This window comes from Carcharodon carcharias, chromosome 16 (genome assembly GCF_017639515.1).
Source record: "Carcharodon carcharias isolate sCarCar2 chromosome 16, sCarCar2.pri, whole genome shotgun sequence".
NCBI classification, from domain to species: domain Eukaryota; kingdom Metazoa; phylum Chordata; class Chondrichthyes; order Lamniformes; family Lamnidae; genus Carcharodon; species Carcharodon carcharias.
Window position 1 is genome coordinate 102,128,881 of NC_054482.1, and position 144,179 is coordinate 102,273,059.

The 144,179-nt window shown below is 41.4% G+C and overlaps 2 protein-coding genes across 2 annotated transcripts; both read right to left on the bottom strand.

Annotated features, from left to right (window-relative positions):
- Positions 1–1,077: 1,077 nt before the first annotated feature.
- LOC121289269 (bromodomain testis-specific protein-like) lies at positions 1,078–78,289 on the bottom strand. The gene is made up of 15 exons (XM_041208535.1): positions 78,215–78,289; positions 76,815–77,180; positions 66,246–66,374; positions 64,421–64,603; positions 54,217–54,407; positions 47,592–47,875; positions 47,387–47,506; positions 47,173–47,307; positions 22,778–22,839; positions 22,484–22,691; positions 19,231–19,325; positions 19,032–19,143; positions 17,517–17,605; positions 15,287–15,510; positions 1,078–1,180 (listed from the first exon to the last, which is right to left on the bottom strand). The coding sequence occupies exons 2-15, from the start codon at positions 76,935–76,937 to the stop codon at positions 1,159–1,161; spliced, it is 1,977 nt and encodes a 658-aa protein (XP_041064469.1). The 5' UTR covers positions 76,938–77,180; positions 78,215–78,289; the 3' UTR covers positions 1,078–1,158.
- A 3,948-nt stretch (positions 78,290–82,237) lies between these two features.
- Positions 82,238–92,934, bottom strand: brd2b (bromodomain containing 2b). The gene is made up of 4 exons (XM_041207836.1): positions 92,669–92,934; positions 87,366–87,503; positions 83,554–83,583; positions 82,238–82,243 (listed from the first exon to the last, which is right to left on the bottom strand). The coding sequence occupies exons 1-4, from the start codon at positions 92,870–92,872 to the stop codon at positions 82,238–82,240; spliced, it is 378 nt and encodes a 125-aa protein (XP_041063770.1). The 5' UTR covers positions 92,873–92,934.
- Between the last annotated feature and the right edge of the window lie 51,245 nt (positions 92,935–144,179).

Here is a 144,179-nt window from a genome sequence, read left to right on the forward strand (position 1 = left end):
ATAAGACATTAACCAAGGATAACTGGAGTTTAGTGGGGTGGGTTGGATTGGAGGGAAGGGGAATTGTAATGGAAAGCATGAGGTCAAAAATTTACTATTTCCTTCCAAAAACTAAAGATCGCATACTGAAACGTTACACTGATGAATAAACTTCAACAGGGTCATTATAAAGACTACTGCAGATTGTTTTTGAAAAGGAAAAATTCTTCACTTTTATCTAGTTGCTACCAACTGCAAATATGTCGTCAGTTCCAAAGCAGTGAAACTAGGAAAGCACAAATTTTGGGAATGCAACCTAATTGCAGAAAATAGTGAGATCCAGTCACAGGCATTTTAAAAGGAAACCTGCTTATTAGATATTTGATGCCAAGTGTGAAAAAAAACTCACAACATGCATATTTATTAACTCAATTTTAATGCCAAGGTCAAAACATTAGGGTAGAAAAAAAATTTCATCACATCTTTTTCCCCAATGTAACAGTCAACTTATTTGAATAGTATGATTCTCTAAGTTAACTTGGAATATTATTCCTTGTCCCTTCAATTCTTTTCCAATACAAGTATTTGAAAGTACATCACTGCTGTAAACTGGTTAATTCAAAATGAAAGTTTTGTAACTACAGTGAGCTGAAAGCCATTTGTGCAAGTAGATGAAATTTTCATTTTTCTGAGATCGTTTATGTTATAAACCAGTTATCCCTAAATACTCAAAACATCACATTCTCTTTTAACTTCAGGTTTTTAAAAGGGACAAAAGGGATATTGTTGCCCCATTTGCAAGTTTGCTTTATCTAGTAGGAACCATAAACCACAAACAGTTTGCCAATATACACAATGCATTTAATTTCTGTGAAGAGCTTTGGGACATTTGAAAAATGCAAGAACATCAGGTGCTATGCAAATGCGTGTTCTTCCATCTTCCTCTGTGTATGGGGAACATTGCAGTAAGCATTTGGTGGTCAAACTGATGTAAGGGTCCATTAATAACCAGTGTCCAGAATATGCTGAAAAGAATGCAAGACTCAGAACTGTCATTTCAGATCATCTCAGTCATCATGAAGATAGGATATTTACTTTTGCATGATCTGAGTCCAAATTATTTCCAAGATTTCTAATAAAGATTTTCTTCAAATGTTGCCATAATATCACTCTGTAAATTCATATCAATGGTAGTCGCCATCTGTAAAAGAAATGGAGATAAATGTTATTTATTTATTTTTTTAAATCATTCATTGGGATGACATTATTCTTGACAAAGCCATGATTTGTTGCCCATCCCCAGTTGCCTTTTGAGGTGGTGGTGGTGAGTCACCTTCTTGAATTGTTGCAGTTCCTGTGATATTGGTACAACTACAGTGACCTTATGGAGGGAGTTCCAGGTTTGTGACAGTGAAGGAACAGCAATATAGTTCCATGTCAGAATGGTATGTGGCTTGGAGAACTCTCAGGTGGTGGTGTATCCTTGCATCTGCTGCTCTTGTTCTTTTTGATGGTAGAGTTTTCAGGTTTGGGAGGGGCTGTCCAAAGCAGGCTTGTGGAGTTGCTGCAGTGCATCTTGTAGGTGGTACACACTGCTGCCACTGTGTGCCAATGGTGAAGGGAGTGAATGTTTAAGGTGGTGGATGGAGTGATCAAGCAGGCTGCTTTGTCCTGGATGGTGTTGAGCATCGAGTGTTGTTGGAGTTGCACTCGTTCAGGCAAGTGGAGAGTATGCCCATCACACTCCTGACTTGTACTCGAGAGTCATTCTATTTAAAACAATGAATTCCTTTTAAAATCTCAGAAGAGAAACCCATTACGTTGAAACTCCTGTAAGACAGAAAATCAGTTTGAATTTCCCAGAAATGGTTTAAGTGGTTAAGAATTTCTAGAAAAATAAAATTTAGATGCTAATTACAAAAGGATTGGTTTAATTCTTAGCTTTCCCATATTATTTTGTTCACCGTTTTGTGGAGAAGGATGTCTGCTGTAAGTAGATAACTAAATGGTTGTTACTAATACTGGTTTGTCTTTATAAAAAGTTTTATTTTAAACTGCAAAATCAAGATCTTTCAGTTGATCTACCACTTTAGAATGCTGGAGGATGATCTTATGGGAGGTATAGATTATCCTCCTTTTTCTTAGCAGCCCCTTGGGGTTGAGGATGATTTGCTTCCACTCTAGTCCAATCAGTGATCTGCAGCATGTGGGGTAGGTGATGCTTGAAGGGTCAGGTATATGAGTCTTTTGGAAGTTTGTGCGCTTTCTGTGCTGCCTCAACTTCGCTTCTGCGTTCTGCCAACGAAGTGTGTGTTTGGTGCCTTCCCGAATAAACCTTCTCTATTTTAGCCTGTCACAGCCAGGGTCTCCCATGAGTCAGTGGGGATGTTTGATCTCTTCAAGAATGCTTTTGAGGAAATCCCTAAAGCGTTTCTGCTATGTTACTGGGAGTCTCCTGCTGCGACCGAGTGGAGCAGTTTCTTCTCGAGTTTGGCGTCAGGCATACGAATGACATTTCCCACCCGACGGGGCTGGTTTTGAGGGATTGGTACCTTGATGCTGGGCATGTTGGCTTGGGGGAGGATGCTGCAGTTGGACTACCTTTCTTGCCACAGAATTTGGAGGATCTTGCAAATACATCACGGATGGTACTTTCAATGCCTTGAGTTGCCTGTAGGTTGTCCTAGTCTCTGAAGCGTATAGGAGCAAGGGAATCACTGCTGCCTGGAAACCATGGTCTTTGTCTCAGGTTTGAGATCCAGGTCCTCAAATATTCTTCTCCTCAGTGAGCTGAGTTGGCACATTGAAGGCAATGTCTGCCTTTGCGAGAGGAAGGGTCCCAAGATTTGGAAAAATGGCCACGTTTTCAGGTCTCATCATTGATCTTAATCGGCGCAGCAGGGGTGGGGGAGCAGGGGGAGGTGCTGCGCTGTAGGAGCTCGTTGGAACAGGACCTTAGTTTTTGAGGTATTTAGTGAAAGTTCTCATATCCTTTAGTTTGATTGAGTGCACACAAGCTTCATCTGAAGACTGAAGCTTGATGACTAAGTGTAGAGTGATTTTCAGGGGTGTAGTGCTGCCGGAACGCTGCTCCAGCATCTCTGACCAGGGCCCGGGAGAAAGGAGCGCTTAGAGTTCCAATTTTTTGAAGCTGGTCAGTCAGGTCAATTTTACACATTGCTGCAGTGCTGCTGGGGAGGGGAGTGGGGAGGAGTTTGGAAGGAGAGCAGGAATTGTTATTTGGTTCCATAAACTAAATGTTTTTGTTATTTTTTAATTTTTCTTAAAAGTACTGACATTTCTTTTTAAAGATGGTATTGTTTCTTTTGTTCTGGAAGAGTGCACAGTAAAGACTTGAAGTGAAAGACTTTTAGAATCAACTCATCCTTTTAAACATGTTTTAAACTAGTTAATTATTTTTACACCACTGTGCCCTTTATTTAGTGGGAAACCACTGAGTCATTATTCTGAATTTGCTCAGGCTATCAAACCAAGAAGTAGGAATCTGCAAAAATTCCCAGCAGTAATCCCCTGATTTCACAATTTCAATTTATAAGCGGGCGGTGCTAGAAAAGTTAAAGGGTCCCAAACCAGATAAACCACATGAACAAAAATCATAATGAAGGATGCAAAAGAATGTAGTTCTGAAGTCAGTCATTATTAATACAAAATTTATTAATATAAATCAAATGAGCAGCAGCATCAAAAACAATTCCTGCACCACTGCCAGGTCTTCTCTCATGGTTTGTCATGTTTTGAGAAATCCCTTTACACTTGTCCTGATGTCTTGGTACATTTTTGTGCAGCAGTAACATGTTAACTAAGTAATATCTAAATGACAGGAAGCTACAACAATTAGAATATATAATGCTCCAAAATGAGCATCAAGAGTACAAATGTCAGTGATCGAGGTCCTGAATGCAATTTACGTTTTTAAAGCAATTAGGAAAATGTTAATTACAAAAATATATATATGTAGATGTGGTGCCAAGTACAAAACAAGTTGTATTGTCTTGAAGGTGGCAGGAGGAAGATGCAGCTATTTAATAATGTTTGAACCAGTGTCCTTATATTTTTGCGCTCTTTCCTCTGCCAATTTTACATTCTGGTCTGAAAGTTACATGTGCTCTGGGGATTGGCCAGAAAGTTTTGCGAGCATCCTGATTGGTGAAGAAGTTTCACAGGGGCAGGGTCAGTTGAGCAGGACAAAGGAAATGAACCTCACTTATCAATTTTCCATGTTTCAAATTCAGGGAACTCCCGGGCAACTTTAAATGGAAGCAAAAATACCTGGAAAAACTCAGGTCTGACAGCATCAGCGGAGAGGGATACAGTTGACATTTCGACTCCTATTGACCCTTCATCAGAACTAAAAAATATAGACATGAGATGAAATATAAGCTGGTAGAGGGGGGTGGGAGGGACAGGTAGAGCTTGACAGGGGGCCAGTGATAGGTGGAGGCCAAGAAGAGACTGCCAAAGATGTCAGACAAAAGAACAAAGGGGTGTTGACGGTGGTGATATTATCTAGACGATGTGCTAATTAAGGGTAGCAAGCAGGACAAGCTAGTGGCAGATGGCCCCAGTGGGGGTGGGGTGGGGTGGGGAAGGGATTGAAATGGGCTAAAAGGTGGAGATGAAACAATAGATTGAAATAAATTTAAAAATAGGTGGGAAGAGAAGAACTATTTGTAAAAAGAAACAAATTATAAATTATTGGAAAAAGGGGGATCGGAAAGGGGGTGGGGATGGAGGAGAGAGTTCAGGATCTGTAATTGTTGAACTCAATATTAAGTCTGGAACACTATAAAGTGCCTAGTCGGAAGATGAGGTGCTGTTCCTGCAGTTTGCGTTGAGCTTCACTGGAACGTTGCAGCAGGCCAAGGATGGACATGTGGGCATGAGAGCAGGGTGGTAGGTTGAAATGGCAAGCGACAGGGAGAGTCTGGGTCACGCTTGCGGACAGACCGAAGGTGTTCTGCAAAGCGGTCACCCAGTCTGCGTTTGGTCTCTCCAATGTAGAGGAGACTGCATTGGGAGCAGCGAATGTAGTAGACTAAATTGAGGGAAGTGCAAGGAAGTCCCATCTCCCGTGCATCCGCCCTCACACCTTCCTCTCCCTCCCAGAACCATGATAGAGTCCCCCTTGTTCTCACTTTTCACCCCACCAGCCTCTGCGTTCAAAGGATCATCCTCCACCATTTCCGCCAACTCCAGCATGACGCCACCACCAAACAGACCTTACCTTCACCACCCCCCGGCGGCTTTACACAGGGATAGTTCCCTCTGGGACACCCTGGTCCACTCCTCCATTACCCCCTACTCCTCAACCCCCTCCCACGGCACCTTCCCATGCAACCGCAGAAGGTGCAATGCCTGCCCCTTTACTTCCCCCCTCCTCACCGTCCAAGGGCCCAAACACTCCTTTCAAGTGAAGCAGCATTTCACTTACACTTCCCTCAATTTAGTCTACTGCATTCGTTGCTCCAAATGCGGTTTCCTCTATATTGGAGAGACCATACGCAGACTGGGTGACCGCTTTGCAGAACACCTTCGGTCTATCTGCAAGTATGACCCAGACCTCCCTGTCGCTTGCCATTTCAACATACCACCCTGCTGTCATGCCTACATGCCCTTTCTTGACCTGCTGCAATGTTCCAGTGAAACAACGCAAACCAGAGGAACAGCACCTTATCTTCCGACTAGGTACTTTACAGTCTTCCAGACTTAATATTGAGTTCAACAATTTCAGATCATGAGCTCTCTCCTCCATCCCCACCCCCTTGCCAATCCCCCTTTTTCCAATAATTTATAATTTGTTTCTTTTACAAATATATTTTTCTTTTCCCACCCATTTTTAAATTTATTTCAATCTATTGTTTCATCTCCACCTTTTAGCCCATTTCAATCCCTTCCCTTCCCCCCCATCCTAACCCCACTAGAGCCATCTGCCACTAGCTTGTCCTGCTTGCTACCCTTAATGTCCCCATTAGCACATCCTTTAGATAATATCATAATGTCAACACCCCTTTGTCCTTTTGTCTATGACATCTTTGGCAGTATCTTCTTGGCCTCCACCTATCACTGGCCCCCTATTGAGCTCTACCTATCCCTCCCACCCCCCTCTACCAGCTTATATTTCATCTCATGTCTATATTTTTTTTTAGTTCTGATGAAGGGTCATATGGAGTCGAAACGTCAATTGTATCTCTCTACGCAGATGCTGTCAGACCTGTTGAGTTTTTCCAGGTATTTTTGTTTTTGTTCTAGATTTCCAGCATCCGCAATATTTTGCTTTTGTTTAAATGGAAGTATTTTGTTTTGTGATTTTAAAAACTAACTTACTGGACTGTTTAATGACTAAAAGAATAATAACACCTCAATGGAACTGTTTCATTTTCCCTCCCAACACCACCAAAGCAATGAATAATTAACAGGATAAGCCTATTTGGGTAAGGATTTGCCAACAAAAATAAGGATTTACCACTTTGTTTAATGGGTTGAGTCCTGTATTAAGGTGGAGTGGGATCATTTTCATGTCTATGGCTCTCCCTGAATTTAAAGTAATCCTTGAGCTTCATATACTGCATTTGTCTGATCATTGAGCGATGTTGTGTGATTGACTGACTACATGGCCAAGATCAGACAGTTCGAGATCTGTTCAGGCACCCAAGTCCATTCCTAGAACTTTTTTTTGGTTAGGTTAATACTGAGATGTTTTCATTAAGCACATTGTAAAAGGCTAACTTAGCCCTGCACTGATATGCTGTTAACTGTTGCATCTCAAACATTTCCCAGTACTGTACTAAAGAAACTTGAAGCTATTCAGTTTCTCTCTGCACAGATGCTTCCAGACCTGCTGAATATTTGCAATATTTTCTGTTTTCTAAAAATATTCAGAATTGCAGCATCTATTTTGCACCTTTTTTTTGGTGTTGACTCTGGTGTTAAGGGGGGTGGGGCGTTGAAGTTAGCTGTAAAGGAAACAATACTTTCCACTGATCTGCTTGTACTTTGTTCATTCACTGAATGATGAAACTGTGAATCTGTGGATTCACCAGGGGCTTTTGCTGGGTGACACTTCCTCAGCCCTAGCTTCTGACTGCAGTATTCGCACCCTGTATTTAAATGTACCCTCCCAGAGGCTGCTCCACACCCCCCGATCCAGTAACCTGGAGAAGGAGGTCAGAATCCAACCCCTTCCCTCTGCTCCTGTATTTCCTTTAGAATTGTACTGTTTATTTTTTGTCACCTCTCCATGTTCTTCTGACCAAAAATGTATCATTTCACACATCTCTTAAATTTCTTCTGCCACTTGTCTTCCTATTCCACCGGCTGCTCTATATCCTCTTGAAGTTTATCACTATCCACCTCAGTTCACAATACTTCCAAGTCTTGCATCATTTCAAATTTTGAAATTGTGTGCTGTACACCCAGGTCTAGGTTATAAATATAAATCAAGAAAAGCAGCAGCTCCTCTATATACCATCCCCCAGTGAGAAGTTTTCTATAATTCATCTTTTAATAGGCTTGAGTTAAATAATTAAACTGCTGCATAATTAAATTATAGCTATGCTAAAGATTAAGGATTCAAAATAGCAAATGGTCCAAAATAAAATGCTTTCCTGCACTAATATTTTTCACTTAAAAAGCATAGGTTTACTGATGTTTGGGGACTCAAATGATTAATACATAGGAAAACAATAATAGAAGATTTAGAAATGATAAGGCCAACACATTTTCTTATAGCACTGGCACCGCAAATTTGGCACTACATCCTTTGGTGATTTTGGTTTTGGATTGAATGGTTTCCTGTCTGTTCTGTAGATTACCTCCGCTCCCATGGGTAATTTGAAGGTGAGGTGCGGTATTGCAGTGAGGAAGATGAAAAGAGTTGGTGTGATGACACACCCTTGTTTGACCCCAGTCTTCACTGAGGTAGGGTCTGTGGTGGTTCCATTGGAGAGGATCACAGCTTTCATGTCATTGTGGAGTAGGCAGAGGATGGAAAATTTATGAAGGCAGCCAAATTTGAGGATACTCCATAATGCTTCATGGTTGACAGAAACAAAGGCTTTTGAGAAGTCAAAAAAGGCCATATGCAGTAGCTATTGCTTGCATTTTTCTTGAGCTTGCTGCACAATGAAGATTAGGTCTGTGATATCCATTGACGGGCAAGATGCACAGGCTCTGGAAGAAGTAAGAAGTTCTTTGGCAACTAGGGGTGTGGGGGAGTTGTGTGTGTGTGTGTGGGTGGTGGGGGGGGTACTTTTGCAATCATCTTCCCAGACAGATTACTCCTAGTAACTAAAAGCAATTTCTACTTAGGGTTGTTTATTCTGATTTCCTGGGCATGTTATCATAAGTTCATTAAAATCTCTGGACAAGGATGGATAATTGAAATTAACCACCTGCATTGAGTGTGTATGACAGCCAAAATAATCTGAGGTAAGGTTTTAAAAGACCCAGGAGATTAATGACAAAGAAGGCGCCAGGTTGAGAGAAAAATATCTGTTAATATGGGAGTCGTAAGATTGTTTGAACATAGCAAAAAGTGACCGTTCTTTGAGGCAACTAAGTTGATCAGAGATGAATATTTGAACCATTCCACCCTTGGGTTCCTTGGACCTCTTTGGGTAACAGAGGTATGAAATAAGCTGCTAGAAAAGGCCACTGAAGCAGAAGACATGGTTATGTTCAGGGACAGCTGTATGGATATATGGAGAGCCAGGAAATTTGTTTAAAAATATGGGTAGGTGTAGTTAAGCATCAAAATTGCTCAAGACAAATACTGTAGTTTGTTAAAAAAAATACACTTGGTTGACTCCCAGTCCATTACATTGTATTGTAGCACCACCAAATTGGGGCATTTCTTAATAACTACAAAGAAGCAACTCAAATTGAAGACTCAACTGCTAAGACAAATTAATTTTGTGTTAGGTCCCTACTGTGAAAGAAGGATTGCCTGTGTGCGGCTTTTACCAATGAGTGGAAACAGTTTCTTAGAAATGGAAAAGTTATCAGGAAAACTACCACCTTGAGTACAATACAATTCACATTATTTTACAATGACTAAATAGTTATATAGTAACAGTCTTAGTTTCTTGGAAAGTATTGTCTTGGGCTACTTACTGCTTCTCTTCTTCTACGCTCTTGTTCCTTTTTCCTGGCCAGCTCTCTTTCTTTTTCTAGTGATTCTTGCTGTGCCTCATACTCCTCTTGCATTTTCTGCTCTGCGCATTTCTCATTGACCTCGTCTTGAGCTCTTTGATTCTCTTCCACAATACTTTCCTTCTCTTTTTCTCTGCAACACAAGTGTTGCTTCAGTGTGACATCTTGAAAGGAAATTTTGTTTGTATACAATACAAAAGAAAGTTGGTAACCAGGAGTGATTACAAGGCAATAATCAGTTGACAGGTTCAGACTGCAAGAATTGCTTGACGCAATCTGATTTTTGAAATTAGATCATTGCAATATCATATGCTTTTTTCTAAATAAAATTAGTTTCAGTCTTGCAACTGGGTTCTACATATTGTTATGATCCCAGCTGAGATTACTACTGGGCAAGTCAGATCCCAGTGTGGTACCCGGCTTGATAAATTCTAACTTTTAATTTTTGTTTAGAAATGAGGAGTGTGGCTGGCTACTGAACAGAGTCAGAGTTTTAACAAAAGAATAAAACATTTATTAAACAAGAAAAGGATGAACTATATTACACGACTCCTTCACCCAAAACCATACCTTTACAGATGTATATAGATTTGTAAGGATAACACAAGTTACAAAATCTTACACACTAATTTCACTGTAAGGATACAGTCCATGTAAACCAATAGACAACCTGTGGTTGGACACACCACACTCAAACCCAGTGACAGATGCCACCCAAAGCAGGTGCTATAGATTTTTCAGCAACTTCCCCCAGATGCTGGTCACACCAAGAACCAACCTGTCTCACTGAACTCCATCTGTCTCCCAAGGGTTTCCAACCTCCATTCATGAAGAACTCGCCTTGGAATTTTTTCTCAAGCTATGCTTTCACTTGGATGTCTTCAACAAGGATCCATCTCCAGGTTTCAACCTCTGCTTCTGTTGTCCCTCTTCCCTGGGTTGCCACATGTATTCAAGCTTCACCTTCCATGTGCACTAAGACTCAGCCATGCCAACAGAACACCACTGCTTCAGAGGCCCATAGTATGGAGTCATCAACCTTTGGCTGTCTCCTCAGATCTCCTGACTTCTCTTAAGCCCACTTTCTCTCGATTCTGCCCCCACAGCTTTGATTTCAACTTGGAGCCTTTTCCTCTGCTCCTTACTTTCAATTCGACAGAACAGGACCAGTTCAGATTCCTGTTCTTTTCCCTTGACTTTACTGTCTTCCTGGGACAATCTTCTGCTCAACTCCCTGGTTTTTGGGGCTTTTTCTTTGGGATCTGCTCCCTGCAGCTCCCTTCCTGCCTGCTCTGGCAGTTTCTGTGGAATGCCCTATCAACAGAACTCAAATTGCTTTTCTGTTTCTCCCTGTCTCTGTGGGCCGTTACTATGCAACAGCAGAGCTTTTTATACTTTGTTTTAACTTCCCTAATCTGTTAACCTCCCTTGAAACACAGCTCTCCACTTCAAGGGTTGTAAAACCTCATTAAAATGCAGGTATACAAACAAATGCCACAGACGTGCAGACACCATCTCTCGGAGAAACATCTAAATGAAACAAGACCAATGTTTCACCCTTTTAACCTCAAAAATAAATAAAATATAAATTAAGCTTAAAACCATAGCTTATTCCTAAAACACACAACTTACTTAAAACAATCTCTAGTTCCTAACAATATCCTATTATATTGAGTGACTGCTGCAACAGAAGCCAATAGCTAAAACACTTCATGTTGAACAGATATTTGCTTACTAGACAAAATGACTACCACCTCATAGCCTACCATAAAATAATTCCAAACAATTAATGGGAAATGCTTCACAACTACTTTTGATGTTGCTTTTCTTTAATCTTTAATATGTTAGTTTTCAAACAGGAACTGGAGGTAGAAAATAAATTTAGGAAATGTTCTAGAACTTTGTGCAATGCCTATGCCTAGTGCTCTTTGGCTACTTTTGATGTGTACAAGCCCTGATTTGCAACCACATGTTTGGATCCTGAGAAACAGTGATAATATAAATACACCCTGGACAGTTAACAGATCCAAAGACCACATGGTCAGCAATGAGACACAGGGTGCATGCTTGGAAGGAATTTTCTTGTGGAGAGAAGGACTTTCAAAGTATGGTATAGCAGATATATTTGAAAGCAGAAGCAACATGATACTAAAGGGGCAGTGGTAATTTGCTTACAAAACTGATGCCGGATGAACAAATGCTTTTCTGAAGAAAAGATCTGTGTAGTGGGGTCCCCCAAGGACTGGTGTTCAGGCATTTACTTTTCTTGTTATATACAATTGACCTGGACTTGGGTATAGGGAGTACAATGTCAAAGTTACTGACCCATACAAAATTAGCAACATAGTGAATAGTGGAAAGGGTGGTAGCAGACTTCAGGAGGACAGAGACTGGTGAAATGGTCAGACGCATGACAGATGCAATTTAACTGGTATAGTTGTGGAGTGACACACACTTTGGGAGAAACAGAATGCAAAGGAATTGTAATATAAAAAAAGTGTACTATTTTGAAGGCATGCAAGAGCAGAGGGATCAGAAGGGTGCATATTCAAAAATCCTTGCAGGTGTCAAGGCAAATGAAGAAGATAGCTGAGAAAGCATGTGGAATATTTGGCTTTGTAAGCATGGTATTGAATGCAAAAATGTTATGATAAATGTTTACAAATCATTGGTTAGGCCTCAGTTGGAGTGGTGTGTATAATTCTATGTACTACACTTTCAGAAGAATGTCAAGGCCTTCTAGAGGGTACAGAGGCTTACTAAAATAATACCAGGGATGAGGGAGCTTAGTTATGTGCAGATTGGAGAATCTGGGATTTTCCTTAGAGCAGATCAAGTTAAGGAGAGCAGTTTTGATAATTCCTGCTTGCTCCTATTTTCTCTGGCAAGTGGGTCAGCAACCAGATATCATAGATTTAAAATAATTGGCAAAAGACCTAGAGGGGAAATGAGAAGAAATTTCTTCACACAGATGGTCATCAAGATGCGGAATTAATTACCTGGAAGCATGGTGGATTCAAATTCCACAATAGCATTCAAAAGGCAATTAGACATGTACAGCATTGGCCACATTCAGGAAACATTTAAAAAAAAAAGAAACTTGACAGTAGGACTGACACCATTATGGCCCATTCAGGTTGGGGAACAGAACTGCAAATTAATCCAGCGGGGAAACACAGAACTTGGGAAACCATGCAAGTGCTCAAGCTCTAACTAAGAGTGAAAAGAAGAATCGTCCACAAGTTGGAAGTACTGTTAGGTCACTGCAAGAACAGGTTGGCTTTCAAATAGTGTTGGGCCACAAACAAAAAAAAACAAATCCCCAATTTGCCTGACACTGGCCACATCAAGTTTGGTTTTTTTTTTGAGTGAAACTACGGGTGTGAAATCTTTGGTTTCACCTACATGTACCTCATGTACATCTGAGAGTTACTTTCAACAGAAGAACTGAGAAGCGACAGACAATACTGTTGCAATTTTTCCCAACATGAATCTGCCCGACAGGAGATGCTTGATGCATTAGGTCTTAATTTTGAGGATTAGAAGGTCTGACAACTGTGACTTCCTTAAATGCAACAGGTTATAAGAATGATTTATATGGCAAGGTGAAATTTTAAGGGGTGTGTACGTAAATTCTCCCATTGACAAAGTGATGCTGCTTAACCATCTGAACCTATAGCAAAGTTCCTATAGCCTCCTGTTTTGCAAAGTAGTCATAAGATTTATTTTTGTATAGCTCTGCTATAAATCTTTATTTACAGCCAGCCTTATTTTTTTGCTGCATTTACAAAGTATCTGAGCTTCCACAGATTTTTCCTGCATTAACTTGGATATACCATCATGAATTTAAAAAATTAAATCTGCACTCCTAACTCCTTTGTCCTTGGCCCCCTCCTCTTTGTCATCCACTGTTGGCCCTCTGATATCATCCAAAAACACAAAATTGTGTTCAACATGTACAATACCACCATCCAGTTCTACCTCATCATCACCTCTCTCGACTCCTCCACTGTCTCTAAATTGTTAGACTGCTTCTCTGACACCCAGTACTTGGGTGGGGGTGGTGGTTGGGGCAGGGGGAGGCGGAAGGTGCATTAATGCTGCTTTAGGGTCTCAATACGATATAGGAGAAAGCCATTTCCTTGTTTGGCATCTCATCCACCTCCCCACTAAGCATACTACCCAAAGAATGCACTGCAGCATCTCATCAAGGTTCTTTTGGCAGCAACTCCCCAAATCAGTGACCTCTAACCTAGGGATTCAAGGGAAGCAGATACTTTGGATCACCATTACCTTCAGGTTCCCCTCCTGACTTGGACACAGTCGCCCACCATTCCTTCATAATTGCTGATCCAAAGTGCTGGAACTCCCTACTGAATAATAATGTGGGAGCACTGACTAGAGTAGCTCAAGATGAAACTACACCACCACCATCATCTCAAGCACAACTAGGGACAGGTAATAAATTCCAGATCAGTCAGTGACACAAATTGAGATTTTTTTTAAAATGCTTATTTTTATGAAACTAGTCTAGAGTCATCACTTAAAGTCTATTGCATCAGCAGTTGCTGTGCACACATCATGCAACATTTCCTACCCACTTAGTCAGTGATGCGACAGGGCAGGTAAGTTCTATGGTGATAGTTTTGACCATCTCCTTTTTGGTCTTTCAGCACCTTTATACGCAAGCATCAAATGAGCTTTGAGGCAGTCTGATAACAATATGGTTGATTGACTACTCCTGCAGACCTATATCAGTTCCTGTTGCCCCAACACCACAAATTTAAAATGGTCGTGTTTAAATCCCTTGTTAGCTATGCCTTTTCCCACCTCTAACTTCAATGAGCACCATGAATTACCTCCCCAAATTTTCTGCTTCTCTAATTCTGGCCTTTGTGAATCCCCACCTCTATATCTCACCATGGGAACTGTATCTTCTGACATCGAAGCCCAATGTTCTGAAATTCCTTCTGTTTATCATTCTGGCTCTCACCCTTTTAACACTCTCCTTAAAACCCATCTCTTTGTCCAAGCTTTTGGTCATCCCTCAACATGTTTTCTGTATTCCACCTAATTCAAAATGAATAGTGAAATTCTAATTTGGGCTACTCAGTCATCTAGCAATTTTCCCAATGGTGCTGCAGCCTCAACTATCCAACAGTGGTCAGAGTCCTAGAATGCCTGCATGCATCCTGCAGCTAGAGCTCCCAAAAAGCTTGCTGCTTAATCATTTTCTTATGTGTCACTTCATCTCCTCCTACAACTATTACTACTTTCAAGTCAAGTGAAAATGGTTTGTGCTAAACTATTCCCATCATAAGCTAATGGTAAGTCACAGTATGACAATTGGTAAACTTTGGAATGCAATCACTCAGCATTGGAGGAGAATCTGAGCACTCTTCACTTATATAGGACATTTTACTGTAACATAACTACTTTGAGTCTTTATGATTGCATGAATATTGGCAAGACCCATCAGTATCATAAATTGAACATTTTCCATTTCTGGCATTTAATTATCTGTAATATTCCAGAGCAAGTTATCATAAATCTAATAGAGTAACACTCCATATTACCCAAAACCCTATCTTGAAACAACATTCTAGCTAGAATAATAGATACAACATCTAATAGCCATATTTGCCATCATTGAGATTCAAACAAGATTGTCTGAATTCTAACCATGCTAAATTCCAGGTTGTTTAGTACCAAGGGCCAGGAATTATCAGAGGACATCTTATGGTTTAGTCAGGAAATACACAAGGTGATATGGTATTCTACCACAATCACCAGGAAAGGTTCCAGATTTGAACCTTGTTGGTATATTTTACCTAGGGCTTGTGGAAGTCATAAAAAGGCCATGCAGGATTCTTATTTGTTGCATATATATGGACAATGGGTAGGGGCTAAATTGAACTTCACTCTGGCATTTCTTACAAATGAGAAGCTTGTCAATGCTTGACATTTAATTTTGTACATAATAAGAGGCATTTTAAGTCTGCTAGTACTCACAGGTGTATAGCTGAGCAATGAATCACCTCGAAGAGGGGAAAGAACATTCACAAGACGGTTGCTACTAGCATAGAAACTCCATTTTTATTCGTGTCCAAACCCACTCATTTGGTATAATTGTTACCTCTGCTGCTCTGAAGCCATTTTCTTTTGTTCACTTTCAGTTTGCTCAAGATGGCACCTTTTCATTTCTTCCTGAGCTTTTAAAGCTTTTTCCCGTTGTTCTTTTTCGATTGCTGCTTTTCTGAACAACTTGAAGCTCTCACTGGAAGATTTTATTATTGATGGAGCTGTGGTCATCATTTTGCCCAAACTTGCCCAAGAATTTGCATTCTTGACCTCAATTTCCTAATATATCAAAAATTAAGCAGCTTGTGAAATTGCAGGTCAATGGAAGAAGAAATTTTATAGAAATTGGCTTTAACACAAATTGTGTTTTACGTTGATATTTTCAACGTACTAATTAAATCATATCAATTGGATTTCAGTAGTCACAGTGACATTTCTTGGATGGGGAATAAAAAGAATCTGTATTTGATTATGGAATATGTCACATACCATTCCTAGTGTACAAGAGCACAGAGGCACGGGGGGTGGGGCGGGGGGGCGCAGAGTAAGGGGAGTGATAAGAGAGACAGTGGAGAGCATAAGAGCAAGTATGTGTGCAGTGGAGGAGGGGAAAGACACAGGCAAGTGTGCTGCCCATGGAAAGTTCTTATTTAATGCATATTTTGATGCAGGATTACATGAATTAAATTTAGCTGTTGATTATGATGAGGGGTGGGTGGTTAGTATTGTTCCAAATTTAATAGAATACTTTTTAAAAAAAAACATACTTACATGATAAAAAGCTTGGTGTGGACGCTCAAAGTTAGAAGTACAACAGGTACAATTTAGCATTAAGTTGCACATTTGTTCTTTTCCTATTTAAGAATTGATTTTGTTATTTTAGTATAACCAATAGTTGAAACCTAAATATTTCAGATGTGGAAGCTGCCTATCCTGATGAAATGAAAGCAAATGGTGACAGTAAACTAGCCCTGGAGGCCAAAACCTCAATTATTCCAAATAACGTGGGACTAAGAGAGGTGGCTTTAAATATTTGTGGTTGCCTAGGATATTAATGCTGATCCGGAAGTAGACTTGGCAATCCAACATGAGAATTAGGAAGTGCCGCAGTTTGCAGGTTATCATCAATGATTCAGTCAGCTTGATTCATTGCACAGGGGTTTGGGATTCTTAATGTTTGGCATCAACAAATCTGCAAGTTAATGTCTCAAATGGCTGGACAAGCAATCAGAACCACACCTTTATGAGAGATTATTGTCTGGAGGCAAATAAAAGTTTTTTTTTAAAATAAACTGATCATTGAAGTAGATCAAATGAAGATACTGAAAACAGAAAAATGTTTTGTGCAGCGCACAAAGTTAAAATCCCATGGTATATGCAAAACTGGTTTTTAAAAGTAATTCTGTAGGCAAACAAACTTTTATGGAGGATAAGGCCCATAGCACCTTATGGAAATGCATAATTGCCGAGCCGAAATTATCCCAGATTTTGACAAAGTACTTTTGCAAAAGAACCCAATGCATAAAAATCTCTCAACTGCACCTTTTGTTCATTCGTTAATGATTCTAAATGTATGGCCCCCAACTAGCAGCTAACTGATCAGCAGAAATTACTTTCACACAACTTAACCTTCTCAGTGTCCCTCATAATTTGAACATCTCTTTCAGACCACCACAACCCACAATGTCCTAGCAAAGACGTTCAAGTTTTTGTAGCTTCTCTGCATAATTAATGTCTCCTGGTATTTTCTCCATTGTCTTAACATACTCCTTAAATTAGATCACCTAAAGAATGAAATAACAAACTGTAGTTTGTATGGTTTTCACACCAATAGTAGTCCTCAAACCAAATGACAACTTCTGTAGAGCTGATGGCTGTGGAAAATCAATTTTGGTATAGCTCTTCCATGATTGAACTGAGCTTAAGGCTTTGTCAGATTAAAATTTTCTTCTATTGTTTTATCTTCAAAAAGATTAGCCACCTCTGCTCTAAAAGGTTCACTGTTCATGGATCTTAATCCAACAATCTAACTGGTTTTGTAAAGAAGGGCTTATTTTAAAAAAAGTCATGTCACTTGGGACTTCTTTGAAAACTGGAATGACTGATACATCAAGCCAAAAGACTATTGCTTCCAAACTCCGTCAGGGAAACATTTTAGTTTTACACTACAGAAAAGGTCAGAATACCAGGAGAAGTTATAATTCCATACTTTAAAAAGGTAAAATGGACATCAACATTGTTTCAATTCTGTCATAAATAATAAGTCTAGAAATGAAAAATCCCACCTTCTTTGGAATAAGTGAGGATTTGGCCTCCAGGGTTAGTTTACTGTCACCACTTGCTTTCATTTCACCAGGATGGGCAGCTTCCACATCTGAAATATATAGAAAAGTTTCAACTATCAGTTATACTAAAACACAATGCATAATAAAATCTGGGGAGATGATGAAAATTATGAAGTTTTGTGGCCAACGATAGTGGCCTATGATCCCAAAGAAGGCTGCCCATCAAACGATGTCAGTGGCATGGTTTCCCTCTTTCTTGATAGCAGTTTAAATCTGTGACCAAGTTAGGGAATGAGTCGACGTGCAGCAGCAGTGATACCAACAAGCAAGCAAGCAGCTGTCACCCCAAAACATTCGCACAAACCAGGAGACTAAAAATACTTAATGTCCTTCACTTCAAAATTTAAATTTTCAGATAAAAGATAAAATATTAACAGAAACCAAAATAAAATGATCAACTTTTTAAAAAAATATTTTACAGTGTGGAATTTATTATAGAGAAATCTAGCTTTCCACAAATATAAAATTAGCTTCACTGGGCTAATGTGGGTGTTTAGGAGTAATTACGAACTTAGTATGCCATTACAAACACAATTACAATTCATTCAACAAAGTGCAACTTTCAGGGCTTTTCAAGCAAGACAAACAGCACAAGAATGGAAGTTCAAGGGGGCAGGGAGGAGGCACCTATATTAAAAAGTTCTTTGTTCTCTCATTTCTAAGTCGTTCATTGAATCAAGCCAAATGTGTTGCTGAAAAAGAGACATGTCTAAGCTTTTTGTCCTGCACTCATCAGGGTACTTCACAAGATTACCAATGACGGAAAGTTTAAAAGTGTCTCTTTTTTTCAGCAATACTCAAGTTCTGCACTAACAAGTGACTAAGCCAAGATGTTGACTATGTGATATGGTAATAGTACTATAGTTCAACTCTGGGCAGGGCTTTTCTATTTGACTCAGCAGCAGCATTCCAAAGACAATTTCTTAATGCAGGAAAAAGATTTCCAAAATATGTGAAATGACGTAACTACATCTAAAGATTCTTTTGGTATTGCTATGCTCCACCAGACAAAAACAGCTCATCTGATTCTACTGTTACAATAATAGCTTTTGCTTTTATCAAAGGCTTTTAAAAAAATGCAGATTGAAATCTAGTCCAAATTTGGCAATTTTGTGTTAAGATTTCAATTTATTTCTAAATCCTAATGCCTGACTTGTATTTATGCTATATAAACTTAGGGTAATCACTCCAGATCCAAAGTCCTGTTAGAGGAAAAAAAAGTACTGAATCCCATCAAATGCACAATTTTTCTGTTATGTTTTCCAAGGATTTCTATGTTGGCCAGGAGGATAGGTTGGTCCAGCCACTGATGTCCCACGTGTATCTTTAATATTGTTTCTTGATCAACCTGCCATATTTAGTTTTAATATCTTCAGAATAAAACACAACATTTAAGAAAGTGGGTGAGTGCAAATATACATGTAAAATTATGAATATCTGATGTTGTAAACTTACTTTGTGGTAGCATGACAGGCACTGGGTCATTGCATGTTTCAAGAGGTGGCTTGGTTTGTTTAGTTGGAAAATGATTACATTCCTCTTCCACATTGTGAGCTGACTTTGGTTCCTAGAAAATAACATTCAGTAAAGTATTTTCTTTAAGATTTATGCACATTTAAATTGCTTAAAAATACCACAACAGATTTTACTTTACTTTAACATGGATGGATTGAAGAGAAAGATTCGCTGACAGGAATGTATGTTTTGACAAAGGTGGTGAATGCAATGGTGACACAACTGCAGGAAGTCCTTAAAAACAAGAAATCAAATGTTAATTCAGACATGACTGACACGTATACTTTCAAAATTCAACAAAAAAAGGATAAAACTGGACACAGCATTCTTGACTATAGATTTTTCCAAATGTTCAAAGGAAACAATGTGAAGTGACAATAGATTTCTATATGGTTACTTTTCCTTTCTTCATTTGCAACAGTAAGTATCTTTCCCCCAGGTAATGCACCATTCTGATTATGTTACAGTTCATTGTATTTACAGTTGGGAAAAAAATGTCCATCTGCAATTGCTGTTAAAGATGGATGTTTTCTTACCAAAGGACACCCTTCCTAACAGCACTGTGGGAATACCTACACCAGATGGACTACTGGCTCACCAAAGCCTTCACAAAGGCAATAAAGGATGGACAATAAATGCTGGCCTTGCCATTGACACCCACATCTCATGAAATAATAAAAAAAAATTGCCTTCATGCTCAACATTCTCATTCAACATGGCAAGATTTTTGACTGAACTTATTTTGAGTTACCAGTCTGATATCATATGGGAAAAACACACATGAACTCTAAGAAATAAAGACCTAAACAGCCATGCCTAGAGACCTTTGGAAAATATAGCAAAGAAAATACAAAATAATATTCATATGTATGTGCCTGACAATAACTGAAGTTCACTGTCCCAAAACCAGGGCAGTTATTCCATTGCCATTCCTAATGGTGGTTGTCAATAGATTAAAAAAATGCTACAATATACAGCACAGACCCACAACTAACTCAAAAGTCCACATGTAAAGACCTTTGAGGGCAGTAGAATTTGCTGGCATGCAATACCCCAGTGGTATGATTGTAATTAATTTGGAGCATTGCACTTGAGAAAAGAAAAGTCATTGGATTGGACCAATAGCTACTAATTGCAAATCACACAAGTTGGAAGAAATCACTAACGGGGGGGAGGGGGACTGATAGTTTTTAAAACTTGGCCTATTCACAAACCTAAGGAAGTTTTCCTCATGGTCCGTAACACAACCCAAGATAACAAGCATTACAGGACATCTAGAATAATGGAACTATTAACAGGTGGAATTGTGCATGTGTGGCAATATTCCCATTAATGATCTGTCAAACTAAGACTCCACTAAAGTGAATCGGTGCTAAATGCAAATGAATTTGGCAACTAATTTCCTTTGATCTATAAAGAAAATATTTTTTTCCTATTATTACTGTGGGATACTGAAGCAGGCTTGTGTGACTAATTTAATTAAACTGAAGACAGTCAGACTGCAAGGTTTGAATCATCAAAGGGATGAGGTGTAAAAGCAGGCATTTTGAAATGGAGATCAGAAAGCTAGGATGAGATACCAGTAGATACAGTATGAATGGGAATTTGCATTAGGAGATAAATGAGGAGTGGATTGTTAGCTGTTTGAATTTCAAGAGGCAAAACAGGAAGTTTTACAACAGGCAAAAATCACTTTTCTCAAAAAAGTGCTAGCCGTAATAACATGAAAGATTTTTATATCCTGGGAAAGGTAACTTCCAAAGAAAGGTTAGAACAATGGATTTAAAGAATCAAAAGGGAAGAAAATATATTTAAAGGAAACATTGAAAGCTGTATGAGGTGAGTGGCCATGTGAGATCTTGAAAGGTGGGCTGTGTGAAGACAGACCTGTGAAAAGCAGCCTTTAGTTACCCCAGAGAAGTGCTTGCTTGTTCCAGAAAGCCCTGGAGTTTCAATGTCAAGTGAGAGGGAGAGAGAAGCTGTGAACTATCTCCCTTATAGCAAAAGTGGGTGCCTTATGGCGATAATACTGGATGTATTATAAATTAAGAATCTATTTGGACTGTTGCCTGAAAAAGGGTGTTTATTTTGAGAGTCTAGCTAATCAGAAATCTTTTGAGAAATGTTGTAAGACTAAATTTAACTATGTAACTGTAATCTTGTGTTTAAGTTTTTTTCTTTTGTTAATAAATGTTTTAATTCAATATGTAAAATCTTTAAAAGTAGTAGTAGAATCTTTACTTCTGACTTCAGTTCACATACCTTCTCACAATAAAATACAAATTGCAAATCATTGTGATAGCTTGGCCAAGTTTCCCTTTGGGATTTGGTCAGCCCAGAAATTACCACCAGCCATATCATAACAGATGTTAAGATTTAAGCTTGATCATTGAAGAAAGATAATAATTCGCAGTTGAGTACCTTGAATATGGCTTGTGAAATTTGGAATAATCGACACTTATTGCTGTAATAAAGTTGTGTCACGAATGTGTAATTATATTACAGATTTTAAGACAACTGTTTTAAAAGTACATTTCTGTTTTCTAACCTTTAGATCAAATTTAAAAGCCTTTTACAAAATAGAAGTGTGGACAGACAACCTAGCACCTTTCTGTGTTTGTTTAAACTGCGTCAGAATCTTATCTCTAGAGCTAGCTTAAAGAGTCCTTAAAATGCAAAGACTCCTGGGATGTCCACTGAATCTTTATGAAAATCCATTTGGCTTCCAAGGGAACAGGAAACAGGCAGGGACTTCAAAAGGACCTCAATGTAATTAATTCCTTGCTTGTTTGAAATAATGACTTATTGAAAATTAACATAGCAGCCATTTTTGTGGTTTTGAACTGTAGAAAGGAGGCTGCAAGAAGCCATCTTGGGTGCCAGGGTGCAGAACCCCCAAGAAGAACTCAGACAATAGAGGGGGTTCTTGGCCAAGGAAAGACAAAGAGGAAGGCATTAAGAAATCAACTGCTGGTCTGCTGAAAGAGTCCAGGGAAACTGCAAGCACCATTCATCTGTATAAATATCTTATATTCTAATCTAAATTTAATCTTTGCACGTATTTAGTCAACTTTATTACTTTTACTTTGGTAACTTAGTGGTGTTTTTGCAATAAACTAACCTTTATCCTATTTAAGATTGAAGCTTTGCTGCTGGTTGTTTTTAATTTGAATCATTTGCAAATAAAAAAGGGACACACACACCTCAGACCACTTTGAGGAAACACCTTTTACGTAGTCACGACAACTGTATTTGTTTATATTTTGAAAACCGAACATACAATAATGTTTCTATGCTGCAAAGCACGTGTACTCTTAAGTATATCCTATTTAAACTTCAAATCATACTCAATTTTTGAGCTCAAACTGACTGTAACCAAGTGAAATCATTACCTGGAGGTGAAATAATAACCCGTGCTGGCACAAACAGTCGTGGCTCAGAATTCTGTATCTTTCTTTGGTGATTACTGAAACAAATAGGTTGATTATGCATCTGTCGTGACTGTGGTGCTTTACTACCAGTCAATGACTGCACTTGAGGAACGGCATTCCATGCTGGCTGATGCAAAGAACATTTCATCTTGTAATTTAGGTGGCTGTGCTTTGGGGAGAAAAGTAGCGAGTTGAGAAAACCAAAAATGAAATGACAGAATTTCACATCGCTGACGTTAAAAGTTAACCAGTTACCTTTCTTTCCCCACTAGAAAGAACATTGTTACTTTTGCTCCATTTCTGCTTTGGTGTTCTTTCTGCAGGAATGAAGTTAAAAATAACACTGAACATTAAAATCATGATGTAAAAAATAATACATATGTACAAGATAAAATTATGGATGGCCATTTCTACATTTACAACAAGGTGAAATAAATGTTAAATCCAAATCGCCCTTCAGAATAGCTAACAGGTTGTGCAGTTACTGGAATTATTTAGAAATGTATTTGACCAAGACAATGGTTCAGAAATACAGCCTCTCACCTTCCTTCTATGTGATGAGAATGTGTGTGATCCCTGCTGTGGAGTTGGGATGTAACAAGAGCACTGTCATCAGTGAGATTTCCCATGCGAGTGCCATGAGGTTATGTAACCATGGCGGTTTAACTGGTCAAGGTTGACCCGTCAAAATGGCCAATTGGTACTGAAGGAACGTGCCCATTGAACTGTTACCCAGATAAAGAGTCAGTGTCTTTAGGAGAAGAGAAACAGAGGGAGGAAATGACTGGGGGGAAAAAATAAAATGCATTTGCTAAGCAGCTTGGAATGTATACATTTTCTGGAGGTGTGGTGGGGAGAAAGCAAAGGGATCTAACTTTCTCTCCCCTTTGCCCCTTACAGCTGCCCAAAATTATATTTGTAAACAAAATAGCATAATACATCAATGATGCAGCAGAATTTATCCATTATAGTGTTATGGATTAATTGTCAATTGGTCAGTTTTGGAAAAACTGAGCTGGAATTCAATTGTTTCCCTATGTGGATGGAGTGGGAGTTTCACTTGTTTTGTGCATTTCTATACATGGCTGCTCCTGATTTCTTAAGGGCATACATTAAAAATACATGGATAAAGGACAAGAAAAGTAGTGCAAAAACACGAGTGATAAAATGCAATATTTAAGGAATAATGCAAGCAAAACAAAAGCAGTGGAAACAATAAACAAGTTATCTTTGTCATTTTAGTTTCTGAAACACTTGTTAGACTTCATGTCATTGGCACATTTGTGTGATAAGGCTTTTATTAAATTGTACTTTACATAAGCTTAGTGATGAAAATTCTTAATTTGTATGTATTATTGAGATGATTCATGAATTTTGGGGTATGCTGTTAAGCAAGTTTTAAAGGTGGCACCTCTAGCTGCCAAATGCTGTGATGTAGCTTTAAGAACACATAGGTCCTTAGGGAGTGGATTGAAGCTAGGACACATTTGGGTTCCAGCAAGTCTGGCTTAGCAGTAAAGGGAAGCCAAAACTAGAATGCTGATGGGCCAGAAAGGTGGCCTTCAGCAAATGATACAAGTTATGGTTTAGCAGTTAGAAGGGAAGCCAAAGCAGCAAACCTGACTGGCTAGAAGAATGGTCTTGGGCCTAGAATGCTCCAAGGATTGCTGGTTGGAGATACAAAATAAGGTTAGATTGTTGTGGGTAAGCTAGGAGTGCACTTTCCATAGGTTAAAAGTTGCAAGAAGTTGTTAGTTGACACAGGTGCACATACTTGAGCTAAATGTTGCAAAGCTACCTGCAAAAACAAAAACATGTACAAAAATAGGGGTGCACCACTAAGGTTTTTGCACTTGCCAAAAGTTAACAATTGTCACAGGACACTTGCTGGGGGCCATTTGTTGCGAGAGAAGAGCACTTGCTAGGAATTTAGCATTTGCATAGGAGACTGCCAGTCGATGGGTATATGTCACATTTAAGGGGTAGACACTTACATTTAAGTATTAGACCACAGGGCTGAGGGATTACCATAAGAATCCAGTATTAGAGATCAGGTGAATCCAGAATGGACAGGATTTCAAGGGGTAAAGTAATTGCCTTAAAAGAGAGTGGAGAAAGAAAACACTTAGCAGCAGGCAGCTGTGAAGTGTGTAGCTTTAGCATTTAAAGGTAGCTTGGGAAGTTAGAAAAGAATCTAGAGTTGAAGTTCTAAAGCTGCAAAGGGATTTCTTATGCATGTTAGAGTTAAGCTGGCTAAGCGAAACTCGAAATACTTTGTGAATCAAGAGACAATGATCAAAGAACCAAGAGAAGACCCCCAGAAGTCCTGGGATCCACGCGAAAGACATAGCAACACACGGTGAAATTGTGTACCGTAACATTTCACCAGTTGGGGCATGGTAACAATGAATCTTTACTGTACAATAAAACATGTTAGTTTGCATTCTAAATTAGTAATTGTCCTATTTGCCAATATGGTTATCCTAGTGAAAAATTTTCTTACTTTGGGGTTTAGTAGAGTCCAATTACCTTACACTGTCCTGGATATACTCAAACAACTGGAGTTCAAAAATCAAACTTAGCCAGTTTCAACACCTACCACAAATTACCTTGGATGATAACCCTGCTTAAAACGTCTACTTCAATTTGCCCAATACAATTACTCGACTGACTTGATAGTAAATGCTTCCAGGCAATTAATATGCAAATCGCTAATTCAAGTAGGCAGTTTCAAAGCATAGATTTTTTTTCAAACTTAGCTATGACATTATGATATACTCTCTACTTTAAACAGAAGAAAAATCCTAATTATCTAATATGTTAGATGATAAATTGTACATTTGCTGCAAAACTAATATTTGACAACAGAACAAAGGCAACAAAGCAACCCTGAGCTTATAGCAAAATGTGTAACGTATCAACCAAACATCGATAACTTTGCATAACTTACATGTGTATAACTGTGTGGTTCAGTGGTAGCACTCCCACCTCAGAGTTAGGAGGTTGTGGGTCGTCGGTTGTCCCTCAATTCAAGGGCGGTGTCTACTCAGGGTTGCAAGTTTCTGCCATGTGTCTTCATGTGATTGAACAGGCCCATTCTCAACCCACAGATCTTTGGGCACAGGGGATCCAGAGTGCAGGATTTGCTTCCTTGTGGGTTAAAATCCCATTCCAAAAGATTTAAGCACATAATCTAGGCTGATACAGAGTACTGGGAATGAGTTGCACTGTCGGAGATGTTGTCTTTCGGTTCAGTCATTAAACAGAGGCTGCGTAAAAACCACTATCGACAGAAGAGTCGGGCAGTTCTACTAGTGTCCTTCCCAACATTTATCCCTTAACCAACACTGAAAATGGATGATCCAGTGATTTATTTCATTGCTGTTTGTGGAAGTCAGGCAGTTCTACTAGTGTCCTTCCCAATATTTATCCCTTAACCAACACTGAAAATGAACGATCCAGTGATTTATTTCATTGTTGCTGGTGGAAGCTTCCTGTGCAGAACTTGGCTGTCACATTTTCTACATTACAAATACATTGAAGTAATATGATGGGTCATTACCGCAGTAAAGCACTGTGATGGTGCTCTATAAATGCAAATCTATCAATTAACAATAAACTATAAATTACTGGACAATATGGGTACAGCAATTTAAAAATAAATGAAGTGAATTCAAAATTTTAAATTTCCATAAGTAGTGGATCATTTCTTTATCATATGCAAGATGGATGCACAGGAAGATCTGTGCTATTACAGATTAATCCTATGAATGCAAAATATATTACTTACATTCTTTTATACAAGTGAAGGGGATTAATATTTGGCTTAGTTTATGATTCAAAAAACTAAATTAACAATATTCATATAACTATATTAAACCGATGCAGTTTTGCCTCCACATTTTTGAAAAGACGTTGAAGAATAAGATACAGTGCAGATTCATTCGGACACTGCTTGGTATGGGGAAATACAAATTAATAGGAAAATTGAGCTGTTTTCATTAGAACAGAGGAGTGGATGATTTGATTGCAGGGTTTAAAATTATGAAGGGATTAGAAACTAAAACAGAAACAAATCATTTGCTGTGATTGAGGGATCAAGAAAAACGGGGCATAGACTCATGATTAATGTAAAGTAACAACTCAGATTAGGAGAAACAATTACACAGGAGGATGCAAGACTGTGCATTACACTAACGAAGTTCAAAACAGAGATCATGCCAAGAATAAGTTAGATAGTTTATTGAAGGAAGAGAGACTAACAGCAATAGGAACAAAACGAGCAGGGGTTCAACACCAACCCCAACTGTTTTAGTTAAATGCTCAATTTCTCCAATGCTATAAATTTTGGGGGGTTTTGGCAGTCTAAGATGTCAAACTGGCTGCAATAGAGATTTATCAAGCTTAAAACAAAATTTACACATTTCCTGGCTAAGGAAAATCATTGGCCTGGATTTTACATAGATAAAAATAGTAAGGCCAAGAACGCACCACTAAAATGGAGTAAATTGGACAGAAAATTCCAGCAGCTACACATGAACATAGAAATTGGAAGTTGCTGTTGGAGATAGTCTGCTCCTATACAAGTATGCTGTAACAATCCTTACCTGTAGACTCTGTAGTCACTGAGGTCAGTGCAACAGCATGAAATTGGGAAGTTTACCAAATAACTTCCCCCGTAGAGATGCCAGATAAAAGTAGGCTGGTGCATACAGGAGTTTTTAAAAAATGCGTGATCAGTGATAAATTGTTCTCAAGCAATCTCGCTGGTCCTGAAAATTAACTTTTACAGGTATGACATCTCAATTAGAGGAGATTTTTTTAAAAAATTCTCTTAATTTTTCTCTGTCTCAGTTTCTTTTCTATGATTTAAATCGAATTTATACTTCCTGGTTTAGATTCTATGGGCGGAATTTTCCGAGCCTGTTGGCAGCAGGCGTGATAGGTGGAGTGCGTGCAAAACATGGGGGGGACCCATTTCACGACAGTGTGAAAGCAGGTTGCGATCTTCCGTTCTGCCTGCCTTTGACAGGCTACGTCAGTCAGCGGGGAGCTAATTGTAATAAACCCCACCGTATCGTCCATCCACACTGGCAGGAAAGCATGCAGTGTTTCACAACAGCGAGTCAAGAGCGAGTGCTGCCCTGGCACAATATCCCGTGCACAGGCAATTGAGGAGGTGGGGGGGGGGGGGGGGGGGGGGGTGGGCAAGATAAATGAGGGGAGTGGCCACACATTAGGGACACCTGCATAAATTGATCATGCCTCTGAAACCAAGACAGTTTAGGCACAGCCACAGTGATATATGATTGTGATATATGATTGGGGTCAGGCTCTGAGCCTGACCGCCCATGCAAGCAATGCGGATGCACCAAAGGGCCACCAAGCGCTCCATACTTTTCAGGGAAGCATTAAGGGGCAGTCACACAGGGCCATGAAAGATGCTAAGTACAGCCATGATAACCATGTCTCTTTCTTTCATGCTGCAGGAGGACCACATCAGGATCATGGATCCTGGTGACCTAGCTGTATGCCTGATGACCCACAGAGACCGTAGAAAATGAAGGAGAGAGCGACAGGCACCTGGCCACGTAAAGGCAGGAGCAGCAACCTCAAGGGGCAGCAGGGGCTCTCGCGCACACTGCCCAGGAGCGACAGCGAGCCGTGGCTGGTCGGCGCCTAGCGACACCCAGGGTCTATAGACGCTGCCTCCCATTCCTGCAGATGGCCGAGAACCAGTGTTGCCGACGACTGCACAAGTTGAGAGACCTGGCTCACATCTGCCATTTACTGCAGGACTTGGCACCAAGGTGACATGGAGAGCATCCACTGCCAGTGGCTCCTTTCATGGCTCCACAGGTGACCTCAGATTTCATTATCCGCCACCACAAATGCATCCATGAGGTCATGGATGCTATCTCCATCGTACACAACTTTGTGCATTTCACCTGGGACCAGGACAGCCAGGATGCAAGAGTGATTCGATTTGCCCAGACCTCGGGATTCCCACAGGTGCAGGGTGCGATTGACTGCACTCATGTGGCACTTAGTTCTCTGTCACTACGCTCGGTGGACTTCATCAACCACAAGGGCTTCCACTCACTGAATGTGCAGCTGGTATGCGAACACAAGAAATGTATTCTGCAGGTACGCGCACAGTTTCCAGGAAGTATGACGCCTACATCCTGAGTCACTCGCAGATCCCTACAGTCTTCCAGGGTCCACAGAAGCAGTAGGGTTGGCTCCTTGGGGACAAGGGCTACCTGAAGAGGCTGTGGTTGATGACACCCCTGCGGCGGCCTTAGACTGCAGCACAGCGACGCTATAATGAGGCTTGTGCAGTAGCTTGCAACTTGGTGGAGCAGACCATCAGATATGGTTCCGGTGCCTGGACCGGTCTGGTGGAGTCCTGCAATATAGTCCGCAGAAGATGTCACGCATCGTCGTTGTTCGCTGCGCCTTTTACCACCTGGCGCTGCAAAAGGGAGAGGAGCTGGATGAGGAGATTGAAGAGCTGCACATCTCTTCCGATCAGGATGCCAATGGGGATGAGGGTGAGGGGGTCCTCAGTGGTGACAACGACATGGAAGAGGCTCTTGCACTGGCTCAATGATGAAGCAGGTGTAGTTGGGAGGCCCTCACAGCTGCCAGATTTGTGGAGGATGACGACAATGACGACGACATGCATTGAGGTGTCCCTGCAGATACTCACATCACAGTTATGAACTTTTGACTCCAGTCTGGCTTATCGCAGCACCAATGCCCTCTGAGAATGCTCGTCATGGAGATGCAGTGGAGGCCTTAATAATTGCTCAATCATCGGAGGGTGATGACAACATGCAGTGAGGATACTCCGTAGACCTTCATATAGCTTCCGAGAATGTCTGACTCCTGTCTGGCCAAGGGCAGCTCACTTGTGCTCCATGATCAGGAACATCTGAGATGCAGCCATTAAACTTTAGATGAATCTGATGCTGTGTCTGCCTTCAGTGCCTCAGCCCTTCAGGAGCTGGTGCACAGCATCACTGGTCACAGATGCTGGAGTGATGGGGGCCAGCCCCACTTTAAAAAGGTACTGAGAGCACACAGAGAGAATGAGAGAACTCTGGGGCACCTGCCCACTACATTTTGGCAGCAATGATCAGCACTGTCGAGGTGCAGGCATCAGTAACGTTGCCAGGGATTGAGAGGCTGGACCATCACTGTGGTCTGAAGGCTGCACAGAGCACAGGGAAGAGGCCCTGGACTGATACACCTGCCTTTTATCTTGTGAAGAAAGATTTTATATCCGAGTAACAACAACACTGCTCATCAGAACACAGAGCCACAGTTAGGGTGACATTCTTAGGAGTTTATTGACAATAGTGAATAGTATGTACAAGTGATCAGCACCCATGCCCAGGCTGTGCAACTACTTTTACCTAACTTTCCTAATCCTGCCGCTATGTACTGACGTTCCCCAGACATCCACAGCAGAGGTGGAGGCAACCTGCTGATTGACACTCTGTGATAACTTTGGCAGGCGTCCTCTGGGGGGGCCGAGACTTGGAGGGCCCCAGCCTGCTTTCAGGGTCCTGCTGTGTGGCAGCGGCACCCTGCTCGACCTGTGAAGCTGGATCTGCGGAGGTCACAGGAAGATAGGATTCAGATGGGCCAGTCACTCCCAGAGTCACCTGGGTGGATAGCCCCAGAGTGTGCACCCCCTAATCCTCCTCCCTATGGGTGCCTGAGGTCCCCAGACTGACTCCATGAGCAGAAGGGGTAGCTGGAGTGAGATCGAGCTGCCCAGCACCCCTCTTACATACACACTGTTGGAGGCCAACTATGGCATCAGTGATAGAGTTAGCGCAGCAGTGACATCCTGGACCAAGGTCTCCATGGCAGCTGCCATGCTGCCAGCGTTGACCTCAGTGCGTTGCAATGCTGCTATCACTTCAGCCTAAAAATGGAAGGTCTCCTCCATCATACCTTGCAAGTGAAGTGGACATCCCTTCCTGTTGTTCTCTAGCTTGCCTTTGTGACTCCAGCAACTGTGACATGACAGAGTCCAGAGGCTTGTCATCTGACTCAGCAATGTTCTGGCCTCCAGCAATCCTCAGTGCACCACAGACCTGGGAAATCCCTGCCTCTGCCTGCTGTGGATCAGAAAGTGTGATGAGCTCATCAGATTGTGATTCCGAGGTTACTCTAAAGCTAGATCCCAGAGGTGTGTCTCTGCGCTGGTGGAGGGTGTAAGTGAGTGCTGTGACAGTTATTCGGGGAGAGTGCCTTCAGATTCTCCTAAGCTTGATTGGAGGCCCTGGGTCATAGACTCTGTTTGTTTGGCAGGTGTGCCAGCGAAAGCAAGGGGAGATAATTAGCGCATGGCAGTGGCCTGAGAAAGAGCACACTCAGAATGGTTGTCTGATGGATGTTGCACTGCTGGACCCTCACTTGGTAAAGCAGCGCTGACCTCACAGTCAGCACAGGGCAGGTCCCAGTCATCGTCGGTCAACTGGATGGCTCTGTTTTTGAATTCTGCCAAAACTTTGCTTTGCAGCATCCCTCCACCTATCTGTGAATTTCCCTCCTGTTGTGAGCCAGTTTGTCCTGCACGGATAGAGATGGGGAATGTGTATTGGGACGCCTGCCGGGCTAGATGAGAAGTATGCCTGGCCAGTGTGGGTGGTCCCATGGACTGGGATGAAGACCATGAGAATGATGATGTCCATTGCACTGACAGGCGAGAGAGAGCGAGCGCGCGAGCCAGCGAGAGAGAGAGCGAGCGCGCGAGCCAGCGAGAGAGAGAGCGAGCGCGCGAGCCAGCGAGAGAGAGAGAGAGCGCGCGAGCCAGCGAGAGAGAGAGAGAGCGCGCGAGCCAGCGAGAGAGAGAGAGAGCGCGCGAGCCAGCGAGAGAGAGAGAGAGCGCGCGAGCCAGCGAGAGAGAGAGAGAGAGCGCGCGAGCCAGCGAGAGAGAGAGCGAGCGCGCGAGCCAGCGAGAGAGAGAGCGAGCGCGCGAGCCAGCGAGAGAGAGAGAGAGAGCGCGCGAGCCAGCGAGAGAGAGAGAGAGCGCGCGAGCCAGCGAGAGAGAGAGAGAGCGCGCGAGCCAGCGAGAGAGAGAGAGAGAGCGCGCGAGCCAGCGAGAGAGAGAGAGCGCGCGAGCCAGCGAGAGAGAGAGAGCGCGCGAGCCAGCGAGAGAGAGAGAGAGCGCGCGAGCCAGCGAGAGAGAGAGAGAGCGTGAGCCAGTGAGAGAGAGAGAGAGAGAGAGAGAGAGAGCGCACGAGCCAGCGAGAGAGAGAGAGAGCGCACGAGCCAGCGAGAGAGAGAGAGAGCGCACGAGCCAGCGAGAGAGAGAGCGCACGTGCCAGCGAGAGAGAGAGAGAGCGCACGTGCCAGCGAGAGAGAGAGAAAGCGCACGTGCCAGCGAGAGAGAGAGAAAGCGCACGAGCCAGCGAGAGAGAGAGAAAGCGCACGAGCCAGCGAGAGAGAGAGAGAGCGCACGAGCCAGCGAGAGAGAGAGAGAGCGCACGAGCCAGCGAGAGAGAGAGAGAGCGCACGAGCCAGCGAGAGAGAGAGAGAGCGCACGAGCCAGCGAGAGAGAGAGAGAGCGCACGAGCCAGCGAGAGAGAGAGAGAGAGCGCACGAGCCAGCGAGAGAGAGAGAGAGCGCACGAGCCAGCGAGAGAGAGAGAGAGCGCACGAGCCAGCGAGAGAGAGAGAGCGCACGAGCCAGCGAGAGAGAGAGAGCGCACGAGCCAGCGAAAGAGAGAGAGCGCACGAGCCAGCGAGAGAGAGAGAGAGCGCACGAGCCAGCGAGAGAGAGAGAGCGTGCGAGCCAGCAAGAAAGAGCGAGCGCGCGCGAGCCAGCGAGAGAGAGCGAGCGCGCGCGAGCCAGCGAGAGAGAGCGAGCGCGCGCGAGCCAGCGAGAGAGAGCGAGCGCGCGCGAGCCAGCGAGAGAGAGCGAGCGCGCGCGAGCCAGCGAGAGAGAGCGAGCGCGCGCGAGCCAGCGAGAGAGAGCGAGCGCGCGCGAGCCAGCGAGAGAGAGCGAGCGCGCGCGAGCCAGCGAGAGAGAGAGAGCGCGCGCGAGCCAGCGAGAGAGCGAGTGCGAGCCAGCGAGAGAGAGCGAGCGAGAGCGCGAGCCAGCAAGAGAGAGAGAGAGAGAGCGCGCGAGCCAGCGAGAGAGAGCGCGAGTTTACCCTAGTGGAATGGAAGAGATCATTCATCCTTTTGCAGCACTGGGTGGCTGTCCTCTTCTGCAGCTTTCGTGCTCACCATGCTGCCACCACCTCCCAAGCCAGGCTGGTGACTTTGCCACCCATCCTGCAGCCGGAGAGGGGGGGGGGCGCGGGTGGTAGAGCACACCCTGGCGAGCCTCCATGGCATCCAGCAGTGGCTCGAGGGACCTGTCATTGAAGTGGTGGGGGTAGGGCTGCAGTCTTTTTGCCTTTACTGGCCGCGTCTCCCAGGCAGTAGTGGCGATGAGCACTTTGATGGCAGCTGCTCTTTAAAGATGGTAGCCGGTGTGATGCAACAGTGGGGTGATGGCAGGTGGGCGAATGAGAGCCCACCCGCCATGGAAACGGTGTGTTTCCCGGGAGTGCATAAATAATGAGGCTGGCTCAGGAAGATAAGGTGTGAAAACTCACCATTTGCGCCAGCAGGCAGGACTCCATTTTACCCTCCCACTACCGCACTTAAGTGCAATTCTGGGAAAATTCCGCCCCATGGCCCAATGAGGATCATTCAATCTCATTGGTTGAAGAGCTTTCTTGGCCTGCTCAGAGATGTCACATATTCAATGTAGTTGGCATGCACTGGATCAGCTGTCAGATTAGAGCATTTTTCTGCTTAAAAAGCCCACAAAAATATTGTGGGCAACTGTCAGTGAGGTGATGGCCATGAAATCTGGGCTGTTCCATTCCATGGACGATTTCAGGCTATCACTGCCATCCGTGGAGGATCCTACAAGTAATTGGAAGTCACAATAAACTTGCAGGTTTCTCCTTCATCCAAAAAGCGTATCTTTAACTAAGTCATCAGCTGTAATCTACAGGTAGTGATTGTGACCCAAGCTGGGTAACCTGTATCCCAGTGAAGATGGATTGATCGCTCGTTTTTTTTAAAGAATGATTGGCAAGGTCTACAACCACAGAAAATCCTGTAGTCTGAAATCAGAGTTATGCTACAGGGGGTACCAAGGTCTAGAATCTTAAACTGCAAAAGTGCCACAAATGTTACTAATACCAACCCTGATGGACAAGTCCAGTTTTGAAGCCATAGTCATGACTCAGTTCGGTGTTTTGAGGCATTCTAAAGCCAGCCAATGAGCATTCACCTACTCACCATAAAAGGTCCTTCGGCAACAGCATTGCTCTGCATTTCGTGCAGGAACCTCAGCAGATTACGAATTGACTGACATTGAGAATTTGGCATGTTTGATTCCTTTGGGGCCACCCATGGTGTCTACCACAATTTTTTTTTTATATATACAGGATGACAGAGATTTTATTAATGCTCCAAATTAAAAACATAAGAAATAGGAACAAGAGCAGGCCATTTGGCCCCTCGAGCCTGCTCCACCATTCATTATCATGGCTGATCTGCTTGCATTTCAACTTCCACATTCCCATCCACCCCCAATAACCTTTGATTCCCTTAACTAACAAGGATCTATCTACCCCTGTCTCAAAAAATATTCAGTGACCCCCCACCTCCACCACATTCTGAGGCAGAAAGTTCCAAAGTCGCACAACGCTCAGAAAAATTTCTCTTCATCTGCTCTAAAAGGGTGATGCACAATTTTAAAAACAGTGCCCCCTAGTTCTGGACTCACCCACCAGAGGAAACATCCTTTCCACGTCCACCTCGTCAAGACAGTTCAGAATCTTATGTGCCTCAATCAAGTCACCCCTCACTCTTCTAATCTCCAGTGGAAACAAGCCCAGTCTGTCCAACCTTTCCTCATAAGACAACCCACTCATTCCAGGCATCCATCCTATGAAATGCCTCCAACGTATTTACATCCTTCCTTAAATAAGGAGACCAAAACTGCACAGTATTCGAGATGCAGTCTCACTTATGCCCTGTATAACTGAAGCATAACATCCTTACTTTTATGTTCAATCCCTCTCATAATAAAGGATAACCTTCCATTAGCCTTCTTAATTATTTGCTGTACCTGCATACTAACTTTGTGACTCATGCACTAGAACACCTAGATCCCTCTACACCTCGGAATTTTGGAGCCGTTCTCTGTTTAAGTAACGCTTGGCTTTTTATTCTTCATGCCAAAGTGAACAACTTCACATTTTCCCCACATTAAAACTCTATTTGCCAGATATTTGCCCACTCACTCACTCAACCTATCTATATCAGTCTGCAACCTCCTTACCCCCTCTTCACAACATACTTTCCTACCTATCTTTGCATCATCTGCAAATTTAGCCAGTATGTCACCGCTCCCCTCATCTAAGTCATTGATATAAGTTGTGAAAAATTGAGGCCCTAGTACAGGCCCCTGTGAGACTCTGCAGAAATGCTTGAAGCCTTCATGTTTCCAGTGGAGATTACTAACATATTTCTGAACCTGTTTTACCATTTGAGCTACCTCTCACTAAAGTGGCTAGAAAGATATTCAATATTTTAAGATACAGATTGGGGTAGTGTGGTGTGGAGGAGATGCTGTTAAAAAATGTCACCTATGAATAAGCAGAGATTGTACAAAGAATTGTCCTCTTCCCGACCCCTTTATTTGCAAGCAATTCCTATACTTACAATCACTTGTACTTTTCTCTACTGTGGAAGCACTGACAAAGTTCAGTAATTGAACTTTGAGGCACTTTGCTATACTGACAGAGATACTGTCACTTATGAATTCAACTGAGCTATATCCTAGATTATTTGAATTGTCAGTTTTAAGAGATGGTTCAATTCGCAATATTTTTCAAAGAACCAAACGTACTGGCATACCTAGAAAACTGTGACCACGAACGAAAAAAAAAATTTAGCCAGATTTTAGAAGACTTGACAAACTTGAGATATACCTTGGTCTACACACAAATCAGTGTTCAAATTCAGTCCGGACTATTGTGACCCCATCTTTTGGCTGTGGGGGATTTACATGAAATGTGCTGAAGCAATTTCAGTCCAGTTTCTAGTCAGCATGAGCCTACAGCACAAAATTGTCCTTTGGATGGATGCTGTGAGGAAGTGGGAAGGAAAATGTCAGATTTGCACAGTAGGTGGTGTACTTCTGCATTGAGATTGCAGCAGGGCTTTATTTTGCATTTGGTTGCAAATTCCTAATTCAAGTGTTTGATACTGCATCTGGATGAAGTATGAAAAATTCCATTCCCCATTATTAACATAACTGTGTACAATAAATTTACATTTAAAAACTTGAAAAATACCTGAAGAAAATATGTTTCCAAAATATCTGATCTCTCTTAGGCATGTCTTTGAGATCCCAAACCATGCTAGACAGCAATGAGCAGAGAGAATTTTTTAAAAGTTCATTTGCAGGACATGGGCATCACTGGCTAGGCCAGCATTTATAGCCAGTCTCTAATTGCCCTCAAGTATCAAACAGAATTGTGAATTTGAAGAGGGTAAAGGGAAGGTAGTTTCACAGTCTGTAATGTTCCAAAGTTGCGTACACATATTAATCCTGGATATTGCTATATTTCTTGTGGTCTGCTGTATTGTTGTCTGTTTCTTTTTCAAATTGAAGATAGCTACCAGATCAACATACAAGATACACGTTAAAAGATTAAATCGGAAATAAAACTGAATAAAAGCATTTGCACATACCACTCTGGAAGTCAACAGGGAGAAGAATTTGATATGGCTAAAATTGTGCAGTTAAGTCATTGTCGCATGTAATCATTCTTGCGTATGTCAGATACGAGCATGCCTATTGCATCAATTCTTTTCCTAAAAGCAACTAAGAAAAAACAAATGTAGAAATGATCATCCTAACTGTTATACACAAAAGCAACTTACTGGGAGTACAGTATGTGCAGAATGGCTTGACCCAAAGACCGAAGAGGAACTTATGAAGGTGATATTTTGTTCCTCAGCCAAGTTTAGCCAGGGGATAGTAAGGTTATTGATACCAACTACAAATCTATACTTCAGAGAAAAAGCACTCAGAGGTTTATTTTGTGATAAGGAGATTTATTTTAAAACAGAATCTTTCATGTACCAACTGTGATTGATCTGCTTCCCTATTATTGCTAGTAAAGTGGACAACTTCTAAGTATGCAACCATTACCTTGTTATTACTTTGTCCACAACTTCCCATTTTTCAAAATCCAAATTCAATTTGGTGCCACATGATGAGGTTGGGCAGCTTAAGTCAATGGAAACCAGTTGGTGTAAAATGTCAACAACGAATGCATTATACATAAAGTACTAACCCAACTAGCAGCCAGTATCTCTCAACATTGTCGTCATCCATCCAAATTCTTTCTGGATTTGATAGTGCAAGAAAGCTACACTGTTCTAAACATAAATTCATTGACATGTCAAAATGTTATGGAAGATTCACACTTATTGAGTATACTTATGTACTCAATATACATACTCTGCAAGGGATGCAATAATAGAAAAAGTGACACTCTGAAGGAGTTAGCAACCGACATCAACACAGTAAATTTGCTTCAAGACTGTGCAGCAACAAGTGTATGTATAGTGACATTTTTTTTAAAAATCCCGGAGTCCCAGTGCTTCACAGGAGCGTTATAAAACAAATCATGACACTGAGCTACATCAGCTAAACAAAAGCTTAGTCAAAGAGTTAGGTTTTATGGTTTGTCTTAAAGTGGGAAAGCGAGTAAACAGGCAGAGGTAGAGGAAAGGTATGCCAGAGCTTCAGGCCGAACCAGCTGAAGGCACGGCTACTAATGGTGGAGCATTAAAAACTGGGGATGCTCAAGAGGGCAGAATTAAAAGAGCACAGACATCTTGGAGGGTTGTGGGCCTGGAGGAGATGAGAAAGATAAGGATGGGAAAGGTCATGGAGGGATTTTGTTATGACCCCAGCCCATATTACTACTGGATAAGCCAGATTCCAGGATGTAACCTGCCTTGATAGATCCTAACTTTTATTTTTTTGTTTAGATACATGGAGAGTGGCTACTGAAGAGAATCACAGGAGTCAGCTGATGAACTTTTAACAAAAGAATAAAGCATTTATTAAACAAGAAAAGGTGAACTATATTACAATACTCCTTCACCCACAACTATACCTTTACAGATATACACTAATTTGCAAGGATAACACAAGTTACAAAAACTATCTTTTACTCTAATGTCTACAGTAAGTACACAGTCCACGTAAAATCAATAGGTGACCTGTGGTCAGGCACACCATACTCTGAAACCAAGTGACAAATGCCACCCCAAACAGATGCTATGGATTCCTCATCAACTCCCCCCAGCCGCTTGTCACACCATGAGTCAAGCAGTCTCACTGAACTCTATCTTTCACATGAGGATTTCCAATCTCCACTTGAACTCTTTGGAACCTTCTCCCAAACCAATACTCTCTCTCGGACACCTTCCACAAGGGTCCATTCTTCAGGGTTTCAGACTCTTCTGTTGATGTTCCTCTTCCCTGGATCACCACATGCATTCAAGCTTTCTTCCATGCACTCTCTCTCATGAAGCTGTGCTAACAGAGCACCACTGCTTCACAAGCCCATAGTAAAGCATTACAGGCCTTCAGCCGTCTCCTTGGATCTTCTGGCTTCTTGCAAGCCTGTATTACTTTAAATCTGTGTCCTGCAGCTTCTCCCTTTAAGCTTGGAACCTTTCACTGCTCCTCACAACCTCACTTAACAGTACCTTCTCCAGATTGCTGTTCATTCCCTTGGAATACAAGGAATTCATGGGACCCCTCTTCTGTTATTTGGGGACATTTGCTTCCTGCAGCTCCTTCCTGTCCAGCTTCTCCTGGCAGCTGGTTTTAACTTTAGTTTGGGATCTGCTATCTGTCTCTCTCCTATACTGTTTCTGGAGGCAACTTTTTTGAACTTTAGAGCAACTGAACTCAAAATTGCTTTGTGTGTGTATGGGGTCTCTTCCTCTGGACCCCTGTTGCTAGGCAGCAGCAGGATTTTTTTTACTACCTTATTTTAACTCCCCTTCAAGAGACTTAAAATCTCATTAAAATGCAGGCATCTTTTAAAGTGAAACTAAAACTCAGGTTTTATCCTTTTAACCCACAAATACAAAAATACAAATTAAATTTAAAAATATACTAATTCCTAACACACACAAATACACATTTAACTTACTCAAGCTCTCTAGTTCCTAACAATTTGTAAACGAGGATGTGAACTTTAAAACCAAAACGCTGTTTGACTGCGAGCCAAAGGGGTGATAGATGGGCGAATTAAGACATGAGCAGAAGAGTTTTATGACCTCAAGTTTATGAAGGGTAGAATGAGAGAGATGCCTTTAAAAATAAACTTCAGATCAAGCTCTCTGATAGCGAGCATGATATTGGAAACATTTTAAAGAAAAAAATACAGTTGTTAAGTAAATTTTGATAGCCCTCTTTTTTGGGGGGATTTTTATCTATACATCCAGCTAGGAGTATATTATAAAAGCCAAGTCTTGAGGTAACAAAAGTATGAATAAGGGTTTCAGCAGCAGATGAGCTGAGATAGGGGTGAAGCCAAGCGATATTACGAAGATGGAAATAGGTGGTCTTAATGATGATGCAATGTGTGATCAGGAGCTCATCTCAGGGTCAAATATGACACCAAGGTTGTGAACAATCTTAGACTGTTGCCATTGCATGGGATGCCATTGGTAATTAGGGAACAGAGTTTGGAGTAGGGAACAAAACAATGGCTTCAGTTTTCCTCATTTAATTGGAGGAAATTTCCGCTCATCCAGTACTGGATATCAAATAAGCAGTCTGATAATTTAGCAACAGTGGAGTCAAGAGAGATAGTAGTGAGGTAGAGTTGGGTGGCACAGTGGTAATGTCACTGGGTTAGTGATCTAGAGGCCCAGGCTAATGCTCTGGGGACAGGGGTTCATATCACACCGTGGTAGCAGGTGGATTTTAATTTCAATTAATAACATTTAGTAAAATTAATGATTAGCTTTTTTGATGAGGTGGTGAGAGAGAAAATAAAGAGAACAAGAGAAAGGTAAAGCGAGAAAAGGAAAAATGATTTCTGATTACACATCTGGTAGCTTTTGTTTTGGTTTTTATCAAATCAAAGTACAAGATGCAGGAGAGAGGGCAGAGAAAAACATAGGGAGCAGCAGACAATAATCTCATCTATTGTGATTTAAAAATAAGCTTGATTTTGAATGGAAATATTTATACATTTGTGGTAAAGTGAGGTACCCTGTCCCTTTAAGAGAATGCAAGTCTACTGAACATGTGACAGCACTGACAAATCACTGCACAGTGTGGGCAACTGGGAACTGTAAATCTAGTTCTGGAGCCAAACACCTAAATGTGAGGAGGGGGAAATCAAAGACAAGAACAAAAGACAGAAAGAGGAATAAGAAAAAGTGATAGGCAGAGAAATCAAGGGCAAGAATCAAACAGGGTCTCAGTGAAAAATAATGGGAATGGGACAAGTAATGTTAAAAACACAAGCCTTAAGGCTTTGTGCCTTAAAGTGAGGAGCATTCACAACAAAGTGGATGAATTAACTGTGCAAATAGATGTAAACAGGTATGATATAGTTGGGATTACGGAGACATGGCTACAGGGTGACCAGGGATGGGAATTGAACATCCAGGGGTATTCAGTATTTAGGAAGGACAGACAAAAAGGAAAAGGCGGTGGAGTTGCATTGCTGGTTAGAGAGGAAATTAATGCAATAGTGAGGAAAGATATTAGCTCCAACGATGTGGAATCTTTATGGGTAGTGCTGAGAAACACTAAGGGACAAAAAACCTTAGTGGGGGTTGTATATAGACCACCAAACTGTAGTGGTGATGTTGGGAATGGCATTAAACAGGAAATTAGAGACACATGCAATAAAGGAACATCTGTAATTATGGGTGACTTTAATCTGCATATAGATTGGGCAAATCAAATTAGTAACAATAGCATAGGAGGAATTCCTGGAGTGTATACATGATGGTTTTCTGGACCAATATGTTGAGGAACCAACTAAAGAACAGGCCATCCTAGACTGGGTATTGTGTAATGAGAAAGGAATAATTGGCAATCTAGTTGTGCGAGACCCCTTGGGGATGTGCGACCATAATATAACAGAATTCTTCATCAAGATGGAAACTGATTGAGACTAGGGTCCAGAATCTTAATAAAGGAAACTACAATGGTATGAGACATGAGTTGGCTATGATGGATTGGGAACATTGCCATTGTCTATCCACTGTCATCCCTTTTTAAGCAAACATTCAAAAAACTCATGGGTGAACTGTGACAATTGTTTATTCCTGTCTGACACAAAAGTAAAACAGGCAAAGTGGCCAAACCATTGCTTACAACGGAAATTAGAGATAGTATTAGATCCAAGGAAGAGGCATACAAATTGGCCAGAAAAAACAATAGACCTGAGGATTGGGAGCACTTTAGAATTCAGCAAAGGAGGACCAAGGGATTGATTAAGAAGGGGAAAATAGGGTACGAGAGTAAGCTTGCAGGGAACATAAAAACTGACTGTAAAAGTTTCTATAGGTACGCAAAGAGAAAAAGATTGGTGAAGACAAATGTGGTCCCTTTCAGTCAGAAACAGGGGAATTTATAATGGGGAACAAAGAAATAGCTGACCAACTAAATACATACTTTGGTTCTGTCCTCACAAAGGAGGACACAAATAACACACCTGAAATGTTGGGGAACATAGGGTTTAGTGAGAGAGAGGAACTGAAAGAAATCAGTATTAGTCAGGAAATGGTGTTGGGGAAATTGATGGGATTGAAGGCTGATAAATTCCCAGGGCCTAATAATCTACATCCCAGAGTACTTAAGGAAGTGGCCCTAGAAATAGTGGATACATTGGTGGTCATCTTCCGAGATTCTATAGACTCTGGAACAGTTCCTACAGATTGGAGGGTAGCTAATGTAACCCCAATATTTAAAAAGGGAGGCAGAGAGAAAACAGGGAATTATAGACCAGTCAGCCTGACATCGGTAGTGGGGAAAATTCTAGAGTCCAATATAAAAGATTTAATAGTTGAGCATTTGGAAAGCAGTGGCAGAATTGGACAGTCAGCATGGATTTACAAAAGTGAAATCATGCTTGACAAATCTACTGGAATTTTTCAAGGATGTAACGAATAGAGTTGATGAGGGGGAGCCAGTGGATGTAGCTTATTTGGACTTTCAGAAGGTTTTCGATAAAGTTCCACATAAAAAAAAATTGGTGTGTAAAATTAAAGTGCATGGGATTGGGGGTAGTGTATTGAGATGGATAGAAAACTGGTTGGCAGACAGGAAACAAAGAAGGAATAAACGGGTCTTTTTCTGAATGGCAGGCAGTGACTAGTGGGGTACCACAGGGATTGGTGCTGGGACCCCAGTTATTCACAATATAAATGAATGATTTAGATGAGGGAATTAAATTTAATATCTCCAAATTTGCAGATGACACAAAGCTGGGTGGGAGGGTGAGCTGTGAGGAGGATGCAGAGACGCTTCAGTGTGATTTAGACAAGCTGAATGGGCAAATGCATGGCAGATGCAGTATAATGTGGATAAATGTGAGGTTATCCACTTTGGTAGCAAAAACAGGATGGCAGATTATCTGAATGGTTATAAAATTGAGGGAGGGGGAAAATGTGCAACGAGACCTGGGTGTCCTCGTACACCAGTCGCTGAAGGTAAGCTTGCAGGTGCAGCAGGCGGTAAAGGTGGCAAATGGTATGTTGGCCTTCATAGCGAGCGGATTCGAGTACAGGAGCAGGGGTGTCTTGCTGCAATTATACAGGGCCTTGGTGAGACCACACCTATAATAGTTTGTGCAGTTTTGGTTTGCTTATCTGAGGAAGGGTGTTCTTGCTATAGAGGGAGTGCAGCGAAGGTTTACCAGACTGATTCCTGGGATGGCGGGACTGACATATGAGGAGAGATGGAGTCAGTTAGGATTATATTTGTTGGAGTTCAGAAGAATGAAGGGGGTGGGGGGGGGGAATCTCATAGAAACCTATGAAATTCTAACAGGACTAGACAGGGTAGATGCAGGAAGGTTGTTCCCGATGGCGGGGGAGTCCAGAACCAGGGGGGTCACAGTCTGAGGATACGGGGTAGACCATTTAGGACTGAGATGAGGAGAAATTTCTTCACCCAGAGTGGTGAGCCTGTGGAATTCGCTACCACAGAAAGTAGTGAGGCCAAAACATTGTATGTTTTCAAGAAGGAGTTAGATAAAGCTCTTGCAGCGAAAGGGATTAACGGATATGGGGAGAAAGCGGGAGCAGGTTATTGAGTTAGATGATCAGCCATGATCATAATGAATGGTGGAGCAGGCTCAAAGGGCCAAATTACCTACTCCTACCTTCAATGTATATTTTTATGTATTTGATGATAAAGCGATACCACCTATCATATCAGCTCGCATCCAGAGATGGGCACTAACATTAGCTGCCAATGAATACACTTGTTCGCCATTCAGGAACTCAGCTCATATATGCTGACACACTAAGCCACCTTTCCCCTGCCAGCTAATAATGGGGAGGCTCCGATTTCCCACGAACTGGTCTTAGTGCTATTCTGGATTCCTCCCCTGTTCAGACCAGACAAACCAGTGAGTGAGTGGACAAGCCGTGACCCACTATTGTCTAACGTCCAGGTGCAGGTCTCGAACGGTTGGTCAGGTGGATCTAAATCAAAGGAGATGAAGCCTTATTCCGATCGCAAATATGAAATCTCCTGCCAGGTTGGCATATTAGTCTGGGGAGCAAGGGTTATCGGGCCCCAAAGGCTGTTATTAACTGAGCTACATAGTGCTCACCCAGCTATTAACAGAATGAAGATGCTCGCACACAGCTATTTGTGGTGGCCAGGCATGGACTTGGATATATCCCTGGTCAAAAGCTGCCCTCAATGCCAGCAGGTGCAAAAGCTTCCCCCCCACTTAGCTCCATTGCACCCATGGGAATGGCCGAGGTGGCCAACGGTGCGCCTCCACGTCAATTATGTGGGACCCTTCCTGGGCACAATGTTCCTTTTACTGATTGACTCCCACTCCAAATAGATGGGCATCTATGAAGTCTGGTCACCCATGTCAGCTGCCACCATAGACCGTTTGCAGCAGAGTTTTGCAGTGCATGCGTTACCGGAGGTCATGTTGACAATGGGACCGCTTTTACCAGCGGTGAGTTCCACAGGTTCACAACCCTTAACAGCATTACCCATATCAAAATTTCACCCGACCACCCAGCATTGAATGGCATTGGCCAAGCAGGCAGTCCCAACCTTTAAATTCGAGATGAAAAGGATGGAAGGGGATTCCATCGGCACAAGATTGTCCCAGTTCTTGTTCGCATACCAGATCATGCCACACACAATTACTGGCATTGCCCCTGCAGAACTACTAATGAAGACGTGTCTCCGCACCTGCCTGACCCTTATCCTGCCGAATTTAGAGGGGAGGGTAGAGAAAAGCCAAGAGGCACAGGAGATCAGGCACGATGGCCATGGTCGCAAAAGAACTTTCATGGTGGGAGATGTGGTCCTCGTGAAGAACTTTGGAGATGGCCCAATTGGCTGTTAGGCAAGGTAAGTGCAGTAACTGGACCCCTCTCCTATAATGTATCAGTAAGTGGCCAGATAATTAGAGAACACAAGAATTATCTCCACAAAAGAACATCAGTCCCACAATAAATGCAATCTTCATCTACGCTCGAGTCTGTGCCACATGTAGAGAACATGTCACATGATCTGGAAGCACCAGTGGGACCTGTGGGGCCCCAAGGAGACAAACCTGCCAATTTCCTAGTGGAGGAACCTAGTGAACAACAGTCCCCTGAAAAGGAGGTCTCGGAAAAACCAGCTGAGGTTGCTGAACTGAGACATTCAACACGTCCGTGAAAGTATCCTGAGAGACTTGACCTGTAAATAGCTATTGTGGAAATAGTTGCTGGTTAGCTGTATTTTTAAGTAAAGGGGAAGGGATGTGGCAAAGTGAGGTACCCTGTCCCTTTAAGAGAATGCAAGTGTGCTGATCATGTGACAGCACTGACTAATTACTGTACAGCGCTGCAACTGGGAAATGCAAGTCTACTTCTGGAGATTTGAGTAAGCATGTATGATCTGGTGCTCTGCCCTATGTTTCAATAAACCATCACTGTTTATTCTTACATCAGTCTCTCCCCTTTACTGATTGCAAGCAGCAACTGATGAGAACATAGGAAGGCGTGCATGAGAGTTCGGGCGGCCAGTGAACTCTTCTACCCAAGACAAAAATATAAAGCAAACAGCTATCTCTGTATTTTACAGTTAAAGGCAACCACTATTCTGTAGCGTCACAAGTTAAACATGCAGCTACTTAGTTTAACACACTACAAATAACAATTTAAGACTATTGGTATGCTGAGTGAGTGTTTAACTTGCATATATAAACGCTTGCAAATCTGCATCTTCCCTTTTATTTCCTTCAATATGAAAGAAAGCAGAGTAAAAACTAATAAAAACTGGTATGGATGCTCCCTACTGCGTTTAGGAAGAGTAGAATGTTTATGCAACTAGGAATGCTATATAAACTTTGTGGCAAAAAAAGGTCATCTATTGACAATTGACCATTTTCTTCAAATGTCTTGCCGTTTAGGAGACCTAACAACATAAATGTTTTAAATGTATTTGTTTAATGAAATTGTAAACAATTGATGGAAAAGCATTACCCTACAGACTAAATACCACTTGTTAGATATACATTATACAAAAATTAAAGGTATCAAAATTAAATGTTTTGACAACTTTTGTATTTATACAAGTTTGTTAACAGCCAGAAATGTTCGATTGAAATCTACACTGTAGCAATAATAAAATGCCCCATTTTTAACCATTAATAAATGATGGAAGGGATAAAGTCTCCAATACAGAAATACCAAAAGATTTAGTAAACTTTTGACAAAATAAATGTATTTCAGTCACTACAAAACTTTTCATTTGGCATATTAAGACTTCTAAATTTTAACTTCAGTCCAATTGTGAAAACACAAGGACAGAAATACAATTTCAGACAGCATATTCAAGTTATCAAGAACCCATCCTGAAGTGAAGTGACTTGGGGTCAGGCAAATTCCACTAGCAGTTGAAAAAGGGATGATAAAAAAGACCAAGTAGCAGACAGTTCAGTCTGGGGAAAAGAACGCTTCTAATGAGACACTAAAGTATTTATACTGACAGACATAAGGGGTATCACATTGTGTTACAAAACAGATTAACTACATCACACATAACAAAGATTTTTGTAAACTATTGCTCAGTTCACCATCTGCTAGAAACTTAAAACAACAAAAACTGTTAGAAGACCTGACCATTAATATTTGTATCCAGACAATAAAGTGGAGATGCAAATACCTTTTTGCCCCTGCAATCTCCTTTTATCAGCCTGACAACTGATATGACTATATAATTCAGAATCATAAAGACACAAATTTTCTGACAAAATATTACAAAAGTCAATTTAAATTATTTCTCCAGAGTGAACAAGTTTCCCCATAGATGATTATACATGGAGAGCACTTCTAGTAAACTATATTTTTAATTCCTAGTGTTGACCTTATTCTAATCAGCAGCAGCTGTAAGAACTTGTACTACAGTGTACTACAAAACAGTGTACTACAATTGTATGAAAACTGCACTACAAGAGCCAAATCTGAAATATCCCTTACAACTGACTAACAAATCCAGAAAACATGGGTTAACTGGCCTCTCGATCCATATTATGCACCAAATACGAAATCACAACACTTGAAACATTACAATGAATATAGAAGCATTCACGGTGAACTCCAGTTAGGTAGTAAGCAAGTTAAAAACATGAAACATAAAAGGTATGCAAGCTAAGTTTTACTCAACACAGATCAATTTGAAAATAGCTGGAAAAAAAAAAATCAGCAAATGCTGGAAATGCAAAGCCTATCATCCAGCACTTGCAAAAAGAAATGTCAAAGTTAATATTCTGCATATAAGTCTTCATCAGGTGATCAGTCAAGGTTCAAGGTTTGAAGTATAACCTTTTTTTTCTCTTTACTGATGCTGACTGACTTGCTGTTTATTTCAAGAATTTGCAGATTTCATTACAGGTCAATTGGTCTTCTAAGTTTATTTTGCTCGACATTTGCCTCCTTAAGCAAAACACTTGTACCATGACTAACTGACATTTTCAGATTGAAAAAAATGATGAATTTCTGGGACAGATTTGATAGACAGTCTCTACCTGTGTCATTTTGTATGTTTGGATGAAATGCATTGCACTTCAAGCAATATAGTTGATGTGTATATAATTTTTTATTGATATTTTGAAATATCCTTTCCCAAAGAATACCTGAGCTTCCAATACTGCATTATACAAGAACTATTAACAACTAGCTCAGTTTTCTATAATGACTCCATGACAAAGTTTTAAAAAGAATAGTTTGAGCTGCAGAGGTGGGAGAAAGCAGTATCTGAAATGTTAATTGTACCCAGCTGTATTCATTTATGTACAGAGGTTGATACCTAACCTGATTCAGTGTCACTGCTATCTGAAGAACTAGAGTCACTACTGCTGCTGTCACTTCCAGGGTCTGAGGAACTGCTGCTGCTTTCGCTTAATCGGGAACATCGGCCCATCTCTTGAGCTGGATTATTCTTCTGAGCTGTTTAAAAAAAGTTAAAACACTCAATTTGAAGACAAAAAAAGCACACTATTATGGGTTGAGCATACCAAGTACATACAGTTTTTGCTTTGTTTCTTTCCAGAGTTCAGATGTCCACTCACATCCTGTAATCTTTTTTCCAGCTCTTGCCTTTTCTCCAGCTGAATTTCTTCCTTAGATTTTCCTGAAGATTTTTTAGCTACACAATATGGTGTCCAAAAATGCATTAGACTAGCTATCATTCTAAATAAGGGAACATACATTCTATAGAATTTCATACTTACAAAAAGGTTTTCTTTGGTTTTTTCTTAGACAAGTCATAACATGTCTTTCCAGGTCTCTTAGTGTAGAGGGTTTTAAAGTTTCAAAGTCAATTTCTATTTCATCTGGATTACAGTCTCTTAAGGAGGGCTCTCTTGCCTGTATTATGTGGACGACACGTCCCAATTTGTCACCAGGAAGCTTGTTTATGTCAAGACTCAATTGTCTCTTTTCATCATAAGACATTGGCTTAGCACCATCTTCTGAATCACACACGGGTGCTTGCTGCTCGCTTTTCTTTGATCCCCTGCATTATAAAGTGCATTCATTAGCATTATTATTTAGATTACACTGCTGAATAAGAGTGGTGTCACAAACACCTATTGCCTACTGCATATCAAGTCAAATTTGCAGTGCTTGGCTGTGATAATGGAATCGGGTTTTGTGATTAAGCCACGATGTGTAAAATATGTTTCATGGCATTAGAACAATTTTCTGTCCTCAGGTCATCACTAAAAATGCCACTAAAATATAACCTGTGTATGGAGCCTTTTTATTTTATACAAATGTTTTAGATGCTGAATGTCATGCTCCGTAATTGGTAGCAAGGTAATTTGTAAGCAATGCCTTAATATCTCACTTGAAAACTACAGCAACAAGACCCATGATAAACAAAATGATCCTAATTATAATGCTTTATATTCTGTTTTGTTTCAACAGCAGCTCCTCAACATCCTTGGGAGTTTTTACTTTACTGTGTACAGCAGTGCAAGGAAGCTGAATATACAGCTATTGGATAGAAATTGCTGCAACTACAGGTTTGACACAAGCGATACTAATTGGAGTTCTATGTTCATTATTGACATTGCGCCACATTTGCACCATAAATTGCTGGAAAATTAATCAGATAACAACGCAGTGATGTCAACATCACATCTCATGAATGTTGTATCCAAAGGCTTCTTTCTTTGGCCAAGACGATAAAAAAGATAGAAAAAGAAACAAAGTGAATGGCTGAGGAGAAAATAGGGTGAATTAGAGCCAAACGAAATATAGACAGAAAGAGAAAAAAGGACAGAAGATAATGGATTGAGAGAAGAAAAAGACAAAGGAAAAAAGAAAAAAAAGTTTAAAAAGGACAAACAGAAAAGAAGACATGGTAATCCAGTTGTGTTTTGGAATTGCTGCATTGGTTCTTGAGAAGCTAATGAGCAACTGGCAGGGTAGGGGTGTAAAATGTAAAGATGGTCTGATGAAATATAGAACTAATGGTTTTGCCCATCATAATCAAGAACAGTTCAACACAAAATGGATACACCTTTGCACTAAGACACAAGAAATAGCAGTAAGAGACCATAAGGTTCCATGAGCCTGCTCCACCATTCAATACGATCAGGGCTGATCTTCTGCCTCAACTCCACTTTCCTGCCTGCTCCACAGATACCTTGGTTCCCAACAGACCAAATATAAGTCTGTTTACCTCAGCCTTAAATATATCCACAACACTCTGGGTAGAGAATCCCAAAGATTCACATGATTCTGAAATAAGGAATGAACCAGCAATGGCTATCACTTATTTTGTTCAGCTGAAATGGGAACAATGCGTGTACATGGTCTGTCTGCAAAGCTGTACTGGAAGCTAGATATATTAATACACAGAGGCCTGATCTTTGCAGACAGAAAGAAGATGTACACACATTACACCTGTTTCATTCCTCAGGGCAACACCTTGACCAGAGTCAAGCTGCCTGGTTTAAATTTCAAACAATGCTTGGTAGTTAACTGTCAGTTACCATGTCAGAGTGTTAAAAGGTGGCTAGAGAAATAGTGGATGCATTGATGGTTATCTCTCAAAATTCTAGATTCTGGAATGCTTCCTGTTGATTCGAAGATAGTAAACGCAACCCCACCATTTAAGAAAGGAGGGAGAAAATGGGGAACCACAAACCTGTTAGCCTGATGTCAGTAATAGGGAAAATACTAGATTATTATAAAGGATATGGTAACTGAGTACTTAGAAAATAATAATCCGACTGACGCAGTCGACATGGATTTTAGAACCAGTTAGGAGATTTTTTTTTTTGAAGATCTAGCCAACAGGATAGAGAAGGCTGTGTGTCTGTGTGTGTGTGTGTGTGTGTGTGTGTGTGTGTGTGTGGGGTGGGGGGGAGAAAGAGAGAGAGAGAGAGAGAGAGAGAGAGAGACACAGAGAGAGAACGAGTGGATGTGGCATATTTGGAATTTCAGAAGGTCCTACATAGGTTAGTAAATTAGAGCACATGGGATAGGGGGAACATTCTGGCATAGATTGAGGATTAGTTAAATGGACAGACAACAGGCTGTGACTAGTGGGTACTGCAAGGATCAGTATTTAGGCCCCAGCGGTTCACAATCTATATCAATGATTTGTATGTGGGACTAAATGTGTGAGATATTCCAAGTTTGCTGATGACACAAAACAAAATGGGAATGGGAGTTGTAAGGAGGATACAAAGAAGCTTTAAGAGACTTTGAGCAGGCTTAATGAATGGGCAGCAACATGATGAAAGGAATATAATGTGGATAAATGTGAAGTTATTCACTTTGATAGGAGGAACAGAGGTGCAAGTATTCCTTAAATGGCGAGAGACTGGAAGTGTTGATGTCCAAAGGGACCTGGGTGTCCTTGTTCATAAGTCACTGAAAGCTAACATGCAGGTGCAATAAGCAATTAGGAAAGCAAATAGTATATTGCCCTTCACCACAAGGGGATAGGAATACAGAAGTAACGATGTCTTGCTTCAATTGTATAGAGCCTTGGTTAGGCCTCACCTGGAATACTGTGTACAGTTTTGGTCCCCTTACCCAAGGAAAGATGTACTTGGCATAGTGGGAGTGCAGTGTAGGTTCACCAAACTAATTCCTGGGATTTCAGGACTTTTTTTTTCTTAAATTCATTCACAGGATGTGGGCTTCGCTGGCTGGGCATCATTTATTGCCCATCCCTAGTTGCCCTTTAGAAGGTGGCAGTAAGCTGCCTTTTTGAATCACTTACTGCCTTTGGGCATCAACACTCCCCAGTCTCTCACCACACTCTGCACCTCCGCTCCTCCTATCAAAGTGAATGTTTTATGGAGGAGAGATTGAGGAGACTGGGCCTGTATTCTCTAGAGTTTAGAAGTATGAGGTGATCTCATTGAAACTTACAAAATTCTTAAAAGGACTAGACATGTTAGATGCAGAAAGGATGTTTCCCCTGGCTGGCTGGGTTAGTGGGGCCCTATGACCAGAGGTCAGTATCAGAATAAGGAGCAAGCCATTTAAGAGAGATTAGGAGGGATTTCTTCAGAAAATAGTGGAATCTTTGGAATTCTTTACCCTATAGGGTTGTGGAGGCTCAGTCATTGAGTTCAAGACAGAGATCAACAGATTTCTAGATGCTAATGATATCAAGGGACATGGGAATAGTGCAGGAAAGTGGCATTGAGGTAGATCAGCCATAATCAGCAGATTAAAAGGAGCTGAATGGCCCACTCCTGCTCCCATGTGCCCATGTAAATTTGTTAAAGAATAGCAAACAAATGGTGGTGAAGATAGAAGTTGTAGTAGGTCCTGAGAGTGGGAGAGATTGGTCTGATACAAATTGTACATTATGGACAGGTGTTTCAAGTAAAGGGATAAAGGTCACAGAGATTAGTAGAAAATTCACTGTGCAGGTGATGTTTAATAGAGAAGTGCAAGCCTGGTGCATGAGAACAAATATTACAAAATAATTATTAAAAAAGGTAAGAACTTGCATTTACATAGCACCTTTCACAAACTCAGGACACCCCAAAGTACTTTACACAGCCAATGAAACACTTTTGAAACTTAGTCCTTTTGTAGTGAAACACAGCTGCTAACTTATACATTAAAAACCTACAAACAGCAATCTGTTATAGTGGTGTTGGTTGAGGGGTAGTATTAGCCAAGACACAGAACTCCCCAGCCCTTCTTTAAATTGTGTCATTAGATCTTCTATATCCACATGGTGGCAGTGGCGGGGGGAGAAGTGAAAGCAGCCTAGTCTTGGTTTGATGTCTCATCTGAATCACTAGAATAAATTAACTGAATTGCATCAATTTTTCAAAATGTATTAGAATCTCTCAGCCTGGCATTAGCCTGATAAGCAGCACTTGATTTTAAAAAAAATCGTGAGTGCTATTATTCAGCATTTTTATCTTACAGAATTCATTATTCCATTCCCTATATTTGACCTAGTATAAATGCTCACTTTTGGGTTGAGGAGATGGTGTATTTGTGTGTTAAAATTTGCATCAATATTTTAAAAGAAAATTACTTTATAGGTTGGAGGTGGATTGCACGACAATGTTGTAGCACTTACCTTGTCCTCACTTCAGTCAAAAAAGTCTGGGATTTTCCAAGTGAAATTCAATTTCAATTTCTCATAGTACCCAGGTCATTTTTTTATATGTATAGGGACAAACTGCATTAACCACTACTTAAGTAATGAAATTATGTACAGGAAAAGAACGACTTAATGCATACTTAGAAGCTTCTACATAGCCAGAGGTGCATCTTTGGGCAAGGTGTTAAGTGTCCCATCTGACTGATCAGGTGAGTAGAAAGGTTCCTTAGATAATATCACCACCTTCAACACCTCTTTGTCCTTTTGTCTGTGACATCTTTTGGTTATCTCCACCTATCACTGGCCCTCTAAACAGCTCTACCGCCAACCCCCTTAAACCAGCTTATATTTCACCTCTTTTCTGTTTTTCCTTAGTTCTGTTGAAGAGTCATACGGACTCAAAACGTTAATTGTGTTCCTCTCCGCAGATGCTGCCAGACCTGCTGAGTTTTTCCCAGGTATTTTTATTTTTGTTTTTGAGCAGAAGGGTTCCTTGGCACCCAGTCAAAAACAGGGACAGTCTCCCAATGTCTCAATCAACATTCATTTCTCAACCAACATCACCAAAAGCACAGCAGTCATTTATCTTACTCATGTTTTATGGTCTTGCAGGGCACAAATGACGGTAATCACATTTCGGCTGTGGAACATTTTGGGATGTCCTGCAGAATGCATTGGTGCTGTCAGAATACAATTTTTAAAAAATTTATACCGAGATAAGCTAGTGTGTCTAGAGAAAAAAGGTCATCCGAAGCCCACGATAATTACTTTTCATTGGTTTAAAACTTTAAAAAAGTCTCCCGCTAACACAAGATGGCCATGCAAGCCACCGATACCAATCTGCACATATGCGGAAAACCAATGACGTCATCTGCAGGAGAGTGCGCAAGTTGGATCTTATTCTGATCCTGAAGCCGTTGACCCAGATTTACATACGTGTAGGGACAAACTGCATTAACTACTACTTAAGTAATGACCCAGTTTCCGAGCTCTGTGGCGGGTGGGCAGTCAGGACGTGGCCTCCCTGCAGTTTCCAGGAATCAGGATGGGGAGAGGAGGCTTCTGATACAGCCTCCACATCCTACAGCTCCGGGGTTTCTTCCCAGTGACAGGCTCAGATTAAGGGAAAGAGGCTCTGGAGCGGGAGATTCAGAAACTGCAGGGAGACTGCAGCCTGACTACCGGCCTGCTGCGGGGCTCAGAAACAGGGTGAACAGTTTCTTGATCTGAACAAGATCCAACTGGAAACAGCCCCGGTGCTACAAACGCGGGACATGGAAAAAAATGTATATTAGAATTAGTCATCTACAATTCTTCCTAATGACTCATTTTCTCTACAGACCACTTACAGCTTAATTAAATAACCCTCTAACTTCTGAAAGTTTGCACGCAATAAGTACTTTTAAAATACTTTCATATTTCGTAAAACTTTATTTTAAAAAGAATTTGAAATTTCCCCTTTAAAAAAAGCATCCTCGATTTTTGCAGCTTGCAGTAAAATATGCAAAACTTGAATTGATCAGTAGTGAGCCCAGGTTAGTGTCCATGCAAGGAAAAACAATACTTGGGGCAGGGGAATTAACACAGCAAATATAAATAGGTCATTTGGTAGTATTGCCGGAAAAAAAGAGACACATATTTAATCTTTTCATCTTGCACTCAACAGGATGCTCGCAAGACTACTAATATAAAGGAAAAACAACAAGTTAACTGTATGTGGAGAGTGTGCTGATTGGTTTGCAAGTGGCATTGCCATGGAGCATGGCACCGCTTGTTTTCCCCTTGTATTGGTATTCCTGTGAGTGTCCTGGTGAGTGCAAGATGAAAAACTTAGACTTGTCTTTTTTTTTCAAACAATACAGCAAATATAAAAATATACATCAGAAATAAGATATCAAAAATAAACTCTAGACAGGCCTGAATATTGAAGTCATTTTAAATCTTCTGGATAGCTCCACCAATTCTGAGAAGATGGGACTTTTTTTTAAAAAAACTGTCTTTAATTGCTGCTTGATAAGCATCTCTGTTCCCGGTCGTTGCCTACCCTGTCACAATGATGTCACGGAAAAAATGCATCAACCGGCTTTAAAAGCAAATATTATTACTGGGTTTAAAGGGTCGACAAACTATCCAAAATTAGAAGAAAATTTAGTTTGGTCCAACATTCCTTACCATTTTTTCTGCAGTCTAGGACAAGTCAGTGCCTTTGGGTGGTGAGGAAAAACCAGATAGAGAAAATTAGTGAGAAATTGTGATCGTACCTTCTTGCCACAGAGGCTTTCTTGGATTTCTTTTTCTGCAATTGCTTGGATTTGATTTTCTTCCTTTCACAATTTTTCTTAAATTTCGTCTTATCTTTCCTCTTCTTTTCCTTTTTGACTTTGTTTTTTTTCTTCAGCTTAGACAGTGGAGCTTGGGCTAAGGCTTTAAGCTGATCATGTACTGCTTTCAACTGTCAGGGATAATATTGATAGAAGTCAAACTCGCCACATATTTAGTTAACATGCTGGCACATTGGAGTGTGGTCATCTAGGAAATTAGTTATAAGTGCACAAATTCTTTTCTCTTATATTTCACAAGATCATAAGAAATAGGAGCAAGTACATCCAGCCCATTGAGCCTGCTCTGCCATTCAATAAGATCATGACTGATCCGATTGTGGCCTTACCTCCATTTTCCTGCCTGCCCCCCATCAATAACTCTCAACTCCCTTGCAGATCAAAATTCTACAACTCAGCCTTGAGTATATTCAATGACCAGTCTCCACTGCTCTCTGTGGAAGAGAATTCCAAGGACTAATGACCTTCAGAAAAAAATTCCTCCTCATCTTCGTCTTAAATGGAAGACCCCTTATTTTTAAATTGTGCCTAGGTCTGGATGTTCCCACGAGGGGAAACATACTCTTAGCATCTACCCTATCAATCCCCCTCAATGTTAAATGTTTCAAAAAGATAACTTCTTTTCCTTCTAAACTCCAAAGAGTATAGGCTCAACCTTGGCTCCATGCCAAATCAGCCTAGTGAAACTTTCCAAACTGCTTCCAATGCAAGTATATCTATCCTTGAACACGAAGACAAAAATGGCACACAGTATTCAACGTGTTCTCACCAAAACCCTGTACAATTGTAGCAAAACTTCTTTATTCCTTTACTCCAAACCCTTTGCAATATATAATTTGTCTTCTTAATTGCTTGCTAATGTTGTTGTGCCCCTTGTAGGAGCACACCGAAATCTCTCCAAATGCCTAACGCCTCTTCTGCTTTTCTATTCTTACAATGAAAATGAATAAACTCTCACTTCCCCACATTATACTCCATCTGCTGCCTTGTTGCCCACTCACTTAACCTGCCATTATCTCTTTGCACTGTCTTCCTCACAGCTTATATTTCCACCTAGATTTGTATCAGTAGCAAATTTAGGCACATTACTCTTTGCCTCCAAGTCATTATTTACAAATAGCAGAAGCCCCACCACTGATCCTTGCAGTACTCCATTAATCACAGCCTACCAACTTGAAAATGCCCCAATTATGCGCCTACTCTTTGCTTCGTGTTTGTTAACCAATCGTCTATTTTTAAAAAATTCATTCATGGGATGTGGGTTTCACTGGCTGGGCTAGCATTTATTGCCCATCCCTAGTTGCACTTGAGATAGTGGTGGTGAACTGCCTTCTTGAACCACTGCAGTCCATGTGGTGTAGGTACACCAACAGTGCTGTTAGGAAGGGAGTTCCAGGATTTTGACCCAGCAACAGTGAAGGAACGGCGATATATTTCCAAGTCAGGATGGGATGTGACATGGAGGGGAACATCCAGGTGGTGCTGTTCCCATCTATCTGCTACTCTTGTCCTTCTAGGTGGTAGTGGTCCTGGGATTGGAAGGTGCTGTCTAAGGAGCCTTCATGAATTCTTGCAGTGCATCTTGTAGATGGTACACACTGTTGCTACTGTGCATCGATGGAGGAGGAGGAGGGAGTGAATGTTTGTAGATGTGATGCCAATCAAGCAGGCTTTGTCCTGGATGGTGTCGAGCTTCTGGAGTGTTGTGGGAGCTACACTCATCCAGGCAAGTGGGGAGTATTCCATCACACTCCTGACTTGTGCCTTGTAGCTGGTGGACAGGCTTTGGGGAGTCAGGAAGTGAGTTACTCATCACAGGGTTCCTAACCTCTGGCCTGTTCTTAAAGCCAGAGTATTTATATAGCTAGTCCAGTTCAATTTCTGGTCAATGGTAACCCCCAGGAAGCTGATAGTCGGGGATTCAGTGATGGTAATGCCATTGAATGTCAAGGGGCGATGGTCAGATTCCCTCTCATTGGAGATGGTCATTGCCCAACACTTGTGTGGCATGAATGTTACTTGCTACTTGTCAGCCCAAGCCTGGATATTGTCCTGGTCTTGCTGCATTTGGATATGGACTGCTTCAGTATCTGAGGAGTCACAAATAGTGAACATTGTGCAATCATCAGTAAACATTCCCACTTCTGACCTTATAATTGAAGGAAGGTCATTGACGAAGCAGCTAAAGATAGTGGGGCTGAGGACACTACTCTGAGGAACTCCTGCCATGATGTCCTGCAGCTGAGATGTCTGACCTCCAACAACCACAACCATCTTCCTTTGTGCTAGGTATGACACCAACCAGTGGAGAGTTTTCCCACCCGATTCCCATTGACTCCAGTTTTGCTCGGGCACCTTGATGCCACACTCAGTCAAATGCTGTCTTGATGTCAAGGGCAGTCACTCTCACCTCCCTTCAGCAGTTCAGCTCTTTTGTCCATGTTTTAACCAAGGCTATATAATGAGGTCAGGAGTTGACTGGCCCTGCGGAACCCAAATGGAGAGTCAATGAGCAGGTTATTGCTAAGCAAGTGCCGCTTGATAGTGCTGTTGATTACTCCTTCCATTACTTTACTGATGATCGAGAGTAGACTGATGGGGCTAATTGGCTGGGTTGGATTTGTCCTGCTTTTTGTGTACAGGACATACCTGGGCAATTTTCCACACAGCCGGGTAGATGCCAGTGTTGTAGCAATGCTGGAACAGCTTGGCTAGGAGTGTGGCAAGTTCTGGAGCACAAGTCTTCAGTACTGTTGTCAGAATCTTGTCAGGGCCCATAGCCTTCGCACAATCCAGTGCCTTCAGTCCTTTCTTGATATCATGCGGAATGAATCGAGTTAGCTGAAGACTGGCATCTACGATGCTGGAGACCTACAGAGGAGGCAGAGATGGATCATCCACTCGGCACATCTGGCTGAAGGTTGTAGCTAATGCTTCAGTCTTATCTTTTGCACTGATGTGTTGGGCTCCCCCATCATTGAGAATGGGGATATTTGTGGAGCCTCCTCCTCCAGTGAGTTTAGTTGTCCACCACTATTCACGACTATGTGGCAGGACTGCATAGCTTAGAGCTGATCCGTTGGTTGTGGGATTGCTTAGTTCTGTCTATCACTTGCTGCTTAGGACTGCTTGCATGGCAAATAGCATACGTTATAGCTTCACCAGGTTGACACCTCATTTTTTAGGTATGCCTGGTGCCCTGGCATGCCCTCCTGCACTCTTCATTGAACTTGATATTAATGGGGAGAGGTTACAGATTGTATGCGAGTACAATTCTGCTGCTGCTGATGGCCCACCTTGCATCATGGATGCCCAGACTCAAGTCGCTAGATCTGTTCTTTCCCTATCCCATTTAGCACAGTGATAGTGCCTCGCAACACGATGGACGGTATCCTCAAATGTGAAGGCAGGACGCCTTCTCCACAATGACTGTGCAGCAGTCACTCGTACCGATATGGTCATGGACAGATGCATCTGCCACCTCTGCTGGTCCGTCCTGCTGGTGGGACAGGACATAGGGTGGTGTTGGTGTCTGGGATATTATATTTCCATGAGGATGGCTATGTCAGGCTGTTGTTTGACTAGTTTGTGAGACAGCTCTCCCAATTTTGGTACTAGCCAGTAAGGAGGACTTTACAGGGTCAACAGGGCTGAGTTTGCTGTTTGCATTAGTGAACCAAATGGGTTTTTACAACAATCGACAATGGTCCAGATTTTTATTGAATTCAAATTCTACCATCTGCCGTGGCAGGATTCAAACCTGGGTCCCCAGAGCATTATTAGACAATACCACTACGCCATCGCATCCCTGTGCTAATATAATTGCCTCAACTCCATGAGTCCTCATCTTGCCCAATGACATTTTGTTTGGAACCCTATCATAAGTCTTTTGGGAATCCATGTGTAGTATATCTATTGGATCCCCTTTATCTACCCTGCTAGTTAGATCCTCAAAACCTGTAATAAATTTGTCAAGCATGATTTCCCTTTTGTAAAACATATATATTAATTTCCTGTTCATACTATGATTTTCTAAGTGCATTGTTATGACCTCCTGAAAAATAGATTCCAGCACTTTCCCAATGATTGATGCCAGGCTAACTGGCTTGTAGTTCCCTATTTTCTCTCTATCTCCTTTCTTGAATAGCAATATCACATTTGCTAACTTCCAATCTGCTGGGACCATTCCAGAACCTAGGGAATTTTGAAAAATCATAGCCAATATATCCACAATCTCTACAGCCATCTCTTTTGGGACCCTAGGATGCAACCCATCAGGTTCAGGGGATTTGTCCTTTAAGTTCTTTGCCAATAATTATCTTAATTTCCTCACTTTTCAGCATCTAGATTACCCTTTATTTCTGGTACACAACTGGGGTCTTTTACTGTGAAGACAGATACAAAATATTTGTTCAATGTCTTTGCCATTTCCTCATCCCCCATAATAATTTCTCCAGTCTGTGCTTCTTTCTATGCTTCTATAAGGGACCAATGTTTGTTTCTTTTTCTGTTTATAAACACACGTAAAAGCTCTTACAAGCTGTTTTTATATTCTTGGTTAATTTGCTCTCATTCTAAATTTTTCCCTTTTTATATCAACTTTTGGTGGCCTTTCTCTGATTTCTAAAGCACTCCCAAACCTCGGAATTGCTACTATTCTTTACAACCTTATCTTTCCAAGCTTCTTCTTCCAATCTATTATCCTTAGCTTCCTCAGTAATCCACAGATTGCTCTTTCTTGCTGAATTTGGTTTTTTTTTCCTCAATGGAATTTATTTTTGTTGAACCTATCGAATGGTTTCAATAAACGTTTCCCACTGTTTATTAATGGCCATATATTTAGTCTATTTACGCTTAGCCTGTTCTCCCCTCATGCCTATGTAATTTGCTTTGTTTATGTTAAAGATTTTTGTTTGTGATTGGTGTATGTTGCTTTCAACATTAACATGGAATTCAACTGTATTACGATCAATAGTTCCAGTAATCTTTTACTATTAGATTATTAATTAGTGCCTCATCACACAATACTAGATCTAAAATATCTTTATCTCTAGTTGGTTCCATAACATATTGTCCCAGGAAACTGTCACGAAAACATTCTACAGCTCATCTCTAGACTACCCTTGGCAATTTGATTGGCTCAGTCTATAAGATTAAAGTCTCCCACAATTATTACATTGCCTCTGTTACACGCTCCAATAATGTCTTGTTTAATGCTCTGTCCAACGATAAATAGTGTCCTTATGTCATTATGTCATCCTATGCTATTGGTCTACCCTCCTCCACTACCATTCTGTCTTTTCAAAATATTGTGTACCCCAAAATATTTACTTCCCAACTCTGAATATGGGCAGAATTGTTCCAGATTTGCACTAAATGTGCTAGCTGGCTGCAATGGTGGGTTTTTGCGCCATATCATCCCATTCCCGGTGCATCCTGCCTCAATAACAATGCATGCAAGGGAAACATGCTGGATCACTGGCAGGGCAACCTCAGATTTGCCCACCCCACCATCTCCTCTTCAATAATCTGGGTGTCATATTTAAAGGCCACCCCTGCATAGAGCTAGCACTCTAAGGAATCAAAAGCTGCTGGTAAGTATGGCTGCCAAAGGGTGGAAACATGCTGCCCCAAATTTAGCAACGCCTCCCTTGGGCATCTATTGGATGCAGTGGAGGCCCGCCGTGAAGTCCTCTACCCCTGCTCTGGGCAAAGATCAACCAGCGAGGTCACCAATCCAGCATGGGAGGCAGTGGCAGCAGTGGTCAGAGCCAATGCCCTGCAAAAAGGAGGTCATCCATCCAGTGCTGAAAAGGGGATGAATGATTTTCTCTGTTCTGCCAAGATTAAGTCACTCTTCATATCAGCCAACTCACAAACCCATTACACATCCACAGGGATCTCTCACTGCCAGTTCAAGGGACATCACCATTCACTCTCTCTCACACACCATCTGCGCTGTGGATCATGTCCTCATCCCATCCATGGAACCTTTCTCATCTGGCCTGACAGGTGCCCTGCTTACACTCTCTCCATCTGTATTCATTCAAGCGGAACAAACTGGCACACAACAGGGGGAGGGCGCAGATTAGTGGAGAATTAGCGGAGAAATGCCTGACATCAAGTCCTCACAGACTGTCGCTGGCCAGCTGGATAACTCTGTTTTCAATCTGGCCCATTCCTGTGCTGACTGAGGTCAGCGGTGCTCAAGCAAGTGAGGATCCAGCAGTGCAACATCCCATCAGACAACCATGCTGTGAGTGAGTTCCTCAGTCCCCTGCCATTCACTAATTATCTCTCCTTGCTTTCAGAGGCACATCTGGGAAGCAGCTGAGGGTGGTCCACGAGCCAAGTCCTCGACTCAAGCCCCAAAGACTGAAAGCCCATCACAGCGCTCACCCACACCCTTCACCAGCACAGATGCACACCTCGGTGAGACTTAATTCTAGAGTAGCCTCGGAGGACTGCTGGAGTCCAAGTCAGATGAGCCGCCTCTGGACTCGGTGATACCTCAGATGCTGGAGCTGCAAAGGGAAGCTTGGGAACATCAGGAAGGGATGTCTGCTGCACTCTTCAGATTGTAAGGCATGATAGAGAAGTCAATCCACCTTCAAATCCGAGGCCATAGCACTTTGGCATGTTGGCACACCGAGTTCAACGCAGGTAGAATGGCGGTAGCCATGGGGCCTTGGTCCAGAAAAATAAAATCAGTCCTGCACTACAGCGTGGGCTGAACTCCATCGCTGACGCTATAGTTGGCCTCCAACAGTGTCAACACGAAATAGGTTCAGGGCAGCTCTATCTCACTCCAGCTTCCCCTTCTCAAGCAGTCAGCCAGGGGACTTTGAGCACCCATAGGGAGGACCACGAGGAGCTTCACACCCCAGGGCCAAACACCCAGGTAACTCTGGGAATGTCCAGCTGATCCAAATCCCCTCTTCCTGTGACCCCCACAGCTGCAGCTCAAGAGGCTAAGGAGGGTGCAGTTGGCCCACAGCAGGACACCCAAAGCAGGCTGGGGCCCTCCAGGGGTTGCCCAAGGTCATCACAGACAGAGCATAGCAGTTAGCAGGTGCCTCCAGCCCCACTGTGGATGTCAGGGGAGCACCAAGACATGGCAGCAGGATTAGGAATGTTAAGGAGATGAAGTTGCACAGCCTGGGCATAGGTGTTAACAACTTGTACTTAATGTTTACTATTGTAAAATAAACTCCCAAGAATATCTCGTTGCCTTTGGCTCTTTTTGTTATGATGAGCAGTGTTCGTATCACTCAGATGTATCATTCATATGTGAAACCTTGATTCCTGCACATGATAAAGGCAGGTGTCTCAGTACAGGGCTTCTTCCCTGTGCAGCGTGTAACCTTCACACCAAAGTGATAGTCCGTCTTCACACTCACTGGACACATTAGTGACGACTGCACCTCGATGGTGCTCATCATTGCTGCCAGAATGTTGTGGGCAGGTGTCACGGCATTCTCTCTTGTGTGCTCTCAGCACCTTTGAGATGGGGCTGGCCCCCCCCATCTCTTCAGCATCTGTGACTGGTAACAGTGTACTCCTGAAGGGGTCAGGTGCTGAAGGCTGATAAAGGATCAGGTGCATTTAAAGTTTCACGGCTGCATCTCCATGAAATGACTTTGATCACAGAGCTGGCCTCAGCCAGACAGGAGTCAGATATTTAGAGGCCAAGCGAAGATCTGTGGAGTGTGTCCTCACTGCATGTTGTCATCATCCTCCTGGAATCTAGCGACTATTAGGGCCTCTGCATCATCTCCTTGACATAAGCCTGAGCATTGGGTATGTGCATTGCCATCAGTCACAGAGGAGTCAAATATTCACAGATGCAAAGTGAGGATGTTGGGATTGTCCTCGCTGCACCTCGTCATCATCCTCCACGAATATTGTGGCGACGAGGTCCGCCTGCCTTGTCTGGCCAGTGCTATGACCTCATCACCATCAATCCCTTCAGCATCCTCCTCGTCGGAGATATACAGCTCTTCCATCTCCTGTCATTGCAGTATCAGGTTTTGTAGCGCACAACAAGCGACAATGATGCGCGACGCTCTCAGTGGTCCGTATTGCAGTGCTCCACCAGATAAGTCGAGGCACTGGTACCTCATTTTGAAAATGCCCATTGTTTGCTCTACCAAAGTCCAGGTCATGGCAGAAGCCTCGTTATACCGTTGCTCAGCTGCAGTCTGAGGTTGCCGCACAGGTGTCATCAGCCACGTCCTCTGTGAGCAGCCCTTGAGCCAACTCTGCAGCCTCTCCGGACCCTTGAAGATGTCAGGGATCTGAGATCTGTTAAGGATGTAGGAGTTGTGGACGGTCCCTGGGAATCCTGTACAGACCTGTAGGGTGCATTTGCGGTGATCGCACACCAGCCAAACATAATTTGATCTCTATCACAGGGACAAAGTGGAATGGTTTTGTGTCTCTGGTGTGAGGCAGAACATCTTTGGGAATAGTTCTATAGTAGCATCATTAAAGACAAATTGGTAAAACATAGAAACAAGGAGCAGGAGTAGGGCTGTTGTCCCCTCAAGCCTTCTCCGCCATTTAATAAGATCATGACTAATCTGATAGTAACCTCAAATCTACATTTCGCCCACCCCCGATAACCTATCACCCCATTGCTTACCAAGAATCTAACCACCTCTGCCTTAAAAATATTCAAAGAGTCTGCTTCCACCACCTTTTCAGGAAGATATGCCAAAGGCTCACAACCCTCAAAAAAAAGTCGCCTCATCATTGTTTTAAATGGATGACCCCCTTATTTTTAAACAGTGACCCTTAGTTCGAGATTCTCCCACAAGAGGGAAAATCCTCTCCACATCCACGCTCAGGATCTTAAAAATGTTTTAATCAAGTCGCCTCTTACTCTTCTAAACTCCAGCAGATACAAGCCTAGCCTGTCCAACCTTTCCTCATAAGACAACTCACCCATTCCATGTATTAGCCTGGTAAACCTTCTCTGAACTGCTTCCAATAGCTTATCCTGAAATAAGGAGACCAATGTTGTGCACAGTACTCCAGATGTGGTCTCATCAATGCTTGTATAACTGAAGCATAACCTCCTTAGTTTTGTATTCAATTCCCCTCGCAATAAATGATAACATTCTATTAGCTTACCTGCATACTAGCCTTCTCTGTGATTCACGCACTAGGGCAGCCAGATCCCTCTGCATCTCAGAGCTCTCACCATTTAGATATGATTCTTTATTTTTTCTTGCCAAAATGGACAATTTCACTTTCCCATGTTATACTCCATTTGAAAGATCTTTGCCCATTCACTTAACCTATCTTTTTGTAGCCTCATCTCCTCTTCACAAAGTGCTTTCTTATCTTTGTCATTAGCAAATTTGGCAACCATCCCATCATCCAAGTCATTTACATGAATTGTAAACAGTTGAGGTTCCAGCACTGATCCTGGTGGCACGCCTCTTGTTACATGTTGCCAATTAAAAAGACCTATTTATGTTTACTCTTTGCTTCCCGTTAGCCAGCCAATCTCTGTCCATGTCAATATGTTACCCCTTTTACAATGAGATTTTATTTTCCACAATAACCTTTGATGTGGCACTTTATCAAATGCCTTCTGGAAATCTAAGTGCAGTTCCTCTTAATCCACAGAACATGTTGAAATAGCTGATTTCTCCTTTTTCCGCTCTCCCATTTACTTTGCCATGTTAAGAACTATTGGTATAGTCACACTCAGCATAGCATCCCATCATGACATTACAAAATAATGTTGGCGTTTGCTTCATAGGGGACAGAATGCTGTTTATGTCAGGCATAAATTAAACAAATCCTCCAATAATACTGCGGAGAGACACAGACAGACAGAGGGGTGGGGCAGAGAGAAGTGAAATCACAGATTAAATGTTTTCAGTTGACACAATATGAATAATCAGGAATGAGTAACCAATTTTGGAATATTATGTCCCAAGACATGTATAATAAATCTAGAAATCCAAGGGCCAACAGTCAAAGTGTAGCATTACAAGCATATGACCCTCACTTAATGTGCTAGTCTGGCAATGTGGAAATGAGTGAGTTGAGTAATTAGTGACACCAAGACAAAATAAAATTAAGGCGGAATATTAAAAAATTTCTTCCTTACTTGATCCTGAAGCTGAGCAAGACGATCCTTCTGCTCTTTTCTTAAGCTGTCGGAGCTACTTTCAGCAGAGAAAGTGTCATCACTATCTTCACTTGATGATTCAGTGAATTGAGTGGTAGATTGTGCTAACTGTGCAGCTTTAATAGGTTCAGATATTTTTGCAAAATGCATCTCAAAAACATCCTGTTATAAAAGATGGACAGAAAGATAGGGATTACATGATTGTTATTAACTGGAGAACCAGTTACATGGGATTTACTGCAATTGACCATCTTCCTATAATGGTGGTTTACATTGTATATAGGACAAAAATTAGTGAATTAAAAATAACACTCTTGGATGAAATGTATAATAATATTATGAACCCAATCCCTTCCCCAAGGCTGTTCTTAATTATATCATTTCCATTGAGGACAAAAGTGGGTGAAAATAACAGTGTCCGGTATAACACAAAATAGTCATTTCAAAGAACAACTCCGTAACTACTGAAACAATGAAAATTTCAAGTTTTGGCTGAGATGCACCTATCTGAATTCAAACTAGTGCAGCGGTTCTATATACAGGACGATCTCAGAATTTATTTATATATCAAAAATACTTCTCTGTTAACATTGATTTTGAATATGTGCTGTCCCCATTTCAGATTCATAGATTTCTGGTTTGTTCTGTTTTCAGGTTGTTAAATTTTTTTTAAAAGATAATTGGTTCATGTTCCTTCGTGTTACACACAGACTCGACCAAATTCAGTATTCAGGTCAGGGCATTGTGCCTGTGTGGGGCAGCAGGAGCAAGGAGTGATGGAATGCAACTACAAGGCACAAGAGAGTAAAAGGCAAAAAGTTATCTTTCCTTCCTTCCACCTTAGCCTTATTTTTATTCAGTTTGGGAACCAAGGTTGTCTTAATTTTCACCACATCATAATCACTCTCACTGAAGCATGTTGCGAGGGGGGGCAGGGTGTAGAAGGGGGTTGGAGTTGCTGATTACACTGGAGTAATGGATGACAGTAGAGAGGTACCATGCAAAGGTTACAGAATGAGGAGGACAAGTTGAAAAGACAGCAAAATTACTATTGAAGCGAGCCTGAAATATCCATTTTTTCCCCCTGCCCCAGTCCTGATTTCTTCAGTTTGTGGGGGTTGAAGTGGGGTGTGGTATACTCAGCTGCTAAAGCTATCAGTACTCCAACCATAGCAATACTTATCCTCAGAGGGTGAACATGAAAACAGTACATCTCTTCCTCATCTCTCCCAGTCCTGAATTTGCTTTCAATTAGGGGCGGGATGTGAAAAAGCCAGAACACTTAGTCTAGGGAGACGAAGGTCTATAACCCAAAAGGGATAGGAAGAGATGACCTATACATGGATTTAAAAAAAACATAGATGGACCTGATTTAGGGACTGTGTGTGAAGGTCACACAAAAAAGGGAACCATTTGAGGTGATAAGGTTAATTCATAATAGAGATATACAGATATCAAAATTTCAACAAAAAAGTCTTATGGCACCTTCCTTACCTACAGCAATTTATCTATTGGTCATAGCCACAAAGACCCATAAAACTAAGATTGCTCCACAGCAGTATACAGAGCCTACAGCTGCATGCAGACTCAACAGTTCTATTGGTTAACATTCAATATTCTATATACACAGTGTCACCTACAGGCGTGGCAGGCACAGCAGGCAACAATTTTATAACGCATTATTCTATTGAGATGGTAGAAGGTAGGATTTTTCAATGCGATTTGCTATGAAACATTGCAACCCAATCTAAATTTTAATTTGTTAAACATTTATATTTTGTGAATGGATACACTATTCTCTTACCTGAAGTTTCCTACCCATGGCTACTACTTCGTGGTCTGGTGGATTATACTTGTAGCAGTTCAAAAACATTAACCTCACATCTGCGGCAAACTCCTGGCTATTTCTGTATTCTTGGTTGCTCATTTTTTTCTTGCAAGAAAAGATTGAAACAGAAACAATTAGAATATCAAGTACATTAAACTTGGCTCTTGCTGATTTCAGAACAGGATGACTGCCTGGATTGCCACTCCTGATAAAGTTTTCGATGTTCATTAAAATTTTTAGTACTATTGCTATTTTATTTTGAATAATGATCACCAATCTATTTGCCACAATAATTAGCAAATCTAAATCATATCCTATACCCAACAATTCTTCTATATTATTAATTGAGCAAAAATTAAGTAATTCAATGCACATCATTTATACTGACTGGAGAGACTCAAAGTCAGGACAAGCTCTGTCATGCTGCTTAGAACTCCATTCCGATGAATAAATGTTGAGAGATGTATTGACAGCAATGCTTGGAGTGCATTTAAAAAAAAAAGTTTTAATTTTATTACCCAGGAGGTCCAACAGACTATGTCACACTTGACTTGATACCGTAGTGAAGTTGTACATAGCATGTGGTGTACTTGGAAGTCTTTCATCATTGTGTTCCACTGTCAAACTGTAACCTGACTCCAAATTATATGGGCACTTCTGTTCTGTCCCTTACATTGGCAGCCTTCTGTACAACAGATGATGGTTTGCACTTTGATGCTCAACTTTACTGAACATCACTTGCTGTTCCTCAGGAAACCCAGTCTGACATGGCAGTATCCGTCAGATTTGCTGCAGAAGGTGGGCTGAAAAGACACAAGATTCGCTTGGGTCTTTTCTCTGGGCCCCTCTTCTCAGCCAGCTAAGCTTCATTTCTCCTCACCTCTTCCAATGCCCCTCCAAACAATCAGGTCCAAGAAGTTGCATCTGTCAGCGACTGTCTCTATGCATAAATGTCAAGTTTACTTCAATTACATCTTGATAAAATAAATTTTTTTTTTTAAAAGGAGCCAAGATGAAAAGTTGTTCAATTTTAGATGGCTTTTGTATCCAGTAGTTTCCAACAGTAGTTGTTAATGTTACATAAGAACATAAGAGCCAGGAGCAGGAGTAGGCAATTCAGCCCCTTGAGCCTGCCCCGCCATTCAATACAATCATGGCTGATCTCATTTCAACCTCAAGTCCAATTTCCTGCCCTCTCTATCTCTTCAAATTTATTCAGCGTCCCGGCATTCACTGCACTCTGAGGTAGTGAATTCCACAGATTAAGAAAAGGAATTCCTCCTCATCTGATTTAAATCTAACACCCCTTAGCCTAAAACTATGGCCTCTTGTTCTAGAATGACCCAGAAAGGGAAACATCCGCTCCACATCTACTTTGTCTATCCTCTTTAGTATCTTATATACCTCAACTAGATCTCCTGTCATCCTTCTAAACCCTAATGAGTATAAACTGCTCAATCTATCCACAAGCCCTACATCTCTGGAATCAATCTAGTGAACCTCCTCTGAACCGCCTCCAATGCAACTACATACTTCCTCAAGTAAGGGGACCAAAATTGTGCACAGTTGCAATAACACTTCCCTATTTTTATACTCTATTCCTTTAGCAATTAATGCCAAAATTCCATTCGCTTTCCTTATTACCTGCTGTACGTGCATACTAATTTTCAGCAATTCATGCACGAGGACGCCCAGATCCCTCTGCACTGAAACATTCTGAAGTTTCTCTCCATTTAAATAATAAGTCGCTTTTTTATCATTCTGACCAAAATAGATAATCTCTCACTTATCCACGTTAAACTCCATCTGCCAAATTTTGGCCCATTCACCTAACCTGTCCATATCCATTTGTAAATTTCTTATTTCTTCATTGCAACTTACTTTCCCACCTATTTTGGTGTCATCTGCAAATTTAGCTATAGTACCTTCTATCCCTGAATCCCAGTCATTAACATAGATTGTAAATAGTTGGGGCCCAAGGACCGAACCCTGTGGCACCCCACTAGTTACTGCTTGCCATCCAGAAAAAGACCCATTTATCCCAACTCTCTGCTTTCTGTTGGTTACCCAATCCTCTATCCAAGTTAATATATTACCCCTAACTTCGTTTTGACTCCATCTGGAATTTGACCAGTATTTGTAAATTTTCATCTTCCAATTCGGCAAATAGAAACTTACATTTCAAGTTTACCCTGTCATTTTTCATAATTACTTATAACAACATTAGTCCCAACTTTTGAGAGGAGTACACGAGGGGGCCACCCTGGGACAGGCAGTCAGCAGTACCTAGAGAAGAATGCAAGAGGAGCCCCCAAGCCAGGCAGTCGATGGCACCTATCACAGGAGAAACACAAGTTCATTGGATGGTGAGAAACTGCTATTAGGGAGTGCCATCAAGTAGTTGAGAATTAGAAAAACTTTTTTTTTTTTTAAAAAGGGGCTACTTACATTTAAGAAAGAAACACAAGCAATATGGAAATAAAGTGACGTCAAGGCCAGGTAAAATAAAGTTACATAAGTAAACTAAAGTTAACGCAAGGGAAGTAAATTGAAGCCATGCAGGACAGCTCGGTCATGTGGAATGAGTGTCTTGTAATATGTGGGAAGTTGGGGATGTTACCAGCGTCCTAGATGACCATGTGCAGGAAGCGTCACCAGCTGCAGAAACTCAAGCTCCGGGTTTTGGAGCTCGAGCGCTAGCTGGAATCACTGTGGGGCGCATCTGCGAGGCTGAGAGCTACGTGGATAGCATATTCAGATAGGCGGTCATGCCGCAGCTTAGGAACTTGGAGGCAGAAAGGGAATGGGAGACCACCAGCCAGCCCAGGAAAATTGGGCAGGTAGTGCAAGAGTCCCCTTGGGTCCTGCTCACCAATCATTTTTCCGTGAAGGAGTTGGTTCCTCGGAGAAGTGCAATCAGAGCCAAGTTTGTGGCATCACAAGCAGCTTTACTGTACAGGAGGGGAGAAAGCAGAGGGGGAGAGCAGTAATAATAGGGGATTCATTGGCTAGGAGAACAGACAGGCATTTCTGTGACCGTAGACATGACTCCAGGATGGTATGTTGCCTCCCTGGTGCCAGGGTCAAGGATATCAAGGAGCAGCTGCAGGACATTCTTCTGGGGGAGGGTGATCAGCTAGTGGTCGTGGTCCACATTGGTGCCAACAATTTAGGTAGGAAATGGTACAAGGTTCTGAAAGCAGACTTTACTGAGCTAGGAAGGAGATTGAAAAGTAGGATCTCTAAAGCAGTAATCTCAGGATTATTCCCAGTCCCCAATCCCACATGCAAGCAAGTATAGAAATAAGAGAATTGAGCAAATAAACACATGGTTGGCAAGCTGGTGTAGGAGCAGAGTTCTCTCAGGTTTCTGAGGCATTGGAACTGGGATGAATATCCTCACGGGGTGTGTGTGTGTGTGTAGGGGGGGAGAGAACCCGAGGGAAAATTCAGAACAGGGAATGGGAGATGAAGAATTAGTGAGTGACTCAAAAACAGAAGCAAGACAGGTTTAAAAAAAAAGTGTACAGCACAGGAATTTGGCAGTGTCAAAAAGTATATGTAAATGCAAGGAGCATAGTAAACAAAGAAATAAAGCTGATGAGCTGAGGGCACAAATAGACACATGGCAGCAAGAAATCGTTATAATGGAAACTTGGCTTAAGGAGAGGCAATAAATGGCAGCTCAACATCCCTGGATATAGAATTTTCAGACAGGATAGGGAGGGGGATTACAATAAGGTGGAGCTGTAGCATTAGTGGTTAAAGAATCAATTACAGCTGCAAGGAAGGATGGTACACTAAATGAAGCATTAAGTGAGGCCATTTGGGTTGAGCTCAGAAATAAATAAGGGGCAGCCATACTGCTAGGATTGTACTATAGACCCTCAAATAGTGGAAGGGAGTTAGAAGAGCAAATAAGTAGACAGATTTCTGGGTGCAAAAACAATAGCGCAGTAATCATTGGGCACGTCAACTACCTTAACATCAATTGGGGTATGAACAGGGCACAGAGGGCGTAAAATTCTTGAACTTTTCATTCAGCATGTAACAAGCCCGACGAGAGGGGCACAATTCTAGATTTAGTCTTAGGAAATGAAGCTAGGAGTGGATGAAATAGTAGTGGGGGACCATTTTGGAGATAGTGACCATAATATAGTTAGATTTAATCTAATTGTGGAAAAGGACAAAGATAAACAAGAGTATGAGTTCTAAATTAGGGGAAGACAAATTTTACAAAAGTTGAGGTGAGCTGGCGAGAGAGTGGACTGAGTACAGCTATTAGAAGAAAAAAACTGTCAAATCAGTGGGAGGCGTTCAAAGGCGAGATTCTACAGGTATAGTGTAGATATGTCCCCACAAAGAAAGAGGGTGGCACTGTCAAATCCCTGGTTATCCAGAAGCATACAGGCCAAGATAAAGCAGAAAAAGAAAGCCTATGACAGTCACAATAGACCCAATATTGTAGAGAGCCTAGATGAGTATAGAAAGTACAGGGGTGAAGTAAAAATAGAAATTAGGAAGGCAAAGAGAGGACATAAAAAATATTGGGAGGTAAAATCAACAAATCTGAATAAGTTTTATCAGTACATTAAAAGCAAGAGAATAACTAAGGAAAAGGTAGGGCCTATCAGAGATGGGTTGATGCAGAAGATGTGGTAGGGTTCTCAATGAGTACTTTGTCTTCACAAAGGAGAAGGATGATGCAGATATTCTAGTTAGAGGAATGTAAAATATTAGATACAAAAGCATAGTGAGTAGTAGCAGTACTGAAGGGACTGGCATCATTGAAGGTGGATAAATCACCAGGGCCAGATGGATTATATCCCAGGCTGTGAAAGGAAACCAGGGAGGAAATAGCAGATGTTCTGAGGATAATTTTCCAATCCTCACTAGATACTGGCGAGGTCCCAGAGGATTGGAGGTCTGCAAACATTGTACCATTATTTCAAAAAGGGTGTGAGGGATAGGCTGGCAAGTTATAGGGCAGTCAGTCTGACTTCAGTGGTGGGCAAAATTATTGGGAACAATTCTGAGACACAGGATAAACCTTCACTTAGAAAGACATGGATTGATCAGAGATAGTCAGTATGGTTTGGTTAGGGGAAGATTGCATCTTACTAACTTAATAGAATTTCTTGAGGAAGTAACAAGGAGGATTGATGAGGGTAGTGCAGCGGATGTTGTCTACATGGATTTCAGTAAGGCATTTGACAAGGTCCCACAGGCTGATCAGAAAAGTAAAAGCCCATGGGATGCAGGAGAAGGTGGCAGTTTGGATCCAAAATTGGCTCAGTGGCAGGAAACAAAGGTCGATGGATGTGTTTGCTAATGGAGAATGGTTTCCAGTGGTGTTCCACAGGGTTCAGTGTTGGGGCCCTTGCTGTTTGTTGTAAATATTAATGATTTGGACTGAAATGTGGGAGGCATTATTGGGGAATTTATGGATGACACAAAAATTGGCCACGTAGTTGATAGCGAAGAGAATAGCTGTTGACTCCAGAAGTATATCAATGGTTTGGTTGAATGGGCAGGGAAGTGGCAAATGGAATTCATTCCAGACAAGAGAGGTAATGCATTTGGGGAGGGCAAACAAAGCCAGGGAATATTCAATAAGCAGGAAGTTGTTGAGAGGGATTGAGGAAGTGAGACACCTTGGAGTGTATGCCCTCAGGTCCTTGAGGGTGGCTGAGCAGGTGGACAAGGTGGTCAAGAAAGCATATGTAATGTTTTCCTATATTGGGCAAGGTATTTAATACAGAGCAGGGATGTAATGATGGTACAGTATAAAATGCTGATTAGGTCTCAGCTGGAATTGTGTGTACAGTTCTGGTCACCACATTACAGGAAGGACATAACTATATGGAGAAAGTGCAGAGGAGATTTACAAGAATATTGCCAGGGCTTGAAAATTACAGCTATGAGGAAAGATAGGATAGGCTGGATTGTTTTCCTAAGATTAGAGGAGGTTGAGGCGTACAAAATTATGAGGGGCCTAGATAGGGTAGTCAGGAAAAACTGGTTTTCCCTAGCTGCAGGGTCAAATACCAGGGGGCATAGAATTAAAGTGATTGGTAGAAGGATTACAGCCTTTCACCATCCAGAGGGTGGTGGGTGTCTGGAATTTACTGCCTAAGATGGTGGTTGAGGCTGAAACAACTCATTTTTTAAAAAAGTATCTGGACCTACATCTGAAATGCTGTAACCTGCAAGGCTACAGACCAGGTGCTGGAAAGTAGGGGTTAAGAATGAGGGGCTAGTTTCTTTTTTCTCTTTTTGGCTGATGCAGGCATTATGGGCTGAATAACCTCCTTCTGCACCATAATTTTTCTATAGTTTTCTAACTGTGTCTGTCAACGTCTGTTATCTTCATCTCTCACTTGCAGGTCTCTTTGTAGCAGAGGTATGGGCGTCCAGCAGGTCATGACCCAGTGGCCAGTTCCCTGCACAGGTAATTGGGTATACACCCATAATTCATCTGATGAATGTGGCTTAGTAGTGAATGTATGCGGATGGAATCAGCATGTTCAAGACCTCTGAGTTAGTGCCCTTGTCCTGCCAAGAGCTACTGAGCATTTGGCTGAGACTGACAATGGAAACTGTTCAACCTTTTCTCCTGCCTAGCACATGCTACTCAACTCACACAATGCATGTTGATCTTGGCATCAAATGACAGATTGCTGGTGATTGTGGAGCCTAGATATGTGAAGCTATCAACAGTCTTCAGCATTGCACTGTCAATGCTGATTGGTGGTGGTATGACAATATTCTGAACCATGACATTTGCTTTCCAATATCTACTATCAGGATCAGGAAGGAAAATGTATTGGCCCTGTGAAGTAGTAATAACTAAGTGACAACTTAGTGGACAAAACATTCTAAAATTAATTTGATATAATAAAATGAATACATGAAAATTATGCAGAACTAAATCGGTATAAACAAACATAAGACTTTAGTCCAAAAGATTAAGAGATAACCAAATAAAGATGTAAACATGGAAACAAAAATGAACTAAATTCTCAATTATCAAATTGAGAGAATGAATACAGGTAAATTTCATTATTGGATTATAATAATCACAAAAAAAAACTTAAGCTACACAAAAAGGATTCTTTGCCAAAAAAAGGTAGACTGGCCAAAACAGAATTTTAAATAAATCCTTGAACAAAACATTGATCTATCGAGCTGCAAAATATTTACTTACCAAATTGTCCTCTTCATTAATCTTCTATGATGAATGGACCAATAGCCAATCCCAATTAGACCACATCACAATGATGCCTGATTCTAAGTGGATCAGAGTTGGGGACGTGCAAGTTAATTACAGGGTAGGGACAGTCAGATGTAAAGAATTACATTTGAACACCATATCTATATTCTTCATCATAGAGATTCCTCACTAATACTCATTTGTTTAAAACAGGTTAATAACCAATGATGGAATAACATTGTTATTGGTAATTATGTAGCCCCCATTGATTTGAAAAACTGGATAAATGTGCAATGTAAGTTTTTATTTGCAGAACTGAAAGATACAAATTATTGTAAAGAAATTCACAATTACTGGTCAAATTCCAGATGGAGTCAACATCAGCAACTATTGTTGGCAATTACTGGATACAAGAGTCATCTAAAATTTGACCTCTTTTTGTCCTGGTTTCCTAAAAAAGAAATACTTCTTTTATCAAGATGCAACTTAAGTAAACTGAAGGTTTATGTAACATCAAGCAAGTGTAGTTAATGACATTGTGCAAGGGCTGACCAAGAACAGAAGTGACATGGATCAAAATATCCAAGATGTAATTAAAATTTCATAAGGAGAGACAGTGTAAAGATTCCACAAAACCTTTATGTTGCAGATGAGTGATGGTATACACAAAACCTGAGTGATTAATTACAAAGGAAAACAGAGCCCGATGGCTTAAGGCTAGTAATTTCATCAAACTTAATTTTCTTTTTTCATGCCCCCAAATCTAATGTACTGGGCATGCAGTAATTGTTAAACCAGTACAATATTATATTGCTCTCAAAATCAAAGTATTCATATTATGCACAAGGTTAAGTAATTCAATTATGGAACTAATCGATCATTTATGTGAATTAGGATACCAACATATGATGCAACTTTACATCATTAGAGATTGCATTTACTGGAATTAAAAATATCCAATGAAATACTTTAGATCTACTGCAACATTTAGAACTCCTCCCTTTGGACAGGAGCATTAGGAAAATGACAAGGACTAGATTATGCAGTAATGACCTGAAGAAGAGTCTGAACTGCTGAGGGCTCCCATAGAGCCATGTGTGCCCTTGACATCAGTTAGCACCAAAAGGGAACCCTATTCTTACATAGAATCTCAACACTGGCTCAGGTGAAGTGCTAAGTAATCTCTGGAAAGTAGACTATCAAAAGAATGTTGTCACATTCTTGATTATAAACAACATTATGCTTGCATGAGTAGTCCTGGGTGCCATTCAGTACCAAACTAGTTGCCTGGCTAACAACAATCAATAGTAGCCTTGGATTCCTTCCTCCCTCCACCTTCAAGGTAGACATTATTCAGTCAGACCAGATTAAGTATTGGGCAGCTTGGTGTCCATGTGTGATCTTTCCACTTTAATTTACAACATGTTACAGGATTTGGTAAGAATGTTGCAGGGATTGGAACGTCTCAGTAGGGAAAAAAATTTTTAAAGTTGCAGAGATTTGTGGGGCATTTGATGACAGCCACATCAATGGTTGCAATTGTAATTGCAGTTCAACACAGCATTTGAAGCTTCTAGACATCAAAAAATGCTGAAATATTTGGTGCTTCTGATTGAACAGCCTGGTCAGTAATGATGGAACAGTTTTGACAAGCTCCATCAGCTGAAAATGGCAAGAGGCCCTAATGTCTTAACAGCAAATATAAAGTGAAGTGTTCTCCAAACGTGTCAGATCAGACAAAAAAATCAGGCATCACAGCATTCAAAACATCAAAGTATGTTTATGCTGCAATTTCAGAATCACTTTGAAGCAGTTTCCACTTGGCAGCAAAGGTGTAGTACAACTTTAAACAACAAAATATAGCACCTCTAACAATGAAATATCCCAAGTCACGTCACAAGAACATTATAAAACAAAATATTTGAGAGTGATTGCTGAAGCCCAACTATTGCAGCAATTAGAGGAAAGAGTTAATTTTTGTTCATTCTCTCAACTAGATGCCAACATTCCCTCAGTGTAGATTAGAATAGCATCAACTATTATTTTCTAACATGACATCATGAGAAGAGTCACTTAATGGTTATTTAGTATTGGGCGAGCAGCAACTTGCATTTATAATGTAATTATTTAATGTAACGAAACACCCCAAGGTGCTTCACAGGAGCATTATTAAACAAAGTATGACACTGAGCCACATAAGGAGAATTAGGTCAGAAGATTTGGTCAAAGAGATAGGTTTTAAAGGAGGAGGAAAGTGAGGCAGAGGTAAGGAGAGTAATTCCAGAGCTTGGTGTCTAGGCAAACAATGATGGTGCAAATAATATGCACAAGAGGCCAGAATTAGAGTGGCACATATATCAAAAGGGTTGTGAGACTACTGGAGATTAAAGAGATAGGGAGGGATTTTAATCATTAACATGCAGAGATCTCTCTACAAGAGCATGAAAATTTTATTTGGAGCCAGGAAACAAAGCTGGCTAAAACAAACTGCAGACATCTCAATGCACCCTTAATCCTTAGTAAAACTGTCTAGTGAAAGGCCACAAAGCACAGCTTCATGCCAGAAGTTTCAGAGAAAGAATATCCAAATGGTACAATATCCATTTGTCTCCTTTGTCAAGATTCTAGGCAAAGAGAAAGATCACAGATGGGGAAGCATCCTACTAAATTTTCTAGAACAGATCAAGGTTGAGAGTAGAGTAGAAATGGTAGAACAGTGAAGTGGTGTGAACTTAAAGCAAGTCAGAGCAAAATGCTCATATTGGAGAACATTTCTCATTTGCCAAATGATGGAATAATTATTAAAGCCTGTGGTTTTAGTCTCTGGATTCTACCTCAATATTTACTTTGTCCTTCTCACTCTTACTACAGTATTTCTTTGTAATTTGTGTTAATTTTCTCCCTCTGAACCTTCCCACCTCGTGTTTCACTTTACAATCACCGATCCAATCCAGTTTCTTTAGGATTCCCTTTGCCTGCCACAGTGACGCCATTACAATTGTGTATAATTAGCCTCTTTTCCACAAAGCTTCCAGATGCTAAAACTAGTAAAACTAGTGCACTCAAAACAAGACAGTGGTGTAAATGTTCCATAGCCCCCAGGGATTATGTTTTGATAGCATTAGTTAGCTAACCTACTTTAGTGTAAAACTGACATTGAAATGCAAGACAGCTTCAAAACTTAAAAATATTTAACCTGGTTCCACAGGATTGAAAAAACACATCCAAATTGAAATAGCTGATAAAATACTGAATAAAATTAGAAAATGATTCAACATCAGCAGGGGCGGGGCAGGGATGGGGTGGGGGCAGAGGAGATGAAATTAACTTACTTTCACAGCACTAAGGTCCATGGGGTGTTTAATAATATTATGATAATCATGAAGGCCCAATGCTTCAGCATTCACTGGCTCATAGAAAGGCCAAGCATATGCTGCATGCTTCTTTGCAAACATTTCTTTGAGAATATTATTGCAGTATTGCAAATGTACTGTGTACTTTTCTTTTTTAATAGCTGGATGCTGTTGAGAATCTGGTAGATCCTTTGTGGGTGGCTTGTTTGATTGATTGTTTTCCCTCCCGGAACAGATTTTTGTAGTCTTTCGTTCTGAGGGTCTTGGCGAGAACCCACTATTTGTAGTGAAAATTGAAGTAGTGGGTGTAGTAGTGTCTGCCTTCCTTTTAACACCTTTCTTTACCTTAGAAGGAAAAAATCAATAAGTTAAAGACAGCAAGCTTAAAATTGAAACAACGAATAAGAGCAGTACCAAAAAAGAAAACAAATCTATTCACCTTATGAACACTACCTCAATATTTTCTCCATACAGGAACGTTTTTAATTCTCTTCAAATCCAAAGCAAGCTCACTTGGCAAGCAAAGGTCTTCACTGAAGCCCACTGTTTCAATTACTTCTCACTCAAGTAGCCTCACCTAAATGAGGAGACTGATCTGAATTGCTTTTCCATTTAAAACAAGTCTTTTGAAAGTGCCTTCAGGTACTAAAGAGTCCTTGAGGTGGCCAAGATGGTGTTTTAAGCCAAAAAGACAGTTTAGCTCACATTTAGCACAAGACATCACCTTACTAAAGAGGTTGAAGCTTGGAACATCTTGGAGGAGAGTTATGGAACTCACCACTACTAAAATTGATTTCTAGCACTCATCAACAAGGCTTCATAGCATTTTGGTAGATAGGAGAGCACATTAAGTCAAGTGCTAACAGTGACCTGGGAGTAAATAAATTGTTCTTGAGGATTTTGATCATTACTTTAAAAAAGGTAGATTATCTTTTACTGTTCACTAGCTGCTTTAGGTTTGAAGAGACCTTTTGAAACACATTTGGAAACTTTCTGGGACATTTTTGGCAAGACTTAACCATTATTTGTTCTGAAAATTCTGTGAAGACTTCACCTAAGAAGAGTAAGTAATGTGCGTGCTAATCCACCTTATAGAGGTCACCAAGAGAAAGGGAGTGCTTGGTCCTAAGCTTAGGGTCTGCAGGAGAAATGGGTGGAAGACATGACACCAGGCAAAGCAGCACCAGCTACTGTAGGAGAGGGAACAGGAGGGCGAGGTCAATTCCTTTCCCCCTAACACCTCTGTCCCGACAGAGATTAGAAATTGAGTGCCGGAATGGAAATCAAAATCAAACCCTTCAAATTGACAGTATACATAAATCATTAGAAAATCTGGGAACTTTAAAACCACAGTTCTGTTCAGATATATAAATACTTACTTTTGTAACAGGCTGCCCAGTTGGTATTAAAGGAGAGGGTGGAGTGGCTGACAATGAAGTTATTCTTGACTGAGGTGGTAGCATTATCATTGGTTTCTGATTTCCAACTTCAGATGTGGGTGGACACAATTTTGATTGTGCAGTTGAGGACACTGCCGGAACTATAACAAGAATATCGCTATATTCATGCAACAGTCAAAACAATCCATATAACAAACAAAAATAAAAATGTTAATTTCACATGCATTCAAATATATTTTAATAGGAACAGGCATTAGGTCCAAGAGCCAAGAAATATCAATTCGCTCAAAACATTCATAAAGCCACAACTTAAGAGTACCATCTGCACTTTTGGGTATCTGCTAAAAAAAAATCAATGACACTAATGTCATTGAGAGGAAACATTAGAAAAACCAAAAAGGTTTCTGGATCTGAGAGATGATAGTTAATAATGAACAACTTGTGATAAGGCTACCAGAATGTGGTGAAAAAAATAGAACTTGCTACCGCTGGAGTAGTTAAGGGTGAATAGCATAGGTGCATTCAAGGGAAGGTTATAGAAATACATGAGGTAGAAAGGAATAGAAGGTAATACTTATAGTATGAGATAAAGTAAGGGTGAAGGAAACTTGTGTGGAAGACAAACACCAGCATAGACCAGTTGGGCTGAATGAACTGCTGCAAATTCTACATATACTTTCAGCAGGGATGGCCAAGAGGAGATTTAATGCTAAGTTATTTAAAGTTATGAGGAAGTTTGATAGAAGGACTAAGCATAGATTGCTTCCTCTGATCAGTGACATGAGGCCAAGAATTTTAAATTACCAAAAAGAAACAAGGAGAAAAATTAGAACATACAGAAATAAGACCAAGCAGGAATAACCCATGCAGCTTCATCATTTAATAAGATGATGGCTAATCCTCACCTCCAACTACGCTTTCTCACCTAAAATATAAACCGATCTCAGCCTTGAATATGCTCAATGACTGAGCATCCATCGCCCTCTGGGGTAGGGAGTTTCTAAAAATTTACAATCCCCAAATGAAGAAATTTCCCATCTCACTCTGAAATGGTTGTCCCCTTATCTTGCAACTATGAGCCCAGTTCTATATTCTCCAGCCATGGGAAACTGCCTCTCAGCATTCACATCTTCAAGCCCATTAAAAACATCATGTTTCAATAAGATCACTTCATTCTTTCAAAAGAGTATAGGCTCCATCTCTTCATAGCACAATCCTCTCATCCCAGGTATCAATCTAGTGAATCTGCGTTGCACCCCTCTAAGGTAAGTGCATCCTTCCTTGGGTTTGGAGATGAAACCAATGCATAGTATTTCAGGTGTGGTCTCTGTACAAACTGCAGCAAGACTTCTTCATTCTTGCACCTCCAAACCTCCATGAAATAAAGGCAAACATACCACTTGCCTTCCTAATTGTGGATCTTGTATAAGGAAAACTAAATTCCTCTGAACACCTACATTTAATAGATTTTCACCATTTAAAAAATATTGTTTTTCTATTCTCTCTACCAAAATGAATAACTGCATATTTCCCCACATTATATTCCATTGGTCACATTCTTGCTAATTACTTAACCTTTCTAAATCCCTTTGCAGTCCCCATGTCTTCACTGTAGCTTACTTTCCCAACCAACTCTATCAGCAAACTTGCATACATGCTACACTCCGTCCCTTCACCTACCATTATTTATTTATTTATTTTTTAAAAATTCATTCATGGGATGTGGACTTCGCTGGCTGGGCCAGCATTTATTGCCCATCCCTAATTGCCCTAGAGAAGGTGATAGGGAGCTGCTTTCGTGTACCACTGCAGTTCATGTGGTGTAGGTACACCACAGTACTGAAGAACTATGCTTCAGAATTTGCTGTACCCCTAGCCAAGCTGTTCCAGTACGGTTACAACACTGGCATCTACCTGGCTATGTGGAATATTGCCCAGGTACGTCCTGTACAAAAAACGCAGGACAAATCCAACCCGGCCAATTACCACCCCATCAGTATACTCTGCATCATCAGTATGTAATGGAAGGGGTCATATCAACAGTGCTATCGAGCGGCACTTGCTTAGCAATAACCTGCTCACTGACGCCCAATTTGGGTTCTGCCAGGGACACTCAGCTCCTGGCCTCATTACAGCCTTGGTTCAACCATGCTCAAAAGAGCTGAACTGCAGAGGTGAGGTGAATGTGACCGCCCTTGACATCAAAGCCACATTTGACCAAGTGTGGCATCAAAGACCCCTAGCAAAAGTGGAGTCAATGAGAATCAGGGGGAAAATTCTCCGCTGGTTGGAGTCATACCTAGCACAAAGGAAGATGGGTGTGGTTGTTGGGAGGTCAGTCATCTCAGCTCCAGGACATCACTGCAGGAGTTCCTCAAGATAGTGTCCTGGGCCCAACCATCTTCAGCTGCTTCATCAATGGCCTTCCTTCCATCATAAAGGTCAGAAGTGGGGACGTTTGCTGATGACTGAACAAAGTTCAGCGACATTTGTGACTCCATAGATACTGAAGCAGTCCATATCCAAATGCAGCAAGACCTGGACAATATGCAGGCTTGGGCTGACAGGAGGCAAGTAACATTCATGCCACACAAGTGTCAGGCAATGATTGTCTCCAACAGGAGAGAATCCAACCATCACCCCTTCATGTTCAACGGCATTACCATCACTGAATTTGAACCCCGGACTAACAACATCCTGGGAGTTACCCACTGACCAGAAACTGGAAAGACCATATAAATACTGTGGCTGCAAAGAACAGGTCACAGGCTAGGAATTGTGCAACAAGTAACCCACCTCCTAACTCCCCAAAGCTTGTCCACCATCTTCACGGCACAAGTCAGGAGTGTGGTGCACCATCCAGGACAAAGCTGACTGTTTGATTGTTTGTGGATGTGGTGCCATTCTCTCCCTCCACCACCAATGCACAGTAGTAGTGTCCCTCCACCACCAACGCACAATAGTAGCATCTACAAGATGCAATGCAGGGGTTCACCAAGGCTCCTTTGACAGCACCTTCCAAACCCATGTCCACTACCATCTAGAAGGACAAGGGCAGCAGATAGGTGGGAACACCACGACCTGGTAGATACCCTCCAAGTCACTCACTGTCCTGACTTGGAAATATTCACTGTCGCTGGGTCAAATTCCTGGAATTCCCTTCCTAACAGCACTATGGGTGCACCTACATGGACTGCAGTGGTTCAAGAAGGCAGCTCCCATCACCTTCTCAAGGGCAACTAGGGGAGGGCAATAAATGCTGGCCGACATCCCACGAATGAGTAATAAAACAAAAAATCAAAACCAGTGTATCCACCATCTCTGCAACCACCTCTTTTAGAACCCTTGGATTAAAGCCGTCAGATCCAGAGGTTTTTAGTCCCATTAATTTTTCCAGTGCTTTTTCTTTACTAATATTAAATTGCTAAGTTCCTCACTCTCATTAGCACTCTACTTCCTCACTATTTCTGGGAGGTTGCCTGTGTCTTCTACTGTGAAGACAAAATGTTTGTTTAACTTCTCTGCCATTTCCTTATTCCCTGTTGTAATTTCTGCTGTCTCTGCCTCTAAGGGACCCACATTTACTTTTGTTAATCATACTCTCTTTTTACATACTATTACAAAGCTTCTGTACACAGAGTGCTGTTGCAAGATGAAACCCTAATCTATAGGATCTTGCAACTCTGCCAAGAGTATGGTTGTTAACATTGCAAGTTTATTGGAAGATTGGATCAAGTGTTTGAAAGGGGAAGATGGAGGATATTGGGAATAATAATATAGGGTGATGAGATTAGGTTTGGATTATTCTAGCATTGAGCTGACATGGATGGATTGAATAGCATATTTCCAGGACTAAACATCTATGGTTTTAAAATTGTTAAGTTATAGGATACCCAAACGAGTAGGAAAACTTGTGAAGGAAAGGAGAATGGTAGGTGATGGAAAGACTGAGTGGTAGACCCATCAAAAGTTGAAGCAACAACACATTGGCTTCTGTGGCAATTATGACTGCAAAAAAATAAAATTTGAAGTGCATCAACTACAGTTAATGGTGCCCACAAGTACATAAATTGATACCATGAGGATCATGATTAGAATGAAAAGGGAAGTACTTATGAGAAGTTATTAGAATGTGGAGTGCTTCACCAGTAGTGATTATTATGGCAGAATCTAAGTTATTTGAAAAATGATATTTTCTAGGGAAATTGGAGAGTGGATTAGATAGTTCTAAATGGCCAATTTTAATGCTGCAAATTTTAAATTATTAGAACAGTATATTCATAAACATACATTAGTGAAACATGTACATCAGGACAAAAGTTTGGCACAAATGTTACAATAAATTCCAAATACAATTTTGCATCCTTCCTTTGAAATAAGGAAAACAGAAAATCTTTGAATTTGCCCAGTCAAGCCAAGGTTACATAATCGTGTGCGCTAATTTAAAAAAATTGCACTAAAAGCCAGCCACGAAGCTAGCCATGTCCCACCACCATTAATCACAACCACTAATTGGACCTTTCAAGAGGCTGTTAAAATAATACTACAATTTCCTTCAGGCAAATGGATAATAACTAATTTAAATTTCCTCATCCCAAATCAAAAATTATCAAATGCCTTTTTGGAAGTCCACATAATGTGCCGCCCAAACTTGGGAGCAGGGTTAGAACTCATGAAATAACAGGGACAATAGCAACATGGGTGCAAAATTGGTTTGAGTGACAGGAAACAGTAGTAGTTAAATGATTGTTTTTTTTTTAGAAGATTTATAGTGGAGTTCCCCAGGGGTTGGTGTTAGGACCCTTTGCTCTTCCTAATATATATTAATGGCCTGAACTTGGTGTAGAGGAGATAGGCACAATATCAAAATTTGCAAATGATGCGAAACTTGGAATTATTGTGAACGGAGGAGGATAGTGTAGAACTTAGAAGGACATAGCTGCCCATTCCACCAACCTATGTCACAGAATCTTAATAGCACAGGAGGCCATTCGGCCCATCAGGTCTGCACCGGCTCTCCAAATGAGCATTATAACCTTGTGCAATTACCCTACCTTTTCCTCGAACCCTTGTACATTTTAAGTAGCAGATGAAACTTGCGTCAGAAGAACACAGAAGGTAATACAAAATAAAGGGTACAATTCTAAATGGGGTACAGGAACAGAGGAACTTGGGTGCACACGTGTACAAATCAAAGAGAAAGTATAGAAAAGATTCACCAGAATGTTTCCAGGGATGAGCAACTTCAGATTGGAGAAGTTGGCACTGTCCTTGGAGAAGAGGAGGTCGAGAAGAGATTTGATAGAGGTATTCAAAACTGAGGAGTCTGGACAGAGTATAGGAAGAAACTGCTTCCATTGGTGGAAGGATCAAGAACAAAAAAGAGCACAGATTTAATGTAATTGGCAAAAGAAGCAATGGTGACATGAGCAAAAACTTTTTCCACGCAGATTGATTAGGATCTGGAATGCACTGCCCGAGTGTGTGGTGGGGGCAGGCTCAATTGAGGCAGTCGAGAGGAAACTGGATTATTATCTGAAAAGGAAGAATGTATAAGGCTATGGGGATAAGGCAAGGCATTGCGTCTGTTGATGAATTGCTCCTTCAGAGAGCCAGCAGAGACATGACAGCCTAAATGTGCTGTAACTATTCTGATTCTACATCTTTCTTTATTAATCCATAGCTTTATCAAATAACTACTATAATGAGCTATAACTTTATATATCATGTTAAAATCAATACATTTTTCTCATCTAAAGTGAGATATCTCAACAACTTGCGTTTACATGGTGCTTATAAATGTCCCAAGGCACTTGACAGAACATCAAACAATTTGACACTGAGCTACATAAGGGGTTATTACAAGTTGGTCAAAGGGGTAGGTTTTAAGGAGCATCTTAAGGAGGGTTGTAGAGATAAGCCAGGGAACTACAGGCCAGTGAGTCTCACGTCATTGGTAGGGAAACTATTGGAGAAAGTTCTGAAGGAGAATATCTATCTCCACTTGGAGAGGCAAGGTTTGATCAGGGATAGTCAGCATGGCTTTGTCAGAGGGAGGTTATGGCTAACAAATTTGATAGAATTTTTTTGAGGCGGTGGCCAGGTGTGTAGATGAGGGTAGTGCAGTTGATGTAGTTTATATGGATTTCAGCAAAGCCTTTGACAAGGTCCCACGTGGGAGACTTATAAAGGTGGTAAATGCATATGGGATACAGGGTAATTTGATAAGGTGGATTCAAAATTGATTTAGTTGTAGGAGGCAGAGGGTGATGACAGAAGGATGCTTTAGTGACTGGAAGCCAGTGTCCAGTGGCGTACCACAGGGATCTGTGCTGGGTCCCATATTATTTGTCATTTATATAAACGACATAGATGACTATGTGGGGGGTAGGATTAGTAAGTTTGCGGATGGCACAAAGATTGGCCGGGTGGTTAAGAGTGAGGTTGAATGTCTTGGGCAACAGGAAGAAATAGACCGGATGGTCAAATGAGCAGATAAGTGGCAGTTGGAATTTAACCCTGAAAAGTGTAAGGTGATACACTTTGGAAGGAGTAATTTGACAAGGAAGTATTCAATGAATGGCATGACACTAGGAAGTTCTGAGGAACAAAAGGGACCTTGGCGTGTGTGTCCATAGATCTCTGAAGGCAGAGGGGCAAGTTAGTGGGGTGGTGAAAAAGGCATATGGGACACTTGCCTTAATCAATCAAGGCATAAATTACAAAAGTAAGGAGGTCATGTTGGAGTTGTATAGAACCTTGGCGAGGCCACAGCAGGAGTACTGTGTGCAGTTCTGGTCGCCACATTATAGGAAGGATGCAATTGCACTGGAGGGGTTGCAGAGGAGGTTCACCAGGACATTGCCTGGGATGAAACATTTAAGTTATGGAGAGGTTGGATAGACTTGGGTTGTTTTTGTTGGAGCAAAGAAGACTGAGGGGGCAACCTGATCGAGGTGTACAAGATTATGATGGGCATGGACAGGGTGGATAGGGAGCAACTGTTCCCCTTAGTTGAAGGGTCAGTCACAAGGGGGCATAAGTTCAAGGTGAGGGGCAGGAAGTTTAGGGGGGGATGTGAGGAAAAACTTTTTTTTACCCAGATGGTGGTGACGGTCTGGAATGCACTGCCTGGGAGGGTGGTGGAGGCGGGTTGCCTCACATCCTTTAAAAAGTACCTGGATGCACACTTGGCATGTCATAATATTCAAGGCTATGGGCCAAGTGCTGGTAAATGGGATTAGGTAGGTAGGTAGGTCAGATGTTTCTCATGTGTCAGTGCAGACTCGATAGGTCAAAAGGCCTCTTCTGCACTGTGATTCTGTGATCTTAAAGAAGGAAAACGAGGTAGAGCAGTGGAAAAGTTGGGGGTGGAGAGGGTGAATTTGAGAGCTTAGGGCCATGGCAGCTGAAGGCATGGCTGCCAATGGTGGAGTAATTAAAACTTGGGGATGCATAAGAGTCTAGGACTGGAGAAGTGGAGAGATCCGAGGGCTGTGGGTCAAAATGGGGTTGGAAATATGGAGGAGAAAGGCCATGGAGGGATTTGAAAACTAGGATGAGTATTTTAAACAAGGTAGTGCTTAAGCAGGAAAAATTGAACAGAGCTTTGTGTGAGTTCGGATATAGTAGAGTTTAGGATGAGCTTAAGTTATGGGAAGCGTATCAGGTATGCATTGAAGTAGTCAAGTCTAGAAGTAACAAAGGCATGGATGGGGATTTCAGCAGCAGATGAGCTGAGACAGGAACAAAGTCCAGTGATATTATGCAAATAGCCAGGCTTAATGTTACGTGGTCAGAAGTTCATCTTGAAGTCAAATACATCACTGAGGTTGCAAACGAGTCTGGTTCAACCTCTAACAATTGCTAAGGAGAGGATGACATCAAAGGCTAGGGAACTGAGTTCACGGCATAGCCCCCTTTCATAACATAAAGCTTCCTGTTTCATACAGAACTGCCCACTCCATTAAGATGTCTTAATGCTTGCTTGTGATCCTTCCAATCTCTCCTCTCCAAAATTAAAGCTTCTCTTGTTTCCAAGTTAGTTCCTTGCATATAAAACAAAACCATGGACCCACTCCTCCATTCTAGTTAGGAAAGGTGCTTGGGGCTTCAAACTGAAACAAAGCACCCACATTCAAGACTGTAGTTACAATCTGTTCCTCTCTTTTTCCAGAAGATGGGTAGCTAAACATAAACCACTAATTTCTTTGGCTTCCACTCCCCTTAAATCAGTTTACGATGAACGCTCTCCTACAAATCCAAATCTGAAAATTTTGGTCCGCTGTCTGGTTTCTCAATCGATAATGTCACTTTCCAGACTTATTCCCATTTTCAATCTGCCCTCTTTTGTGAGCACACAAGAGATCATGTGCATTTTTGTTCCACAGTTATACATAGTCTAGAAACTAACGTTATACATACATATGTATGTATCGGTCTTCAATTTTCTGATGGGTAGAATTGAGGAAGTCACATTAACCAAGACTCCTTCTGGTTCTATTAAACAGAGTTCAATGCACCTACATTTCATATGACATGCTGTTAGGGAAGATTTTCAAGTTATAGCTATCCAGCATTACTGGTCACTGTTCTTTCTTGTGTCTTCTATTCGGTACTAGTTCCCTCCCAATGGTTAAAATGAAGAGTTTTAAATATTTACTAACTTCTTTGAACTGCACTAACAAAAGAATACCACTGAGCAGATTTTAAAAGTTTAAGGATTACAGAATAAGATTTCCACTTAATGTTAATATTAGGGTGTAAGAAAGGTGCAGGGCCATGTCTCTCATCTTCTTCCCCAAATATAGCTTATATTACAGAAGATTGAGGGTGCTTGCTGCCCCTCTGCCTCCACACCTCCAAATAACGTTATAAAATAAGGAGGGGATACTTGTTCAATTGATTACCTGATCCTTTTCTTCCTTTGCCATTCCCTCCTCTTTTGCTAACCACAGGAAGTTCTATTTCCTCTTGTGGCATTTGTGACACCTTCTGTAGAAAAAGCTTCTCCAATGTTTGTGCCATTACAACTATGTCATCCCCTGGCTATAAACAGACACTAGTTATATCCTTTAATCAACATAACACAAGAAACACTCAGCAATTTATAAAAGGTGTAATAACATACCCGATTATATACGTAACAGTTGGTAAACATTGTATTTATGTCTTCTACACACTCCATAGCTTTACAGTAATATTTATTTTCCAAGCGTTTTTTGATTGTACCCAAATCCATTGGGTTCTTTGTTATCTGATAATAATCCTGTGGGAAAAAAACCAGGCCACCAGGCTTAGGAGCAGCATACAGTCATGATTTAGTTGAGAAGAAAACCTAATTGCACAAACTAGTTACTGGCTTTAATTACTCAATTCTTCAATTGATTAACCTATTAAGAGTATTTATTTTCTTAAAAACTGCATACGCTTAAAATTACCCCAGACACAACAATGAGCAAATGTCTTTCCCTTCCCAAGTTTAAAACCTTATCAACTGTTATTTGAATATAAAATGCGGACTTTAGTCAAATCAAAATTTAAGGAAATTATTGGATAAATATAATTCAGTAGATGCACTGTACATGGACGTGCAGAAGAGTGTCAATTTGGCATCTCAAGAAGCATATAGCAAAAATTCAGGAGTGTGGTATGAGGAAGTATAACAGCATGGATAGAAAGTTGATTGATTAACATAAAACAAACATTTAAGGCCAATGTGCATTGCTCATATTTTAGAAGGGGTGTAAGTGTTATGGCTAGATCTACTTTTGTACTTGGAATATACAGATAATTTTCACTTGAACATTATGAAGTGGAATCGTGAAATTTGCTGATAATACAAGAGTGGGGCTGAGTTGGCAAATGGCATGACTGGAAAATATTTCTAAAAACAAAGAGGTAGAAGAGCCATTTCATGTGGCTATGGTTAAGGTGCACATTGTGTAAGGAGAAACAAGGATATACTCAATAGAGTGATAAATAAAGGCAAGTTGGGATTCAAATTTCCAAAAGTTACGTATGCAGGCAGATAAAGACAATAATGGCTAACAGCTTTGGGGGTTTATAAGGTTATAAACTATAAAGAATAAACCGATGTGAGAAATTTGTACAAAACAATGGTTGAACTGCAGAACACTAGATATTGATTTCAGTGTCCCACAGTAATCCAGAGACCAGAATTGATAAACCAGAGAATTCAAATTAAAATCCCACAATAGCAGTTTGATAACTTATAATTCTGTTTTAAGAGAAAACACTGCAAATTAAAAAGTTGGTTTCATGGTCACTTTATTACTATCAGATTGTCATAAAATCCCAACTGATTCACTGATGTCCTTTTGAAAAGAAAACCTGCTGTTCTTACTTGGTTTGGCATGGAAGTGACTTGCGTCCCATTCCAACATAATTGACTTTAATTACTACTGCAACAGTTCAAGGCAACCACTACCACCTTTCTCAGGAAAATTAGGAATGGGTAATAAATGTCCTTGCCAGCGACATTCACATCAAGAATAATTTATGTATTTTTTTAAAAGCTACTAAATCAGAGACAAACATGGGAGGTGGTGGCACTGGCAAGGCCAACATTTGTTGTCCATCCCTAATCGCCCATGAGCTAAATGGCTTACTAGGCCATTTCAGAGAGCAGTTAAGAGCCTGAAGTCACATGTAGGCCAGGCAAGAATGACTAATGTCTTTTAGGAAAGGAAATCTGTGAACCAGATGGGATCTTACAACAATCTATGATCGTGGTCACCATTACTGAGACTAACTTTCAATTTTAGATTTTGTTTGAATTTAATTTCCACCAGCTGCCTTGGTGGGATTTGAACTTGTGTGCCCAGAACATTAGGCTGGGCCTCTGGATTACAAGCCCAGTATCATTACCACTACACCACCCTCTCCCAATGCTAAGCATAAGAAACCAGAGTTACAAGGAGAGATAATGGAAGTTTAAAAGGAGATCCAGGTGAAGTTTTCCTTTTAAAAAAAGAGCTTTGATAGAGTACCTAGGGGAAAACACATTTTCCGGCTGGCAAGCCAATGACAAGAGGTCATTAATTTAAAATAACCACACTCCTCACTTAGTGATTAGGAGAAATTTCGAGAAATTTCTGCTGTTATACAGAGATGCTGGAACACCAAATCCTTTTAGATCATTTGAACAAAGAGCTGGAACACAAGGGCCGAATGGTTTCTTTCATGCTGTAAATGTCTACACAGTTTTAGCTGCCCACCTTTTTCCAAAGATAGAAGAGCATTGTGGTGAAAAACCAGATTTGGAATGTCTACCCTCAACAATCAACTGCATCTTTTCAGAAAATCTCTTCCACTCCAAGCACACATTCTCTCCACCAAAGGCAAGGATTAGGAACAAAAACAAAACTTGCTGGAAAAATTCAGCAGGTCTGACAGCATCGGTGGAAAGAAAGACAGAGTTAACGTTCAGTCCGTATGACTCTTGTTCAGAACTAAAGAGGTAGAAATGTGATGAAATATATACTGTTTGGTTGGGGGGGGGGGGGGTGCGCGGTGGTGGGACAGAAGAAGCTGGATAGAAGGCCAGTGATAGGTAGTGGTAAAGGAGAGATTGCAAAATATATGTCATAAAAAGGTCAAAGGGGTGTTGATGGTGATGATACTAGTTAAAGGAGCTAATGGTGACATTAAGAGTAGAAAGCAGGATGAGCAAGTGACAGATGGCCCTAGTGGGGGTGGGATGGGGACAGTGTGGGAAAAAAAGGATCAAAATAGGCTAAAAGGTGGGGATAAAACAAATGAATGGAAATACATTTTAATATATATTTTTTCCAATATTTCAATGTAAAAATTAAAAATAAATATTACAAAAAGGGGATCAAGATGGGGTGAGGATGGAGTGTTCATGATCTGAAGTTGCTGAACTCAATATTCAGTCTGGAGGGCTGTAAAGTGCCTAATCAGAAGATGAGGTGCTGATCCTCCAGTCTGCATTGAGCTTTACTGGAACATTGCAGCCAGGCCAAGGACAGACATGTAGGCATGAAGGCAGGGTGGTGTGTTGAAATGGCAAACGAAGGGAAGGTCTGGGTCATGCTTGCGGACAGACCAAAGGTGTTTCAAAAAGTGGTCACCCAGTCTGCGTTTGGTCTCTCCAAAGTAGAGACCACATTGGGAACAGCGAATGCCTTGGGCTAAATTGAGGGAAGTGCAAGTGAAGTGCTGCTTCACCTGAAAGGAGTGTTTGAGCCCTTGGAAGGTGGAGGGAGGAGAGAGGAGAGAAAGAGTAAAGGGGCGGGTGTTGTACCATCTGCGATTGCATGGGAAGGTGCCATGGGAGGGAGGTTGGGGTGTAGGGGGTGAGGGAGGAGTGGACCAAGGAGTCTCAGAGGGAACGGTCCCTAAGGAATGCAGGGGGGTGGGTGGGGGGAGTGGCGGGTGAAGGGAAGTGAAGTTTGGTGGTGGCATCATGCTGGAGTTTGTGGAGGATGATCATTTGAATGCAGAGGCTGGTGGGGTGAAAAGTGAGGACAAGGGGGACCATGCTTCTGGGAGGGAGAGGAAGGGGTGAGGGCAGAAGCACGGGAGTTGGGTTGGACATGGATGAGGGCCCTGTCAACCACCATGGGTGGGAAACCTCAGTTAAAGGAAGAAGGAAGACATGTCAGTAGCACTGTTTTGGAGTGTGCAATCATCAAAACAGATGCAACAGAGGCGAAGGAACTGAGAGAATGGGATGGAGTCCTTACAGGAAGCAGGGTGTGAGGAGCTGTAGTCGAGGTAGCTGTGGGAGTTGGCAGGTTTGTAATGAATATTGATGGACAGTCTATCACCAGAAATCAAGACAGGAAGGTCAAGGAAGGGGAAGGAAGTGTCAGTGATGGACCATTTGAAAGCGACGGTGGGGTGGACATTGGAAGCAAAATTAATACATTTTTCCAGATCCAGACGAGAGTATAAAGCGGCACCGAAAGAGTCATGATGTACAGGAGAAAGTTGTGTGAGGGGACCCAAGTAGGACTGAACAAGGAATGTTCCACATACCCCATAAAAAGAGACAGGCATAGCTGGGGCCCATGCGGGTACCCATAGCCACACTTTTTATTTGGAGGAAGTGAAATGAGTTTAAGGAGAAGAAATTGTTCAGTGAGAGAACAAGTTCAGCCAGACAGAGGAGAGTGGTGGTGGATGGGGATTGTTCAGGCCTCTGTTCAAGAAGGGGAGAGCCCTCAGACCATCCTGGTTGGGGATGGAGGTGTAGAGGGATTGGACATCCATGGTGAAGAGGTTGGGGCCAGGGAACTGGAAATTGTTGATGTAGGGCATCAGAGGAATCGCGGATGTAGGTGGGAAGAGACTGAACAAGGAGAGAGAGAATGGAGTCAAGATAGGAAGAAATTAGTTCCATGGGGCAGGAACAGGCTGACACGATCGGTCTACTGGGACAGTCCTGTCTGTGGATTTTGGGGAGGAGGTAGAAGTGGGCTGTCCAAGGCTGGGAGACTATGAGGTTGGAAGCTGTGGAGGGAAGATCTCCAGAGATGATGACGTCAGTGACAGTCCTGGAAACAATGGCTTAATGTTCAACACCCCTTCGACATTTTGTTTATAACACCTTTTGCAATCTCTTCTTTGCCTCCACCTATCACTGGCCTTCTATCCAGTTTCACCTGTCCCACCCCCCTTAAACAATATATATTTCACCACATTTCTACTTCTAATTCTGAAAAGTCATATGGACTCGAAACGTTAACTGTCTTTCTCTCCACAGATGCTGTCAGACCTGCTGAGTTTTTCCAGCAATTTTTGTTTGTGTTTCAGATTTCCAGCATCCGCAGTATTTTGCTTTTATCCAAGAATTAGGAATATTGGACAATAATCAAAAAACACAACCCAATTTAGCATAGCTGAAAGTAGGGATCCAAATGTAAAGTTCTTACGTAAGAATCATAATGTACTAGAAGTTGAGTATCCTTTATCCGTAAATCCAAAAACCAAACATCCAAATACTGCATTTCTTTGAACCTCATTGACCTTTAGCATGGGAAATCTAGTTGTTTGTCTGCTGTTTACCTTGTAATTTTTGTGGTGAACACGTCAAAAGGAAACTTATTACAGGTACCCTGTATTTGTTATTCAGTGATACATCTTATTTTCCTGACCATTTTATTTAGGCTATAGCTAGCCAAGGCTTAGACTATTGTAACGCATGTTGAGGGTTTTGGATAAAGGATACTCGACCTGCATTCTATCAATTTCTACCATCGTTACTTGTGCTTCATATAACTGTCTTCTAATGTGGACATCTCAAAAAATTCAGCTCCAATCCACATCAGATTTATAAATTGGCTCTGAATTGTAATTTGTCAAGTACTGCTAGGAAAAAATCCATAGCAATGTAATTGGATACAGCATTATATATTCTAATCAGATAAGATAAGAATTCTTTACAGGCAAGTTTAATTTCACAGCATCAACAGGCTGTTGGAATGGCCATGCAAAATGGTGCTTCCACAGAGCTTTAACCACCACTTTCTCCAAATACCGAAGCTGATTTGTCATGCGGCTAGGTTTCTTTGGATTGCGATATTCTGGTGGCTGTGGATTCACAATTGTATGCTCCTGGTGGGGTCTTTTATCCACAGTTGATGTCATTTTGAATTTCAAAACTTCTTGTGCTCAACCAACAGGATTTTAAACTTTCCTTTCAATGTTCTTGATACATCATTAATCCCATCATGGCTTCATGGTAGACTCATGATAGAATCTGTTAATTAAAAATAATATATTTTTAGAAAGCATCGCACTTTTTACTTTAACTTGACTTTGGCCATCAAAGAATTCAGGCTGTATACATTTTTTAAAGGAGGAAATACTATTGGATGCAAAACAAACCTAAGCAAAAGATTCAATTTAGGCTAATATGAGTGAGCTATCTTAGCATTGTCCCATCTCAGGAACCAGACATTATGCCATACTTTCAAAGTGAGATTTTACAAAGTGTGGGAAAGGACGGTTTGATACAGATGAATAATAAAGGTAGCCAGAAGTAAATCAGCTTCATTCAAGAATGCAATAGAAAATAGACCACCAGTTCAGTACAGAATACTAGAAATAAGCAACATGGAAGACCATTTTCCTTTGCTCAATAAATTAAACCCAATATAAAAATTCTCTATTTAAAAAAAATTGTATTCAGTGATCAGGGCCCACTAGATATTAGTCTCTTGCATGTAGAAATTAGAAAAACTGGGATAAAAATAGAAAATGCTGGAAATACTCAAAGTCAAGCAGTATCTGAGCAGAGAGAAACCGAGTTACTGTTTCAGGTCAATGACATTTTGATTTTCAGCAGCGGCAGTATTTTGCTTTGTATTAGAAAAGTTGGGATTGTTCTTACAGTAGAAAATAAATAAAAAGGGGCTCAACATTATTTACTCTATGAAAACCCTTCATAAAGAGAAATTGCTTCTAGAGGTAGGAGGGTCAATGACACAAGATAACTGGCAAAAGATCTGGGGGTGGGGGAGGTGAATTTACTGAGGACATTAAACGAAAGTTGGGAGATAAGTTTCATGTTATGGCATAACATTTCTGAATTTTATTTTGCTGAAACCACTATTTTGGACATTAGAAATTGTGGGGTGGATAATTGGAGAGGAAAACATGGAGAAGTTCATAAAAAAAATAGTTGCAGGTCACTCATTAAAACAGTGCTTGTTATGGGCAGAAACTCACCAAGGCTGCTTTGACAGCACCTTCCAGACCTGCGACCTTTACCACCTAGGAGGACAATGGCAGCAGATACATGGAAAAGTCACCACCTGCAAGTTCCCCTCCCAAGTCACACATCATCCTGACTTGGAAATATATCACCGTTCCTTCACTGTTGCTGGGTGAAATTCCTGGAACACTCTCCCAGACAGTACTGTGGGTGTAACTACACCACATGGACTCCAGTGGTTCAAGGCAGTGGCTCACCACCACCTTCTTAAGGGCAATGGGGGATGGACAATAAAAATGTTAGCTTAGCCAGTGACATTCACATCCCATGAAAGAATTGCCTTTTTTTTTATAAAATGTGCAGCATTTATAATGTTGAAAATCTAATGAGCTTCCAGTGGAATAAGTAATTGTAACAAGTGTGGATAGTCATGAGATTCCCTACAAGAGCTGGTTTGCATAAGAATTTAATAGAATTTTTGTCTGTGTACCTCATTTAATATCAGAGATATTAGGATGAGAATCTTTGTTTCTCCACATCCCAATTTGTGTTGTTTTTTTGCAGAGAACTCTTGGAAAGTAACAAAACCAAATATTATTAGACCTGGGACACCCTCCTGCAAGCAGCACTTTCAGACAGTTGCCCCCTCTCTATCTCCCATTACTACTTAAAAACAGCAGATATCTACCAGGTCAACTAAGTCCTAATTCTGCTCAGCATCAGGTTCTGCCTCCTTGCTGTCAAAAACCATCAGCCCCATCACACCACACCTAATCCCAGAAGTGTGCCCACAACACAGGACCTCAGTCCCAGTGTTATCAGAGTGCAGTTAGTTTGCCATGTTTCACACTTGTATAGGGAAGATAACCAATTTGTTAGGAATCAGTAACACTCTTCTTGAGCCTTCCATCCTTCCCCCAACACACCATCTCCCTTTCCTCTCCAAAATCCTCAAATGCATTACCACCTCCAAAATCTATGCCCATCATTTCCAGAACAGCAAGCTGGTGGTATGGTCACTGGACTGGTATTCCAGAGAACCAAGGTAATGCTCTGGGGACCCAGGTTTGAATCCCACCACAGCAGGTGGTGAAATTTGAATGCAATAAAAAAAAAATCTGGAATTAAAAATCTGATGACCACAAAAACATGGTCAATTGTTATAAAAACCTATCCGGTTTTCAAATCTCTCTTTTGTCTTGCCCTATCTCTCTAATCTCCTCCACCCCCATGAAATATGTGCTCCACTAATCCTGGCCTCAAACACTCCTGATTCTAATTGCTCCACTATTATCCACTGAGGGAGTGAGTATTCTGCAGTAGGGGAAAAGACCATACTGAAAAGGTGCTACTCTTAGCAGTCTCCAGGCAGCAAAAGTGTTGCTGTTAGCTGGTACTGTGTTGTTGGGGCTCAGAAGTTCTGGGGAGCTCAGAAGGTCACTGGCTCCGTGCAGGAAAGGGTTAGGGCTCAGAAGCAGTCCTGGGAGCCATTTATAGCTTAGTGTAGCTGGGGAGATTGGAGCTTGGTGAAATCCAGGGACAGTGCCAGCCCAGTGAAACTAGCTAGCTATTAAAGAGCTGAAATTTCACCAGTACAGGCTGGAGGTCTTGGGGAACTACAGGAACAGAGTCTCAGGAAATGAGATTGAAACTCTGGGAGGTGTGCAGTTATTGAGGCAGTCTGAACTGGAGCAGTTTTGAAGGAATTCAAAGGTTTGATCTTTGAAAGTGAAAAATTTAGAGTCCCTTGTGAGAGACAGACAGGGTTTCAAAGAGATTGGTTGACTCTGTTTATTGACAACTAGGTGCATTGCTGAGAAACCTGTTGATTGGTCTTGGTCACATTTGTTATTTATTGTACAACGTGGTGTGTTCGACCACAATTTGCTTGTTAATTCACATGTACTTCATAGTAACCCTGATCATTAGAGCGTAAGATAGATATTGTAAATGGTTTTATCTTTTTGACCTCGCATTATAAAGTTTATTTTGTTTGTTCAAGACCTGTGGAATCGTGTGGCTTTATTCTCTTAGCAAGTGTCTTGTATCTCAAACTTTTGTCTACTTTAAACAAAACATTATTGGTCCCTAACCAAATCTTACCAATAACTTGGGGCTCTGGTCGAGGATCATAACAATAGAAGCACTAGCTATATAAAGTGGAAGACGTAAAGCCACAGTGGGATGGTATATTCCCCAGGGGTAGCTCAGTAGAAAGCCTAAAACTGCACCAAAATTCATTAACAAAGGTGAATACCCTCCAATGTAACTGGAGTTTTATAAAAAAAATAGAATTTCTGGTTATTATAAATTTATTTTCTGTTTTGTTAATGACTATTGACCAAGGTTCAAGTCTTAATTGTTTTATCAGGGAATGTCATGTAGCAGGAGTAGACACTGTCAATTGGCATCAGGAATCAATGAAGGCCCTGTAAGGCATCCTACAAGACAGCATTCCCAGATGGATTTTGGATTTAAGAACAAGCCATTTTCTAGAATAGTCTAAAATTCAACACAACACTTAGTTGGCAAGCTTAAACAGTGAACCTTTCCAATGTACTTAATGATTACAAAAATTAGGAAGAGGGAGGAGCTTTGAGTAAAAAGATAGCTGGAGTGTGTTTAATTATTTAGAGCTTGCAGACATTCTCACTGATATGTGCAGAGATTTATCAGAATTACAATTTGAGCCATGCAGCGTGCGCAAGGTGTCAAAGTGTTATTATAACACAGGTCCAGTTCTTGGGACTAGATCATAAAGTAGTTAAAAGTACTTGCTACAAGAAAAAGTGAAGAACAGAGTGATCAACCTCTTGGCAACTTCAGACCTGGAAGTAGAAGAATGCCAATTGCTATTTGAGCACTTACATAAATCCATTTGTTCAAAATTCTAAATTTCTGCAAAATAAACCTCATAGGCTCAGACGTTTACAGCACAGGAGGCCACCATTCAACCCATTGTGTCTGCATCAGTCAACAAAAGTCTGATTACACTAATCCCATTTTCCAGTACTTGGCCCATAGCCCTGGAGACTATGGCAACAAAAGTGAATATCTAAATACTTCTTAAATGTTATGTTATGAGCGCTTCTGACTCAACCACCTATTTAGGCAGACAGTTCCAGACTCTCCCCCGCCTCCCCCCACCCATCTTCTGGGTGAAAAAAGTTTTCCTCAACTCCCCTCTTAGCCTTCTACCTCTTGCCTTAAATCTATGGCCCTGGTTATTGACCCCTCTACTAATGGAAAATGTGCCTTCCGATCCACCTTATTCATGCCCTGCGTAATTTTATACACCTCTTATCAGGTCCCCTCTCAACCTTCATTGCTCCAAGGAAAATAATCCCAGCCTATCCAATCTTTCCTCATAGTTCAGACCCTCCAGCTCAGACAGCATCCTGGTAAATCTCTTCTGGACCCTCTCCAGTGCAATCACATCCTTCCTATAACGCGGTGACCAGAACTCCACGCAGTACTCCAGTTGTGGCCCAACCAGCGTTTTATACAGATCCAGCATAACTTCCCTGATCTTGTATTGTATATGTCTCGGCTAATAAAGGCAAGTATCCCATATGCCTTCTTAACCATCTTATCTACCTGCCTTGCTACCTTCAGGGATCTGTGAATACGCACATCAAGGTCCCTGTGATCTTCAGTACTTTCCAGGGTCCTACCATGGTGTAACCCCTTGCCTTGTTAGCCCTCCCCAAGCACATTACCTCACAATTTTCCAGGTTGAATTCTATTTGCTTCTGCTCTGCCCATTGATATCCTCCTGTTTACAGTTATCCTCCTCATTATTTACCACACTATCAATTTTCGTTTCATCTGTGAACTTCTTGATCATACCCCCTACATTTAAGTCCACATCATTTATGTACACCACAAACAGCAAGGGCCCCACCACCAAGCCCTGCAGAACTCCACTGGAAACAGACTTCTACCATCACCCTCTGCTTCCTGCCTCTCAGCCAATTTTGGATCCAGTGTGCCACTTTGCCTTGGATCCCATGGGTTCTTACTTTCTTGACCAATCTGCCATGAGGGACCTTGCTAAAGTCCATGTAGACCACATCAAATGCATTACCCTTATCAACATTCCTGGTTACCTCCTCAAAAAATTTGATCAGATTTGTCAAACACGACCTTCCTTTAACAAATCCATGTGACTATCCTTGATTAATGCAGATATAAATCTGTCCCTCAGAATTCTTTCTGGTAACTTCCCTACCAAGGTTACACTGACTGGCCTGTAATTTCCTGGTCTATCCCTTCCTCCCTTTTTTAATAATGGGACAAAATTAGCAGCCCTCCAGTCCTCTGGCACCTCACTTGTGACCAGAGAGGATTTGAAAATTACTGCCAGGGCCCCTGATACCTCTTCCCTTGCCTCCCTCAGCAGCCTGGGATACATCTCATCTGGACCTGTTTACCCACTTTTAAGGCCTCCTCTCTATGTTGATTTCCTATAATATTTCACAGTCCTCCACCCTGATGTCTATACCTAGGTCGTCCTTTTCCATTGTGAAGATTGACATAAAGTATTCATTGAGGACTGCAACCATTTCTTCTGGGTCCACACAAAGATTACCTCTATGGTCCCTAATTGGCCCTACTCTTTCTCTGGCATGGCATTGCCCTAAGTAGCATCCTCCCATGCCCCTGGCCCAAAGGGGCTTTTAAAAAATCTATGATTTTAGCTTTGAAAGCAATTGAGAAACCATACCAACAAACTTAAAAACATAAGCATAACAGAACGTGTATATTTTCCCAAGGGTTAAATGAATTGTATAAGCCAAATTTAAAAGCTTCATAATATTGTGTACAGTTGCAAAATTCATCCAAGTAGATGGCTACAAAGCCAATACTTAACCCAAAGGAGAAAACAAATCACCAACAGTTGTCACAATTAAAGAATTGCTTTGGACGGTTTTGCTTCTGAGAGAATTTGGAAGGGAGTTGCACTTGAATATGATTTGAGATGTTCAAAGTGGATGCACATAAATTTTTGACTGATGTGCAGCACTCATTTATTAGTCAACAGGTCAGATGTTGAAGATATGTATTAAAGCTAGATCGACCAGTTTGTGAAATGCAATGTGTCACTAAGTAGAGAGGTCAAATAACTCATGAGAAATTTGTTTAGTTTTTCTCCATTCATTCATCACAGCAGATGGGTTCTTTTGAAATCTCTAAACCCTGAAGTTGGGGAGGGGGCAGGTGGAGAGTTGGTGGGGTTCAAGAAATGTAACAATGTATTGATGGGGCCAAATAGCAAATTACCAAACCTGGGGGGGTGGGGTTGGGTGGTGAAAAGAGTGCACGCACACAAGAAATAATGAGAACGAACAGCCCTCTGCCTGAAAACACAAAAATATGCATCTATTTAGCACCTTACAGAACCTCAGATCATCCCAAAGCACTATAGGCAATTAAGTATTTTTTGAAATGCAGTTACTGTTGTACTGTAGGATACACAGCAGCCAATTTTGCACACAGTAAGCACTCAAGTAGCAAATAGAAAGTGACTAGATATTCTGTTTTAGTGATGCTGATTAAGGGATAAATATTGACCAAGACACTCAGGTTAACCCACCACCAGCAACCCCCCTCCCCCCAATCTTCTTTGAAATAGTGCTATGGGATCTTTTACACCCACCTGAAAGAGATGGAGCTTACAGTTAACTATCTCTTCCAAAAGATGGCAACTCCAATAGTGCAGCAACCCATCAGTACTGCACTAGACTGCAGCCTAGATTTCTGTGCTCAAGCCTCTGGTGTGGGACTTGAATCCACAATCTTTTGATTCAATATGTGAGTGTGCCACCAACTGAGCCATGGCTGATAAAGGGACAAATGAAAAGTCAAACCAGCTAGGCCTAGGAGAGGTACCTGGCCTAACGAGGGAATACTTATTCAATTTAAGCCCACAGTCAGTTGAAAGCGGTTCATCCAAAAAAAAGTGAGCATGATCAAAAGAAGGTATATTTTATTTATTTTCTTGCTCCCTGGGGTTGGGGGGGGGATCTTTATTTGAGATTTGATTTAGTTGTTATTCTGCATGTTTACTTGGACATCCGTAAAATGAAACAGTTTTACCTCACTATTAATAGTTAAGTGTTTTCAATCTACCAACTTGAAGTGCAAGCGAGGGCACATATGAAAGACAACTAGTTGTAATCATATTATATTTTTAATATCTAAGGATATTCTATTAAATAATTGGAGATTGGATTGTATGGACAAATCACATGGAAAACCAGCTGCCCCATCATAGGGAATATCAAAAGGCAGACATAAAACTTGTAGCGCCAATATTTGCACATATGAAAAAACCCTGGGAATGCCCAGGAGTTTACGCTTTTTTTCCTGAAGCAAAAGAAAACCACCTTGGAAAGGATGGTATAACATGAACAAACCATTTAAAATTTTATAGAAATCTTCTCATTTGTAAGACAAAACTGGTTAGAGTAGATGTCAATACAAAACAATTTTCCATCCTCTCTATCGATGGCCAAGAAAGCTTTGTTTACATCAAGCATTCTCTCTTCCATACCCACACCTAGTTTGCTTGGTGGTGGTAGTGGTGCTACTAGAGACCTAAATTTACAGACTAGATTGGAAATCTACAGTCCCAAAAGTTGCCATCAGATCAAAAAAACTAGCCAAAACAAGAAAGCTTGTGATTTATGTGGTATAATCAAGCAAAATATCTTGTATATTATGCCTATACCTTAGTAGAATGAACTCCAATTTTCCTTGCATGGATCCAGACCCATCAGCAAGTAATTAGCTAAATAAAGGGTGCATTTGTTCAGAGTGGAATGAATAGAACCATATTGCCTTTTCAACATAATACACTAAAATTCATGCATATGGGTTAACTTTCTTTCAAAGGAAGAAAAATAAGGCATCATGTGAGATACTGGTTTCCTAAAATGAAAGAGAAATTTAGCATTTGGCAAAAAATGTAGCATTACAATTTAAGCATTCTCAGCACTATTCATTCTCACAGCAACTGGTCAGTTTGCATGGGCAAAAACACACCATCTGTGATCCAAAACTGGAATATGGAATTAATGTGCTAGCAAAGTGCAGCACTAACAATTACTCTTCTTAACACAGGAAAGATGCATATGGTGCCACTGCAGTCTCTCAATCACACTTTTGGATTTAAAAAGCAAATTGAGCATAATAGCTCTGGCTAAGTTTCAAATGTAGATTATAGGGAAGGTAATTAGGGTTGAGGAGCAGTATATGGTAATGATCATAAAAGAGGCAAGATGGATAATCCAAGGTAAGGTGCTGGAAAGAGGAGAAAGTACCAAAGAAGTAAGAGTCATAAGAGAGTCCAAGATGTGATTTGGTGATTAGGGTCACATGTAACTGCAATGGCTTGGCTGTGACAAACAGTGTAAAAGATAGTGTAGCTGGTTGGGGAGGCTTCAGTAACAAGCAATATGTCGTCATTTGTCTAAGTTGGTGGTTGAGGCTGAAACGCTCAACTCATTTAAAAGGTACCTGGATCTGCATCTGAAGTGCTGTAACCTGCAAGGCTACAGACCAGGTGCTGGAAAGTGGGATTAAAATGAGCAGCTAGTTTAATTTCTCTCTTTTTTGGCCAGAGACACGATGGGCTGAATGTTCTCTTTCTGCACTGTAACTTTTCTATGATAAAAACAAAAAAACTGCGGATGCTGAAAATCCAAAACAAAAACAGAATTACCTGGAAAAACTCAGCAGGTCTGGCAGCATCGGCGGAGAAGAAAAGAGTTGACGTTTCGAGTCCTCATGACCCTTCGACAGAACTTGCGTTCGAGTCCAAGAAAGAGTTGAAATATAAGCTGGTTTAAGGTGTGTGTGTGGGGGGGCGGAGAGATAGAGAGACAAAGAGGTGGAGCGGGGGGGCGGGGGTGTGGTTGTAGGGACAAACAAGCAGTGATAGAAGCAGCTATGGTCTATCTGCTAATGTTAATGGCTCTACTATCTTTACCCACCCCCCGCCCCCCAGGCAAGATAAGCCTACCCAGTCAAACTTGTTAGCTTAAAACCCCAACTAAGAAATTCCAGATCATTAAAAAGAACTTAAGTCAGATTTACTGGGTCCTGCAATGAAAAATCCTCCCTCCTAGGAGTTTCCAAACTAGCAAAATTATCTCAGGGTGGAATATATCTATAGGTATATTCTAGCAGAAAACAGCTTTAAGTTTACCAATTTTTAAAAATTCATTCATTATTCTGGCTAGGCCAGCATTTATTGCCCACCCCAATTGCCCTTGTTCAGAGGGCATTTAAGAGTCAACCACATTGCTGTGGGTCTGGAGTCACATGTAGGCTAGACCAGGTAAGGCCAGTAGATTTCCTTCCCATTAGGACATTAGTGAACCAGATGGGTTTTTACAACAATCGGCAATGGTTTCACTGTCATCATCAGGCTTTTAACTCCAGATTTTTATTGACTTCAAATTTCACCATCTGCCATGGTGGGATTCGAACCCAGGTCCCCAGAGCATTACCCTGGGTCTCTGGAATACTAGTCCAGTGACAATATTACTATGCCCCTGCCTCCCCTCAGCACTTAGAACCCTAACTTAAGAATTCTAGGATATTGTTATCTTTATGTGGGCTCAGGAGGATAAGTATGAGAGAACTCTTATACTTGCTCAATTATAGATTATAATCAATTATAGATTACATCATAGTAATGAATATTGTATCAAAATATATGGTACTTAAAGACAAATGCTTCATTGATAGAATGACTATTCTAAGAGAATTAAATATTCAGTACTGTATTCCATTAATAATGAGTGTTAGCTATAGTCAAAAACATGACTGTTATACTTTAAATATACATAATGTTTAAATCTAACTTAATAATTGGATATTCACAAATGTTGATTGGAAAATTACTCAAAATGCAGTAAAATTTCTTTAGGGTGTCTTTTGTCGCAACTGTTAAGGGGAGTTGGTGGTAAACTCAAACCTTTGTATCCTAAAGATGGCTGGCCTATGTCTCAGTCTTGTGTGTTGTCTTTTTAAGACATGGACTTTGTCTCTGACTTATTGAAACAGGCTAGCATTGTCCATTGTGTACCACAAAAATAATTTTTTGAATAAATCTCAATCATTTGTTTAGCTGTCTGTGTGTGAATCTTTGAGGGTCATTTTGTTTTTACTGTCTAATTTCTGTCACAGCTATTTGGCTATTTTTTTAAACAGTAAGGCATTCAAGGTTTTATGAATTCCCATGCTATTGTGTAGTGGTTTTCACTAGCCTGTTTGCACTAGTTTGCTGCATAGTGTATTTTATTTTCTCAACTTCTATTAATTTAACACCTTAATTCCATTAAATGAGTCACTTCCTTTACACCAAGATAATCAATACAATCATCCACAATAAGCTCAGACATCAAGTGTCTTGTGCACTAATGAAGAAAAAGGACATCCAAAATCTGTTCAAGTTATAATGGGCACCCCGATTCTTATTTGGAGCTATAAAGTGGAGCTTTCCTGTGGCCAAACTTATGGTGTAAACAACAGATGCCCCAAGAAAGTCACTATTCAGAAATTTGAGCAGTTATGCAAAAGGACTTGGCCTTCACTGACAACATTCTTTACCTTTCCATCCAGCAAAAGACGACCCCATTCATCTGAAAGTAGAAATGTTCTCTTGAATTTTCCAGTGTTAAATACATTGGTGAATGGAGGTCATGCTGCAGTGATGTTAAGAGTAGCAGCAACAATTTTTTTCCCCCCCATCTCTTTTCTGGAGGTACTGCATCATTTTAAATTTTAAAAATATAACAGGAGGTTATAGGCCACATTTTTAGTGTACACTTTTAAGTCAACTTAGAACTTTTTGATGCTTAATGTTTTCCTAGTAAAGTTAATTAGCTCAACTAAATTTAAAATTTTGAAGTCCACTCAGAAGCCTGACAAATTTAACCACGTGCATTTATAAAACAGATTGCCTTAGATCTCAGCTCAGACTTGTTGTCATCGTCATCAGCTGTCCCTCAATTCAAGGATGATATTCATTCAGGGTAATGATTTTTTGCCATGGTCTTCATGTGACTGAACAGGCAGATTCTTGACCCACAGATCTTTCAGCACATGGGGCAGGACATCCCACAAGTCAGTGGGATCTGGAGTGCAGGATTTGCTTCTTTTTCTTTCCTTCTCTGCCACTGCCCTGCCTCATCTTAAGACATTGTAACTCAAAAGCGTGATGCAGCTTGATTGACAAGTTGTCGCCATTTTGAATGATTGGTAGCAAGCTCCTCTCAGTCATTAATATAAATGCTGTCAAGCTTGAAGGAGAATTTTAGAATGCCTTTGAAGAGTTTTTTGTTCTTCCCAAATGTTGGCCATTTGAGAGTTGAGAAAACAGGACAGACAGGGGAGATGCTTTCTGGCCATCTAGATACAGTATCCAGTCCATCGAAGTCAATTTTGCAGGAGTGTCAGTATTAAGTACAACCTAGATGGAAAACTCTAACCAGAGTCACCTCTGAGCCAAAACGAAACTTGATAGCCAAAGACATACATGATCTACAATTTGCAGGTGATTGCAACAGTGTTACCCACTCTGCACCAGATTTGCAAAGCACTTTCGATTTCTTCAATTCTGTACACAAGAAACATGCCTTTTTTTGAATGTTGCCAAAGCAAAACTCATATCTAAGGTATCAAAGGGCTAACTAAAGTGATTGGGCTTTGAAGCACTACCACTCAGTTGTACATTAGTTCAAGTTATTGAACCAGTTGTCTTCATAATCTATTTAATTTAACTTCTACTGAGCACATTCACATTTGAGTATAATAGCAGGTCTTATCTATAGTAAATCTTTCTGTTCATGTTTCTGGAACCACAACTAATTTCCCCTGGAAAATTAATGCAAGTCGGAAGAGTAAGATAAAAGCAAAATACTGCAGATGCTGGAAATCTGAAATAAAAACAAAATGCTAGAAAAACTCAAATTGCCAGGCCTAGATGGAATGAAACCCAGGCTGTGAAAAGCAGCAAAGGAGGAAATAGCAATCCCTTCTGGCTACAAATGTGGTGCCAGTGGACTACTAATTTTGTACTGCTGTTTAAAAAGTGAGGAAGGGATGGACCAAGTCAACCTTACCTCAGTGGTGAGAAAATTGGGGGGAAAAAAAGAGGGACAGTATGGTGGCACAAATGCCACAAAGCTCTCCCCTTTTCATTCTAACCTGATGCAAATTGACCAACTACTCATTAAAATGTGTTCTTGCTAGGGCGTCAATACACTGATAACAAAAGTGGAGAGCCTAGAATAAATACTAGTAGATCACAGGATTGCAAAAGGGTGACGCATCAGATGACTTAATATTTTATTTGTAGTCAATAGCATGAAGAACTGATAGGCTTGGCAGGTTGGGAGCTTTGCACATGGACAAATGCTTTTTAAAAGCATGAAAATCACATCCACAGCAACACAACACTGTTGAGCATCCATGTGCAAACAAGTATACACCAAAGTGTAAAGAAGGGTAGTACAATTAAGTAAATCTACAGATTTAAGATAGTTTACAATACATTTCTACTCTACTGAAGAACAAGACAAAGTAAATTTTACCAGACAATTTATTAACTTGTCTACTTTAAGTCCTCTCCCCAAAAGGAAACAACCGTCTCAGTCAACAAAAGCTTCTTCATTCTATCTACTCAAGAAAGACCAACAGCACATGATTGCACAAAGAAATGAAGGAGACCAGATACAATTTTTGCACTAATTACCTGACAGAGAAAAAAAAACTTAGGGCTGAATCCCGCCCCCCTCCCCCCGGTGGGCAGTTGGTGGGGTGGGCACCTATGGGCACGCTTCTGATCAGCGCCCCCATTTAAGGCCCACCCAGCGTGATGTCCACACAGAAGTACTATGCGCTCCCTGTGTGGGTAGCTTGGGGGGGGGGGGGGGGAAAGAGTTATCCCAAAATCCAGTGCGTGCTCTTTCGCGCATGCGTACGAAACAGCACACTCATCTCCCTGAGGTTAAGTGCAGCCTCAGGGAGATCGGCTCTAAATGTGAAAAAGACAAAAATAGAAAAATAAAATTTCCCTTACATGTCCCCTTGTGACAATGTCACATGAGTTGGAACATGTCCAGAATTTTCACAAAATCTTTAAATCTTTTAAAGCCTACATGAAATCTCATCCCGCTCGTGGATGAGGTTTCATGCTTTTTCTAGTTCCCGCCAGGGCTCCTGGCCTGCCCACCAGCCTTAAGATTGGACGGGCAGGTCCTTTAATAACTTAATTGATCCTGTCAATGGCCTCAATTGGCCATTGACAGGTCAGCAGGTGCACAGCTGCTGTGCACCCACCTTCCTGAAAATTTAAATGGGGCGTGGTGAAATCGGGAGGTCCCCCCCAATGTCACCATGCGTCATTTTACGCGGTGAGCATCAACAGGAAAATCCTGCCCTTAGTTTTTAGCTGAATAATGTGTTCCACGAGATGCAATCTAGAGAAAACAAATTACTAAAAAAGCAAAAGACTTGCACTTATAGTGCATTTCATGATCACCAGATGTCTCAAAGTGCTTCACAGACAATGAATTACTTAGTCACTGTTGTAATATAGGAAACACAGCAGTCAATATACACACTGTAAACTCCCACAAACAGCAATGTGATAATAACCAGGTAATCTGTATTTTGTGATGTTGATTGAAGGATAAACATGGGGGTAAATAAGGGCAATCAGGGAACTCCCCTGTTCTTAGAAACAGTACCATGGGAGCTTTTACATCCACTCAGGCTGGCAGATGGGGCCTCAGTTTAACATCTCGCCTGAAAGACAGAACCTCCAACAATGCAGCACTCCATCTGTACTGCACTGTATTGACTTGGACTTTTGTGCTGTAGACAGAGTGGGAAATGAAACCTGAATCATTTGATTCAGAGGCAGGAGTGCTACCAACTAAGCCATGACTGACACACCATTAACAGATGTGCTTTATTATTCATCTGTACAAGAAAATAGCCAGCAAAATAGGTGATTCAAATGACAAAAACTTGCAAACTCAGGTTCAAAAGTTCAACAGGTTAACAGTTTTGTTGGAAAGTACAAGTATATCTACAAGGGTTAGAATTTGATTTATCATTTTGAACGAATCAGTGAACCACAATGTTGCATCAACTCCTGCCCTCACTAGAGGCTACAATAGAAGAACTTGTATTAAGGTTGATCTGCAAGATGGGAATGCCGTCTTAGGATAGAGGATGATCATTTGAGGCTGAAATGAGAAGAAATTTTTTTACTCAGTGTTGGAATTCTCTACCCCAGAAGGTTGTGGGTACTTCTTCATTTCAGTATTTTTAGGGTTGAAATCAACAAAGGTTTATAATCTCAGGAAATCAAGGGGTACGAAAGACAGGCAGGAAAGTGGAATTGAGGCAAAAGATCAACCATGGTTGCATTGAATAGTGGCGCAGGCTGGAGGGGGCTATCCTACTCTTGTTTATGAAAACAAATTACTGGCAGTGGTACTTCATAAGGTGAAACACACTGCTTCTAAAGACAGCAACATTACAACCAAATCAAGATGACTGCTCCATAATAGCTTCACAAGTTTGAATGGTCATTAACTTAAATAAGATGGTTAAAAGGAACATTCTTCCCATTAGCTGATGGTACAAGGGACACAGATTGAAGATTTTGGGCAAGAGATGCAGGGGGAAATGTGAGGAAGAACTTTTCTTTTACAAAGCAAGTGGTAATGATGTGGAACTTGCAGACCAGGAGGGTGGTGGTGGAGACAATAATTTTGAAAGAAACTGGATGAGCACTTGAAAGAAATAAACTTGCAGGGCTACAGGGGTAGAGATGGTGTGGGATTGGGCCGAATGTAATGCTCCACACGGTGCCAGTATGGACTCAAAGGACTGAATGGCCTCCTTCTGTGCCGTAAATGACTTATGACTGCTCAATGTCTAGGTGTTGACCATTGATAATGTACTGGACTGGTGGCAAAACTCATTGCATTTTTGGTGGTGGTTGGGGAGAAGACAGGCATCTATTCTGCCAATATCACAGTAAAGGATTGGGTGAGTGAATTGGATAGGTTAAAAATAAAGGGGAAACACTTAAAATGCTCAAAGTTGAAAGGACAATTGGTCCCCATAGGATGCATCCTTGCCAAGGCAGGGGTGGAGATAGCAGAAATTCCTACCTATCACATTCTTTCAATCTTTCTTGGATACGAGAGTAATGCCAGGAGACTAGAAGCCTGCGTGACCATTAACTATTGGCCAATCAGTTTAATTAATATAGTGGGAAACATCTAAACTATAAATAATGACAAAATGAATCGCTACTTGGAAAAACATGGAATTAACAAATTTGTTGAATGTCATTTATCAAGGAAAATTGTATCGGATAAATGTGACTGGAGTTTTTCCAATAAGGTACCAAAAATATAGTTAGAAGATGGTGTAGTTGGTATGTATATGGACGTTCAGAGGCATTGGATAAAATGATAAACAAAGCAAAACCAAAGCTGATGGGACTAAGCGACAGTGACTACATGGAAACAAATTGTCTGCAAGGCACAGAAGGCAGAGTAGTGATCGATCTGGAAAAATATACAGTGATTCCCCCCACCCCCCGCAGGGGTTATTAGATCTTTTTGCCATTAATAACATGAACTTCAGGGGAAAAGTTTTGAAGTTTGCAAATGACAAAACTTAGAAATGTAGTTAACAGTGAGGAAGATGGGAGCAGACTTGAGGAAGTCAGACAGATTGGTGACATTACAGTAAATCATCTGCCATGTGTCTGCACAAGGGTGAAGTGATACATTTTGGAATTTTAAAGGGGGTGCAGGAAGAAAGACCTGAGGGCTCAGACACATGTACTTGAAAGTGGGCAGACAAGTTGAGAAAGCTGTTTAAAAGCATATAGCAACCAACTTTAAAATTAGAAGCCCAAGTGTACAAAAACAAGGAAGTTATGCTAAATCTTTATAAAATTACTGATTAGGCTTTAGCTGGAGTAATGAATTGAGTATTGGGCACCACACCTTTGGATGACAAGGGCTTGGAGAGGGTGCAAAGGGAGATTTACTAGAATAGTAAGAGGGATGAAGAACTTAGTCATTTTTGTTATGTGGAAAGGTTACAGGAGTTGAGATCGTTTTCCTGAGAGCAGAGATTAAGGGGAGGTTCAAATCAATATGTTCAAAATTATGAAGGGTTTTGATGGATTAAATAAAGGTGAAACCTTCAATGACCAGAGGACTCAAGTTTTAAGATAACCAGCAAATGAACCAGGTAGATGAGATGAGTAATTTGTTTTTTTTTAAATAAAGACAAGATTATTTGGAATGCATGACCTGAAAATGCAATGGAAGCTTTTATTAAAAGAGATTTAATATATACTGGAAAAGGAAAAGTTTCCAAAGCTATGGAGAAAATGCAGGTGTGTAGTGCTCATTGGATCTTTGAAAAGACTGGCATAAGCACAAAGGGATGAATGGCCTCCCTCTATTATATTTCTTCATCCAAGTTAACATAATCTGGTGAAAAGCAGGTGCCCCAGTACATCTCCCTGGGAAGCATCACTTGTCACAATCCAGTCAGAGAACATTACTTTTATCTTGCTTTCCAACCAATTAACAACCCATTTCACAAGGCTACCTCTAGTATCATTCACTTTCAGTTTTGCTAATGATCTAGGAACTTCATCACATGCCTTCCTGAAGGAAACATATAGCTGTACATTCCCCTATCTACTATGTTAGTGACTTCTTCAATTCTTCAAATTAAATTAGACTAATCAGCCATGACCCTTGCTTCACAAGTCTATGTTGACTCTCTCTCTCTAATCAGTGCATATTTGCACAAGTACTCAGTTACTCTACCCCAGCGATAAATTACAGTACCTTTCCCTGCAACCGATGTTAAACTGACATTTCTGCAGTTAATTTGGTTTCTCTCCTTCCTTCATTACTGGAGGAACATTTGTAATTTTCCATTTGAAATAGCACAATTCTCAAATCTAGAGATTTGGAAAATGACAAGTTTTTGCAATTTTTTGACTTTAATCTCAATTATGTCTGGAAGATTTGTCCACCTCAAGTCCCATTATTTACTTCATTATCATTTTTAAAGATCCCTTGTACAAATGGTATTCTATCCTCTTCATCTGTGGAAATTTATATACAAATTATACATTAATATCCCATTTCAATATTGTCTCTTACAGTCTCTCCTACATATACCTTTTGTGGGCCTACATTTCCCTGTACCACTTGTTAAAGGAACTTCTTTCAGCTTTCATAATCATTGTTAGTTCTTTTCATATTCTCTTCTGCATGGTTGATCAGTATGACTAGAGACAAGTTTGAAAGCTGCTGTCTGTGGCAGGAATGAGTGTTTTAGGCATAGAATTCTTTGCTCACAGATTTATCGAAGGAAGTGATACTATCACAATGATACAAAGGCTGCAAAAGAACTTGTTACAGCTGCCGAGTTGTAGCAGGCTGATCACCATAAAGGTCTTCCTAACTATGTTGCAATAGTCTCACCTTTTATTCTACAGCTGATAAGTCGTTGGTTTACATCAATTTACAGAATATCATATCAGATTTAAGTTCCATAGCAGATTTTGGGACATAAAATTTTGACTCTATTCCTTACATGAGGAGGAAAAAAGGTAAATCATATAGTTGTCAGATAGCTTTATTTACCAGAATGTCAGAGCTATTCAAATAACAAAAACAACAATCTTTATGATTCTTCTACTAGGCATGAAGGGCCTTGAACATTTGAGCAGATTTTTTTTTTGAACATTTTCCAGAAGGCTATTGCCAGCAGATTCTGGAATTGTCTGTTACAATATAAAAGTATTAACAAAATAGATTCTTCAATATAATCTTATTTATTTTTTGCATTTTAAAAATACATTACAGCTCTCCAAATTGAATTTTGTTATATAAATCTTTACTTTAGCTGGATACATAGTGTCTTTCTTAATGTTTTATTAACCATGGTAGCTTAACTGCACAAGTGGAGCTATTGCCTTTGAGGTATGTACTGATTTGGTTTTCTACCAAATATTTATTTGAATACTTTCCACTATTCCTCTGTAAGTTTATTGATTAACATTATATTACTATGGTCATTTTATTCTTCTCTCTTCAAAATTAGCCTTATTTAAATTTAAAAACTCTATTTGTGACTCAGGTGATTAACTAATTCTAGTCTGTTACTCATCACCAAATCTAGTGTGGCCTTTTCCTGCATCAGTTCTAAAATCTGCTCTAGAAAATTGTCCCATACACAAATTCATTGTCTTTACTGTTTGAGCTGTGCTGCTTCTCCCCATCGTGAGAATTAATCTCTCATTATAACCATTGTTTTTGCTACATGCACAGTTGATCTATAACTCTATTTATACAGAACCAGACCCTGCCTCCTGCACCCTCCTTCCCCCCCACCCGCCCCCCCATCCCCACCAACCCCAGTCCTAGGTTATATCACTATCAGGAGCTCTGCAGAAACTTCCACCAGAATTTTGCATTCTTGACTTATTGCAAAGGGAATGGAATATAAAAGAAGGGAAGTTTTACTGCAGCTGAAGAGGTCTTGGTGAGACCACATCTGGAATAGTGTACAGTTTTGGTCTCCTTATTTGAAAAGAGATAATTCTATTAGCAGTACAGAGAAGGCTCACTGGCTCATTCCTGGGATAAGGGGCTTATCTTATGAAGAAAGGTTCGACAGGTAGGGCCTATACCCATTGGAATTTAGATGAAATGAGAGATGAATTTATTGAAACATACAAGAACCATAGAACCATAGTACACTGCAGCACAGAAAGCAGGCCATTAGGCCCTTCTAGTCAGTGCCGAAATATTATTCCGCTAGTCCCTTTGACCTGCACCTAGTCCATAACCCTCCAGACCTCTCCCATCCATGTAACTATCTAATTTATTCTTAAAACTTAAGAGTGAGCCCGCATTTACCATGTCAGATGGTAGCTCGTTCCACACTCTCACCACTTTGAGTGAAGAAATTCCCCCTAATCAAAAACAGAATTACCTGGAAAAACTCAGCAGGTCTGGCAGCATCGGCGGAGAAGAAAAGAGTTGACGTTTTGAGTCCTCATGACCCGTCAACAGAACTAGGTGAATCCAAGGAAGGGGTGAAATATGCCATCCTGTCTACAAGTCAATTTCAATTTATCACAGGACCTCATACTTCAACTTTGTATAATGTTAAATTGTCTCCTCCCTATGCCCTGTTTACGTTCAGGACATATATCTTCTAATATCTGCCATGCCTATCCAACTTACATTCCCTCTGTGTCTATTCATGTATTTTGGCTACTGCTCTGGATTCAAGTCTAGTACTATTCCCCTAGACCTCCAAATCTAGTAAGGAAGGTGGGATTAGGTGGGTAGTTCTTAGTCAATTAGCATGGAAATATTTCACCCCTTCCTTGGATTCACCTAGTTCTGTTGAAGGGTCATGAGGACTCGAAACGTCAACCCTTTTCTTCTCCACCGATGGTGCCAGACCTGCTGAGTTTTTCCAGGTAATTCTGTTTTTGTTTTGGATTTCCAGCATCCGCAGTTTTTTGTTTTTAAGTTCCCCCTAATGTTCCCTCTAAACCTTTCCCCTTTCACCTTAAAGCCATGTCCTCTTGTGTTTATTTTTCCTAATCTAAGTAGAAAGAGCCTACTTGCATTTACTCTGTCTATACCCCTCATAATTTTGTAAACTTCTATCATATCTCCCCTCATTCTTCTACGCTCCAAGGAATAAAGTCCTAACCTGTTTAATCTTTCCCTGTAACTCAACTCCTTAAGACCCAGCAACATCCTAGTAAATCTTATCTGCACTCTCTCAATCTTCCTGTAGTTAGGTGACTAGAACTGCACACAATACTCCAAAGTTGGCCTCACCAATGTCTTAAACAACCTCACCATAACATCCCAACTCCTATACTCAATACTTTGATTTATGAAGGCCAGTATGCCAAAAGCTTTCTTTACAACCTTGTCTACCTGTGACGCCACTTTCAGGGAACTATGTATCTGAACTCCCAGATCCCTTTGTTCCTCCGCACTTCTCAGTGCCCTACCATTTACTGTGTATGTCCTACCTTGGTTTGACCTTCCAAAATGTAACACCTGAGGGGATTTCATAGTGTAGATTACTGGGAGGATATTTCCATTTGTGGGAGAGACTAGAACAAGGGGACAGTTTAAGAATAAAAGAGGTCTACCATTCAAGATGGAGATGAGAAGAATTTTTTTCTCTTGAGGGTTGTTGTATGTGGAATTTTCTTCCCCAGAAAGCAGTGGAGGCTGGGTAATTGAATTTATTCAAGGCAGAGTTAGACAGATTTTTAATGGACGAGGGAATCAAGGGTCATGGGAGGGCAGACATCAAAGCAGAGTTGAGACATAACTAGATCAGCCACGATCTTATTGAATGGCCTACTCCTGCTCCTATGTTCCTGTTCAATTTTACTCAATGATTCCACTGCATGACTACCCTTACTGAAATACCATCTTGGCAAGTGTAATTGCTTTTCAATCAATATTGATATTCTTCCTCTCTTTCCAAAAACCCCATCTTTTCTAAAGGTCCTATAACCTTGAATGTTTAGCTCCCAATCATGGGCAGCTTGTAGCCAGGTCTCTCTAATGGTTGCTAAATCATAACCGTTAGGTTGAATTTGTGCATCCAACTCATTTCTTGTGGTACATACATTTGTGGACAGAACTCAATGTCCATGCTCATAGGCCCTGGTGTTTCTCACTTTGATTTACTATTTTCAATTCCTTAGATCTCCACCCGCGCCCCCGATGTTTTCTTCAGCTCAACACTACCTCTACTTCCACTTCTGTGGGAAAAAATCTTTACTCAATCACTTACAGCTGCATAAAATCTCAGCTGTCTAGCCTTTGGCCTATCATTCAGCATAACACTTCTACAGCTATCAATCACATCCACATCTTGGAAACCCTAGTCACCAGTACGGCCTTTACTCTTTCCTAGTTACCCTTCTGATTGGTCCCTCGCTTTCACACCCTCAAGTCTAAGGGGCGCAGACTTGAGCAAATTTATCAGGCAACTGGTTTAGTTGTCAAGCACCAGATCCAGCAAGAACCACACTGGTTACTGGGTCTTAAATCACAGCAAGTCCCAGCCTCTTTTCTCCACTACCAACTGTCACATTAAGCTGCTCCACTGACCCTTAACCTGTGCCAAAATAGCTTTAGGATTTGCTTGTCAGCAAGACTATCTCCAATCAGCTGTCTCAGTAGCTTATTTCCTGGCAAGCTAAATGTCCTCAGGCTTCTTATTGCTTCAATTCTTCCTCATTTGTCTCATTTTTCCTCATGCCTTCTCTGATCTCAACTTGCTCATGAGGCCCACCTTTTACTCCCTTGATCCAATTTCCATTAAGCCATGAGAAACCCAATCTCTCTTTATGGCCCCATTGCTAGCCAACATTGTAAATGGTTTCCTTCTAGTCAGATATTGAACTCTTCCAAAATAAGCATAAATACCACCTCCCTCAAAAAAAAATCCAACCTGGATCATTCCATCCATGTAAACAACGACATCATCTCTAACCTGTTTAAGGTGCTTGAACTTGCTGTCACCTCCCATCTTTCCCACAACAAGAAGCTTGAATATTTCCAGTCAGGTTTCTTTCCTTACTACAGCAGTGAAATGATCAAGATGTGTCATGAAAGTGTAATAAATCTCAATGTTATTGTGATTTATTGTAAAAGTAGGTTAATAGTGGGGTTTGGATAGTTTGCATGTGGGGAGATTTAATTGAATTGGAGCCAACTGGTCTGGAGGCTTTGACTCATTAATGCGCTAGGTTTGAAATGCTAAATAAGTAAACATGACTGAAGTTTTAGAAGGTGAAGGGAGGAGGATTTGCATTTTTAGATAAATCAGGGTAGTTTGAATTTCAAAGGCGGTAGGAAGTTACACATAGCCAGAGAAGCTAGGCCAAGCAGTGTTTATTTTCCACCAAAGGTTACTGATAAAATGAGCACCATGCAATGATTTATATTGTGAGAAAGGTAAAGTTTCAAAGACATATGGGAACAATGGAATTTGCATTAAAAGGGAGAAACATGTATAAAGGAAAATGAAACTGCATCAGAGAGAAAGGCATACTAAGATCAACCAGAAGAAGTGTGAAAAGCCTCTTGTATTTGTGCATTAAGCTGCTGTCTACAGAAACCAAAGCTGGGAAAAGCCACTTTGAATTCTACTGTCCAGCGTTTTGTGTTGATTTGCCTGGATCTGTTTATTTTTTTTAAAAAAACTGTTGCCTTAACGGGGGTGTAACTGGAAGCCAGATTAATTAGGGGTTTTAGGAGTTAAAGTAGTAATTTGCAGACTTATGCATGTGCTTGAAATCTTTTCTTTTAATAAATGGTTAATTTAGTTTTCTAAAAATCTCCTGGGTCTTGGTGGAATAATTACTACTGAATTCAGAGCATGCATCTCGAAATAAAACAAATTGCAAAATTGTTATGACCACATGATCAAGTTTCCCTTGTGGATTTGATCTGCCTGGCACACATCATCTGCCACATCACAACAGATCAGAGTCACAAATAACTTACTCACTGATGTGACCATAGTGCATTTCTCCCCCCTCCTCTCTGCAGTCTTGGACCAGGTGAACTACATCCTCCTCCAAAGTCTCTGCTCCAGTGTCCAACTCAGTGGTTGCACTATTACATTTCCATTGTAACCAAAGCATCTCCAACAGCGGCTTTACATTCTCCACCCATTCCGTAATTACTGGAGCTCCCCCAGAGAATGATCTTTGGCCCCCTCTTCTACATCCTGCCCCAAGACAAAAAACTCATTCGTCTAACAGATTTCAATGTGCCAAAGCACTTACAGCCAATTAAGGTTCTTTTGAAGTGTAGTCGTTATTGTCAAGACAGACACAAAACAGTCAAATTGCATATAGCAAGCTCCTATAGATACCATGACCAGAGAGTTTGCATTATCATGCTGGTTGAGGAATTAATATTGCAGAAGACAGAAAACACTCCTTCTTCAAAATAGTTCCTTGGGACCCAAGAGTGCAGACGGTGCCTCAACTGGAAAGATGGCACCTCCAACACTTCATAACTTCCTCTTCTAGACTGACATTCCAATGCAGCTGGAACGTCAGTCTAAAAGATGTACTCAAATGGAGTGTGGCTTGAACCAATTGCCTGAATCTCAAACAAGAATGCTACCATGGTTCCAAGGAATATCATCCAAACATGGGGCTAGCTTTCACATGCCTGCTTGAGACACCTAGCTTTAGTCCTCCAGTCATCTCCCTCAACACCTCCACTAGCTCACTTGTTGTGTTGCCTTTGTTTACCCAGCATCCAGCCTTCGATGAGCCATTCTGGTTGGCCTCCAGACATTTCTATCTCTGCCTTTTTCCTGTAGATTTTCACTTCCTTCTCTATTCTTTTAGCTTTACTGATTTTTAAAAAAATCTTCTTGCATCTTATGTCTTTGAAATAATAAATTTAGCACTGTTCTACAGATCCATGGGAACGAAAACCCATATTATTTAGTCCTCAATATTATTCATACAATTTTTTTACCTGCTCATTCCATTTCCCATCTGACCACCACCACCAATTATTGAAATTGTCATATTTCGAGCAAGGCTTGAATTTCAGATCTTTTTAGGCAACATCTTTTATACTGTTGTACCAATAGTAAGTATAGAATACCTGGAGGACAGTCCAATGATTAAAATACTTTTGACAGGTCACAGGTTCAACTTGAAAACTGATATGTAAACATGTTCTGTGGACCATGACTTTGACCCTGTCTCAGTTCATTTACTGCTGAAACCCTTATTCATGCCTGTGTTACCTCTAGACTTGACTACTCTAACACACACCTTGCTGGTCTCCCACATTCTACACTCTAAACTTGAGGCCATCCAAATCTCTGCTGCCTGTGTCCTAACCAGCACTAAATCTCATTCACCCATCATCCCTGTACTCACTGACCTACATTGACTCAAGTCAAACACCATCTTGATTTTAAAATTCTCACTCTTGCTTTCAAATCCTTCCGTGGCCTTGCTGTAAGCTCCTCCATCCTGACAAACCTCCAAGATATCTGTGCTTGTCTAATTCTGGCCTTTTGAACATCGGTGATTGTAATCACTCCAAAGCTAGCTGTGCCTTCAGTTGCTTAGGACCCAAGTACTAGAATTCCCTCACTGTGCCTATTTTATTTTCTATCTCGCTTTCCCCTCCTTCAGAGGCACTCCATAAAACTCCATTGACCAAGTTTTCAATTATCTGCCCTAATAGTGTCACTTTGTAATATAAATATTCCTTTGAAGCATCTTGGGATGGTTTATTCTGTTAAAAAGGCACAACAGAAATGAGAAGGAGATATAAAACAGGTAATTATAGTCTAGTTAGCTTAATATCTATCAGTGGAAAATTGTTAGAGTTTATTATTAATAGAGCATTTAAAAATACATAATATAATCAAGGAGAGTCAGCATGGCTTCATGAAGAGAAAATCATACTTGACAAGTTTATTAGAATTCTTTCAGGAGGTAACAAGCAGGATAGATACAGGGGAACCAGTAGATATAATATATTTGGATTTCCAAAAGGCATTCGATAAGATACTGCTCATAAGGCTACTTAATAAGATAAGAGCCCATGGTGTTGGGGGTAGTTAATTAGCACAGATAGAGGATTAGCTAACTAATGGAAGACAGAGTTGGAATAAGGGGACATTTTCGGGATAGCAATCTGTAACTAGTGGAGTCCCACAGGGATCAGTGCTGGGGCCACAATTATTTACAATATATATTAATGACTTGGATGAGGGAAGTGAATGTTCCATCGTCAAGTTTGCGGATGATACAAAAATAGATGGGAAGGCAAGCGATGAGGAAGACACAGTCTACAGAGGGATTTGGTTAGGTTAAGTGAGTGGGCAAAAACATGGCAGATGGAATATGTGGGAAAATGTGAGGTTATGCATTTAGGCAAGACAAATAGAGGAACTGAATATTATTTAAATGGAGAAAGACTACAGAAATTTGCAGCAGAAGGGGTTCTGGGGGTCTTTGGGCATGAATCACAAAAAGCTAGAATACAAGTTCAGCTGGTAATAGGGAAGGCAAATGGAATTTGGCCTTTGGGAATGGAGTATCAAATAGGGAAGTCTTATTAAAACGATAATAAGTACTAGTTAGACCACACCTAGAATACTGTGAACAGTTTTAGTCTCCTTATCGAAGGAAAGATATTGGCATTGGAGGCAGTCCAGAGCAGGTTCACTGGGTTGATCCCAGGCATGGAAGGATTTTCTTATGAGGAGAGGTTGATAGGTTGGGCCTGTACTCATTGGAGTTTAAAAGAATGAGAGGCAACCTTATTGAAACATAAGATTCTCAGGGGGCTTGACAGGGTAGATGCTGAGAGGTTGTTTCCTCCTGTGGGAGAGTCTAGGACCAGAGGGCATAATAGAGTAAGGGGTCACCCATTTAAGACTAGAGAGGAGGAGGAATTGCTTAGAGTTGCCAATCTGTGAAATTCTTTACCGCAGAGGCTGGGTCGTTAAGTATATTCAAGGCTGAGATAGAAAGAGTTTTAATCAGTAAGGGAATCAAGGGCTATGGGGAAAAAGGCAGGAAAGGGGAGTTGAGGATCATCAGATCAGCCATGATCTCATTGAATGGCAGAGCAGATTCGGTGGGCTGAATGGTCTACATCTGCTCCTACGTCATGGTCTTAAAGAAATATAATTTGCTGTTATTGTCAATAAGATATGTATACTTATCTGTTATATTTTTGATGCCAGTACTTCCACTTTAAAAATAATGTTAATTTGAATGCTTTTATATCAATTCCAATGATAACCTGTCACTGCACCATCTGGTGCAAATCCTACTCATCCCCTACTCCATCTGTTAGGAGAATCTTTTATTAACCTACTGAAAGTAAAAACTCTTGGTATTTTTTGGAAGCTATGAAAAGGACCTTGGTCTGCAGTTTCAGGCTTGTATGTTACTAAAAGCAAGCCAAAACTAACGTTCCTATTTCTGCATAGGTACAGGTTCCTGCTTTAAACTGTGGTCTCAAAATGAGCTGATTTCTAGGTGTACAGACAGCCGGCATTGCCAAATAAAATTGCTGGTCTGGTTTTCTAGCAAACATGATGCTGCTTACTACTGCTCTGCATGCTGCTTTACTTGTGCACATCATCAGATACCATTTTCACTCACATGCTGATCCTATTTTTGCTTTGCTTCCAGTTTACCCAGCTAGCAACAACCCTGATTGTTACCTCTGCAGAACATAGCTCAGGTTGATATTCCTGCCAGGTTTATGGAGCATCCCATACCACTTTCTGACGTTGGCCTGGCTTCACTTCCAAAGACCCTATGACTTCTAGCCACATCATGAGGATTTTGCTACTTCCACTATATATGTCAAATGCATCCTCTGCAGCTGTCTTTTCATCTTGAATTTTCAGTGGGGTGTAATATTGAATGTCATGCTGTAATGAGCAATTCTCTATCTCTTGCTCCTGAAGCAGAATTCTATGCTGACAACAAAAAATTTAAATTAAAGAAAAAGTCAGTTACACTACATTGTTGGTCAGGGGCAGCATTCAAAGCTGTTAAAATTAAAAGCAAAAATGAACTTCAAGCAACAAACAATGCATGGTGAATGAGTTTATGTTCAATCAACATTGACAGAAAAAGGTCGAAAAAATAAATCGCCATTGGGGGACGCAAGAGCTTTTGGATGAGGGGCGATTGAGGACAATTAGGGTTAAGCAGCCAACCAAATAGCAGAGAACAAGTTAAAGATTTGGATTTCAAAATTACACAATATCAATTTTAAGGAAGAATAATCATGCAATCCAAAGCATGTCAATATTAAATCCCTTCTTTGCAGAAGATCGATCTGAATGTTCAAATACATCTTGCAACCCATTCCCACTCCAAAAAAAGGAATGTAAACAAAAAAACCAGAGGATACAAAATATAGAGAAGCACAAAACAGGAGATTCACAACATAATGCCAACACAAAAATGACAGGGATAGACAAGGTAAGATGTACACCAGATACTCTGATTTGAATAAAGGCACAAGAGATCTACGAGCACAGAAATGCTAAATAATGTAGCAGCGACCCAGGTAAATTAGTGGTCCAAGAGATAAAGCAAACTTATTTCCCAAAATAAGTTGCTCTAAAGACTGAATTTTAAGTCCTGATCTGGAGATTAGGATGAATATCACCACAAGAGAAGACACCCAACTTCCATTCTGTGTTTCACCTCGATAGCAGTATATTGCTCAAGAACCTGCATGCATCATTGAATGTTCAAGCATTCTGTAGTACCAGTAGGTACTATGTTTTCCAATTCAAATAGCCTTGGGAACAGACTCTAAATAGAGTCCCTTGCAATTCTTTTCAACTGGTAAATTACAGCCGTGCTCACCCTTGTACATGACAGTACTGGTTAAAAAACTTGAGACAAATTTCTTCAGATGTTGACTTACTCTTCATATCACAAAATACTTTATAAGTAACATGTAGCTCCCAATTAATGTCTCTAGAAAAATTGATCAACATTAGAAAGATTTATTTTTTAAACAATCATAAAACTTTTAAAGTGTCAGAGTCCCACATTTAGTCTTCCAGCAGGAATCCTATTACAGGTGGCATATTCAACAAGTCCATCTTTACCAAATTCATCCTAGTTGTCAGTTTCCTCATTAGCTGTCATAAGATTCCACTCACACCACTATTGAATCATGCAGAAAAACTAGCAGATTAGCTATAGAATAACCTAATAAATGGGAACCCAGATTAGGGGATGAACTTGCTTGACCAACCTCAAAGTTTTGGACTGTGGACAACCATGTGACAGATTTACCTTGAAATTAAGAAGAGCATTTTATCAAGTTCTGCATAAAAGGTTTCTACTTAAAGCTTTTAAAGCAGTGAAGGTTCAAGTCAAGACTTGGAAATGGAAAAAGAAATTTGCTGAAGGGTAAGAAATAACATATACTTGTTAGATTATTTATGCTCGGTTGATGTCAACTGATTAGCAGATCAGCAAATTTGATTCAGAAGCTCAACACAAAACAATACAATTCAAATTTTCAGATCATAGAATAATACAGCACAGGAGGAGGTCTTTTGGCCCAGTGAACCTTTTGTTAGGGTGATATTGAACTGGGGGTAGGAGGCCGAATCAGAAAAGTCAGCCCTAGAACTATAAAATTAGACAAAATATTTAAGCAGACAGAACAACTGCAGATTAAATTTTTGCCTGACAGAAACAAGAAAAATGGGTGCAGCATACGAGTTCTATGAATGAACTACATAGCCAAATTAGAGTACAAATCAGAACAAAAATGCTCTGGTTATGCACCAGCTTGAATTCTAATTCACCAAGACTCAACAGGTATTACAAACTATAGAGGTAGTGCAGAAAAGAACAATAAGACCAGCACTTAAGAGGACAGAGATCATAGGTGGAGAAACTTGGGCTTTACAACCTCAAAAGGAAGTGACTGTATAGAGTTGTATAACCATGTAGAAAAATAGAATTCTGAAATAATACTTCAAACTTAATTCCAACAGTAGATCAGGAGGTCACAGTTTCAAACTAAGAAGATAAATTTAAGAGTAGCAGGAAGATGTTTTCATACAAGTGACAAATACATTTTCCCCCCGATGTATCAAAATAAAAAGCTCACAATATACTGCATACATACTGCTACTAATACTTCAATGTCATTGTCAAATAATTTTAGTTCTGTTCTTTTGAAGAAACCAAAATTTAAGCAAAAGGTAACTTAATGTCCCTTGCTTATCTTTATACTTTTAGGAAAGGCAACCAGTTTCTTAGCATGGTTATAAAGGAGTAACTAAACTCACAAGCAGCTGAACAAAAGGTAGAAAATGTCAATTAGGTATTCCAGCTTCTGAACATTACTTGAATTTATCTCTAATTTAAAAAAATCCAAAATCCTTCACATCTCAATACAAGCATGGCAAATAGTGAAAGATTGCGAAGATTACAGAAAGCTCAGGAGGTTTTGAAAATGTAGATAAAGAGATGAAGGGCTTGAAAGAGGGAGTTCCATTGAAATAAATCATGGTGCCTTCATACTGGAGGGATTCAGTAGAATTTTGAAAGAGATGGTCATGCAACTGAAAGATAACATATTCAAGGTCCTCATAGGAAAGTAAGCTTCGAGATTAAAGTACAGAACTACGGATGGGATCTTCTGAGGAAGAGTGACGACGACAACAGTTTTAAAAAAGAGTCGAAGTGCTGGAGAAAAAGGCAAGCATTGATATCAGCTAACATGAAGGTCAAGTGGAACAGAATGAGGGAGAGAGGGATTAGGATGCGTGAGGTGCCTCATGGAAGAGAAGCTAAGAGGAGACAGTGGCAAAATACTAGGTTCAAGACAGGGGAGGGAGGAGAGGTGGTGATGAAGACTGCAGGCGAACTATGCTGAAATCATTGAACTTTTGCTCTTGCATCCAATATGCACATCAAAATTAGCTTTTCTTTTTGATATTAACTGTTTGCAATAGTTGGCTCAAAAGGTGGTAACTTTAAAAAAAAATACCACTGGAAATATAAACATTCTTAAGTTTGACCAGTTCAATCAACCTCCCCCAGCTTCAGCGACAGTCTGCTTCTTTCAAAACTATTCAACATCCTATCATTAAAAGGTTTAACCTTAACCACTATGTAAACAACCATATAAAAAGGTAGGCATTTAGGTTGCTATGTATCTGCTGCCTTTGTCCTTCTAAGGAGGTGTGGTGAGTTGCTGCAGTGCATCTTGTAAATGGTACACACTGCTGCCAATGTGCATCAGTGGTGGAGGGAGTGCCAATCAAGCAGGCTGCTTTGTCCTGGATGCTGTCAAGGTTCAAGTGTTGTTGAAGCTGCACTCATTTCAGGCAATTGGAGAGTATTCTATCACACTCCTGACTTGTGCCTTGTGGATGGTGGACAGGTTTTAGGGAGTCAGGAAGGGATTACTTGCCACAGGATTCCTAGTCTCTGACCTGCTCTTGTAGCCACAGTATTTATATGGCTAGTCCAATTCAGTTCCTGGTCAATGGTAACCCCCAGGATGTTGATAGTGGGGGATTCAGTGATTGTAATGCCACCGAATGTCAAGGAGTGGTGGTTAGATTCTCTCTTGTTTGAGATGGTCTTTGCCTGGCACTTGCATGCCACGACTGTTACTTACCACTCATCAGCCCAAGCCTGCATATTGTCCAAGTCTTGCTGCATTTGGACATAGACTGCTTTAGTCTGAGTCATCTCAAATGGTGAACATCATCAGTGAACATCCCCACTTCTGACCTTGCGATGGAATGAAGGTCATTGATGAAGATTGCTCGGCCTAGGACACTCCTGCAGTGTTGTCTTGGAACCAAGATGATCAATCTCCAGCAACCACAACATCTTTCTTTGTGCTAGGTTAGGACTCCAGCCAGTGAAGAGTTTTCCCAGATTTCCATCGAGTCCATATAGTTCCTTGATGTCAAGTGCAGTCACTCTCACCTCGCCACTGGGGTTCAGCTCATTTGTCCATGTCTGGACCAAGGCTATAATATGGTCAGGAGCTGAGTGACCCTGGCAGAACCCAAACTGAGTGCCAGTGAGCAGGTTATTGTTAAGCAAGTGCCACTTGATAACGCTGTTGATGATCCCTTCCATCACTTTACTGTTGATGAGTGTAGACTGATGGGGCAGTAATTGTCCAGGTTGAGTTTGTTCTGCCTTGTGAACAGGACATACCCAATGTTGTAGCGGCATTAGTACAGCTTGGTTAGGGGCCTGGCATGGTCTGGAGTACAATTCTTCAGTACAATTACCAGAGTGCTGTCAGGGACCAAAACCTTTGCAGTATCCACAGTGCATTTGGCCATTTCTTAATATCACATGGAGCGAATTGAATTAGCTGAATACTGGCATCCGTGATGCTGGGTACCTCTGGAGGAGCATCCACTCAGCACTTCTGACTTAAGATTGTTGCAAATGCTTCAGCCTTTGCTTTTGCACTGCTGTGCTGGGTGGGGGTATTTGTGGAGCCTCCTCCTCCAGCGAACTGTTTAATTGTCTACCGTTATTCATGACTGGATGTGGAAGGGCTGCAGAGCTTGGATCTGATCCGTTGGTTGCAAGATTGCTTAGCCCTATCACTTGCTGCTTGGCACGCAAGTAGTCCTGTGCTATAGCTTTACCAGGTTGACACCTCATTCTTAGGTATGCCTGGTGCTGCTTCTGACATGCCTATGCACTCCTGTCATCAACCAGGGATGGATCCCCTGGCATGGTGATAATGGTAGAGTGGGGGATACACCTGGCCATGAGGTGATAGGTTGTGGTGGAGTGCAATTCTGCTACTGCTTCACAGATGCCCAGTCTTGAGTTGCTAGATCTGTTCAAAATCTACCCCATTTAGCATGGTGGTAGTGCCACAAAACACAATGGAGGGTATCGTCAATGTGAAGATGGGATTTCATTTCAACAAGGACTGTGTAGTAATCAATCCTACTGCTACTGTCATGGACAGATGCATCAGAGTCAGGCATGTTGGTGAGGATGAGGTCAAGTAGCTTTTTGCCTCTTGTTGGTTCCATCACCATCTGCCAGAGACCCAGTCTAGTAGCTATGTCCTTTAGGACTCGGCCAGCTCGGTCTGTGGTGGCGCTAACGAGCCATTCTTGGTGATGTTCGTTGAAGTCCCCCACCCAGAGTACATTCTGCACCCTGGCCACCCTCAGTGCTTCCAAGTGGTATTCAACATGGAGGAATACTGATTCATCAGCTGAGTGGGGATGGGGTGAGGGGGTGGAAATAATACATGGTAATCAGCAGGTGGTTTCCTTGTCCATTTCTGAAATGATGCCATGAAACTTTGTGTGGTCCGGAGTCGATGTTGAGGACTCCTAGGGCAACGTCCCCCCGACTTTCCACTGTGCTGCCACCTCTGCTAGGTCTGTCCTGCTGGTGGGTCAGGACATACCCAGGGATAGTGATGGTGGCGTCTGGGACATGATCTATAAGGTATGATTCCATGAGTATGACAATGTCAGGCTGTTGCTTGACTAGTCTGTGAGACAGCTCTTCTCCCAATTTTGGCAGAGACCCCCCAAATGTTAAGATTTGGATAGTAAATATTGGATAAATTGTCAACAAGGCACTGGGACTGGATGAGATCCGAGGGTTTTGAAGTAAGTGAGAGTGGAGATTGCAGGGGCACTGGCCATAATCTTTCAGTCTTCCCTAGACTCAGGGGAGGTGCCAGAGGACTGGAGAATTTCACACCCTTGTTCCAAAAAGGTAAAAGCCCAGCATTTACAGACCAGTTAGCTTAATTTTGGTGCTGGGGAAGCTTCTAGAAACAATTATTTGGGATGGAATTAATAGTCACATGGAAAAAATGTAGGCTGATTAGCAAGACCCAAAATTGTGTTTAACTAACTTGGAGTTTTTTTGAAGAGGTAACAGGGAGGGTTGCTGAGGGTAATACTGTTGATGTGGTGTATGTGGACTTCACAAAGGCATTCGATACAGTGCCGCACAACAGACTTGTGAGAAAAGTTATAGCTTATAGAATAAAAGGGACAGTAGTAACATGGATACAAAATTGGCTGAATAATAGGAAACAGCAAGTAACAGTTAATGGGTATTTTTCAGGCTGGAGGAAGGTTTGTAGTGGAGTTCCCTGAAGTGCGACGCGATTAATTTTGGTATGAAGGACATGGAGACAATATAAAATAAGGAGAGCAGCTCCAAAGACTGTGCAGGAGCAGAGGGACCTGGGTGTCTATTTGCACAAGTCATTAAAGGTGGCAGGACAGGTGGAGAGAGCAGTTAATAAAGCATACAGTGTTCTTATTTTATTAATAGGGGCATAGAGTACAAGAGCAAGGAGGTTATGCGTGACTTGTATAAGACACTAGCTAGACCTCAGCTAGGATATTGTATACAGTTTTGGGTGCCACACTTTTGGAAGGTTGCGAACACATTGGAGAGACAGTGCAAAAGAAGTTTACAAAAATGGTTCCAGGGGTGAGCAGCTTCAGCTATGAAGATAGATTGGCGAAGTTGGGACTATTCTCGGAGAAGACTAAGAGGAGATTTGATGGAGGTGTTCAAAATCATGAAGGGGCTGTACAGAGTAGATAGGGAGAAACTGGCCCCACTCAAAAGGGTCGAGAACAAGGTGGCACAGGTTGAAAGTGACTTGCAAAAGAAGCAAATGTGACATGAGAAAAAAACTTTTCATACGAGTGGTTTAGTCTGGAATGAACTGCCTGGAAACGTGGTAGAGGCAATAAAGGCATTCAAGGAGGCATGAGATGATTATTTAAATAAAAACAATGTACAGGGTTATGGGGAAAAAGCAGGAGAACGTCAGAGTCAATGCTCATTCGGAGATCTGGTACAGACAAGAACCAAATGGCCTCCTTCTGCAGCATAATTCTTGTGATGTGTGATATTCAACTGCCAGTCATACATCAAGTTCTGGAGTTGAAATCTCCTAAATCTCAGTACATCCATGGTCACGTTTGTACCTAGTGCTGACTCTATCAATGTTTCCTGTTGCTCATTTATGCTGAATCTTAAAGCTGCCATATTTCCCACAATTCCACATTGAAACCTTCCAATCAAGTTTCTGCTCTGCCACAGTATTGAAACAGACTTTATCAAATGACATTCTACATGACAGTGATCATGCTTTTCATCCTTCTCGACTTATCTGTAGCCTTCAACATGGCTGACCACACCATGCTCTGCTTTCCAGCTGGTTGGAACAGCCCTTGCCAGGTTCCATTCTTACCCATCGAATAGTTGCCAGAAATATAATCAGCAATGGTTTCTCTCACCACTCCCACACTATTACCTAAAGTCCCAAGGATCTATTCTGGATCCCCTATTTCTCGTTTACATATTGCCCCATGGTGGCATCATCCGAAAACATCAGTTTCCATATGTACACTAATGATACCCAATGACACACATCTTTATCTCATCACTCCCTCTTGATGTCTCCACTGTCTGATTTAACACACTGTTTGTCCAACATTAAGGACCAAATTAAACCCAAATTTCTTCCAATTATTAAAGCACTTGGTAAAAGCACGGTTTTTAGGATTTTGTAAGAATTTATAATCAAATGTTACATAAACCAAATTATGAAACATTCCATAAACATTCCATAAATGATCATAGTATCCCTGGAAATTAAAAAAATCTTTTTATAGATAGTCAAATGGTGGGGAAAAATTGCTTAAGCGGAGGATAAAAATTGAATGACTAATAGTTCTACTCAACTCTTACAAATTAGATCTGTGAAATGAGTCACAATAATTAAGAGCTTGTCAATTGAAATGTAAATTCGATTTACTAATTTAGCAGATGGAAGAGCTCTGTCCTAGCGTTGCAGTAGTGAAATTCAAAAGTTCCATTTGGTGCACTGCATAGCTTGAGCCAACAAGCTTTCATAAAATGTTTGAAAAAAGTTAGCTCTTGCAGTTTAAAGAAGTTCTAATGCATCAGAACAAGCTAAGCAAAAGGCTAGTAAGCTCTCAATTCATTCACAAATAAGAACATTTAGATTGTCAAATATAAACTATTTATCCACAGGCTACATTGTGCAACTAGAGGTATAATTATGAAATCTAAAAATATTCTACTCCCAGTTCACAGCAAGCTTTTATTCTTCCATGCGTAAAGCTCTCAGCAACTCCTAACGAGCACAGGACCTAAACCAGTTAAAGCTACCAACTTGGGCCAAACCAATAATTTATAAAACAAAAACAGAAATACCTGGAAAAACCCAGCAGACGTGGCAGCATCGGCGGAAAAGAGCAAAGTTGACGTTTCGAGTCCTCATGACCCTTCAACAGAACTAAGTAGAAATAGGAAAGGGGTGAAATATAAGCTGGTTTGGGGGTCGGGGGGTGGGGTTGTTGGGACAAGCAAGCAGTGATAGGAGGAGATAACCAAAAGATGTCACAGACAAAAGAACAAAGAGGTGTTGAAGGTGGTGATATTATCTAAAAGAATGTGCTAATTAAGAGTGGAGAGCAGGACAAGCAAGGTAGCTCTAGTGGGGGTGGGGTGAAATAAACAATGGGTGGAATACATTTAAAAATAATGGAAATAGGTGGGAAAAGAAAAATCTATATAAATTATTGGAAAAAACAAAAGGGAGGGGGAAGAAACAGAAAGGGGGTGGGGGTGGAGGAGGGAATTCAAGATCTAAAGTTGTTGAACTCAATATTCAGTCTGGAAAGCTGTAAAGTGCCTAGTCGGAAGATGAGGTGCTGTTCCTCCAGTTTGCATTGAGCTTCACTGGAACAATGCAGCAAGCCAAGGACAGACATGTGGGCAAGAGAGCAGGGTGGAGTGTTAAAATGGCAAGCGATAGGGGGGTCTGGGTAATGCTTGCAGACAGACCGAAGGTATTCTGCAAAGTGGTCACCCAGTCTGCATTTGGTCTCTCCAATGTAAAGGCGACCGCATTGGGAGCAATGAATGCAGTAGACTCAGTTGGGGGAAATGCAAGTGAAATGCTGCTTCACTTGAAAGGAGTGTTTGGGCCCTTGGACGGTGAGGAGAGAGGAAGTGAAGGGGCAGGTGTTGCATATTTTACGTTTGCATGGGGAAGTGCCGTAGGTGGGGGTTGAGGAGTAGGGGGTGATGGAGGAGTGGACCAGGGTATCACAGAGGGGATGATCCCTATGGAATGCTGCCGGGGGTGGAGGGACGGAAGATGTCTTTGGTGGTGGCATCATGCTGGAGTTGGCGGAAATGGTGGAGGATGATCCTTTGAATGCGGAGGCTGGTTGGGTGATAAGTGAGGACAAGGAGGACCCTATCATGTTTCTGGGAGGGAGGATGCACGGGAGATGGGCCAGAAACGGTTGAGGGCCCTGTCAACTACCGTGGGTGGAAAACCTTGGTTAAGGAAGAAGGAGGACATGTCAGAGGAACTGTTTTATTAGTGGACAGGCTATCACCAGAAATTGAGACAGAGAGGTCAAGGAAGGGAAGTGTCAGAGATGGACCATGTGAAAATAATGGAGGGGTGGAGATTGGAAGCAAAATTAATAAATTTTTCCAGGTCTCAACGAGATCATGAAGCAGCACCGAAGTAATCATCGATGTATCGGAGAAAGAGTTGTGGGAGGGGGCCAGAGTAGGACTGGAACAAGGAATGTTCCACATACCCCATAAAGAGATAGGCATAGCTGGGGCCCATGCGGGTACCCATAGCCACACCTTTTATTTGGAGGAAATGAGAGGAGTTAAAGGAGAAATTGTTCAGTGTGAGAACAAGTTCAGCCAGACGGAGGAGAGTAGTGGTGGATGGGGACAAGGGTGCCCCTTGTCCTCACTTATCACCCCACCAGCCTCCGCATTCAAAGGATCATCCTCTGCCATTTCCGCAAACTCCAGCATGATGCCACCACCAAACACATCTTCCCTTCACCTCCCTTGGCGGCATTCCATAGGGATCGTTCCCTCCGTGACACCCTGGTCTACTCCTCCATCACCCCCTACTCCTCAACCCCCACCTATGGCACCTCCCCATACAAACGCAAAATATGCAACACCTGCCCCTTCACTTCCTCTCTCCTCACCGTCCAAGGGCCCAAACACTCCTTTCAATTAAAGCAGCATTTCACTTGCATTTCCCCCTAGCCTACTGCATTTATTGCTCCCAATGTGGTCTCCTCTACATTGGAGAGACCAAGCGCAGACTGGGTGACCGCTTTGCAGAACATCTTCGATCTGTCTGCAAGCATTACCCAGACATCATTGTTGCTTGCCATTTTAACACTCCATTCTGCTCTCTTGCCCACACTGACCTCTACCTCGCGGAGGCTGAGTGTCAACTCGCAGACACTTCCTCCTACCTCTCCCTGGACCATGACCCCACCACTGAACATCAAACCATTGTTTCCAGGACTGTCACTGACCTCATCTCCTCTGGGGATCTTCCTCCCACAACTTCCAACCTGATAGTCGCCCAACCTCGGACGGCCCGCTTCTACCTCCTATCCAAAATCCACAAACAGAGCTGTCCCGGTAGACCGATCGTGTCAGCTTGCTCCTGCCCCACAGAACTCATTTCTTGTTATCTTGACTCCCTTCTCTCTCCTTGTCCAGTCCCTTCCCACCTACATCCGTGATTCCTCTGACACCTTACGTCACGTCAACAATTTCCAGTTCCCTGGCCCCAACTGCTTCCTCTTCACCATGGATGTCCAATCCCTCTACACCTCCTTTCCCCCACCAGGATGGTCTGAGGGCCCTTAGCTTCTTCCTCAAACAGAGGCCCAAACAATCCCCATCCACCACTACTCTCCTCCGTCTGGCTGAACTTGTTCTCACGCTGAACAATTTCTCCTTCAACTCCTCTCACTTCCTCCAAATAAAAGGTGTGGCTATGGATACGCACATGGGCCCCAGCTATGCCTGTCTCTTTATGGGGTATGTGGAACATTCCTTGTTCCAGTCCTACTCCGGCCCCCTTCCACAACTCTTTCTCCGGTACATCGATGATTACTTCGGTGCTGCTTCATGCTCTCGTTGGGACTTGGAAAAATTTATTACTTTTGCTTCCAATCTCCACCCCTCCATCATTTTCACGTGATCCATCTCTGACACTTCCCTTCCCTTCCTTGACCTCGCTGTCTCAATCTCTGGTGATAGACTGTCCACCAATATCCATTACAAGCCTATCGACTCCCACAGCTACCTTGACTACAGCTCCTCACACCTCACTTTCTGTAAGGACTCCATCCCATTCTCTCAGTTCCTTCGACTCCGTCGAATCTGTTCTGATGATGCTAACTTCAAAAACAGTTCCTCTGACATGTCCTCCTTCTTCCTTAAGCGAGGTTTTCCAGCCACGGTCGTTGACAGGGCCCTCAACCGTGTCCGGCCCATCTCCCGCGCATCCGCCCTCACGCCTTCTCCTCCCTCCCAGAAACATGATAGGGTCCCACTTATCACCCCACCAGCCTCCGCATTCAACGGATCATCCTCCGCCATTTCTGCCAACTCCAGCATGATGCCACTACCAAACACATCTTCCCTTCACCCCCCATGTCAGCATTCCGTAGGGATCGTTCCCTCCGGGACACCCTGGTCCACTCCTCCATCACCCCCTACTCCTCAACCCCCACCTATGGCACCACCCCATGCCCACGCAAAAGATGTAACACCTGCCCCTTCACTTCCTCTCTCCTCACCGTCCAAGGACCCAAACACTCCTTTCAAGTGAAACAACATTTCATTTGCATTTCCCCCAACTTAGTCTACTGCATTCGTTGCTCCCAATGCAGTCTCCTCTACATTGGAGAGACCAAACGTAAAGTGGGCGACCCTTTGCAGAACACCTGCGGTCTGTCCGCAAGAATGACCCAAACCTCCCTGTCGCTTGCCATTTCAACACTCCAACCTGCTCTCTTGCCCACATGTCTGTCCTTGGCTTGCTGCAATGTTCCAGTGAAGTCCAATGCAAACTGGAGGAACAACACCTCATCTTCTGACTAGGCACTTTACAGCCTTCCGGACTGAATATTGAATTCAACAACTTTAGGTCTTGACCTCCATTCTGCATCCCCACCCCCTTTCTGTTTCTTCCCACTTCCTTTTGTTTTTTTTCCCCAATTATATACATTTTTCTTTTTCCCCACCTATTTCCATTATTTTTAAATGTATTCCACCCTTCTTTTATTTCACCCCACCCCCTCTAGAGCTACCTTGCATGTCCTGCCCTCCACTCTTAATTAGCACATTCTTTTAGATAATATCACCATCTTCAACACCTCTTTGTTCTTTTGTCTGTGACATCTTTTTGTTATCTCCTCCTATCATTGCTTGCTTGTCCCAACAACCCCACCCCCCGACCCCCAATCCAGCTTATATTTCACCCCTTTCCTATTTCTACTTAGTTCTGTTGAAGGGTCATGAGGACTCGAAACGTCAACTTTGCTCTTCTCTGCCAATGCTGCCAGACCTGCCAAGTTTTTCCAGGTATTTCTGTTTTTGTTTCGGATTTCCAGCATCCGCAGTTTTTTGTTTTTACCAATAATTTACATTGCTCCAAAGAATGTTGTGCCATTCTGAATAATCTTAATTTTTTTTATTGTTTTGAGACCATTCTCATCATTTACTTACATGAAATTATTTGGCTGGGTTAATGTGTTCTTCATTCAATGAGTTTCTAATTTAGATTTCCTAGGATGGATGCAACAGGATTATAAATGTATTTCTCCAATTACATCAAATAAAAAGCATGCTCTGCCATTCAATTAGATCATGACTGATCTTCAACCTCAACTCCACTTTGTCATATCCCTTGATTCTCTTAATTGTGCAAAAATCTGTGTCTTGAAAATCTTCAATGGCGAAGCCTCCAGGGCCCATAAAGATTCATAACCTTCTAAGTGAAGAGATTTCTCCTCACCCAAGTTCTATATGGCCAACCCCTTATCCTGAGTCTATGATCTCTATTTCTAGACCCTGCAGCCAGCAGAAACAGCCTCTCCATACTTACTGAATCAAGCTCTCTTCATTTGTATGCATTTCAATGAGATCACCAATCATTCTTATGATATCCAGAGAATATAGGTGCATTCTACTCAATTTCTCCTCAGACAGCCCTTTCACCACAGGAATCAAACTAGTGAATATTCTTTAAGCTCACCCTTTAAGCTGAGTATACCCATCCTTAGATAAGGAGACCAAAACCTTATATAATGGCATTAAAAATATAAGTGTAATAAAGGCTTCCTAATTGCTTGCTGTAGCTGCAAGCTAACTTTAAGGTTCGTGTACAGGGACACCCGGATCCTCTAAATCCAGCGTTTCCCAGTGTTTCCCTTAATTTCATACTTCCTCACAATATACTGTCTGCCATCTTCTTGCTCAATCACCTAACTGATCTATGTCCCTTTGCAGCCTTTACATCCTCCTCAGAGTTCACTTTCTTATGTAGCTTTGTTATCATTAGCAAACTTTGATGTTATGCCTAAATCGGCAATAAAGATTGCAAATAGCTGAGGCCCAAGTGGAACATATGAAACAGGAGCATGAGTAGGCCATTCTGCTCCTTCAGCCTGCTCCATCATTCTATTAAATAATGGCTGATCTTCTACCTCAACGCTATTTTTCCGACACTATCTCCAAATGCCCTGATGTCTTTTATGTGTAGAAATCTGTAGATCTTAGTCTTGAACATATTCAGTGACTGAGTCCCCATTCTTACAGCACTCTAGTTACACCCTGCCATTCTGAAAATGATCCGTTTATTCCTACTCTCCAACTTCTGTCCATTCAGTCCCCACAGTGAGGATCAAGGAGCAGCAGTGGTGGTGGTGGGAGGAAGGTGGTGAAGGTGCCACCTCCCCACTGCAGGAGTCATCATTGAGATGATTTTGGGTGATCTGCTCCAAGGCCCCTCCCAAGGCAGGAAGGTGAGGAGGCGGAGGAGCCCGCCCAAGGTGCAGCAGGGCTGCCCGCCATGGCTGGCCACACCCGGAGGCAGTGTCATCTTCCCGGGGGCACCACGGCCTCTCGTTGGCCAGTGTCAAGAAGGTGCTGTTGGCCGCTGACTACAACGTGTCACGGATCAATTGCGAGTGAACCAGGCGGTCTGTAGCCTGGTCACCAAGTGCTCACTGCTGCAGATGGCAGGCACCGGGGCCTCTGGCTTGTTCAAGATAAACTGGCAGGATCTGGAGGGTCAGAGCCACCTGGCCCCCAACCCTGACGCCCAAACTCCAGGGCTGGCAGTGGAGAGTGGCCACTGACCACAAGTAGAAGATGAAGAGGAGCCTGGCCAGGGTGAAGAAGCCGGGCTGGCGAAAGAAGGATGGTGCCAGCTGGAGGAAAGCCGTGTCTGGAGGCTGGGCAGGTGGCCCCAGAAAGCAGCCAAGGAGCCGGCGCCAGGTGCTGATCTGGCCACCAAGCAGGAAGGTGAACAAGAGGTGGGAGCTGAGAGCATCCCAGAGGGAACTCAGCAAGGAGCGAAACGGTGGAGAAAATATTAACTAATGTTCAAACCATGCTATGTTACAATCCCTGTAGAGGCCGATAAGAGAAATTTGAAACTTCCTATTGGTAGCTGAAAGGATGACATGACAAGATTTCACATTTTAAGATGTTTACTGTAACAAACAGACTAAAGTCATTATTGATTAAACACTATTTTTGTAGGTAACTTATACTTTACTACAGAATGGAATAATCCCTACTTTAGCACCGCCAAAAAGATTCACTATCAGTTACGTGTTACACCGTCCTTTAAACTTCCCAGAATCAGTCCAAAGTGACTCTTAGCTTGCAAGGATTTACTTCTGTTCTTTTCCCCTCTCAGCCTGGTAGCTTCTAACCCCAGAACTGTTCTTCACAAAGTATTGCTAGAAATCCTCCCCCTAGCACAAGCTAGGCAAATCTTCAGCTTCTTTTTAACTCCCCATTGAAAAGACCAAATTTATGTGAATGCGAACTTCCACCTGCATTATGTAGTGAACCATTGAGACTTTCAACCTCTAGCTGCCATCTCTCTTCTAATCATCCCCCACAGGCTCTGGCAGACTAAACCATTGGTGATATACAGTGATATTTTAGGAAAGCCTGTAACCAGATATCGCAATGGCTTTTTCCGTATCTTTCCCATCTCGAAGCCTACCCATGGCAATGTGATTACATGGGCCTTGTATCTTAGAAATGTTGATTAGCTTTCTTCAAGACCCCAACTCTTATCTTGGAAGGCACTGAACAGTTACAACTGTTTACAACAACTGTTTACAGTTTTACATTTTCAAACACTTTCCTGGGACTTGAGACTCAGTCTATCCACTGTTAACATGCAGGCTGCTGTCATTGTGTCCAAGCATAAACATCTTGCACATTCTTCCCAGTAAAAGAATCTGGCCCCCTTTAATCTCTAATAAGCAACCCACCCAGACCTGTTATCATACAGATTTCAGAACAGGTCACATGACCCCACCCACCAGCGCCCCCCCCCCCCCTTTTGCATTTTACCCCAAATTTTGCGAAGTTCCCAAAACATCTTATAAACCTTAAATGTAACCTACATTGCTCTTGATCCAAGGACAAATCTAATAACCTGTGTGGCATCTTACTGAAAGTCTTCTGAAAATCCAAAATATACTACATTCAGTGGTTCCCCCAAATCAACCCCACTCACTACATGCTCAAAAAATTAACAGGTTTGTCAAACATTATTCCATTTTTGTAAAACCATGTTGATTCTGCCTAATCAGCATTTTTCTAAAAGTCTTGACACAATGCCCTTAATAACAGATTCCAGCATTTTCCCCACTACAAGTTAATATTTCCTTGTTTTCTCACTCTTTTTATGAACAGCAAGGTTAATTTGCTACCTTCTGGAAGACCATTCTAGAATCGACAAAATTCTAGAAGATCATAACCAATGCATCTACCTCAAAACTCCACGATGTAAGCCCTCAGGTCCTGTGAATTTGTCTGCATTTAGTAGCATTAAATTTCTCCAGAACATTTTCTTTATTTATAGAAATGTTCCTCATTCTCATTAGATTCTTGGTTATCCACCATTTAAGGTATGTTCTTTTGTGACTTCTGCAAAAATAGACAAAATATTTGTTTAACATCTCTGCCATTTCCTTACTTCCGTGCCCTCCCTGTCCCATTATACTTTCTCTTGTCTCCGTCTTTAAGAGACCAATGTTTATTTTCACTTTTTTTTTAATACATTACTTTAAAAGCTATTACAATCTGATTTTATATTGCTTGCTAGTTTGCATTCATTCCATTTGTGGCCTCATCAATTTTTTGGCCATCCTTTGCTGATTTTGAAAACATTCCCAACCTTTAGGCTTGCTACTCTTTTCGGCAATGTTGAGAATCACTTTTAACGTAATCTGATCCTTAACTTCTAATTAAGACAGTTGGATCACTTTTCCAGTGGAATTTTTAATTCTTCAAGAGAATGTACATTCATTGAGAATTATGAACCTTAAATTTTTGTCATTGCTTATCTAACTTGCTAATTTACAAAGTCACTAATGCCCCCATAATTGGCTTTGTTTAAATTTAAAGACCCTAGTTTTGGACTTCCCTACATCACTCGAACTTGATGAAATTTTTCTATTATGGTCACTCTTCCTCAGGCGATCCTTTATTATAAAAGTTTGCTAATTAACCACTACCTCATTACACAATACTAGATTTAAAATAGCCTGCTCCCTAGCCCAACACATTGTTCTGGAAAGCTACCTGGAATGCATTCCATGAATTCATCCTCCAAGCTACTTTTGCCAATTTGGCTTGCTTGATCTATGATGAGTCTTTGGAACTCCCTTCTTCAAAAAGGCAATGGGAGCAGACTTTGAATGTTTTCAAGGCAGAAGTAGATGGATTCTTGATAAATAAGGGGGTGAAGGGTTACCAGGATAAGTGGGGCGGGGGGAGGGGTGTCACAGTCAGATCAACCATGATCTTACTGAATGGCAGAGCAGGCTTGAAGGACCAAGTGACCTATTCCTGCTTCTAAGGCATATGTTCGTACAAGAAAATTATAGCCCCCACTAGGGATTATTGTGTCCCTTGTTTCAGGCTCCTCTAAACTCTGTCCAACATAATTACTGTTAGGAGGCCTATAAAGCTACCTCCCGTGTTTCCTACCCTTTGTTACTCCTTAGTTTCACCCATGCTGATTTTAAATCATGATTCTCTGGGTTAAGATCCTTTCCCACTTCTGCCTTTATCACCAGGGCTACAAATTTGCCTATCTTTTCTAAATGAAAATGGAATATTAGTTTCTGACTTTGGTCTTCCTGCAACCATACTTCAATAAATAGCTGCTAGATCAAATCCCAACCTATTTGTCCCATTTCTCCATCTATTGTGTTACCAAAGCCTTTTGCATTCATGTATTTTCACCTTTAATTTTGTCATTTTTCTTTGATGTGGCTTTAGCTGCTAATTTTCTATTACTATTGTTGAATTCTGTTCCTTCCAGATGCAATCTGCTTGATTTTATCCAAACTGCAACTCTGCTCTACACACCTGATTTTTCTCTCCAAATTAACCTTATCTGAACCCTCCCTCCCTCATTAGTTTAAAGCATTATCTACCAACCTAGTTTTTTGATTCTTCAGAACACTATTCCCAGCCTGGTTTAAGTAAGGTCCATCCCAACAGAAAAGCTCTTTTTCCCCAGGGATGTCGTGAGTGCCCCATGAATTTAGATCTGACTCACATCACTCTTTTAGCCGTGTATTTAAACCTATGATGTGTTTGTCCCTATGCATGTGGTTCAGATAGTAATTCAGATATTAACACCTTACAGGTTCTTTTATTTTTATAATTTGTATCTTCACACTTCAAACTCCATCAGAACTTCATTCCTAGTTCTACCTATATCATGAAATACACTAGGATCTTCCCCCTCCTAATCTAGCCACGTGATGTCTAACTCCAACATTGGGCAGGCAACACAGCTTCTGAGACTAGTGGTCTTGCCTGCAGAGAAGAGCATCCAATTGTCTTGACTATACGATCCCATACAACTACCTTTTTCCTGTCTGCTCCCCCAACTTGAAATGGCTTCCTGTACCACATTATCAGTCAATTCACCAATCCTCCCTGCAGTCTTTGTTCTCGTCCATTACAGTTGGAAATACCTCATCTGTTGGACATTGGCAAAGGCTCCGCCTTCTCCACTGCTGCATCCAAGATTCCCTTACTGTCTGGGTCACAGTCACATGTTCCTCTATCTGACCACTAACCAAATCAAAACCACTATCTAGCCTTAAGGGGCGTGACTGCCTCCTGAATCACAGTCCAAGTGACTCCCTCCCTGATGTAGCACTATTGCACCTTGGACTCAAGCTCAACTCTCAGCCAAGGTTTGAATTGTAGACACTTAGGGATCAGGCTGCTCTTCAAACTCCCTAATGCTGCAGATCCAGCACTATCTTCAATTAAAACTTTGTTTGGTATATGCAACTAAATTGAGTTTTGCATAATTAATTCACTTAATTTGTTTAAATATAAACCAATTTAAATTAATTTCTTCCTCTTCTTTGGCAATTGCCCAACTTGCTTCCACTCCAGTTTGAGGGGTTCCGGGATGACTGATAAGTCCAATGTGGCAGTCTTCAGACTGCGCATGTGGGGCAGGCGATGCTTGGAGAGTTGGGTGATGAGGTGTTTCAAGGATATATGCTTTCTCTGATTTTTTAACCTTGCCTCCATGTGTCCCCGATTAACCTCCTCAATTTTGGTCAGTCACCCTTGAGTAGGTGGGGGTATGTTTGATCTCTTCAGGGATGCTTTTGAGGGCATCGCTAAAGTACTTCTGCTGCATAACAAGTTCCTAGTTTACACCACTGTTTATATTGGTAATTATTTTAGGCCTAATTTTAGTATTTCTTTAAACAAGTTTGCACCAAGTGCTATAACACTAACAAAATTTTAAATGCTTAATGCTCAAGCTTATCATTAAAATTCATGGTGATTTGTGTAAAAGCACCTCCTTCTCCCTCTGCAATGGATACCCATGATTTACCAAATTCTCAACTTCCTGCTCTATTGACTCTATAGGAACATTTCTAAGAGTGAGAGTGTACAATTACATGTTTAAAATTGCCTCACAGGAGACAATCTATCCCTCATGATACTTTCAGATTTCTTTCTCTCCATCCAACCACTTTTATACCCAAAGACAAATCAGTTATTGCTTTGAGAGATCTGCACTGGTTTTCCCTTTAATTTAAGGACTATCAACTGCACTCTGTATATAATATTGTTAGTCTGTAATCAGGAATCCAAGTACCAACTTTAAGTTAGCAGGTGTCATTAGAAGTGCCACAGTAACTAACCATAATTAATAATGCTAATGTTTAAAAAATGGGCCTTCTTCAAAAGGGAAATAGCGGTACCCACCTCCCATGAATGAATAAAAATATATCATGGATTGGAACTTTAGTAATTAGTGAATTAATATGTTTAATTACTTTTTCTAAATTACAAGCTGTACTACATACCACTGTGTACAAACAGTATCAGGCTGGAGGAGTGAGATAACACAAATGCAGTTGATTCTGTGCATGCAAAAGAGCAATCATGGCTCACAGCAGGAAAACTGTACTAACAATACCACATTAAGTCATGTAATATTTTTTTCATAGATTGAAGGTCACTAGCAGCCAACACAATAATCAACATTTCCTTTACACTGAAAAGGTGGAAATCTAAAAATAATTCAAAAAGAAGTTACTAAAAGAAGTTACTTTAAATTTTAAATAGGTTATCAAGCTTGTTTAAGTTATGAGCAACTGCCAACTGGCCAGAAGTCAATTATTCATGGTCACTTACAGTTGAGAAAAAATAGAATGCAAGCGTTTATCGAAAAATATCAGGTTTATTTACTAACATTTGTAACAATTTATGCAACTGAGTGAATTGCACAAAGTTAAGATAGCAAATGAATTTATTTACATAACATCTTTAACATTAGTTTCAGAGAAAAGGAGTGGGCATTGTCTTCAGGCAAGGATTAAGAGAGTTTTAATTGGACTTAAAAAGAGTAACCAAGTGTCACTGGAACATAAATAAGCACAAGTACTCCCTTAATCTGAAGAGAGCACCACTATGAAACGTTTACAATCAAACGAAAATGAAAAATAGGACTAGTTTAATTTCACAGAAGGCCTCAAACATACCAGGATACACAGTCCCTCACCAGGACATAGACACAATTGTGGAAGAGAGACAGGTAGTTGGAATGGTCTCCACTTAAAACAGAGCTGAGGGCCAGGTGAAAATCAGTCTGAGGGGACTCTTAAAGGAATTGCAAAAGGAGATGTGAGGACTTAGCTTGGAAAATAACATTCAAGGTCCTTGGTTGAGATGACTTTAATGATTAGTAACAGTCTAATGAAATAGCTAGATCAATGTGCTTCGGGAGCAGGTCGATGATCCCAATTTTGAATTGAGAGACAAGTGGCACAGAAGGAAGCTTTAAATAATGCCAGAAAGCATGGCGTCAGAAAAATAGCTGAGTGGTCAAGAATTTTGCTTGGGGTAGGGAGTGGGGGAAAGGATTGAGGATACATATTGAGGATACATATTTCATTTTAAAAAGTGAGACAAATAGTAGGGGAAGGGAAATGAAGAAGCAAAATCATAAGTGGTGGGGGTTTAAGATGAGTGCAGTAACCAACTTCAAAGATGCCCACAAAATAATGCACACAGAATCACAGTGCAGAAGAGGCCCTTCAGCCCATCGAGTCTGCACCGACACATGAGAAACACCTGACCTACCTAGCTAATCCCACTTACCAGCACTTGGCCCATAGCCTTGAATATTATGATGTGCCAAGTGCTCATCCAGGTACTTTTTAAAGGATGTGAGGCAACCTGCTTCCACCACCCTCCCAGGCCGTGCATTCCAGACTGTCAGCGCCCTCTGGATAAAATAGTTTTTCCTCACATCCCCCCCAAACCTCCGGCCCCTCACCTTGAACTTATGCCCCCTTATGACTGAAATTACTAAAAACAAGAGCAAAACACTGTAGATGCTGGAAATCTGGTCAGGCAGCATCTATCAAGAGAAAAATAGTATTAACATTTCAGGGTTGTAACCTTTCATCATCTTTTCTCAGTTCTAGACCTAGAACTTTTTCTTGCCATAGATGCTGCCTGACCTTCTGCGGATTTCCAACAATTTCAGTTTTTAAGTACAGACAGGAAGTGGAGATGAAGGCTCACCTTCACATTGAGAATACCCTCCATCGTATCGTGTGGCACTACCACAATGCTAAGTAGGATAGATTTTGAACAGATCAACTCAAGACCGGGCATTCCACTATGGGTCATCAGCAGCAGAACTGTACTTGAGCACAATCTGTAACCTCATGGCCCTGCATAACCCTCACTCTACCATTACCATCAAGCTAAGGGATCAACCCGAGTTCAGTGAAGAGTGCAGAGGGCATGCCAGGAGCAGCACCAGACATACTTAAAAATGAGCTGTCAATCTGGTGAAGCTATAACACAGGACTATTTGTGTGCCCACCAGCATGAGCAGCAAGTGATGGAGAGAGTTAAGGAATCCCACAACCAATGGATAAGATCAAATCTCTGCAGTTCTGCCACATCCAGTCATGAATGGTGGTGGACAATTCAAGAACTCATTGGAAGAGGAGGCTCCACCAATATCCCCATCCTCAATTATGGGGGAAACCAACACATTAGTGCAAAAGCTGAGGCTGCAGCATTTGCTAAAATCTCCAGCCAGAAGTGCCGAATGGATGATCCATCTTGGCCTCCTCCAGAGATCCCCAGCATCAGATGCCAGTCTTCAGCCAATTTGATTCACTCCACGATATCAAGAAATAGCTGAAGGCACTGGATACTGCAAAGGCATTGGGCCCTGACAACATTCCAGCAATAGTACTGAGGCTTGTGCTCTAGAACTCGCCACACCCCTAGCCAAGTTGTACCAGTACAGCTACAACACCGGCACCTACCCAGCTATGTGGAAAATTGCCCAGGCATGTCCTGTACACAAGCAGGATAAATCCAACCTACCCAATTACCACCCCATCAGTCTACCCTCCATCATCATTAAACTAATGGGAGGGCTCACCAACAGTGCTATCAAGCAGCACTGCTCACTGACGCCCAGATTGGGTTCCGTCTGGGCCACTCAGCTCCTGACCTTGGTTCAAACATGGACAAAAAAGCTGAACTCCCAAAGTGAGGAGAAAGTGACTGCCCTTGACATCAAGGCCACATTTAACCAAGCGTGACATCAAGGAGCCCTAGCAAAACTGGAGTCAATGTGAATTAGGTGGAAAACTCTCCACTGGTTGCAGTCATACTGAGCACAAAGGAAGGTGGTTGTTGGAGGTCAGTCATCTCAGCTGTAGGACATCACTGCAGTTCCTCAGGGTAGTGTCCTCAACCCAACCACTTTCAGCTGCTTCATCAATGACCTTCCTTCCATCATAAAGTCAGAAGGGAGTGTTCACTGATGATTGCAATGTTCAGTACCATTCACGACTCCTCAGATAGTGAAGCAGTCCATGTCCAAATGCAGCAAGACCTGGACCATATCCAGGCTTGGGCTGACAAGTGGCAAGTAACATTCGAGCCACTTAAGTGCCAGACAATGACCATCTCCAACAAGAGAATCTAACCAATTGCCCCTGACATTCAATGGCATTACCATCGCTGAATCCCCCACTATCAACATCCTAGGGGGGGTGGGGGTGGGGTTACCATTGGCCAGAAACTGAACTGGACTAGCCATATAAATACTGTGGCTCCAAAAGCAGGTGAGAAGCTAGGACTCCTGTGGCAAGTAACTCACCACCTGCCCCCACCCCCCCAAAAGTCTGTACATCATCTACAAGGTGCAAGTCGGAAGTCTGATGGAATACACCCCACTTGCCAGAATGAGTGCAGCTCTTACAACATAAGAAGCTTGACACTATCCAGGGCAGAACTGCCCATTTGATTGGTACCACATCCACAAACATTCACTCCCTCCACCACCACCGCACAGTAGCAGCAGTGTGTACCATCTACAAGATGCACTGCAGGAATTCTCCAAGGCTCTTTAGACAGCACCTTCAAAACCCACGACCACCAGCATCTAGAAGGACAAGGACAACAGATGGATGGGAACACCACCACCACCTGGAAGTACCCTTCCGAGTCACTCACCATCCTGACGTGTAAACGTGTCACTTTCCTTCAATGTTACCAGGTCAAGATCCTGGAACTCCCTTCCCATCAGCACTGTGGGTGTTCCTACACCATGTGGACTTCAGTGGTTCAAGAAAGCAACTCAAGGGCAATTAGGGATGGGCAACAAATGCTGGCCCAGTCAGCAAAGCCCCCATGCCGTGAATGAATTTTAAAAAAAACCAACTGGCTGGGGTTTGAGAAAACCATCTAAGGAAGAAATGGGGATTGGGAATTGTTTTTGCCCTCCAGGTTGAGCCAATGGAGACAATTGCATGATAAGACATACATATTTATTAATCAGGTGTACCCAGTGTCCACAAAAGTAAGAGTTGTGCTAAGGGATAACATGGGATGGCGATGATTGGTAGGAAAGAGGGCATCGCAGACAAAAGTGGAGGCCAAGAACTGCAGCAAATGTATAGAAAGCTTAATTCGTAGCAAGTTACGTCCACAAATATAGTTAACACCGCACAATTCAGGTTCGTGATTAGGATTAGAAAGGACTATTGCCAACGTTGCCCTCACCAGGCGCATCCAAATAAACCATGTTCAATATTTTGGAAAACTCAGCCCTTTCACTGAACCAACCGACCTGCCGATTTAGACTGGTGCTTCAAAATTATTTTCGGCAGAACGCACCTTTCAAAAAAAAATTCTTCGGAATTGGTTGGCGACTGCTTAAACGGGCAAACTTCACGTTAACGAATAACGGGCTTTTTCATCTGTATTTATGCATCTAGTTGTGGGCCGTACAACGGCATTTTGTTCGGTCATTTGAATGTAAAACTTAAAAAAAAACACCTTCGGTTAATTTTTTTTTAAACGTTTCAACCTGAAAGCAATGACTAGATCAATTGCTTGTTGCATTAAAATATGTTACCTATGATTAAAAGATTAAAAAAAAGCTTCTCCAGAAAAAAAACCAGCAAGATGTCGGCAAGTAAGCTACAGGTAAATCAAAATATTTTTTGGTAAGCAAAATGGGACTGGTTGGGGGGGGGGCGGGGGTTAGAAACCTAGAATTGTTCAGCAGTTTTCACCGGTCTCCCCTGTGAAATTACATTTTTCTCCATGCACCAAGTGAAAAGAGAAAAATCAACATTCCTCTGCCCACTTTAAACTCCCGCCGTTCATCGTGACTCAGGAGTCTGCAAGCAACAAAAATCCTTATTTAAGAACCACGAAAAAATATTTGCATTGATTTCGCGTGTGCTTTAATCCTCGCACTTTCTTTTTCCGCCCGCAACCCGCCGTTCCCTCCAGAAGGACCCTCCTCTTCTCGGCCCGGCTCTGTGCTGAGCGTTTACCAACTCCTTTAACTGACCTTCTGGTTAAAGCTGCGACAGCGACGCGCGCACAAACCGTTAGAG

Coding starts and splice junctions, on each gene's coding strand:
- brd2b (XM_041207836.1), bottom strand. CDS start 92,872: ATGACATCAACTGTGGATAAAAGACCCCACCAGGAGCATACAATTGTG. Junction 87,504..92,668: donor CTGTGAAATTAAACTTGCCT/GTAAAGAATTCT, acceptor TTTTTCCCACAG/GATTATTATCAGATAACAAA. Junction 83,584..87,365: donor ACTGTTACGTATATAATCGG/GTATGTTATTAC, acceptor CAATGGAAGCAG/TTTCTTCCTATACTCTGTCC.
- LOC121289269 (XM_041208535.1), bottom strand. CDS start 76,937: ATGTTTGCAAAGAAGCATGCAGCATATGCTTGGCCTTTCTATGAGCCA. Junction 54,408..64,420: donor TTGCTCAGCTTCAGGATCAA/GTAAGGAAGAAA, acceptor TATCCCTGACAG/TTGAAAGCAGTACATGATCA. Junction 15,511..17,516: donor CCTCACTTATTCCAAAGAAG/GTGGGATTTTTC, acceptor TTGATATATTAG/GAAATTGAGGTCAAGAATGC.